The sequence below is a fragment of the Corvus hawaiiensis genome, chromosome 8, assembly GCF_020740725.1.
Source record: "Corvus hawaiiensis isolate bCorHaw1 chromosome 8, bCorHaw1.pri.cur, whole genome shotgun sequence".
Classification (NCBI taxonomy): Eukaryota; Metazoa; Chordata; class Aves; order Passeriformes; family Corvidae; genus Corvus; species Corvus hawaiiensis.
In genome coordinates this window covers 17046417-17174582 of record NC_063220.1, presented here as the reverse complement: position 1 = coordinate 17174582, position 128166 = coordinate 17046417, and the positions used below count along the sequence as shown (strand labels likewise).

The 128166-nt window shown below is 39.5% G+C and overlaps 1 protein-coding gene and 1 long non-coding RNA gene across 5 annotated transcripts; one reads left to right on the top strand and one right to left on the bottom strand.

Moving 5' to 3' along the window:
- Positions 1-50505: 50505 nt before the first annotated feature.
- On the top strand, positions 50506-116424 carry PCGF5 (polycomb group ring finger 5). Of its 4 annotated transcripts, XM_048310630.1 has the most exons (12): positions 50531-50610; positions 57584-57748; positions 60507-60618; positions 82146-82455; positions 92257-92353; positions 96867-96922; positions 97042-97101; positions 100261-100409; positions 101530-101628; positions 102677-102766; positions 104657-104716; positions 106897-116424. In XM_048310630.1, the coding sequence occupies exons 4-12, from the start codon at positions 82344-82346 to the stop codon at positions 106942-106944; spliced, it is 771 nt and encodes a 256-aa protein (XP_048166587.1). In that variant the 5' UTR covers positions 50531-50610; positions 57584-57748; positions 60507-60618; positions 82146-82343; the 3' UTR covers positions 106945-116424. The 4 variants fall into 4 exon arrangements, with proteins under 4 accessions (XP_048166586.1, XP_048166589.1, XP_048166587.1 ...); XM_048310629.1 differs by lacking the exon at positions 57584-57748 and having other exon boundaries at positions 50506-50610; XM_048310632.1 differs by lacking the exons at positions 57584-57748; positions 104657-104716 and having other exon boundaries at positions 50507-50610.
- On the bottom strand, positions 73756-81433 carry LOC125329155. Its single transcript, XR_007205061.1, has 2 exons — positions 81111-81433; positions 73756-75635 (listed from the first exon to the last, which is right to left on the bottom strand). It is a non-coding gene; the product is annotated as an uncharacterized LOC125329155 (long non-coding RNA).
- Positions 116425-128166: the final 11742 nt, after the last annotated feature.

Sequence of the window (128166 nt, the reverse complement as noted above, 5' to 3'; positions counted from 1 at the left end):
AAAAAAAACTGAAAACTTAATACTGTTTTCTCAGGCAATATTTTCCTTCTGGATATGAGGGAATAGGGGCCCAGAAGTGATTTGTTTATTTTTTAGGATAAGAGGAGATACACACAAATATATGCAGATAATGTGTGTGTTTTGGGGAAAAAGAGCTATTGAATCCTTTGGGAAAGCTTTTCTTATGCCATGAACCAGAGTCGTCTGGAATCAGGAGAATGATCACCAGCAGAAGGCAGTTTTATAAGAGGAAGATGCACTAATCTTTGCATTCAAAGAGTGTGGACAAATGCCAAGAAACACCAGTTCTGTGATTGTGCAATGCCTGGGGCTCCTGTCCGGTGAGGTATGCAGGTCACCTGGCTGAAAGGAATACAGCAGCCCAGGTGCTTCAAGTACGACATGTACATAAGTGCTTCACCAAATCGAGACCTATCTCGGGGGTTGTTTATATCATTAGCATCATTAGCATGCTGCATTCCTGACATTGACCTTTCAAGGTGTCTCTCCTCCGAACTATCCCCCCGTAATCCGAGTACATCCAAACTTGTCCTCTGGTGCCCATCATACCTATGCCCTCCCTTTCCCTGAAATGAAGCTGGATATCAGGTGGTTCCTTTACTACTCAGAATATATATGACATTAGGGGATGAGTCCCAGAACTAAAATAGAGTATGTGCTAGCAACACAACCTTTCAGAGCGTTTTTTTCCAGACTTAAGTACAGCAACGCTATCATCCCCTAGTGGTATGCTCTGAATCACATTGCCAGGCTTTTTTTCACTGCAGTTATGTACTCCTGCTGAATGTCTCTATGACAAGAGGCAGCTCGGGGTTTTTCTTGTGTTGCCACAGCTTACCTCAATCTGTGCAGTTCTGTGACTTTTATTGTGTCTTAAAATCCACAACCCTAACAGGATGGCTGCATAGAGTGCTTCTAGTTTAGTGGAAATGGATCACAGCAGAGACCTGATGCAGAAAGAGAAATGTAGAGGTTTGCTTTTAGAACAAAAACTCTTTAAGGAACTGTGAGCTTCCTCCGGACTTGTTTTTCCTGAAAGTTACTTTTTCCTTTTTTTACTTTCCCTTTTCTTTTTTTTTTTTTTTTTTTTTTTGTTTTTGTTTTTGTTTTTGTGGTTTTTTAGCAGCCTGATATATAAAACTGACTCAACAAAACCTAAAGTGGAAGCTTTAAGTAGATAGATCTTCCTCTACAAATGGTACATAAATCCAGAGCCAGAGTAGCTTTACAGGAAACCTCAGTGCTCTGAGAGGAAACAGAAACCAAGTTCTCACAAGTGCTACCACAACACCAAAGCTTATTTATCTTTAAAACATCCCATCCCTGATGACTAAAAGAATAATAAAGAATAGAAAATTCCTTGATTATCCCGTTTCTATTTTAAAGTAGTGGCACCCAGAAACCCACTTTAACCAAAGGCTGGGATCTAAATTAACCTAACAGTAAATGCTTTTAAGCTAAATGTCATGTACACAAAGGCAACACTATTGAAATAGCAGAAATGCACTGATTTGTATCAGCTAAGACTCTGGGCTTATCACTGTTGCTTAATATTGGAGGGGGAAGTAGTATAATGGGCTTGTAACCTTGTACTGGACAGTAACCACTCAATCACCTTTCATCAAGTGATTTCTCGTTAAGGTGGTAGTAGCAGATGGTCAGTGGGTGATGTGTAACAGGAATCTGAAAAACTCTTGCCACTCCACTGAAGGATAAGGGCAGAGCAATCATCTGCAAGGTGTGAGGCAACTGGATATTGTCACCAAAATCCTCCACAGAGAAAATACGAAAGGACAGTAGGCTCAGCATGACAGGGAGAAAACTGTAGCACACCCTGTTCCCTGCTAGCAAAAAGGAACTGTCTGACTCAAGTAAAGAATGTTTGTAATTAATTTTTTTAAGTGATTAATGGTAGAGTGAACTTATCATGTGTGATACAAATGATATTGCCTCTTCCTGTCAAGTGTGTAACCATCGTGTTTTCACGGTGTCACTTCTCTACTCATCTATCTTACATTTTCCAGCACTCTGCCCTTGGCTCTGTCCATGCACCCACAGATGCTGCCCTGGGATGCCACTGTGCCTGGTTGCTTGTTGTCCTTTTCCTGCTGCTAAGTAAAGGTATGAAAAAATCAGTTGCTAGGGAGTGGTTATGCACCTAAGAGGTTATTGAGCCAGCAAACTGTTCCACATGTGTGCAGTCAAGATAAATTCATAACCAAGGTACACAGAAGAAGTAGCAACCCACAGATTACTCCTCCTGGATTAGTGATCTGTTGGTGTGTAATGGCTTGTTTATTTTGCAGTATGTGTGAGCATCCAGCACGCCTTATATATCCACATGCAACAGAGCAGTATATAATTGCATATTGCAAGAACTGCATTTATTTCCTCCTCTTTCTTTTTAGCTCTTGATCTTCCATAAAAGGCAGGAAACACTTTTATTTGTCTAACGTATACTCTCTGATACTTTTGTCAAAAAGGTAACTGATTTGGGAATAAGTTAACTATGATGTAATAATTATACCATTCATGTTCTAACTTTTTCAACATAGGCATATATAAAAAGTGGTCAGGGATTGCTACATTATCTGATTAGAGACTACTTATCAATGTGTATTTTTGTGTCCAAAAGTGCTAAAGGGAAGTACATTGTCTTCTCAGAGGAAAAAAATCCCAGAAAACTTTTTCACCCAGGTATATTAAGCTAGTCAAGTACAAAATTAGAATATAAGAAATTATTGAATTAAAAGACGAGGTTACAATTCCATTTCATCATATTGTTATTGAAGAAACAAAGAATTCGTAGTCTAGCAGATTGCTGGTCTGGCCAACACAGTTCTCTGGTGTCAAAACTCAAAGCAGCAATGAGTCAATAGTTGCATCACTTAGGAAGAGCTTAAAAAAGCCTCTTCAAATTACACAAGGGTTGGGGATTTCACATAACAGAAGAAAATACAACTGTGATTTCTATTCAAAAACAAGGTATTTGAATATATCTGAGGCTGTGAGCTTTATCATAATGGCATTTCTACAACACATGACTCTAGATAATTCACCTTAATGGATCTCAGCTAATAAGCAAGTGCAGCAAAACACATCAGAAGGGTTGTTATCTGTGGTCAAATGGGTTTATCTCTTGGCTGCTTGCCTTTCTAGTTAGTGATATAGGTCAGGGTCCTTCTGCTCCAGCACACCTGTGCTGATGCTGTTAATGTAGCCTCTAACATTTGTATGTGGTAGACGATGTACATTATGCCCTCAGCTGCTGTAAAAAGGCTTATCTGTGAAAGCGTGGAGTTGTCTTAAAGCTTTCTGCCATGCAGAAATACTCCAGAACAACTCCAAGTCAGGCAGGAAAGGAAAAGTGCTTGAAGTAGAGAACAGTGAGTGCCTGCAAATCCTGGCCACCTCAGTCATGATCCAGCACTGGCCACTTGCTCTCCAGCAAAGCATAGCCAGTACTTTTGAATGACAACAAGGGAGAATTCATCTTCTCTCTGGAGAAGCTGTGGCATTTTTAAACTTTATTTTTATTTAGAATTTCACACTGTCTAACTTAAAGCCTCCAGTTATTGAATCTTTGCCTGAAAGCTCCTAAGTACTTTCTCTCATCCCAGTAGTGCAATGCATTTCTTCTCTGTAAGGGGCTGCTATAGTTTTGGGTGATAGAAACATACCTCTGAGATGCTGCATATCTTGCACAGGACAAAATTCGGGTCCTAGCTGTCCTTCTCTCTGCTTACATAGCAAAAGCAGCAGCTCAGGAGACACTGGAGAGATCCATTGGGCAGCAGTACAAGACCTCACAGGCTGTACCTGAGGAAGTGATGGTCACTTGCAACTGGCTGCTTCTATTTTAGGAATTCCACTCTGCAAAGGTGTCAGGTTTTGTGTGGGACTCTAGACAGCAGTGACCAAATAACACCCAGCCATTACTTTTCCCTGTAGCCTTACATTAGAGCATATGTTGAAGTATCCAACAGGATTCCCAAATCACTCTCCAGGCAGAATCAACCAAATTGCATTCCTCCCAAGGGGAGACTTTGGGAAGCCATCTAGTCCTAGTTTCTGTTCAAAACAAGGTCAAAATTGAATTCAGGTAAGATTGTTCTGGGCTTCATCCAATCAGATCCTAAAAAACCTCCTAGGAAAGAGATCTCATAACCTCCCTGACCATCCTGATTCGATGTCTGAGTATCTTCATAGTGATTTCTTTTTCCTTATATATAGTCAAAACTTCTCCACTTTAAATTTATGATCATGGTGTCTCATTCTCTTCCCACAGACTTCTGTAAAGAGCCTGGCTCTGCTTTCTTCATAACCTCCTCACAGGCTGCTTTTACTTTCCCTGAAACTTTCTCCAGGCTGAACAAATCCAACTTCCCAGCCATTTCTTTGATGGTGAGTGCTCCAGCCCCCAAACATCTTGGGACTGATTTTACATCATTGTTTGGACACGTGATGAAAATACTAAACGATGTTGTACCAGGAACTGATCCTTGTGGGAATCAGCTGGAAATAGTTCCACTTGTTACTCTCACCACTTTGCAATCTGTCAGTGAGCCAACTTTTAGTTCTTCCAAAGTGCATCCTTTTAATTCCATACAATGCATGCTTTTTAATCATACCAACATATGCCATGAAATGAAATGCCTTTGGCAAGACCTAAGTAAACTGCATTAACATGAAAGCTACTCTCAACCAGACCTTTCATTCTTCAAAAAGACAGTTTTTAAAAAAGATTTGCTTTGCATCCAGCCACACAGATTGGCATCTGTTTCATGTAACATGTCTGATTCTTTCTTGATAAAGCTTTGGTTAACTCTTCCCCCTGTTTTCCCGGAACTGAGTCAGGTAAGCCAGCCTGTTGTTAACTCTTTCATCATTTTCAGCCAGTCAAAACATCTTAGGAGCTAAGAAAAAATTAAAAGGAGCTTCTCTGCTTTACTGGCACTGAAGCTGGCCTGTGAGATCTTTGGATGTAGCCCAGGTGAATGCTCTACCTGAGGGAGATTCCTGCTTCTTGTGAATAAAAGGGAGCTCAGGGAATCAAGGTGATAAAGAATTGGGTGGGTTTTGCTTTAAAATACGAGAATGTTTTCATAAAGCATTGATTTGTAATCTCGTAGCAGAACAGTAGTGTGTCACAATTCTGCTATAAGAAGACATGCACTCAGGCAGCCTCTTTCTTTCTCATTTATTGGAATCATATCCACTATAATATTAGAAACAGCTTGAGGAGAATTTTAAAATCACTATTACCTGGAAAAAATAACCCTTTTATGTTTTTATTTCAGGGAGAAAGGGTTTATTTTGGGGGGTTTGTTTTTTCTTTTAACATTTTGCAATTAAAATGTAAATGTGTAAATCTGCTTCACATTAAATTTGCTGAAAAGTTATTTCTCCCCTTCCATGAGGTTTCATTAGCAGTAAGATATCATTGGATTTTTATCCAAGCTATTTTTAACAAATGTCTCCTTTGATTCTGATAATACCAGTAAGGGTGGAAAAGCATTGATGCAAATTTGGAATTACATTACATCGTGTGTTGGTCATCCTTTTGGGGATAGAGGATAAGTACTTCTGGGACCACAAAAAGGATAAGAAAATAATTTTTCTCTTTTTTTTCAGTTTGTTATATGTATATAGCATATAATAAAAAGAAGTTTGAGTTTCATTTTAGAGAAGAGAGTAAGTAAAAAACAACAAAAAAATAAAGGCAAGCAAAAAACCCCAAATGTACCTTTTCCTCCAAAGTTTCATAATCAGAGACAAATTTATGTCATATGATGAATTTGGAGAAAAACCTCGTGCCCTTCTGTAACACAGAAGTTTTACAGGAGTCTATTATGAAACTGGCATGTGGTTTCTGCATTCTGTTTCATTTCAGGTTCAGAAAGTGTAGGGAGTGCATGCAAAAGGAGGAAAGAGGAGTGAATGATCTAAGTTGGTTTCTCCAGGTCTGAAGACAATATATTTAGTTAAGTTGTTATTTCACAAGGGAAAATACTAAAAATCCCCCCCCCAGCTATTTTGTCTCAGCAAAGGCATCTTCACACCACAGCCAGCTGGATAAGGAGACCATGGGATAGGCCTTTTCCCAAAAAATCTCTTGTTATCCAGAGGAGCTAGAGAGGTGACTAGGCTGTGACCAGGACCAGCCAGTTCTTCCTGAAGCTCTGCCCATATCTAACTCACATACCCTGTGAGAAATTTTCTGTGAGCTCTGTTTTTTTTTCATATTTTATTAGACCATCTGTGTGGCAAAGACAGTGTAGGCATAGGCTGTTCTCACCCTAAAGTCATAGAGCGGGAAGATCCTTCTTTTTCCTCCCCCTACGCCATCGAGGGAGAGGATGCAGGACAGCATTAATCCGAATGAAACACTAAATTTCATGGTGAAGAAGCGTAAAAACAAATACATCCTTTCCTTTCCCTCACAGATACAAGAAAAAAATTAAGAAACTGAGATAATGAAGGGCATTGTCATTTTCAGTGCCTAGTTTTTCTGATGGCCAAGGGTTGTGGCTGGGTGACCACAGGAGTGAGTACATTCCCAGAGGTTCCTGCTTGAATGGCAATGAAGAGGCCACTGCCTTCTCTGACACTTGGATTCAGACCACTGGATTGTCTTTATTTCAAGTGAGTGGCCAGTAAGTTCTGTTGAGTAACCTTATGTTTTCATATGGTGGTGCATGATGAGGAAGGGAAAAGACATTGATTTCCCACTAAGCAGCATGAGTCAGAGAACTAGTTTGGATGAAATGAGAAATCACCAGGGGTTTTGCCAAGAAACTGCAGCTTGTGAAACACAGCGTATTTTGGCTAGTTATTTTGTTTTCTTCATACAGTCTCTCTGAAATTCTTAGTTTTGGCAGAAAGTGGAAAAGAAATATTGAAATGTTTTATGTCTAAATTCCACTGGGCTCCTAGCTTTCCTGAAGCAAGGAAGTGTTGGGCATCCCTGACTGACTACAACTTTGTCTGAATTCCAGCTCAAATACGTACAGAAAAACTTTTTCCTTTTCTTTTTCAATATTTTTAAGCCCTATTTGTCAGAGGCCAAACCCATGGTCACAGTCTGAACTCAGGTTTGCATGTGCTGGCTCAGAATGCCAGACTGTTGAGGTTAGAGCCAGGTACAGGTGAATTTGTGGTTATCCTCAGGAATTCCTGTTGGGCTTTATTCTTTTAGTATTTGATCACAGAAAGCAGTAGAATTTTTTTCCCTGTCTTTTGGGGGGAAAAAAAATTCACTTGAAACGTATATGACATTTGTCACCTCCTGTCAGAAATCCCTACCAGGTGACCTAGAGACCTGCACAGACGGAAGATAGAAGAGATGCTGCTTTGCTCAAAAGCCTGTCAATCAACAAATCAGGAGCAAGAGAAAACCTGTATTCCAAAAAGAGACAAAATAAAGCACTGTCATGTGTTTTGAACATCTACCCAGCACTAAGATCACTACTGGTGTATTCTATGTCCTATAATGGTAATTTGATTTTTGAGGGCTACTACCATGTGCAGCCTCTATCCCAGAAGCACAAACACAGGGACTTCATACACAGACTCTGTAATGCCACTTCTAGGAAAATTAGAAGAAATTAATCCCAAGAGTATGCATCCATGCTTCCCTCAGCTTCATGCCTGAGATTTTGTGGAAACTTGTATAGCTTAGTGCTGATGAGACTGGGAATTGTGCTGTTTTCACTAAGGATTTTTAAGGCAGGAAGTGCACCACATTCTATATCAACTCTAAATTATTGATGAGAGGAGAAAAGCATCTTCTCATCACCAGTAAGTGCTCAGTGGAGTGAGCTCTCAAGGCATTACAGCATCACTCATGGTAACACAGTTCTGTGAAGCAGACCTCCAGCCTGGTGAACTAAAAGAATCCCAAGTAAAACATTAAACCCCTCAGCACCAGTTGATTGAGAAAGTCAAGTCTACTACTAAAAGTACTCTGCAAGCGCAGAGGACTTTCTACTTATGATTTGTACAACCAGAAACTAGTGGGGGAAAATGGTAAATTTCAACCTTCAGATGAAAAATATGTAGATGAAGCAGTTCCCAGATGAAAAATATAAGGCCATGGTGACAGATTTGACTTTTACTGTCTGAAAATTTTTTAGAAATGAGGAATAGTCATATGAAGGTGGTTTTTCCAAGGACAGAATTTCTAGACCACTGCAGCATTAAAATGCTCAGATTTGGACTGCCTTGAATCAAGCAGCTGTAGATAGTTCTGTGGTCCCAGTCACTGAAGAATGCCTGTTGGGGTGCCTGCTCACTGCTGCTGAAGGGAAACAGTCATAATGTATCTTCCCATGATAGCTGTAAGTTAACAAAAAGAGAAAAAAGGAGGGCAACTTTCACACTTAGTATAACATGATGAAAGCATATTCACAGTTGTAGTAACTTACGACTTTACTGCTTAATTTTCTATTGACTCTTCAAAGAACTACTGTTTTTTTACTAAGCTGCATAAGCAATAGTGCACATGCTCATTATGTTCTTGGGCAAGAAATTATTCTAGACAATAGATGAAAGCAAATCCAATTTTGCTTTTCTCTTTATTACAAGTTGGTAAATACTTAACTATGAACCCAAGAAAAGCAGCAGCCTTGCTGTCTGGGTTATCTCTATGTTTTTGCTGCAGTGTGTCACCTAGTTTTTCTAAAATTTTTACCACCTGCACCCAAAGCCCATAGCCCCCATCAGAACTTTTGATAAATGCATGAAAACAGTGATTGGATGTTTATTTGGTGGCTGGTAGTAACAGAATTACAGCATTGAAAAAGCTGTCTTTTTCCCTGGGTGCCAGAAGTTGTTTATAAATAAAACTAGGGGGGAAAAAAGTAATACCTTGAGTATGGGGTTAAAATGTAATTTTATTTGCTTGTAATTACAGCTGTACTTTTGAGAAGGGCACCTTTTAATCTCTTATCAAAGCATTCTATTTTTCTTTGATCTAGATAGAATTCATTGAGTGCATTTGCCACCGGCATCTGTAATCCTTCTTAAAATCCCTCTATGCATTCCACTTTCTTCCAGGCTGGCCTTTTTCTGTCCATCATGGTGAACATATTCTCCCTTTTGTTTATATGTGCATCTTCCATTTGTCTCCATTGGGGTTAAAGGCACTCACATACAAATGAATAGTCCTTTGAAGTGTATGTTTTCTTTGTATTTTTTTTCCACATGAACATTAATTAATAGGATTATTTGCCACTCAGGGAGATCTCAGTTATCTATGTTAATGGAGCCTTTAGAATGGGGGGAAAAAAAAACCCAAACATTTTCTTATTTGTTACTGTCTAAGAATAATGGCAGGGACATGTAGCTGATTTCACCAAGTGATAGAGTTTCATTGGCATCCTTATGACATTTTTATGTAAAGAAAAACTAAAATGGAAAGTTTTGAACCTGTAAGATGTTGCCTCTGTCACCTGTAGATGCCAAGGTAAGTGGCCTTAGTAGGTTGAAGCAATCCCATGGTTGTTTTGTACTTGCAGTGAAGTGCTGGTCTTCCTTACACACACGAAGCATTTTGCATTGATGGACTGTCCCAAAACCACTGACTTGGCACGGAAGTCCTCCAGTGAAGTGCACACTTCTGAAAATGGTGTCTAATGGTGCACTCTGAGACTACAGTACCCATTTCTTAGTGAAAATAAAATCAAGTCCAGTGAGCTGTAGCAATCACTTAGCTGTCAGAAATCAGGAGGGGATTAGATACCAACTCAGAAACAGAATCAGGAAACTTGCAGGCTCTTGGTCTGAGTGTATCTCCATGTTCATTATGAAGTTACAGATGGGTGGAGTCAGTCCATCTGGCACCTATAGATTTTTTTTAGTGTATAAGCCTAAAAATACAAAACTGAACAGATGAATATTTTAAATTTTCATACTTCCAACCTTTCATTCAAGCCAATAATTCAAAGGTTTTGGGATGAAATGGTAAATTTTCCCTGTGCATTTCAGAATACTATATCTATTTCTCTTTCCACGTAGTATAGGTTTCATTCATAACTTATATGAGTTGAAGTCTATTGCCTAAAATTTGTAGTCTCCTGAGATGTCATAGATGAGTTTGAAGCTTCTCCAGTAATCAGCTCTTACCTTCAAGTGGCTAAAACCCAGCTGGCTGAAGCTAATAAGTCCAAAACAGAGACGAAGATTAAAGGAGAAGCTCTTGAGCTATTCCCTTGCAATATAAGAGCACCATCAGTTAAAAACAGAAATCACAAAATCATAGGTTAGTCTGCCTTTTGAAAACCCAGTAACCATGAAATAGGTGCTACCTTCAGCATCATGTCAGAAGGTTGTGCTATAGTTGTACTGGACTTGACCCTGGTTGCCTTAGTTGTCTCAAGGTGAAAATCAATGATTTCACCCTCTTTGACCAGCACACAGCAAATTTATCTCACTTTTGTCCTGCTGGCTGTGTGCTGTCAGCCAGTGAGATGGTTCATGAAGAACTGTCACATGAAGCAGAGCATCCATACGGAAATCATCCCTAGATGCAATAAAATTACCACAAACCACCACGTTGAAATGCACAGCTTGTCTCTGTGCCAAGGCTTTTAACTTCTCTTTCAGGACAGTATTTTCCTAAGTCAATTAAACACAAAATCTCAACTGCAAGACTTCCCATTTGACAAGAACAAGTTACTAATACCAGTCCTGCTCACTTCTCTGAAGTTTCACCAAGTGCTGCTTGTTCTAAACATGGATTAGTTTCCGCAGTCATATCTTCCCATCTTGCAAGGACAGTTGTCTGTGAGATTTCTGCTGGGCTGAACTAGTGCCGAGTTCTCTTCTATCTTAGCATACTTCCTCTCTCATTAAGATGGCTTGAGCACAAGGGTTGAAAGGGAATAGCTCCTAGTAGCACCTTTTAAGAAACAACAGGATGTATTTATTAGTCATAACAGTCACAAGTGAGAAAGAGGAGCCAAGTAACTGTCAGAAGCATCAGTGAGAAGTGGACAAACTCAGCTGCTCTGAGGAGCTGAACATGGAGCTACAAACACACTTCTTGATCAGAGTAAGTGCAACACCACCTCCACAGCCTCTGGAGCTGCAGGTTCATGGAGCCCCTAAGTCCAGGGAAAACATGTAGGGTCAGAAGTTTGCCGGGATTTGGCTGAGGACTAAACCTCAGCAGCTGCTGACTCCCCCTTCTAATGTCTCTGCACAGGGAATGCAAGACCTTCACACTAGAAATTATTCCCAGTTGCAGCTGCTAGATATTCATAACAAATGTCTAACGGCTAAAATTGTGTGCTGTGCACAGTGTCACCTTTCGTGTCATATGGGGACAATTGTGTATTCTCCACTGTGGCTGGGATGTGTCATCCTAACATCATCTGGAGCTGTACTCCTAGACCAGGAACTGCTGTCACTGAGCAGTAAGTTCAGACCCCTGCTGATGATTTCTTTGGATCAAGTTACTGTTTTCTAACACTGTAGATATACCAGTACTGAGTAGCTGCCACTGTGTCTCACTGCAAGAGAGAAAGTGTAAGTGTAGCAGCCCTGTCTGTGAATTGCATTTAAATCAGCTTTGGTTACAGCAGGACAAGGGGCACGCGCATCCCATTCCAGAGTGCTTGCAAGTTTGTGCTTCCAAAGGCAATGTGCCTTTTGTGCTGATATTTGGTATCATCAGGAGGAAACACAAGGAGGATTTATTCTGTTGATGAATGGAGGTGGGCGACCTGCTGCCAACCAATGTGAAGTTTCTGCTGGATTGCTCTGAAATGGCTTTCTTCAGAATCCCAGAATATTCTGAGTTGGAAGAGACCCACAAGGACCACTGAGTCCAACTCTTACGTGAATGGCCCATACAGTGATTGAACCATGACTTTGGCATTATTAGCATCATGCTCCAACCAACTGAGCTTCAAGTAATCCTGAGCCAGTTTTCTGGGAAGAACATGCTTTCTACTGATTTACACTGTAGAGCTAACCTGAAATAATGTTTCTGTGAATCAATCAATTTTCCAACCCCTAGAACTTTGCAATCTTACGAAAATCTTCTTTTTTGTTAAGATAGAGTGAGACACCACAAACAGCCTGAGGAGCTGTAAAGCACAGAGAAACTACTGCAATGTGTAGGGGTGCAGTGCCAGCCAGTGACAAAAAGTGCAATGCACCCCAGACATCATAGCTGGTACGGACACTGGACCCGCTCTGTGTGGGCTCCAGTGCCTTCAGGGCACTTTGCTCCTCACACAGCTGATTTTATGTCCTGTTCAGACACATCCTGGATATGCTAGACTTAGGGAGAATACCTGGAACAATTCTGTTGTGTGCACAACAACAGCTTGTCTGTGCTCAACAGCCAAATAACCAGAGGTTTCCTCTTGAAGTAGTAGGTTGCATATTGCCATCCTGAATCAGTAGAATTGGTGCATCAGATAATCAGATGTGATTGTCTGTCTTTTTCCAGCTCTAAATCTAGATTTGATGGACAGACATTTGAACTCAAGCTCAGACAGAAGAGAATGAAACATCACCTGCTTTCTTTGCTTTGTAAGAGAAAAAAATATTAGAGGCCAGTGCCTTTCCTGTGGAAGGACAGGACACACTGCATTAGATGCTATCATCCTTTAACAGGTTCTGGGATTATTTTTGCAATGACAAAAACAACCACATGAGTTCTTTCTTGTTTACAGGACAACTGTTCTCACAAAATAAATCCAGCAACAAAGGGGAGTGGCAGGGAAAGATGGGTAGTATTTGGTTTCACTAACAGTCTAGTCAGATGAAAATATCCCCCCTATATCTGACCCTCAGGGTGTGTTGCTGGTCAAGTGAAGCCAAGTTGCATAATGTTCAGCCAAGAGAGCACCAATTTTGGATTGATGTGTTGAGGATGAGATTTATTACAACATATTTATGTGTATAGAATCAGTTTAAAGAAGCACTGCAATATTTGCTATCACGTAGAGAAATGGCCTCACCCTGAAATGCACTCGGATCTCTTGCCTGGTGCTGAGTCACTACTCTCCTGTGGGAGTTAATCAGAGCTGGGAGCTTTGGATATCTTAGGGTTTGCCTCATACAGAGTGTGATGTACAGGATCCCACTGACAAACCCTCCTTCTCCCCTGCAGTTTAATTCTAGGATTTGGCACTGACATGTATTTTGTGTCTCCTTTTGTCATCACACACATAAGGTGGAATTCTTACAGAGAGATAAGGGGTAAAAGTCCTTTTTTGAGTAGTTTTGCCATAGCTAAAAGAACTTTTTCTCAAGCAAAGCAGAAAAATAGTGTCTGTTCCATGGAAAAAGTAAAAGTTAGCAGATCTTTGAGCCAGCAACACCTCTTCCCCTTTCTCTGATGTGCATCCTCCCTCTTGACATGTACTAACTTAATCTTTCCCTTTATAATAAAGCAATCCCTGAAAACATTATGTTTCTTAATATTTGCAAAAACCTTGCCTCTGAGTTTGGCTTGGGTTTTGTTGAAGAAAATGATCTTAGAAAACTACTGAATTCAATCTATCACTTCATTGATCTGGATTTCTAAATTCACTTACATCTGTTAAGGAAGAGCATCAAATATTTTAAAGAGCATTTTAGCTCAAATTCACCCTCTGAACTGCCAAGAAATAAACAGTTTTCATGAAATGATGCAGCTGAGAAGGGAGAAATAACCCTAATGATTAGCAAATTCAGGAACTTGTTCAGAATGTAAATATATAGGGTTTGGCTTTCATGTGCATGAGAAGAATCCTTCCCAGTCCCTCTGACAGTGGCATTGTGCCTGCACCTACGAATGTTATAAACAGATCATTCCAAATCCATGCAAAATCACATTTCTTAAATTTACGGTCACAATATGATTCACTATGAATGCCATTATACTAAAAATAAGAGGAATGGTGATGAATTGTATTAAATGCAAGAGTATACTTTGCTCTTTCCTGTATCTCTACTATTCCTTCAGTGTTTCTTTTATATCCTTTCTAACAAGACAGTGAAAATGAAAATCTAATTCATAACCTCTAATCTTGATACTACATTCTATCATACTAAGGTGTTCCTGAAATAAACCCCTCTAGTTTTTTATGCCATTTGTGTTCTCCAAATCCCACCCACGTAATTGGAAGCTTTTGAAGCATAGTATGTGTGTTCATATCACAACACAAAAGACGACTATCCACAGGCTGCAGAATTGTGGGGCATTAATTTACATAAGGTAGGCAGTTATAAATCACAAGATACTTCTCTATGATAATATGATTTAGCATAATTTATTTACATTCATACCATATCTTCTTAAAGCAATTGGAAACACTTTTATTTGCTTATCATTGTATTTTCAATAGATGGTGTAAGAGTTTAGTAGCATACTAGGAAGTATTGATCAAGTAAGCTGTTTTTAACCAGAAAAATGCCCGTTACAGCTCACAGATAGTTAAAATTACAATAATCTTTATAAATAATCATTAACTGTGTTCTTTTGTTTTAAGTCCCAGCCACCCCTGTGCTCTGCTAGCAAGCTGTGCTGAACCAGGTGTTTTTACTAAGGGCCAGGGACCAGCTGCCCTTCTGGCAGGTAACTCGTAAGAGAGGAGAGGAGACCAGACCATCTCCACTGAGAAAGCAAGCAGGAGTGGAGCAGCTTTGGGTGACAGCAGACTCGCTTTTAGCTCTGAATTGAGGTAAGGGTGAGGGAGATCTGCTTGCTTTGTTTACACTGATATGCTGCAGTCTGTTTACTGTGCTTAGTTGTCATTTATAATGTACCTCACAGGAGTTGTGCTTTGAGATTATTGTCTTTCTGATCTAAGATGTTGTGTAGAAGTTTAGACTTCTGTTTGGGTGTTTGGAATCTGTTCTTTAACTAGCTGCCTTTCCCCAGGGTGACTGACCAAAAAAAAAAAAAAAAGGGTGGTGTAAAAACTTCACAAATTTCTGTAACTGAAGCTGTTTGCTTGGCTTCTAAGAGCTCCCTAATGTCTAGGATAGAAGGTAATTCAGAGGAGAGGTTGGATATAGCACCTGTTATCTGTAGAGCGGTGATAAAGGAGGTAAGATGTGAATAGAAACCTGAAGTTCGTGTGGTGGACCGCTTGTTGCTCTTCTGCAGGAGCAATTTGTTCAGGGGGGTGAAGGAAGAAATCCCATGTTTGCTTTTTTTGATGGATCTGCCTTTGTCTGCTGCAGCCTTCTAGTTCTTCATTTGAAAGAAAAAAAAAACCTTGAATATTCAGATGGCCAATCTAGCATTTGCCAAAAATAATCCCCCCTCTCCCCCCTTAAAAACCTGCTATAAATCTGAGTTCATTACACCCTTTGTTCCCTCTTTGATCCCAGTTCCTCCCATCAGGCTGCAGAAGAGATGAACTAAGAAACCACTGAGGCATGGGGGCTGTCTTGAGACCTCCTACTTGTTGCAATATATCTATGAAAATTACTGCCAAGTATTTCAGGGGAGGGGGAAAGGGGTGTGGGATGCTTGTGTTGGAACGTTCCCAGCCTCCCATATGCAGAGAAGTGCTGGTGTTTGGCTGGAGTGGGGCACAGAGGAGCTCTGCACCTGCCCCCATGTGCCCTCTGCCCCATGGGCTGCATCCTCACTCATGGTCAGGAGCTGAGTCCTGGAGGCAGCAGGTTCCTCTGTTTCTATTACTTTGGAAAGGGCAGCAGTTGTTTCTGAAAAGTGCCTGCTGGCATCAAGCTGTGTTTTGACTGGGAGTACTCCAATATCCGCCTTAATGCTTATTCATAGGTAGTCAGGAGCACAAAAACCATGTTTAGTCAAGTTGCCAGACACAGCATATGTGAAGAAGCTTGGTTTTTGTAGATGTTTTTCCCTTTTGGTCTTGCTGCTTCGCCGGAGTCAGAGGGATCTCCAGCATTCTTCAGTCTCTGCCTCTCTGTAGCCACCAGCAGGACTTTGCCAAAAGTCTAATTTTCTCATTGACTTTTCTGAGGGATCACAGGCCTACAGACAGGACAGGGGACTTGTGCCTCCTAGCCATGATGGCACATTGTGACTTAACTTCCCCCTGAAGTGTTTAAAAACATCATGAATTGTTTTGTACCTCCAGTACCTGTATCCTGTTACTTCCATGGCACCCAGGGCAGATGAGCTGAATGACTAAATTGTGCTTGGCTGCAGGTGACAGCCAGAACCTTCCTGTGACTATCCAGCACTGCTAGCTCTCCACAGCTCCTTGTTAGAGGCACCCTCTGGGCAGACACTAGTTGTTCCTTTCCTATCCCCTGGCAGCAGCAAGGCTGCAGAGGAATAATGCACAGCAAATAGTTTGACTCATGCACACCTTTAGCTTCTCTGCTCAGCAATGGGACCTGCATTTGCACATCAGCTTATGGAGAAATGATTTCCATAGCAACAACCAGGATATGTGGGATACTATGAATGCTGCCTTGGAGAGCATATAAAGCACCTTCTTAAGAAATAACTGACTACACGCCCTCTGAAAAGAAAAAACACTCACAGTTGGCTATGTGAAGGGAGTGTGTTGTGTAATATTTTTTTTATTGTAAAGAAAATTATATTAATGGAGTTTTTTGATATCACTTTCTTAAAAAGACATTCCTGGGTAAAGAGAATGGGGGATTTCTGCTTTATGTAAACTGTTAGTGGACACCGAGAGCGTGGAAAGATCTGTGGTGATTCTTCAGCAACAGAGTGAATTAATACCCTTAGTGAAGATCTAATGGGGCAAGCACCTGAGGCAAGCACCAAGGGGAAGGGAAGAATGACTGCTCAGTTGATTGAGGGGCAGGGAAGAAGGATCAGCTGGTAGTTCCTTTAAAAAACAGGTTTTATGGTTATTACTGTGGGGCAGACTTTCTGTTGTCAGAAGACAGGGAGGCAATGCTCTAGTACTTGGACATGCAGAGAAACAAAACAGGAAATATGCATGAAGGAATGAAAACCATTTAAACTCTTGGTTGCATGTGTATGTGTGTCTTCCCCTTGCTGCTGTTCTCCTGCTTCTTTTTCTCTTTGTTTTTTTTGTGGGGTTTTGTTGTTGCACAGCTCTAGGTGTCCAAAAAGCAGTCCAGTACCTGGACACTCCCCCCCCAGGCTTCTCTGGGGAACGTGGCAGAAAATTGTATTGGCTTCTATAGAGTCAGGTGTGTCACTGCTTTAGGAGGGTTTGCCCCTTCCTTCTTGGCCCTTTCACGAGCTTGGGGAAGATTTGTTCCTGGGCACACATCTGCAGTGACCTCTGTGGTGCCAGCACTGGTTACCTGGATACAAACAGCTCTGTCTTTCCGAATGGCATGAGACTGGAAGGAATTGTTTCAGATTATTATAGGTGGAATGAACAAAAGCAACAAGGCTTGATTTCATCACTTCATTAGTAAGGTGATATGCAATCAACAATGTCTGCTGCACTGCAGCATGGGTATCTTAAAAATAAATAGTTTTGGAAGGAGAAAGCATCTTCATGTTTCAGTAGTTTAACAAATTAAATCAAATGTTGGAGACAACTAAAACCACTGGAAATCTTGAATCCTGCACTTTAGCTGGATGCTGCAGAAAAGCTCCACATGCTATTGCTTTCCTGCCCCTTCCATGCATTGAAGATCTGGATGAATTTGCACAGCCCATCTACCTAGATCTTTTTTTCCACCTTTTGCTAAATAATTACTATTCCTAAAAGATTTGTTTGTTGACTTATACAACTAGCTAAAATTTTGTCTGTCTGGTACTTTTTCAGTGAGAAAGGCAGTGTGGGGACAGTGACAACTGGCTGTGGTTCCATATGGGCCCTGTGTGCCTGTGAAGCAGCACTCAAAGAAACTAGCTGGACCCTCACATTTGCACTTTACCTTTGGAAATACATGTGCTCTAGCTCTGGCATTTGTCCTGAGTAGGGATTCTAAACCTGGCTCTTTCACATGGGAGCAAAGAGCAGGGCTGTGGGATTTCTCCTGGCAGTGGAGCTGGGAATGGCAAGCCCTGCCTGCAGAGATCAATAATGGTGGGTTATCCCACAGTATCTGCTTCTGTGGGGTTCAGATCTCAGGAACAAAGCAAGTTATTTTCTTTTAATGAGTATTGTGTACTTCCATCTTATGCTTTAATAGGATTAAACAGTCTCGGCATGGCCTTGGCAAGGTTGCACATACCCTAGGGCAGGAGAGTCTAGACTCACCCCTTTGATGCTGGCATGTGAGGAGCGTGGCTCTGTGGGCACCCTGGCAGGTGTGGTGTGGCTGAATCCAGCCCTAACACACACTGCCTTTGTCTGGGATCAGCTAAATGCCCTGTATGCATGTATTTACCTGCTAACATGGATTCTAAAAAGGCAAAAGATAAGCAGGAATACTGCAGGTACTGATGTAAACATTGTACTGAGGAATGCACTTCTCTCTAAAGAGAATTGGGCTGGAGCCATTAGTAGATCAATGCCATCTCCCTCTGCAGGAATCTTTCCCTCCTCCTCTTTTTCAGTCTTTTGTTTTCTCTTCTGTATATGACTTGGCCATGTAGAGACATTTAATGTCTCACCCAGTGTGACCATCTGAGAGTGTCCTTGTTTATAGGGCTATTTATTCCAGGCTGATGTGTTGCAAAGGGGTTTGAGAGTCTGAACCAGGGAGGGATGACAGCCACAGGTTGTTTACACTTGGTGTAAGCAGCAAGTTTCACTCTGGGATCAGGGGGTCTCATGAAGCAAGACCTGAGTGCCTTCTCCTCACTCCTTCTCTGCAAATAAAATACAGCCTATTTTCATATACCTTGTTCTCCCACCAGCTGCAATTGCTCTGCCCACATGCCAGCTCTCCTGGCAAGTCTCAGATATGGGAGTTCTGGACCCACATTTCTGTGCCTGCCCAGCAAATATTGTGGAGGAGGAGCATGTGCACTTCCAGGGTGGAGATCTCTTGCTGCTGTCTCTGAAGGCAACTCTGTGGAAGTGAGTTCCAATTAAAATCAATGACTGTGGAAGACCAGTGCTGGAAGCTGTTTTTGTTTAATCCCTTGCATTTGTTTTCTTCATGGCAATGCAGTGAAATGTGTCTGTGTCAAGGCTATAAAATAAGATACCTCTTTTCCAGAAATTAATAAATTAATTGTGAATACGTCAGATGGCATTGCCATGTATGCTGAATGGAGAACAAAAAGGAAAGAGCAGCTTGTAATAAAATTCCTTTTATTGAAGGAGTAAAGGTCCCCATGGTCTTCTGCCTACCCTTTAAGAAAGTGCCTCAGTTTGCCAGCACTGGTAACAAGGAGTAGATGGCTTTAGAGTTGTTTTGTTAGAGGAAAAACATATTAATTACAGCCTTGGATTTATCAGGTATTGGCTCCTGAAATAAGTGTGAGGAAGAGGGTCTGCCTTTAATGCTCTAAGGCTCATGCTAAGCATGTGCCATGAAATCCTTTTCTGCTGCTAAGTCTGCCCCTCTGTCATCTTTCTGGGGAGGCACATGTAGGGTGGAGCTGAAGAGGCAAACAAGGAAATTCAGAGTCTTGCCAGAAGATGGAAGGTGAGGCTATGGCAGAAATGGGAGGATGGGGCTCCCTGTTACCTTAACTGAGTTCTCAGCTCTCACAGTTGTTTGTAAGACAAAATCAATGCTTTGAGATCTTGCAGTGGAAAGCTCTATAGATGAGTGGGATACTGGACTATTTCTTACATAAACGGCACCAGGAAATCGAGATCCCCTCAACCCATTTTCATTTAGCTACTTCTCTATCATCTTCTCCAAACACAGCACATCTGTAGAAGCTTCCATAAGAATGACCTGGTGATCTATTTACCTAAAATATGCATGCAAAAAGCCCCTCACAAGGCACTGGAGTAGCTGGAGCAATATAAGCACGGTGTTGAACTGGAAGCACTTATGAGATAGGCAGGCAAGTCCACTGCTTCCATGGCAGTGAGAGTGTACCTCTCGTGGGAGAGTGCAAGTGGAAGAATGGTGGGGAAGAAATGAATGTGATAAGCTGCAGACATCACAGTGTTACTGGTTGGGGATCCCTGTGAGTAATGAAAGGTAAGAAATCTGTGCAGGAGTGTGCTTCCCCTGTAGAGAATGATAACATTTGCTGCTGGGGGGATCATTTCTTGTGTGGGCTGGCAGAAGTGGATGCACTCTCATCTGAGGAAGCTGATTTGGCAGACTAGAGAGGCCCTTTGAAATGAGCCATCTTTCTGCCTGACTGCAGCCCTTTGGGGTCTGGCTACCTGAAGGCAAACCACTGGCCTACACACAGACTTGCATCCTGTGTGGCATCTTTGGTAGCTCCCTTGCCAGGAGCTCAGCTGCAGATCTGGGATCCTCAGGACTTCATCGAAGCATAACCCACATTCTGGACTTACAGGTGAAGAAACTTCAAAGAAACTCTTGTGCTCCATGAGAAATGTTATAGCCAGGAGCAGAGGAAGAGATAGAAGGAGATCTGTTTTGCTTTTACTTCCTATGTAAACTTGCCCAAAGGCTCTAGGGAAGAGAGTATCTATCAGTGCAACTGCTTGTACCTCTTGGAGGCTTGTAGAATACTGGTGACTCCCTTCTGGAAAGGGTTTTGGTGAGGGGTTATGGGACTGATTCTTACTGGGCTATGTCTCATGTAAGTACTCACATACTGACTGTGCCTGTGGGGTGTTCTCATTTCATGGCAACAGAGTGCCATTCCTCCTCTTGTTTCCCTACCAGAAAGTGAATTTTTACTTTTTAAATAGTCTCTGAATCTATCCTCAGCTTTGACCACTGAGGCCATAAATCTCTGCTTTCATCCTTGACAGGGCCTACCGAGCTCTGGCTTTAAGCCAGGAAATTCTGCAGGTCTGTACTCAAACCCATACAGTATTGCTTGTACTTTAATTATCTGCTGCTGCAGGTTGTGCCTGCAGACATCTAGAGTTCAGATTCAATCATCTGTGGGAAGATGCCCTAAAGGGTATCTTAGAAGAGCAGAGTTGAGCTGGTGCCCTGTGGGGCTTCTGTGTAAAGAAAAAAACATCATGGATGGGTTTGGGAAGGAGGAACCAGATCAGTTTAACTTGAAAACACTTTACAAGTGAAAATTTTACCAGCTTGATGCAAGAAAAATATGCTGAAGATATGTTGTTGAGGAGAAAAATAGATTTTAGCTATTGTGCTGAAAATCCTTGTGTTTCAGCATAGTGAGTGGTGCAAAGGAGGGGTGGGGGGGGGGGGGGGGGGGTGGGCAGAGTATGCTTGTGTTAGCTTCCCAAGGCAGAAAAACTGAAGTCCTACCCCTGCTGGGCTCTGCAGAACTTTATGGGAGAGAAAAGCATGAGCAGGAGGGTCCTGCATCCCAGCCAGCAGTGAAATACCTAAACAGAGAAACTTCTGTTTAATAGTGTGCTAGAGAAAATGCCTCAGGTTTTCCCAGAGCAGCACTAAACTGTTACAAAGCTTGGTTAGCAGCCTCTGGGGATGAGAAGTTATTCAACCTTGTCATCTGGCACAACAATGGCTGAAAATGCCTCAATGCACTGCAGAGAAAGGAAGACCTCTCCAACCCCAGCTCTTGGAGGGTAGGAGTGGTCCTCGGGCCACACCCACGTTTTACATGCTGATGTTTCTGTAAGGTTCTGCAGACCCTCATTTTTAACACGCAAAATCCTAGTAGCTCCTACTCTGAGTGTTTGGGAAATTGAATGGGGAACAGATACCCTTATTTTGCTCTCAAAGGGTATATTTGGTTCATGCAACAGTGCACAGCAAGCTCCTCCATGCACACTTGGGAATTGCTGACTGCTCTCCGCACTTGGTGCGGGGCAGTTTGGCACAGCATGACCATTTCCCTGGGCTCCAGCAGCAGTGGAGCTGTGAGGAGGGCTGCGAGCAGCACACTGGCTGCCCTGAGAACTGCCCTGTGTGGGTGTTGCTTCTGTTGTGAAGCCCAGCTGACCGTGCACCTGCACTGTCTCACAGCACTGGGGCACCATCACAGCTGGCAGAGAGGGGCCTCCTGAGACTTTGCCAAGAGCAGCCGTGCCTGTAGCACCTTTAGCAATAGCAGCACTGGACAGGGATCTAGACTCTGTCTAAAAAGTCTTACGCTCTCAATTAATCTATTCCCCACTGCTCTATGTTGGTGTCCTGGTGAGTTGTCAGCCAAACCTGCAGGTCAGTAAGCCCACTTTTACATGCAAGCCTGGAAAGAAGATGAATCTTTCCTGGGGCAGCCTTAAAGACAGTGAAACATTCTCCTGCAAGCAAGAGGTTGCTGTAGCTTTCAACAAAACTTATCCCAAGAACAAGTCACACATCCTCCAACCTATAGCACAAAGATACGTATGTTCTCAGGGGTTAAAAAAGCTACCTAAGCGAGGGACTCTGCTGCACAAGCCTGGGGAAAAGTGGAAGCGGGGGGTCAGAGTGAGGAGCAGAGATCGGAACAAACAGCATGTGACAGACCTTGGCTGTGTTTTCTAATGCTGGCTGGAAGGTGCTCAGCTGATAAGTTGGATGTAGGAACCTCATCAGAGCAATGATGAAGAGATTTCCATGGATCACTGTGCTTTGGTTACTAGGCCATTAAGCAGTCTGCTTCAGTCCTTTTAGAAAATTAATTTTAAAAAGGATATAACAGTTGATCCAACTCTGAAAACTAAATGAGATTTCTCAAGGTTGCCTTGATCTTTTTGGATGGACATGGAGAGGATCTGGGTCAAGGGCATCAGCTGTACAAGGCACACCTCCAAGGATTACCTCAGGATGAACAATGTGGTTTGTTACGTGGCATTGACTCCTGAAAGAATGCACTCACCCATGCTCTCTTTAAATAAGGCTTGAGCGTGCTAAAAGATGAAAAAGTAGAGAGAAGAAAACTTGCCTGTGAAAACTATGGTGAGCGGATGTCTAAAATGGAGGGGGAGGGAAGAAGAGAGGGGGCAGAGTAGCTATCAGAAAAGGAGGTGGCTACTCATGATGCAAAAATGTTTTTTAAGTTCCCCTCAACATGTTTGTAAGATCTACTGATCCATCTTCATAAGGATGGGTCATTTGATGCAGTGAAAACTGGCTATGGAAGGATTTACTTCAGAGTCTTCCTCACAGATTTGGCCTATCCATATTCCTTTAGTGACAACAATTCATCCTTCTATTTTTATCTCATGCTATTAAAGGGGTTTTGATAACTTGGCATATACCATATGCAATAGGAGAAATGGGAATGTCATAGGTACTCTCTGTGGGTGGTAGAGATACAGTAAAGCGTTGAACTTGTGCAAGCTGGCCCATGAAGAATTACTGGGGAAATGGCATTTAAAATTTCTTATAAGAAAACTTTAAGCAACTCTTTGGGATAAAGCTTTCCATGCTGATATGTCTCTTGGGACAAATCTTCCTGGGAATTTTTCTCATTTTCAAGGATTTGCAATGTGGGAAACATTGTGGCAATTTACTCTAGGAGAGAATGTTTTGACATTGTTTGTCTTGCATCAGCATCATTCCATGATAAATCAAATCTGTGCTTTTATACTTGCTATGCAATGAACATATCAAAGAGATGTATTTTCCATCATAAATCTGAACAAGTGTGATGCACACCTGCTTAGTGCTCTGAGCACTCACACTTTCACAGTGCAATCCTTCCTGTGGCATTGCCTCAGTCACTCTGGATGCCTTCCAGGTTATGTTTTCTCAGCTTAATAGTAAATATCCATGTGGACAAATATAATGTGGACAAATATAATCTTTAGCTCCAGCTTGTGCTTTTGCAGAAGGCTGCACTGACATGGCAGCCTGGCTCCTTCAATTTTGTGGAGGTTACTTGCAGCAGCCAACACCAGACTTCAGGTGGGCACTACTGTGTGAGTTATGGCATCTCTGCTTTGACTCCAACAGTAATTGGTGATTTTTTACCAAAACTCTCTTGGTACTATCGTGTGAATATTAAAGCTGTGGTATTAAAATTGTGGCACTCATCAGAGCGATAGTAAAAACTTTAATATTCTTGTCCCAAGTTGTTGTTCTCTGAGTAAGATGAAATAAAATTTCTCCCTGTCAATCTCTGAGTCACTGCAAGACCAATCCCAATATTTCCTATTGTAGTAAAAGCCAGTCTTGTTTGTTTTCAGGTCAAGTTAAAAAAGTAATTTTTTTGCTGATGACGTGAAGTGATCAAAACCCAATTCAATGCAGTCAGGAGCTCAGGAACAACCTTTAGTCTAACACAGAGTGAGAGGTCATGGGACAGTTTAGGATATTCACAGAATATGATCTGAAGGGTGCTCTTATCAGGTTTTGATGATCTTTTTTCTTTAAGATAACTTTATCATGAATGTAGACATGTAAGTGTTACTCCTTGGCTTTTCCTTCTCCATGCTTTTCTTGTTCAGTTCTTAAATACAAGAGACATGGTGCTGCAATTTCTCTCCTATTTCAAATAATTTCTCATTTTCTTCTGCTCTCATTTTAAAATCCTGAGGATAAGATTCTAGTTTTCCAATTTTCAATAATTCAAAGTTCACCCAACTTAAGCGTATTTTCTTCCTTGTACCTCTATAGCTCATACTTCAGGTTCTGCTGCTGCACATGTGGCAGTTTCACTTTGATTGCTTTCCATTTCCTCCTCTGCCTAGAGCAAATTTCATATAGCAGCCACCCAGCTATTCATCCATTTTTGATCCTTGCTCTGCTACAATACAGTCTAAATGTTACTTTCTCTCTACCCCTACCTCTCAAACCTAAATTCAAATCGCAGAATATCAAGTAACCTGAGTCTGTAAATAAAGAACGATGTACCTTTTCTCTCCTTCAGTCCCTCAGATCTAAAATATCCACTAGGATGTATTCTTATTAGTTGTCTTGATTTCATGCTGTTTTGCTTTTGAGATCCTCCTAAGAAGTTTCCCTTTGGTTTGCTCCTGCCGCCATTTCTAAGCTGGACCCCAAAAGGTCCTTGGCCAACCTCTGACAGGGGCTTTCTGCAAAGCAGGGACCTCCACCTGCAGGGGTTGCACTGGCAGCCTAAGGCTGACGCAGGGTCCCTTGGGAAGAAGAGCCTCCCTCTGCACACCCTGGTTCCAAAGTCCCTTAGTGTCTCTGGAAGCAGAACTTATAAAGGGTTTGGGGTTTCTTGGGGTTTTTGATATACCATCTTTCCAAACAAAAACATTGATTCACTCATCTCATCTTTTAATGGAGATTTGCTCTTCCTTAAATTCCTGTCACTATGAGAATACAAAAGCAGACCAGCAAATAGATAATGATTAGGAGGTTTCCCATGGACAAACAGGTTCAAAACTCTTGTCAGAATAGGACACGGTAAGGTTGTGAACCCAGGTATGTGGTGTCTCAGGTAAGTTCCTGAGTCACCAAATTATTCCAGAATAGAATTTTTATGCCTGTTTACCAAGCAGTTTCCTCTGTTCTTCACTCTTCAGGGATTTATGTAACAAAAAAGTGGAATAATATTTCTATAAAACTCTAACCTTATGCTGAGTTTCTATTTTTGAATTGTATATTTGATTTGTCATGTGTGGAGGTTTGCTTAGGGAGCTCTTGGTTGGCACTCATTAAATCTGTTTGCAGATTACTAAATCCTATTGCATAAGAACCCATTCATATAGCCAGGGGCCACACAAATACCTAGATAAATGCTCACGGGGCTAAATTGCTTCTAATAGCTTTTTTTATGTGCAAATAACAGTTGTTTTCCTGCCAAGGAAAAGTATTTCAATAAACATAAAATAAAAAACATCAACAATTGGAAGTACTTCTATCAATTAAAAATACTTCTGAAGAAATAAGATGTGTAGAGCATTTAATGATATTTACATGTGATGTTGGCATTCACTCTGTAAGTGTTGATACAAGATTCCAGCAAGAAGAGAGAACTGTGAGGAAGGTAGTTTATTCTACTGATGCATGTTTGGCTGTCTGCTGAGGTGGTGTATTCCAAAGTGGTTCACTCTTAGGAAAGTGAGACATCCCCAGCTGGGTGTATTCCTTCCATAAACTAAAACTAAATTTTTTTTCTGTTTTTACCCCATTCATCACACTGAGTGAACCCAGAATAAATGAGCAGAAAAATAATGAGTGATAAGCAGATGTTCCACTTAGCATACTGTACAAACTTGTGGAGATGAGCAAGCAAGAATGAAAATGATCACAGTGGAAAACAAAAAGAAAATGGACAACTACAAATTAAGTTTGACATAGTCCTGAAAATGAAATATTTTTCTATATCTTCTCCTGCTGTGACTGCACCATACAACTACCTCATTCCATATTGTATGTGTTATGAAGATGACTGCAAACTAAAACAATCTAAAATGCAAGCTTTGCCAAAGTAATTAAACCTCATTTCACTGCTCTGATGACTCCCTGGACTCTGCCTTTTGTTCCCTGTAAGCACCTTTTTCCTGTGTGATCTCACAGTCATCTACTGCACCGGTCCATTTGTGCATCTGCACCGACACACAGTCCCAGGCTGGTGAATTCACTCTCACCTGAACCTGCTGCACATGATAACCAGGCCTCCTTCACTGAGGACTAGCACTTAGCTGGCAGCTGGGTAGTCCCTCACATAAGGCCTTGGGCACTGCAACATGAATTCTTGGCTGAAGCTTTCAGGTACAAAAGTAGTGCAAATAAGTAACTAGACGTTATCATAGTGATCTGTGCATTGTTTTAGAAATCAGCCTTTTCAGTTAGTGAACAAGTGAAGCGTAAAATTATAGATGTAAACTTGTTCTAATGTATTTGTGCTGATGACATCTGTTGCTTACTGTTCTTATATAGTTGTTTGGCCATGTGCAAAAAGATGAGAGGAAAGGGCTTGTCCTTCAGTAAGGGGAGTAATTGACTTCCAGTGCACAAAGGACAGACATTACTACAGTCTCAAAGTAGTGATAAGGCAGCTACCTGCAGGCAACACTGGCCTTCAAGCAAGCAACAGGACTGTGTTATCATTACACCCTCTGAATTGTAGTTACTCAGAGTTTACTCTGCCTTCTACCTGTGACAGATTGTGAAGGATGCCAGAAGCAAACGGCTGATCTGTGCCAGGCACTCCATCACGGCGTGGTTAAGTGTAGCAGTTCTAGTTTGTCATGGAGGGTCAACAGCTTTGCCTGGCTTCATCTGCACTGGCTGCTCTGGCAGTGTGAGTACTCACGTGTTTGCAGGGCCATGGCCCATGCTGACAGTACAGATGCAGAGTTTCTCTTCGAGTTCCATGTAAGATCAAACTTCACACATGGCGTCTGTAGTTAGGTAAAGGAGACAGTCCTTATTCCAGAAGAAACACAGTTGCTGCTTTTCCCATGCTGTCTTTACAAAAAAAAATTAGTGTCCTTCAATGACACTTTCATGTTACTTTCTGCATTTTCATTCCAGAACCCTTCTGACTGCATCTGTTGTAACAGGAATGCAAACTTGAATAGTTCACAATAGTTAGGTAGACCTCAAATTCATAAACAAGTTGCAGGGTATAATAGCAGTTGGGGGTACAAGTGGGACAGCAAGGCAGAGAATTGGAACTGAATCTCACAGCAGCCCCTTCCCTTAAATAAAGCAACCAGGACTGGCTGGAGCGGGGAACTCATTTAATACCCAGCTGCAATGCCCTAAAAATATCATGGCTGTAAAATCAATCTCCAGTTCATCACAGCATTGCAGGCTTGTGCTGACACCCTGTGAAAATGAAGCAAGAGGGAAGATGCATGATGGACTTCTGTGACAGCTCATTTCCCTTCCAACACTTCCTATTGCCTAAACTCAGGCCTATGTCGTTCCTGTTTTCATGTGGCTGTCCTTGCATCTAAGCTTAATGCCAGGAATGGTCACCAACAGAGTTACTATTAAATGAATATTTCAGAATCTGGTTAGAAGAGAAATATTAAAGTTGTAATCATGAGATCTTTGCGAAAGATGAAAAATCTACAGACTTCTTTCAATGTTGGATTGTAGATGAGGAATATTTGATTTAATACATTTAATTCAAATACTTCATTTTTAGCCTTGCCCATTCATGACGAAGGTTAAAATCACAAAGTGGGATGGCACAAAATTTTAGTCAAGAATTACATGAGTTATATTATTACATTAGAATATTTTAGCACTTATTTAAAAAAATGCTAAGGCAGAAAGAGGAAGGCTTTGAACAGATTTTCTGTTCTACAAAAACCAAAAGGAAAAACTTTGCATGCAGGTTTTCTGCTTGTTTGGATTTACCCTTTAAAGTTCTAAATGCACTCAGTATTATATGAGAAGCCCCTCAGCAGTGGCTTACCATTGATGTTAAAGGGAGGGTGACTGTTAAGCTGTCGTATGGAACTGCTGCAAGGCAGCATGGATAGAGCCAAGTAACTTCAGTGCCTTGGGTAACCTAAACTGACTACATCATCAGCTGTGTCCTTAGGTCACCTGCTACCTGCTCACAGCCGTGCCAGGTGCATGCTAAGCTGTGATCTGGAGTGTCTAGGAGTCTGTCCTGCTTCCACAGTCTTCTGGTTCACCAAACCCAAAACAGAGCTTCTTCCTTCAGTTTTGCCCCCCTCTCCTTGGCTTATTTAGATGGAAAGCACCTGAAATGCAAGTTTATCTTGCACTTTGGACCCTGCCAAACTGCATAAGGTCTTTAAAAATTGAGGACTATAAGCAAGAAGCTCTTGAAACCCATGGCTTAGGTTTCTAAACCCCTGGTAAAAATTTTATCCCTTGCTAGACCAGCCCATAACTTCACTGCTCCCTAATTTTATGGAATAATAGTCCCTGGGCTCCTCCTATTCACGAATTGTGATATAAAGGATTGCCAACCAATCTATTTTACTTTCTAATTAGCAATAGGAAGCAGAATTGAAGTTGCTTTGCCCCTTGAGTGACACAAGGGAGTTCCAAGGCTGAGGATGACACAAGATGCATTCTCTGCTGTAGGCAGGAGAAAAAATGTGTCTTTTTGGATTATTAAGAAATTTTATGACCTCAAAGAAAAATAGCAGGTGCCCTGAAATTTTTAACTGTAAGGGCAAGGGGAGGGTGGTTTTTTTCTTCAACTGTGTATTTAAGAGAAGAAAACCTGAGCACCCACTACTATAATGAGCTACTTCCTTCGGCAAAAGATGTAAGAACTATAGTCCAAGTTCAGTGAGATGTTATCCACTTCTCTTTGTGACCACAGGGGTGTCTGGTGGTATATGTTTCTTCCCAGGCAGGAAAAACAGATGACTAGTATCATCAAGATCAGCCTACTAACATCACCTCAATTTTCCCTCTAGGGAGCTACAGAAGAAAGTTATGTTGGAGACATGTTTGTAACAACATCCCGTAAGGTCCCCTGGACACTTTCTGTCCTGATCAATAGGCACTTTGTTTCATTGCTCTGACTGTGAAAGAGGAGGCAGAAATTGTGAAAAAATATGCAAAACATGTTCCTCAAATTTAATCATTAATGTGCTTATGTTAAATGGAAATACCATGTTATGATTGCCAACCAACTGCATCAGGTTTTACTTAATTTGTGGCCTGACCTGGTAACACAAAAATAATGAAGACACACTATCCTCATTAGAAGAAAGGAAAGGCTTTTTGTACAAAAGACTAATTAGATAACCCATACCCTCAATGTTAAGAGCTTTTGAAATCAAACCAATAGCTACATATAATTCCTGAGACTAATTTGTCTTTCATGTAACCCAGAAAATCACCACTAAATGAATTGTGATTTACCTTTGAGGAGCCTGCAGCTTCTCCACTATGGATTAAAGGAAAAAATTAGGCCTTAACAGTTAAAAAAACCCCAAAACCAACTGAGATAGAAAGGATCACAGGGAATCTAGGCCATTTGTTCTCCACAAAGTGGGAGAGATTATATTTTTAAGCCCTACTCATGATATGTTTGCAACTGCTCACACTCTCCCTCTCTCTTCCTCTCCTCTTGGAAACCCCTGGTGATGGATGTCCTATGTGGTGTCTACAAAACCTTTCTGCAGAGATTAACTGAAAGGATGATTCTGCCCCCTTGGGCTGTAAGCTGCCTGTTTCTCTGGAATGTTTTGACATGCATAAATCCTTTTCCATCTACTATGCTCCCAGCATAGCAATCAGACATAGCCTTGATGATGTTACCAGCACTCTGTAAGCAGCCCACAAAGTATGAGTCTACTTAGCTGGAAAAAATATAGTCAACCCCAAACAGCAGAACCATGTAGTGGAGGTACATATTAAGAAAAACACCCAAGCCATTACCTCAGACTATTTTCTGTTGAGACTGCTGAAGGTTTCACTCATGATTTTAATTGCATTATTATAAAATTTGACTCAGCTTTTGAATTGTAAAGCAGCTCAATCTGACAAAGCTAACAAAAAGAGCACATACATTGAGTTTTCAGCGATCACAAAGCAGTTAACCACAGGGAGGATATTTTCAGTCATGTAACTGTATCAGGTTTTGCCTCCTGGCAGTGAAATGAAGGAGTCCTAGTGATGCCAAAAGTAACTAATAATACATTCTCGGAAGACCTGAAGAAGCTCTGTGCCAGATCTAATGCAGCTACAGTACTTAAGCGCAATTGATTTATGTCAGTCTATGTCAGTAGAGTCTATGTCACAGAGTAATCCTCTGCGTTCAGATGACATCACTTTGGAAAAGCACTTGTAAGAAAATGTTTCTTTTTTCCTTCCCACCCACCTGTAAATGGTCATAAGAATGAAATGGCAGTGTTAGCTGGTTTACCCCACAGCACACCCGTGGCTCAGAATTCAAGGTTCCCAAGGCTGCCCATAAACTAACCCTGTGACACATAGCTCTGGTACTTGCCCACTCCATAGCCTGGCTGGAGAATACGTTCCTATTGAAATGCTCCTGTCTTTCTGGACAGTGTTGTAACAAATGATAATGAGAGTTGGGCTGATAGTGTTGCAGCATGCAGCTGAGAGTTTGGGGACTCTGTAACATTTCATGGTCCTATTTTTGTCCACAAGGTAATCTTTGCAGATAAGTGCAGTATGCTGTACAGCTTCCCGGCTCTGACTGTCTCTCTGAACATCCAGGCAGAGCCCTGCTGGCACTGGGTCTATTGCACAGGGAGACCCACACTTTACAGCCTGGAGGGAACTACCAGGGTGTCCCCAGGGCCAGAGAAAGAAAACTCTGGGGCACTGAGATACATCAATATGTTTGCCATTGCAGTGGAGAAAAGATATGTCTGAGAGTTGTTAAAGATGCAATTGGCTCTATTGTTCCCCCAAACTCTTAAAGAGGAAAAAAATCTCCCTCTTCTTGATTTCCTCAGTGTATGTCCTAGTTATGTAGGCTGTGTGCTAGGGGGTCGGGATTTGAGCCAGTGTTTGGCGACTCCAGAAATCAAAGACTTAGCACTTCAACTCATTTGCAAGTACCGTATAATGAGCTTTGAGAATTCCTCTTTAGTCTGAGTTCGCTCTCAGAAGAAGTTCTGTAGCCTATGTATATTAGGGCAGCATAAATGACAGATGAGTCAAAGCCTTTTTCACTCTCTTCTCTTTTGAACCCATAGAAGAATTATCAGACTTGACTGTCTGTGCTCTCCTGAAATTAATTAGAGCTCTACTTCCACTACTTTTAATCTCAGTGAAAGTTTTGTTTCCTACTTATCATGACGACAGTGAAAAGCTTCTTAATATCTATCAGCAAGTTCAGCACTTTCAGGTTCCCAAAAAAGTTAACACGTGAGAGTTTAGATTTCTTCCCCATGTTTTCAGATTCTAGGAAAATAACTAAAATTTTGATGCTAGCAGAAAATTCTGTACAGGACTTGGACTCAGCCTCACTGCATGAAAAGGGGACATCATATCCTTTAAGCTAAAGACCCCAAAACCAAGCCAGAGCACAACTGAAGTATGCTTCAAGGCTCCCTGTGAGCCTCCCAGTTACCTCAGCTTCTATGGTTTTTTATCTCACATGTTTTAGTTTGAAAACTTTATTTTTAACTTTGAGGTGCATTTCAGACGTAAGTTCTGAAAAACATCTGTATTGGCCTAACTCCTACTGAAGTCAGCAGAAGCTTCAAGTCACGAAGTGATCATAAACTAAGTTCACCAGAGTGACTGATTGTGATGAAAAATAAAGGAGAATAGTCCTCCTAGGGAATAAGGTGACTCCCTGGGACTTAGAAAAGAAGCTTTGGTAGCAGACTGATCTCAACCCGTCACTTTTCCAGTGTTACAGTTACCCTTGCTCCACAGATGGGATATTTCCTTACCCAGGAAATTATCTGAGATACCTGGCAAAGAAATGATTTTATGAATGGCAACTCTTACAACTGACTAAAGGCCATGCTTCTCTCTAGTGCAACTGTGACTGCAGGTCTCTAGAGTGCTAAAATTTTCTGGCATTACCTTGAAATCAGGGCCACAACTGCCAGACTCAAATTTTAGTAAGAAGCACCAATGTGACTGTGTCTGCTTACAGAGAGGTTCTGGTGCTGTAGTTGAGTCATATTTTGATACTCCTGCAGAGGGCAGTGGAATATATTCTGGATATGGGACATGTCCAAAAGTTATGCTATTCTCTGTCTGAAAAACGGCGAAGTTACAGGTCTTGCTGGTGGCCAGAAATATTTTCTTGCATTTCTGGTCTAGAACTTGCACGAATCATATGCCTGCCTGCCCAACATCAGCCAAAACAGTCCCTTCCCTATGTCTCCTTCAGAAGCAAAAGTAGGAACTCTGATATGGGCAGGGCCGTCTGAAAGGTGAGGTGGAGCAAGAACCAAATCTGAGCAAGATGGTTGGGGCAGTACAATACATTCTGCTTCTTGCTCTGTTGTTATTCAGGTTATCTAGCCCTTAACAGCGGGGGAAGTCACACAAATAAGAGCCTCTTCATGTCTAATTTCCTAAATAATTGACAAAGAAAAGACAAATGCAGGCTGTCCAAAGTTGTGCTGTTCAAAATGCTAAATGCCAGCTGCTCTCTTGTAGTATTTTTGATAAGGACAGCTAAATAAGAGCAGAGGGGAGTCTAAGGCTGTTTTAACTATCTTTTTATATGTATATGTTTATATATGTATTTATTTTAATTTTTGTGTATATAATTGTGTATGCCCTACTTTTGGGGCTACATTCAGCCTTTCAATCAGACATGGCTTTTTTAGATTTGTATTTGTTCCCTGGGTGGATCTTTCCAAAGTGAGACAACCCCACTGTAGTTAAAGAGCCCATCAGTCCTGCCTGACAATCTCAGCTTTTGGTGAAAGAAGCAAGAAGTAATATTGTCATCTCACCTGCTCTGTCTGTGGTTCAAAATACAGTAAATAACACACTGAAACATTGATTTATTACAACTATAATTTAGGCTCTGCTCTCCAAAAATACAGTTGCATACTGGACCAGTTTTGGTGATATACCCCTGCTAGAAACCACATTAGAATGAAGCACAGGATCCAAAGCTAAAATGCTTATTATTAGATCTATTCCTGCAGAAATCTTCCTTTGCAAGGTTATTATCTCTCTTGCCAAACATCCTTTTAGCTCTATTACAGGAAGCAGTATAAACCATAGCTTCTTCCACATTTCTTAAAATGTCTCTCATTGAGGACAGAATCAAGAAGAGCACCCGACGCAGGTTACACTGTGAGCTCTGCTGCTGTATAGTGATGAAAAAGAAATCAGTAAAGGAAGGATTTGAATCCTGCCTTCTTATGGCTAAATGGAAACAGAAAACTGGGGAAAAAACTTTCCAGAGTGGGATCTTGAGCTAGAAATAAGTCCTTTGTATAGGAAGTATTCAAATGATAAATTGTAAATGAAGAAGCCTTTTTTATTCTTTTTGAAAGGTGTGTGGATTTGCATCCTGCTATCTTGAAGGAGACCCAAGTGCCAAATCTGAATGTTTCATGGTTGAATAATGGTAGACAGCTATTTGTAATGTGAACTCAAGATAAAGCCACAAGGGAGGAGGCAGGGAGGTGGGAAATGCAGCATGTCTCTCTCAAGTGTATTGTCTTCTAGCAAGAAAACAAGATGAGTTCTGAGCAGATGTATTTAATATCTCAAGAAAAAAAAGGGGGGTTATTTCTAATTAGCGCTTATCTGATTCCCCAAAGCTACACATGACAAAGAAGTTTGCTTCATTTAGGTCTCAACAAAATCTCACCAGCAAAAATGTGATTCTGATCATAAGCCTCTATTAAATTGAGTTTGTGCTGCCATATTTGTAATTTTACAAACTGGTGTTTGGTGCAACAATAGAAATATTAACATGTGCTAATGCTTGTACTGGATCTAACATACAAAAAGGAGTAGTTCAGGAGGTAGAGGCCACTGGCAAACTGCCATTTAGAGATGAGAAAACAATTCAAAAGTGGTAAGAAATTTACAAATATTATGATTATGAGAGCATTAAAATTCTCATCTGCATTAATTCCTTGTTATTTCTGGGTCACTCCAAGTCCATTGTATTTGCATTTTGAAAAACGTACATGTTCAGTTGAATGAAAAAACTTGAGTTTTAAACCACATTGTAATTGCCAGAAGTGGCTTGAGCTCCTTGGTGGTGGGGAGGGACTGAAATTATTTCATCTGCTCAGGTTTCAGAATTGTTTAGTTACTTCTGGGCTGCCGTGTAACTGATGCAAAACACAGATTATGGGCTGGGGCAAGGAAAGCAAAGGCTATTAGTAGATCAGTCCTGAATGCGCATTTATTTCTGCTCTCAGCAATTGTAGCAGTCACTGCTGCTTGCTGGGGATCTTGTTGCCCTGGGAGAGGAGGCCATCAGAAAAACAACCACGTGGCAACTGGTACAGCTTGTCTGCTAAAAAGACAAAGCATGATTGTCATGAGAAATGCTACCTCCATAACGAGCACTTAGGCTACTCCTGGAACTTGGCACTTTGCTAACTTGTCTCTATACACAAACTTCCCAATCAGCTAGTTATGTGTACCTGAATAATTAGTAAGAAAACTTGTGCTGTTACCCTACACCAGGAAAAAACAAGACTCCAAGTATATTTGTTAGAGGATGTCTTTATTTCTTGTGCAAGAGTGCTCCACTAAACACAAGAAACACCAAAGTCTTGAATTTAAACAGCATATATTGCAAGAAGCAAATTTTGAGAATTAAAAATTCATACTAAGACTGCAGCTAATTCAGAAGCAAGGAAACAATGTAATTTGCTCCTTTGAGTGATGATAGATGGCATAAAATCTTTGGGTTTATAGTCTCTTCTCATGGTATCAAATCTAATCTACCTACCAATCTAAGTATTCACAAATGCTCTACCTCTTCTTTGTTAAGAGTTAGAGATTAGCACTGCCTGCCTGGACTGAGCCCTGAAGCAGCGCTGCACCCGTGAATGATGCTCATGCAGTGCAGGCAGTGATGTCAGCAGCTGCAGCGAAAAAGTTGTAAAAGTTGTCATGGATGGATCCCCAGCTGAAGATTCGTTAACCTTGAGCATCACCCACCTAAGCTCAGTTCAATGGAAACTACAGCGAGCTCTTTCCAGTCTGCAGACCCTGGCACGGCCGCGGAGGCCGTGTCCGTCCCGCTTTGCGCAGGCAGGAGCGGTGCGGTGCCGGCCCCGCGCTGCGGCTCGGGCACGGCTGGCGGAGCTCCCGCACCAGCTCCCGCGGCAGCGCACGCTCCCCGCCGGCCTCCGCACCGGCACTGCCCTCCCTCCGTGGGGCACATGAGAAGGAGGCGAAGAAAAGCGGGGAGAGGGAACCGAGCAAGGGTCACAGCTGGGAGGACAGACAAAAGAGAGGATGGGAGGTGTGTGTAAAGCTGGGAGGGGGCTACGAGTGCTGCCGTCATTCCATCATTAGTAACGCAGGTCTCAATATAGGGCAAAGCTGTCTTCTTTGTGCCATACAACCCTGTTCCCTATCACCTGTGCAAATATTTCTAGGACAACATAAAATTGTCTTGTGGAAGAGAGGCCCATTTGGACTATTTGTCAGAAATAATTTCATTTAAAATATGAACAAATTGTCAGTTCAAAGGAAGCACCCCGGGCACACTGATGCAACTACAATTTCTGTGTCATTCATACAATAAAGCTATTAGGAGAGAACCTCATCCATGACTTGCTTCTGCTCCATTGCAAAGCTAACACCCTCCAGGTTTGGTAACTTGTTATGACTAACAACTTAGTGGAAACACTGAAAATAGCTCATGGGGAGGGAAAAGGAAGGGAAACAAAGGAGACAATTTTCCAGAGCAGAGCTTCTGCAGAACCAAGGAGGTGTTTTCTGAAAGTTTGCTTTGATCCTGTTTCTAGTGAAAAGTATTGTGTAAAACAAAACTGTATGGCTTACAGGACACACACCAAAATAAAAAATCTTTAAAGGGATTAAATCCTCATTCTCCTATTTATCTGAACAGAGACTCATACCTGACTTCTCGTCTATGAAAAAAACCTTAGAAATTAATTATATTGATGTCTTTTTGCTTCTACAGTAAGAAATGTCATTCACTAGGTAACATTTCTTTGATGCGCTATATTGATTTATTGATACTAGGGTGATGAAGCATGTGTCCTTTGGTAATAGCTCAGTGAAGCTCAGTTGTGTTTACTGTAGAGAAAAGTAAAACTAGCGTGATAAATGAGTAAAACTAATGTTCCATTAAGATGTTTTTAATCTGTGAACATTATTTGCCTCAGTAATTTTCTTTTATATGTGTAGATTTGCTGTGGATAGGAATAAGAAGTGCTTTTTAGGTATTGTCAATAAATTGTTTTAATTGCTCTTTTCCTTCTTTGTGATTTCCTTTCTGTGGATCTGGGAATTTCTCCTCTGGTTTTCTAAAGAAACAGGCTTATGCAATCATGTGATTTGGATGTGGTCTTGAATCTGTTTGTCATGCTGTGGCAGCTTTTTAACCCACTAGTAAATTTTAACCAAATTGGGGAGCAGCAGCAGTCTCCAAAAAATTTATATTCTTATATATTTATGAAAATCAGGACCTCATTACCAAGGGGAGAGAGAGGCTTTAAGAGTGCCCTAACAAGGGAGAGTGCCTCTACTAAGGACTCAGCTCCTACAAGACACAAGAGATTCCACATGAAGAACCATGCCATGAGCATCCTAAATTCAGATAAAACTTCACTTAAAATGCACACACAGTTTGCTCCCAGTGAACTGAGCTCCCAGAAAAAATCCATAGCAAACCAGGCACCATGAACTCTCCTCACAGAACCGTTTGTTTTGTGTATGTGACCTTGGTCGAGGGTAAGCTAGATCCAAATGCTGCCTGTACATTACTCCTTGTTTATTTAGACAGATCTGGATTAGGCATGAAGAAATAATCATTAAAATGTTGCATTTTATGATTCATTAAGCTTTTAGTTTGCACTTCATGACATAATAAATAGAAGTGCACAAAAAGCATTTCTAGGGCTCTTTATTAATTGCTCTATTTCTGGGAAATCTGCTTGGAAAGTGGCCTGTTAGTGCTGCCTCCTCCCCTCTCCTGCAATAGCATGCAGTTCTTTCACCTCTAATGAAGTTTAATCAACACAGAAAAAAAAGAAGTGGTAGGCGTTCCAGGTCACAGGCATTGTGGTAACTCAAACATTGAGTGCTTTTGACAGACAAGAATGCACTTTGCAAACCTTCCATTGTTCTTCTTGTAAGAACAAAGGTAAAAATACAGACTCCTTGCTGCATTCTCTGCAGCAGTTTTGTCTTGATGGAGGTGATTTGTTGCTCCATCTTTGCATGTATGAAAGAGTGAATGAAATCATCTTTTTGGCACATTACTGCTGTTTAAATTCTCATTCTCTTTTTCAGTACTTCAATAGCTCTCAGGAAAATTAACCCCAGTGATCCACGAGTTATTTTGTGTTCAGCTACTGGATTTAATTATTCTGAGATGTTAAATGTATTTTCATTACATAAATCAAGACGATATTTCTTATAAATTTTTTTTAATATTTTAGAGTGTTACAGAACTGATAATTGGGAAGTTTACCTATTATTTTCTATACTCAAAAATTAGTGTTTCTACTATTACTTCCTTGTTAAGGAAAAGGGAAAACTGAGAGCAGGCTCATTTTTATAGTTACAATATTTCATACCTGAAACAAAACTGCTGTTCTCACCTACTACTGTAAGAAAGCTCATACAGAGAAAATGCTTCCTTTTCATGTTGTTCACCTCCCAGTTCCAGTACTGATGGAAGGTAAGAACATTCAGCTAGGAGTCACTTGAGTTTTTCTGGTTTTCTTTAGAAGGTGGTGACTCTTTGAAGATCTGTCACCTTTCTCTTGCCTCACTAAAATCTCGGCAGGGATGAAAGCTGAGCTGAGACTGCTTTTTGTTCTGTGTAGTTACTTCATGTTCACAAAGGACTAGTTGTGGTGCAAGTTGCATCCCTCTAACAATATTGCTGGTGTGCCAGAGATAAATGGAGGCAAACCACTGAAGTGGGACACTTGTCAAAGGTGCACTATTAGCTTTGTTACCAGCTGCAGACAATCAGGAGTCATGGCAAGTGACAATCTGGAGGCGTCTTGACTATGTTGAGATAGTATTACTCCCTCAGTGTTGTATTATTTCCAACCCCCTCCATGAGCACAGCTTTCTGTTTTTTGCTGTTAGGGAAACCATACTGCCTGGAAAGATGTCTATATTAAGAAGACATATAATATGGTGTTGGGAAATAGATTTGCATCTGATGGCTTATTCCTAGAAGATTAGTCTTAGAGACTAACCACATACAAAAGTATTTCTTCAAATGTCATTTCTTATGTTTAATGTACAACTTGAAAAGGAAGGATCTGCTAAGAGCTGTCTTCAAAGACGCTTAAAAACTTACAGAGATTCAATGCAGGCAGGGAATGATGCCTGACCACCAAAAGCTTTTATAAAACTTAGTATCATGTGTAAACGGATGCTCTTGGCTTCCGTAGCTACTTCCCTTCTGTTCTTTTCCAATAATGTCTCCTGGCTGGGCTCAGAAGAGCTGGCTGCCAATGGGAATATTAGTGCAACAGGAAGGAGAACAACTGGAAAGACCCTGTAAGTTCTCCTGCAATCCCAGAGATGCTCTTTAAGCAGTGAAAGAGGCCTCCATTATTTTGCCTTCAGCAACGTTTGGTGGGAAAGCAGCTACCCTGCGGTAGACAAAATAAATGCAGCCTTCTAAGAGGAAAGGATACGAATAGGTTTGCACTGCCATTTTCAGCCCCAGTAGAAAATGGAGTCTTTCATGTAGTAGGCAGGACACGTGACTAAATAGGGATTCCCACAGCCTGCTTACAGCAGCCAGGGCAGAAACCCAGGCACAGGGATGCCAGAGATCCTCACAGGAAAGGTGCCCCCGCTCCTCTTCATACCATACTGAACCACTTGCCAGTCACACAGGAAGAGATGGAGAGATTTTCTCCAGGCAGCCACATGTAGCAGGTGCTACAAAGGGAAAGTGTATAACCCCTCCAGGATATGGCAGGGAGATAGAAATATAAGGAGAAAGGAATTGACAATGAAGTATGGCCTGTGCTGGGGAGAGAGAAATCTGAAAAAATGGGGCTGCTTAGAGTTCTAAAATGGAAAATGAACTAAGAGCAGAGGGAGAGAGGCTGGGAAGAAAAAAAAGAAATTTGGGACAACATATCTCCAAGTCTGAATTTCAAGTTTGAAAAATTGGTTGCAGTTTCCCTCTCTAATACAAATATCTCTCCCCTTAATACAGCAAAACAGCTTCACTAGTGGTCAGAAGATATAAGGTCTGGTAATGAAGTGCTTAAACAGCACTTAAGACTTTTCCATTAGGTAGAAATACATATTCAACAAAGAAATACATCATTATTGATTGAATTTGCTGTGATGTTTTTTGTATCTTCAAAAATTTCTTACTGACTCCTTGGAGAACATGGAACATGAAGCACTCTGCTGAGGTTAGCGGGATATTTGCATTATTGACTCCTCCTCTCACAATATCTGGAACAAATGTCATAGTAGTTTACAAAGGATTCTACTGGAAATTCAAAAGTGTCTTAAAAATACATTAATACTACTTTACATAAAGCCACACATCTCTGGAAATCTAGCAGCAGAATGAACCATCACATTACTACAAAGCTGAATAGCTTTAAATACAAAATGCTGAATTTCCAAAAGCTGCTCACAGTAGCCTCTCTATTTTATGCACTATTAAACTGGTGTGCAACAGGCTGTCACTGAACATTTGTTTCACATTTTGCTGAATGAAGAATGAATGCAAGGCAGCTGAGGTACCTTCCCTGCAGAGAGCAAAGATGAACAAATCAGAAGCTGCTGCAGGGGTGGAAAAGGAGAGGTGTGGGCTACCAGCAGTGATGCTTATTCAGAGATTGTGAGAGAAGGAAGGCAGGAAGATGCTGGGGCTTACTGAAATTGCTGGAGCTATTATATCAGCCATTAAAAAAAAAACAAAACAAAAAACACAACCAAACAAAAAAAAAAAAAAAAACCCAGAACCATAAAAAAGCCAAATGTAAGCTGTTAGCTATATGGCATTTTACATCTAAAAGGAACAAAAAAAGTCTGTATTTGGTGCCTCACAGCTGGAGAATGTTTGGTAGTGGATGGATGTTTTCAGAAGACAAATCATCTGCAATGACTACCAGGAGTTACTATTGGCCTTGAGGCTGGCTAAGCATTAAGAACACATGAACTGCATTACCTAATCCCACTAGTTGTGAAGCTAAATAAATTAACTTTAATAATTTAACCTTTAGTCTGGGACTTGCATCAAATCTGTTGGGTAAAGGAATGTGACCTCTTGCTAACAATTCCTCACCCTTCACACCCCTAGGAACCCTGTGGTAAAAGCTGTTGAAAAAAGATGGATGCAGTTTTCTGAAAAGAAAGATGGCATTAAAGTAGGCATGCTGTCAGGAGGATTAAACTTGGGCTGATGAAATGTGCCTAAAATCTGTTCTGAAGACAGAAGTCTTCTATCTACCAGGCAGGCTTAGCAGAGCTAATGCCAGTGTAAGTGGATCCTGTCACACCAGCGTGCTTCAGCTCAGCGAGCGAGGCACCTGTGATAGTGCCCAAGGACACTCCTCATTCCAGTTGTCCCACTTCAGTGGCTTTGCTGTCCAGCCAACATCCTGAGTCAAAGTCATAATAAACAGACACTTATAAGGGAGGAGGTGTATTTTGCACTCAAAGTCTCCCAGGTTCTCCCAGTCCCTTGGTGTGGTGCGGCTGGGGCCACACTGGAGGTGTCTGTACGTCACTGAGGGGATTATCCATACCGACAGAAGCAGAGGGGCTCCATCTAATGGTTTAAGAACTCTTGTTCCAAATAAAATAAGTAACAGGGGCCTCAGGCTAGCCTTACTCAGGTTTCTGAGGCTTAAGAAACATTGAAACATCAATTGATAAGCAGTCAGATTTCACTAAAGACTACTACTGCCCAGGGTGTGCTCTCATTTAGACAGATAGCCTTTCATTACTTATTTCACCAAATACTGTGACTCATTTTTGAGCCTGGTACTTGACAACTGAAAGAATTAATCTCAAACAGAAACTGAAATTTACTTGCATCATACAGGAAATGAAATGAATTTCGTATGATACGAAATCATACAGGATTTTCATTTTGAATGCCCAGCTAGTTATGTCTGGTCTTTTGAGACCCAAAGTTCAAAGTCCTGCAGTCACAACAAAATTAAATATACTCAGCTCTATCTGTCAAAGCAAATCTTAAAATCTTATCATATTTGGAAAACTATTTGAAACTGAAAATAGAAATGCTCAAATACCTGTGGTTTGACATTTGTTTAAAAAAAAAGTGATTTTGTTGTTTGTATTTTTGCATATACACAGATGGAGTTGATAGAGCTTTATCTGTGTGTCAGTTACTAAACCAGGTCTGACCAGCTCATTTTGTGTGGTGGAACAGGATTATAAAAAATATTTAGTTCCAAGTAGGAAAAAAATTCTATCAGGAACCAGACGTTTCTTATCTTAGACCTAGTGTGTGAGGGCTTTTTTAAGTAAGTTTCTAGGGTATTTACTAACTTCTCTTTTATTTTAGGAAAATACATACACGTAACATAGTGTTTTAAAGAAAGAATGTCTTCTGTGAATTATGGTTTATACTTAACCGGTGCACTGGTGCTCTTTCTTCTTGCCTTTCCTAAATGTGTCCTTGAAGCACAGCATCGCAATAGAGATATGAGACTCTAAATGTGAGGACATCATCCCAGATAGACAGAATCTATCCATATCTGTGTGATTCACCAGCTGGGCTGTGCATCCATGTTTTTATTTGGTCTTCAACTATAATATCTATATCTAAGCAATTATATTGTCTTCTCTTTCCCTGTGGTTGGCCTACACAAGTCTCTAATTCATTTACTTAGTATATTTAAAACCAGTGACTTCTATCAGTAACTAAGGATATGTGGGGCTGGGAAGATTGTAGTAGAGAAACTATAAGCTGAACACTGAGAGAGGAAGAACAAAATTGCAGTGATTACAGTCATCCAGCCTGGCAAGCCTTGAACGTCATTGGCATATTTCACTCACGTGATGTTGTGGGCAAGATGGAAAAAAAGTGGCATTGACTCTCGACTTCCCCCTGCAGAGTTTGTGAATGAAAACCCATATGAGGGTGCAAAAGCCTGACACTGCCATAGTACCTGAAGTTAACTCTCTGATGGGCAGAGCAGCTGTCAGTGCAGCTGACAAATTGTAAAGGCACCTGAGTTAAACCTCTTCCCATGGCTTTTGTTTTTCCTCATGTTGTGCTGTTCCTTCTAATTTCTTCTCTTCGACTATAAATCAGTCTTTATCAAATATGCTATATACCAATGAAGAAGTAACACCTTAAATTCGAAATTCAAATTAACTCTATAGCAGTGCATATGGATCCTGAATTTGGCAGGAATTTAGATGAGATATTGAAAGTTTCATTACATAAAATTTGGGGGCGTGATTTTTTTTTAGTTTCACCAGTTCATCCTGTAGATTCTTCCTATTTACAGCTTCAGCTGAGAGAAAACAGATTCAATGTTAAGCTTAGATGTCCACCTGCTTCCATTGATTTGTCACTAAGGATGTCTGTAAATTTGGTTGCTTAAAGCTCTTTCTTTCAATTATATCCACCACGATGTTTTTCATCAGGTTACAGAAATCATAGTTTGGACTTTTAACCAGTGTAATAGGAAATTTTTTGGTTAGTATTAAATTTCTGAAGACTAGATCTAACTGGAGTTCAGCTGTGTGTTTGAAGGAAGTAAGATCCATAGTCCCACAGTTTGTCCATATGTTGGCTTCCCTTCCCTAATGATGTTTCAACTTACTGACAAGTTCCAGCTATATTTTGACAGAGAGAGACTTGGAGGACATGAAGCTCCTGGAAAAGTACTGCCTAATTTACAGTGAGGGGATTAATCCTGCCTGCTCTATCTGTGGTATACTGGGGTATTTTTAATTAGGATCATGGGTGGTAGATGTTTCAAGCTAAATCCTCCCATGTGTAAATTTGGGTAAAACACACCTTCCACATGGGGTGTTTTTAGGGGCCATATACACATCTCTGTCCACACACACAGTACAAGGCCATATGTCACATGTTTCTAGTTGTGCCCTAGAAGGTGGGTTGTTTGTGTTTTGGTTGTTGTTTGCTACCAGCCCTGATGGGACATATGCAAATGGATTTACCCTTTCTGTTTCATCCTTCTTTGTGTTCAGCACAGGGGTTTGTGCCACTGAAGTTCTACTGCCATGAGGAATAAGAACATCGTGCAGGATCATTGTATTATGATCTGTTATTCTCCCTGGCCTTAGTCATGGCTGCACATACCCAAAGTAAGATCCAGTGTCAATGTGTTTTCTTCTGGGATTAGGACACCATAAAAATTGAGAAGAGAGGGGATCTTCAGTGATTTGTTCATTCAAAACCAGCCAATCAGAAGAGAGGGCTGAGCAGAGGGAGGATCCAGAAAGGAATAATCAGACCCTGTGACCAGAACAGGAGAGAGCACTGTTGGCACATGGCCAGACACAGGAAGGGGTCACAGGCAGCACTTACATTTCTCTGCACAAAATTAGCACTATGACAAATCAAATTATGAAAGCACTATATTTCTTCTGCATGGATTTGCAGCTTATAGACTCTTTAATAAAAAATTTTCTCATAGTGGGAGAATTTTCATGCATTTGATAAACAAAAATATCCTGGTAACTGTTCTGATTAGAAGTATGAAGAATAGTCAAATTTTCCTTCCTTATCTCTTTGTTTAAAATCTTTTCTGTGTTTGCCAAGAAAAAATACTACACTAACACCTGATAAGTAAATCATTCACTGACTCACTTTCAAAACATATATATAGCCTGATGATAATTTAAGCTCTCAATAGCTGTTCAGACTGCTCACATGTGCTTTTACAGTAGTTTTACAAATCATTCAGGATTAAAAACTGCTGGATCACTGCTCTCTGCAAGGAAGTTTATAAGGAAGATTACCATGTTCTCAGTGATGGTGCCATCAGGTACATGCAGAGGGGATAAGAAATGTATAAAATATGTTAATGCTATGGGACAGAAAAAAACCCCCAGATTTATACTCTGCATTTTAGCACATGCTAAAAATGGAAATTTTTTTAATATAGTGCATGCTGTGTCATACTAAGTATTTGGCAGTGGACAGGTTGATCCTTGAAGATTAGAAAAGCTCCCTCTTACATAAGAACACTTCTATCTATTGGTGCTCTATCCTGTCTTGTCCGCTTCTTTTTAAATAAATTCAAGGAAGATCTCTGATCTCTGGGATGGATTTGTCACACAAACCTTTATTTTTCCTCTTCTCTGTGTAATGTTGCATCCCATTGTAAAGAAAAAACTCCAGTATCCACAGCTCTAGTTATCTACATCAAGACCTCAACCACTTCGCCCTAAATATATAAACCTCTTAAAAATGGTTTGTTTTCAACAAGGTCCACAGACTAGACTGAAAATAAATACTGTGTAAGCAGAACTTTTTTTCCTCTCTACCTTTTAAAAATCTTTACTCATACATTCTAGTTGACATGCAAATAAAAACTTAGAAATATGTTTGCCCTTTAGGTACTAAGGTGTTCAGATGCCCCAGCAAGGAATGTGACCAAGTATACCAGATGGAACACCTGTCACCTTAAGGATTCTGAATTCTAATTTAGAAATTGGTGTAATACAAGAACTTGACTGGTTATAATTTATTCTAACTGTTCAAGTTGCCAGAAAGAACCACTGCAGGTATTTTAGTAGAAACACTAGAAATTTTTAAAAACCCTGATTTCTAGGGATCTTAAAAAAAAAGAAAGAAGTGTCATCCTAGTTTCTTTCACTTCAACAGTGGCTCAAATCAACATTAGGAAAAGGAAATAGATTCAATGCAGGAAGTATTTCCCTTTAGGATGATCTAAAACTGCTAATATGGTAGGGTATACACAAGATCTAAATTTTAGATATCTAGGTTCACCTCTTCCTCATGAGCAGCTACTTCTCTCAATTGCCTTGTGAGCTGTTTTGCAAACCACAGGCTACAAAAGGGAAGTGCAGAAGACCAGTCATGTTCCCATCCCTAAACAAAGAGGAAAAGTGTTCCTGGAGACTTTGCTATTTCATCCTGCTCTCCTGCACTGATTCCATTTAGCAGTGAAAAAGTGATTGTCAGGTGAGGTCTCTGGGCTGTGAAAAGACTTCATTCAGTAATTATGCTCTGAATCTCTTGGTAAGGGATTGTCTCCTCACTGTCAGGAGGGAGACTTTCTCAGAAACAGCTGCTGTGATTACTGAGCACAGGTACCAGTCTTGTCCTGCCATCCCACCCAAATAAAGTGTTAGTAGTTAGTCCGTTAAAATCTACTCCTGTAATTCTCTATGAGCAGAACTCCCCAACGTGAAATAATAGAGCTCATTACTATGAGACCACCTCTCTGTGCCCTTCTCCATTTTTGAGGAAGAATGCCCGTAGTCATTGACAGGTATTTTATCCTGCCTATGAAAGGACATCTTGTAATAGTCTGTTATATAATGTAATTATACCTTAGTTCATATTCCATAAAATCATGAAAATCAAACTGGGAAACACCTTTCTCTGATATTATAACCAAATGCTTCACAATAACACTACAATATAGAGCATCATTGAGTTAAAAAGTAGAGAAATGGAAGGAAGTAGAGAAAGTTTCTGGAATAGTGAAACTTGAGATGAGATATGACTTGCCTTAAAGCACAGGAGCAGGTCTGTGGAGACTCCTGATGCCTTTGCAGGAGTGCAGAATTCCCTGCTGAGGGTCTAACCATGATGTTGCTGTAGCTGTGCTCTGACACAGAAGATATTTGTCTTTTATGTATGTATTTATAATGCACCAATAAATGATTAAATGTGCTGTTTACCCGAGGATCTCAACAGTTTCTGTCGTGAGGAGAAAGTAAACTCTTAGGTTTTCTTGTGGTAGGCTCTATACCAACTTTGCAAACAGGCAGCTATTCCAGCTGACAGAAGATAGATATCTGGCAATTTTTACTCCTGCTGGAGCTGAAGCCAGGCTGATCAGGTGTTTTACAGTTCTTCCCCTCTGCAACTGAAAGAAAACTCTCAGTCTAGTCCAAAGGCAAGAGAGCACTTCTTTTCTGCTGTGTAATTCATATGAAAGGGTCTTTCAGTATTTATAGACTAGAAATAAAACAATGCTCAAGTTGAAAATATCCACCAAAAAGCAGAATTCACAATTTAGGCTCACTGTTGGTATGACATACTCTGCAATTATAGTAACACTAAGCTGTGCTCAGTAAAACCCAAGAGTGCCTTTTCCTGACCAGTAAACAATTGATAACCTTGCTTGGGGAGCAAGTTAATTAGTAACACAAATTAAACAGAATGAAAAATCATAGTGTAAAATAGTATTTAAAATAGTGTCATGGTTCTAATTAGGGAGTTAGGAGTGATAATACTCTCTTTTCAAATGGAAGTAGTTTTAGAGTGCTCTAGTACCCTGCTAAAGTAGTCAAATTCTGGATGAAAGGGAGAGAGGGATTTATCACTCACTGGCAAGAAGTCCTAGCTCATGAGAAAGCTGCATAATTAATGCTAGATATTTTAAAGCCATGATTTTCAATTTCTATGTAATCTTTGGAAAAGGAAAAATGTACCCTGGCAATATTTCTGAGGAGGTAGGGAGGGCACCCACTGAGACTTATGTATAGTAGGTCAGAAATTGAAAGCCAAGGACCCTAAAGATCCCTGATATACCAAAAGGTTATGGCTTGCCCTTCACTGGAAATTTTGTGAGCTTATTTGACAGGCAAAATCTACTAATGAATTGAAAGTTAACTCACAACCCTACATGTAGCAACTGCTGAGAACCAATTAAACAATTTAATTTTGCTTATTTTTAAGTTTTGAAAAATATTTCCCAATCACATATTTTACAGTTGAGAACAACTTTCATGCCAGTTCTCCAAGGATGCTTTAGCAGAAGAGGAGTTCCAGATGTGGCTGTTGCTCTAATCACAATTAACTCACAGCTTATAAAAGCCATCATCTCAAGGAAACCACCTACATTTTACAAAGCTTGGGATCAAGAAGAAAGGCTCAGGGAGTAGTTTAAGGCTTCTCACTCTACTAGAAATAAAATCAGCAGAGGAAGTGAAAGAAAGATAATTAGAGAACTGAGTCTTGAACCAGACAAACCTTTTTCTCCTGTATGCAGAACCTACCGTGAAACTTCAAAAGCTGTTTACACGAAAAATTCAGTATCACGTAAGATATAAAATAAAACTGGAATCTGTAGTTCAGGTTTTCACAGCCACTTAGTGGATTTAGATCTTTAGACCTTTAAATTGCAACACACAAAATGAGTAGTGCCAACTCTTGTGCTTCGATTATTAGTTTCTTGTTATTTGGTGTCTCCTAGGAGCCAAGAAAACATGTGAGAAGATCATCTTTCATCTAAACTTACAGTTACATATGTATGTACTTATATTTAAATACGTGCCCCTCCTGGCTGTGAAGAAAGCCTTGAAAAGGGAAATCTGTATCCATCATTTAGGTAGACTCAGAACACTTGGTGAGAGAACTGTCGGTACTGAAGCATGTTTCACACTGGGGGTTTAACGTGCCTTCCTTGCTCTCTTAGTAAAGAAAGTTAATCTGCTCTGAGGTCTGTCCTGCCATGTCTAGACCATCACTGGTAGCTATATTTCCACCTTGTAACAATACCTTGAATAATGTTATCTTCTGGTATGGGGTTTTTTTGTGACTTTAGAGTCAGCATCAGTTGTTCCAGTAAAATCAATGCATTCTCAAGTACTTTGATGTACAGGAAGGAATTTGTTTTCTTTCTGACCTTTCTTTTCAGATAAAGACCTCACAACCACTGTTCCTCTCTGGAACTGCTCTTTCATGACTCAGATTTTTTTTTTTTCAAATGAAGACTTATAGTCACAAGTTTTACTTACCAAACCCCCCAATACAAAACCCTTGAAAAGCTCCCAAACTTTTTAATGATAGGATCCAGCTCTCAGTTTTCAGTGAGCCTGATACAATAGTTTGAAGTACAGACAGTCTAGTTTCTTTTCATTGAAGTTTCTTTTAATGTCTAAAAATATTCTGTGCATTGTGTGACACCCATTGACTATAAACTCTGTGGAGTTAAATGCATTGCTCTGATAAAACCAATCTGGCTCATTATCAAAAACACAGTTATAACCAACAGCTGACCTGACAGTCAAGATTGACACTAGTCTGACCAGCAAGCCTCAGAATATCTACTTACTGACAGGGTCCACTGCATTCTAAATAAATGTGGTGCTCTGACCTGATTCAGATGATATTAAAGCATCTTTAATTCAGATATCCTGGTAATTCCTCCCAGGAAGTGACTAAAACAGAAATGTTCTAATTAAGCAGGCACAAGAGAACTCTTCTCTAGATTTTTTTTTTTTTTTAAATGCAATGCTGCTTGGAAAGCATCATGGATATATTAAAATTAATCTTTCAAAACTGCACTCCTACTTTCCATCTAAGAATAAAAGTTGAAGTCATGAAAGCTACTAACTTGCAGGTGAATGCTCACCTCTAAGTTAGCATCAGCAGTCCTAACTGCTGGCCAACCACTCTACTGGCTTGCAAGGAAATGGTTCTAGCCAGGGGCCTTAACCCAAACTTTGTGCAAGAGGCAAAATAGAACAGGTTACAGGGACTATTCACTCTGTTATCAGCATGAGGAAGTTCAGTGCTCTACCATCGAATGCCAGGAAAACTTGATTGAGAGGCTTACTCATCTGAAAATGAGTCAGGGAAGTTCCCATGGTGTGTACTGAGAGTGCATCGTGGGGATTCCTATTACAAAGAGCTCTTATGGCATATATTTCGATACTACATTTATTGTCATTGCTGACTGTGGGATGGGAGTAACAGGAACATTAAGGAGCTGCTTAATTAGAATTAATGAGTACATGAGTAATGTCATACTAGTGCGTTATGTTCTCATTATATCCTTGGTTAAAACTGTTTATTTCAATGGAAATTACCAAGGATAAGATATGAGTCACACCCAACGCAGCAGAAATAAACTAAGGAGAAAATACCCATTGCTGCGATGGCCTTTTGCCTACACAGAGAACAGTGCGGTATTTCTGTGCAGCCGCTGCTCACACGCAGCAACCCTCGCTGCCTGGTGCTGTTCGCTCCACGCCGACGCGCGGTGACCGCGTACTGCCGAAACTTCCAAGTTTTCGGGATGCGTGAAGTTTTCGGGATGCGATGCGCGAAGAGCGTGTCAAGAAGAAGGGTCTGACTGGTTATGTTGTGCTCTTTCCCGCCACTGGCCCCGGGACGGGGCCGCACCTGTCCGGGGAGGGGCGGAAAAGGGCAGCGGCCGCGGTCGTTCCTCGGCGGGGGCCCATCCCTGGGTCGGAGGGAGCACATCCACCTCCCTGCTAGGGAAACGCAGCCACAGGAGCACCGAGGGGCAGCCCCTCCTCCGCGGGCGCTACCGCTGACAGGGGCGGTGGCGCGGGGCCGCCAGAGACATCCCCCGGTTACATAACCAGCGCCTCCGGGGGCGGCTCCGCCGGTTCCGCCCCCGCCCCGCCGGAGACCGGCGGACAACGCTGAGCGCCCCGGCCGCCTCCCGCTGGCATCGACCGGGCAGCGTTTCCACGCCGGCCCCGCCGCCTCAGCGGGCACGCGCAGAGCGCATGCGCGTCCTGGGCCCGCCGGCGCGCCGGGCATGCGCGGGGGCGGCGGCCGGGCAGCGTCTGGGGGTGGGCGGGCGGCGGGCGCTGGCGGAGCCCGCGGGGCACCGGCGGCCCTGAGCCCTGGAGCCCGGCGGGGGCTCCACCGGCGGCCGAGCGGCGCCGGGGGCCCCCGGGGCGGCAGCGTCCGAGCTGGGCTGTGCCCCAGTTTGTGTCCAATCAGAGAGTACAGCGCCTGCACCGGGCGGGCGGCAATGCGTAAACAAGCCCCGGGAACTCCTCCGCCCCCCGCGCTCCCCTCCGCGCCTCTCCCCGCGCCGCCCCGCAGCCGCCCCCGCCCGCCGACAAGTCCGGCGAGGCGCGTTCCCGCCGCTCCGCCGCCCTCCCCTCCCCCGCCCGCCCGCCCAGCCGGCGCCGCCCGCGCTGCCACACGCACCCACTCCCGCACACGCCCGCGGGTGCCCGTGGCCTCTGCAGGGGAAGGTAAGGGGGCCGCCGGGCAGGCGGCGGCGAGGTGCGGATGTGTGAGGGGGGGATCATGTGTCATAACAAGTTGTTGAACGTGACATTGCTCTTGAACTGCCGCGGCGGCGGACGCCGGGCCGCCGCCGAGTAACTTTCTCCTCCAATTCGGCGCTGAGGAGGGAGCCGGCGGCGGCCGGGCAGGGCGGCGGGGCTGGATCCGGCGGGGCTGGGAGCGCGGAACGCGCTCGGGAGAGGCTGATGCCGTTCGCGATGCTTGCGGCTTCCTGGGGGGACGGCGCGCAGCGCGGCGGGGGACGAGCGAGGGCTCCGCGTCTGGCGGCTGCTACGGGAGCCGCTGCCGCCCCGGCGAGGATTTTTCTAGCAAGGCGCCAGGGCGGGCAGTGAGCGAGGAGCGGGTGCCGGTCCGGAGCATCTCCTCCCGCGGGTAGTTATCCCCGCTGATGCTCCGTGGCGGTTTGGCTCGCTTCCGGCGTGATTAGCTCGCCTCATTATGTAAGATGTCACCGGAGAAGGAGAGGCACAAGCTCTCGGTGTGGCGGAGGGGGGAACGCACCGGTCCGCCGCGCCTTGCCCGCTCCAGGTACCGGAGCAGAGGGACCAGCCCCGGCCCGGAGCGGCCGGGAGGGGACGGGAGCTCCCCTCCCCTCGCAGTCCGCCGCTGGAATACGGCTGCTGGCTTTACACGTGGGTTGGGTGTGTTCCCCAAACCTTGCCTTTGAGCAGAAACGTAACCTGTCCTGGTTCCTCTCCTATGTTTGATTGCTTCTATTCTCTCTCAAAGAGAAAAAAAAAAATAAACGTTTGAGCATAAAAAAGTTTAAGAACTCGATTTTTGCTTCTTTTATGTGCATATTTAGTACGTTAATATGATCTGGAGACGATTGAATGAATCATCAGTTCCCTGGAATAAAAGCAAGTGAATCATCTCACATACACACGCATACAACTGTGAGGGAGCATAGTGGTATCGTAGATAGTGAAAGGTTGGTGTCATTTTCTGACACACAATGGGATGTCAGAAGTATAGACAATGCTCAGAAACCCAGCAGGTTTCCTGCTGCTGGTTTGTGAACTGTGAAAGTTTTGCAACATTCAATTGCAGTTTTTCTGGCTCAGTGGTTAAATGGTAACCTCGTTCAGTTATCAACTTGTTACCCATTATTTTAGCCAAATAATCTAAAGGGGAGTGTAAATGGTAAGAATTAAGTAACTATGTTATTCAAAGTGAATTAATTTAAAATAAAATTTAAACAAAAATACCCCCCAAAATAGTATCACACTATGTCCACACCCTGAAGCCAGAGACAGATCCCAGATGCTTTTAATCTGGGTTTTGTTTTGCTTGGTTTTGTTAAGCAAAAATAGTCTCTGTTGAAGTAAAAAATATATAAATATGTATTTTTGAAAGGTAAGCCAGTTGATTTAATAAACACATTGGAGTTGTACCTAGATAGACTTCTGTTCCTGGTTCTCTTGCCTGTTGCTGTTTTAAATGGGATTGAGTCTGGATCCTATATATAGTTTTCTTTCAACTCCAACTTGCTTCCAAAGCAGATTTTTCATCCTCCACATTTATGGGACATGTTCTCCTCTTCCTGTACAGAGGCAGAACTATGAATTTTACAAGATTAATTTTTCTCTTTTTTTCTTGGTATACTTGCCACCATCAAGAAACAAAGTCACTGTTTCTAGTGGGGAGGTAGTGCTTTACACATACAACCACCTGGTTTTACAGTATAAAGTATGTGAAGGTCTTTGTATGTCTTGAGAGTAAACTATTCTGTTTCCTGTGGCATGAGGCAACCCTTATCTCACTACCTGTGTTTTGTACCTCTAGTCATTCTCCAAATGGGAATGGAAAGGATTGCTTTGAGTGTTTGTCACTGTTGGGGCAAAAGGATATGTTACCGTTTTTGATTGACTAGAACTATGCACTGGCACCTCATAGTATTAATTAGAGGATTGGAGCAGCTAAGTGTGGGAAAACTTCAGGGTATTACTTCAGGGTTCATTGCATGGCTTTTAACATCTCCCTGTCAGAAGATTCTGAAGTTAGCCAAGTTAAGACTGCACATGACAGTGAAAACACTGTAATAGAGAATCTGTTAGGTATGCTGGGTGGTCAAGTTAACAAACAGAAAAAAAAAACTGGTTTATTTGCACATTTCCTTCAACAATCAAATAGCATTCATCCTTTTTATTGAATTTCCTTACAGAGAAGATAAAAACACTGTGCGTGTGGCATTCTATGTGCTCAGACCTCAGCTGAAAGCAGTAAAGGAAATAATACTGAAAGTGGACTCACAACTCTGCTCTAGCTGGTTTTCCCTGCTCTATGAACACTCTAGGATTCAGAGTGGAAATGAAAAATTCTAGGTTTCACTTCGACGCCTGCAGAATATGCAAAATAAAGTGAGATAAAACGTATTGGTTTAAAGTTGCTCCTGTGCAGCTTCACTTTTAGGACTGATAAGCAAATTACTGCAGGATGCACAGAAGAACTTTGAGAAAAGTGGAGGACAGTGCAGCTAAAAGTGAAGTGTCTGAACTTTGTATCTTGATTTTTGCTATGTTGGGGATACATAGGATTTGTTCTTAGCATGACCAATTGATATATGTATATATCAAATTTTACAGTGCCTTTTATAAAAAAAAAAGGGTACTAAGTTATTATCTTTCTGTGCTTTGAAAGACTGGTGCCAACAGCATCTTCATGTGTTCTTCCAGCTATCAATTAGAACATCCCAGTGTGGAAAAAAACCCTGACCCAAATGATTAGTTCCTTTTTGCAATTTTGGCTTTAAAGACCCTTTTTAGGCAAGTGCAATAGTCCTGAGCAAAGTTTTGAACTTTTCCTATAGAAAGACATACTGCTGGTGTTGAAAAGGGGAATCATTTCTTTGACTATTGAAAACTTTGCACCAGGTACACCTTAGCTTGGGCTTGTTTGTTCCCCAAATCCTCAGTTAAAAAACATTTTTTTGTAGTTGTCTGGGAAGAAGTTTTATTTCTAGTACTAGCCTCAATATTTAAAGTATCGAGAAACAAAGTTGATTCTATATCACTTACTGTTGTAGCTATCTGATTTGAATGATGGCAGGGAGTGCCTTAGACGTTTCTTACAGTGAAGCTTATTTTCCTGATTACTGTGGTTTTATCTTTAAGTTTTTCCAGTAGATGTAGTGCCATGAAAAGTAACAGCTTGACAGGCTTTGAGATGGAAGCCCATAATGAGCAGAGCAGGTGTAGCACTGGCAGCCAGTTCCATCAGGCTGTGACAAGACCGTGTCTATCTCACGGAATGTGTGTCCATGGGAAATAGCAGTGTTGTTGTCTCTATCTTGATTATTGCTTATAAAATAAAAGTTGCTCACTGTCAAGTGTGGGCCACTTTTGGAATGAAAGATATGTAGAGTTAAGGGAGCACTATGGTCTCTACAGCTGTCACTATTAGTTCTTATATGTGAAACAAATAACTTTGACTAAAACTATTTATCCAATTATTAGTAATGGAATTCATGCATATCTCAGTAGCTTTCCTAACAGCCAACCAAACTGTTCATTTACTGCTGTGCATTGGTCATTTCTTTCCTGTAATGGAATAATTTTGTTTGCCATGGGTTTATGTATGTTCTGAGATTTGATTGGAATTAAGAAGGTAGCCTGCTAATTTGCCATAATAATCTTATTTTCATAAAAGATCTGGCCAGGAAAAGACAAGAAAAATTTTCAGAAGAGTTTAAAGATGAGTATAACAGTTATTGGGAGGATCTTCACTTCCTTGAGACACTGACTGGTGCATCATAGAGAGCTTCAAGTTGCCACAGTCTGTAATGGTTCAAGAACTGCCTTCCCACATCGAGTCTTCACTGGCAGTTGAGTTTTTACTCATTGTTTTAAAGGGGGCACACATGGAGATGGAGCAATGAGTGCTGAAGAACAGGTATCCACACTGCAAACAGGGCATGCCTTTGGTGGCCCCTTTGCTCAGCTTCAGTATAGGTTCTTCCCCAAGGAGGAAAACCGCTTTGTACTCCACGGTATTTCTTATCATAAAGAACCCTTCCCACACAAAACATCACAAGTGGAGATGTAGCAAGAAATAGTGATGAGACCTAAATGGTAAACAGTGGTATTTTCCTGATTCATGGCTATGATTCTCATTACATGCACAATATTGATAGCAGTGTTACAGAATTATTTTCTGACAGCTCAGTCTGTAAGTACAATCTGATACCAGCAGGGAGAGTCCTAGTTCATAATTGCTGTAAAATTGCTCACATCCAGTTTGTTATTCCCATCTTTCAAACTCCACCCTACACACTTGGTTTGCTCACCTGTTTTTGCAGCTTAGTTTTTGTAATACAAGCTCTTGGGGAACCCCTTGTCATTCGTTCTGGCTTTTGGCATTGTGTTACATCTGTTAAAATCTCTGTGTATAAACAAAGCACATTAAAGTAAGGGAATCCAAAATTTAAATATTCTGAAGATAGATTTCAGGGCTGGTTACTATTAATTAGATCAGACAGAGAGAGAAACTCTCTCTACCACAAAAAAAGTAGTTGATCTTGAGATGAAAGTCTTCAGTGATTCTTAGAGAAGTGTCACCACTGATTAAGGCAAATGTAATAATATTTATTTCCTTCCTCAAGAAGAAGAATGGAATATGTAAGAAACCAAACTCTTGATTAATTTTGTAATGAAAACACAGTTCCTTTTTCAGATGAAAGATCATCTCTTAAATAGCCAATATGTGTATTGAATGGAGTTAAAGATGTTTCTTTCTTTCATGGTTTTATAAAATTGTTGTTTACTTTTTTGAAGAATCATCAGTACTAGCTGCAGAGACAAAAGATCCTTTATATGATATAAATGATATTTTGAGTAAGTATTCTTGGTTGATTCTGGCTGTAGAATTTCCCTGCATACAAAGTGATTTTGAAGAGCTGCTTAATCAAACCAATATTTTTCAGCTTTCCATCGTAACTCTTTTGATATATCATAGATAAAGTAAATTTTTGTGCTTTCATCCCAAATACATATTTACCAAAAGTACAAGTGGTGGTTTTTTTGTGTGGATAGCAACCACAGAATGCAAATAGATTTACTTGAAATAATGTACTCAGTGACAGTTGGTGCCTCACACAGGCTAGTGTTTAAAATCTACTATTGATGTGTAACTCTTGTGTATTCATTGCTGAATATTTAAAATGTAAATTTATATGGTGTTAGCCTCCAATTCAAAATTACCATTAATTGCAGAGAAGCTCTTTCAGTTTATTTATTGTGAAGCTGGATGAAACCAGTGACAGACTTGTAACAGAAGAGCTTTACTTTACCATGTCTTCCCAAGGTGTAATAGCTCTTACTACATCAACTAGTACAAAAAGGAAAACCACACGAACTATTGGGCCTACGAGCCCTTCTTCAGGTTTTGAACAATAGCAGCAAACAATGAACTAGGGATGCAGTTTCAGAAGACATCTACAGCCACTGCTTAGAACAAGGGAAGTGCTGCTGCTATGGCTTATGCTCTCTGAGCCCTGGCGTTAAACCCCCAAATAAATTAGGTTTAACTAAACCACCAGGAAACTAGTAAAACGTTTTCTGCTGCTCCAGAGCATTAAATGGACTTAGAGATGGATCAACAAGCTCCAGAGTGGTGCTTCCCTTCTTTTTGGTACAACTAGTCTGTCAGATCAGCTCCACTGTTCATCTAACCATAGGTTTAGGCCAAATTTGGAAGTGTTGCTGTAAACTTATTTCGATTATGGCGATTAAATAGCTAATTTGATGAAAATTGTGGTTATCACCTGTAAAACAAAGGGGATATTAGTATGAGAAGAGATTGTGAGGTAGTGCTCTGTCATGGGCAGAAGGAAAACAGATCATTCCCACCTGAACCTCCAGAAGGTTTTAGCTGGAGTGTCACCTTGCGGTAGAGACAGTATCTCCAGTTAAGTCTATTATTTTTGGTATCCAGAAGATCTGTGAACCATCATTTCCACATTTGACTTGGTGATCAGGGCTAAGAAGTGGGGGATTCATTGTGGCACTGGAAGTCTTGCTAATATGTGTGTAACATTGACAGAATAGCATAAATAGAACAGCATACATGAAGAAAACAGTTCTTAAATATTTATTGAAGGTGATCTTTTTTCTTCCTTTCTTGGATGCTTGCTAGGCTGCTGCACTAGCAGTGTGTTTGGGTCACATGGGCTAGAGTTGCTGGAGCAAGTTTGGTGTTCTGTGGTTCTGGACTACGGAGTACAAACTCTGCATCTGACTTCTTTCTTGGCAGTAGAGAACCCTCCCCACTCCTCCCATCTAGCTGTCTTACACCTAGATTTCTCAAGCATCTCTGGTATTTAAAGAACATTTGCAAACATCTGTCAAACATTGGACTTGGGGATTTTCAGTTTCCATCTTTTGGAGTGTGGTGGGTAATATGTGATAACACTGACAGGTAATGTGGTGACTGAGATTTCCTACAAGTGATGATACTACTTACCATGTAATTTTTACTGTATGTTTTCAAGGGAAGTGTCTTGAGTCTCATGAATCAAAGGAGGAATCCATAAAAATAGAAATAATTTAGAACATTAACTTCAGCTGATGAAAACTGCTGTAACTTAAGCTTCAGTTTATCTGCTTGACTTTATACCAGTATTGAATATGCCTGTAGACAGAGTGACTGCAAATACTCCTTGTACTGACTTTAGTTAAGTTACCGTAGATCTTGCCTTGAATTGCTTATAAAATTGTCAGTGATTAAATAATTCTGAGAACAAGATTAGGGAGAAGTTGTCATGTTTTTGGTAACCTTTTCATTAAGGTAGGACCTCAAATTTGATTTAATTATTGCCCTTGTATTATGAATGTATTTTTTCCTGTTCTTATGAAAATATAAGTGTTTGATCTAAGTATAAGCCTTTGGAAAAAAATAATCTAAGTTTATATATGTTCTTAGGTTGGTGAGAGTTTGCCAGTGACATTTTCCAAAGACAGTATCTGCAGCCAAGTCTTTGAGTAGAACTTTCCCTTTCATTGTTCCTTCTTGAACAGAAGACAAAACAAGCAAAGAACCTCTCTTCAGTGCTTTCTGGCTTGGTACTGATTCTGTTTATTCATACAGGTAAAATCTATTTGACAGGTGCAGAAGTCAAACTGTTGACAACTTAGACTGCATGGAGCCATAGTAACTCAGCAGTAGAAATCCTGTATTTTGGGAATGGTTAGGTTTAAAAATTAAACTGTTCTTATATAGCCAAAGGGCCAAAATATTAGGGCATTTCTTGTTTTAGGTTGTTGGTGTGACCATAATTTATCCATTGTAGTGCTCCTCACTTCTGTTTTTAAAAGACTTTCTCCCCAGCACCCCCTTATCACCTGCAGGAGAGTGTAGAATGGGCGCAGAGGAATGCTTCAGGGAGACAAAAGTCTCAGCTCAGGGAAGTTGAATGCTGCCTTGGAGGACTAGTATCTGCCTTTCTTGGATACTAAATTACTATTTTTTGCTGGGTAGGTAATGTAGGTCAGGGGTTCACAGATTACCTTTCATTTTCTAACAGTTGTGGGACACATGTAGCCAAGTTTGCCCTTGTTCTGACATCACCAGTACAACTGAAATCGTGTGATACGGAGGTGTTTACTGAGTCCTGAGTGTCCTGAAAAACTGAACCTTAGAGCATCAGGTGTATGGAACTAAAAAATACTTGAAACAGTTTGGAACTAGACTTCTGTGTCTCCCTTTCTCTATCTGAAAATTACAGCTACCCATGTTTTCTTGTTGAATATGTTGTGGAGAAGATTCTTTTATTACTATTTGGGGAGCACTGAAATGCTGCAGGAATGAGTGGGTATGAGTGTGTGTGATATCAAACACCTGGGAGTAAAATACTAAAACAAATCATAACTGTCTTTTATACTAATTTGTTTGGTAGTAAATATACATTCATAGTATTAAAACCAGTACTGCAGTTCACATATGCAAAGGCACAGAATTTTTTCTGCAATTCTTTTGAAGTCTGTAATTTTTACTGAAGTTATAATAACCTTGCCAGGCCCCATTTAGGTATGGGATTCTGTTGAGTTTGGCTTCATGGAGATGTATAAGAGATTGGTTCTGTCTAAAGGTTGAATATTTAAACAAAGGAATATAATGGACAAATTGAGTTCAGGGAGAGGCATTAGTCATACAGGTATATTTTTCCATAACGTGCTTGGGTGTGCTGCTTGGAAGTACAAAGGTGCTATTTTATTTCTTAAAGGCATTATGTGTTGAGGTGCATCTATGTCATTTTTAAGCAGATGTAAGCTCCTGCTGCCTGAGCTTGAAGAAACTAATAAGATAACTGCTAATGTTTAGTGTAATATAAAGACAGAGTTTATTAGCTGTGGCTCAGTGCCATGGTAACACCATTAGGGTGTTACCCTGAACAGAACCCTGGCAAGAATATGGTTTCTAGTCAGATTCCAACATAGACACATCTTGCTCCAATAGTAGTAGACACGTTTTGCAACTTTTCTTGTCATTAAAACAAACAAGATTCATTAAAAATAGTTTATTAAAACAAAGAAAGCGTTCTTTAGGAAGCTGTGATAGTGATCCTATGGGTGAGTTCTGATTATGGAATTTGCATGAAGAAAGGCAGAGTTTAGGGAACTAGTGTGAATGTAGAACAATAGAAAGAAGCCCACAATACTTTAATCTGGACAATGCAGAGCCTTCTCTTACACATCAGTGAGTGGGATGTTGTTGATCCTGCTTCTTGGAGTAGGTGAAATTTATATTGTTCACAGCAGTAAACCTTCACATTTCTTGAAAGTGGTGACTGACATTTAAATGTTGATTCCTGTACTTTCTTACTGGTAAGAAAAGCAGAACCATTGCTGAGCATCCTGTATTGAGTGAAGCCTCAGAAGTTTGTTTTGCAGGAGCTCTTTGTAGGTTAGGGTAGATCAGACAGCTCAGTGTGGTGTTGCTGTAAGAGTGGTAGAATGTTGGCATTAATGATCGTGACCATTCCTTCAGATACTGGACAGCAGTGTTACATGAAGTGTTACATTGCATCTCACAGGCTAATTGAACAGCTAAACTATAGTCACTTCTTTCTGACCACTTTTTTCTAAGTATTTTGTGGGCTGCAGAGATTTTAAATAGTGACAAAAAAACCCGATGCTCCATTATTGCTCATTTTATCTTGTTACCATGAGCATCATTCCCTTGGAAGTCACCAGCTCTGTAGGCCTCAGTCTCTGGACCTATACCAAATACAAGGAAAGCAGTGATTCCATTTAAGTTAAACAGGGCATGGAAATCCAACTGCTGACTGTGCAGTTCCTGCTCTTGTCTCACTATGTACCAAAATTAATCAGTGTAATATGACCAGGAGCTCCAGAACTTCTTTGAGTGTTCCTAATGTAGGAAAAACTTCTCAAAAAACTCTTTTGCAGCTTGTGCTTTTATTTGTTTGGAACGTGCACAGATGCAGGAGGAGATATTTAGGCTGTATTCCTTCTCTAGAGGAAAGGCAGTAGATCAGATCTTCATAGGATACCAGTTTGAAGTACCTTCATAGTTAGGGTGTCCCTGCAGGAGTGAACTGCATTGCAATTACCTGCACCAGACATTACTGGACTTAAATGACTAAGAGTCTTCTTCAAAGTTGTATTCCTGTAAGCAAGTAGGTGCTAAATATTTTCATTTGGGTGGGGGCTGGAGTTGCTGTCTATGTCAGCACATGCTCAGAGTCATTTGTGTTTTAGGTCTCATGCTTGTGCTTTTCTCTGCAACACTTCTGAGTTAGCAAGGCTTCATATTCAGGGGTCTATTTTTTTCATTGTCTCTTTTTCTTTTCTTTGCATGTTCCTGCTTATCTCACAAACACAAGGAACTGATCAAAACTCCAAGTAGAAGATAAATTTTGGAATAAGAAGAAACCTGTGTATGCTGAAAAGAGATCGCAGAAGGATTGTTAAGAAGAATCTAGACTACAAGTTCTGGTATGAAATTCTAAATATTTTCCTTGGAATTCAGGTCACTGTCTGCTCTGGAAGACAGATCTCGCTTAGCATAGATTATAGCATGTAAAATAGTTCCATTGAGTCTGTGCAGGCCAGGCAAAGATTACTTTTTACTAGAAAAACTATGTTTAAATGCATTCAGACTGGCATAGCTCCTACTCTGTTGTATATGGTATCCACTAAGATACATTTTATCCTTTTATAAGTGTCTTATATGTAAGAAATTTTTTTTTTTTGTATGGAAACTAGCCACAAAGTCAGGTCAACTTTCTACTGCTAGATTTTTTGCCACTGTTAAAAATGTTTTGAGTATCATTTTTTTTCTTCCTTAAGATGAAGGAAGGAAAACCATTTGTAAATACTACTTAAGATGCATTCTTCAATCTCCACAATATAAAATAAAAAGACAATTCATTTTTTTAACACTGAAAAGGTTGAAATATTGCACACATTTAAATAATGCTGTATCATTATTCACCTAGAAGATACCTTGGTCTATTTCTGACTCTATTTCCACTGAAGGCTCCAGCAAGCATTCCTGCTAATTGTGGGCCCACAATTTGAATCCTTTATACTTACTGCAGAAGTTCTAAATTTAAATGTGTGAATTTGCACAAAGGAAGAAAAAGGGTCTTTCATTTAAAATCAGATGGTTAAAACACAGTACATTTTATTTAAATTTTTAAAACCTTAATTGCTCTTTTTTCACTTCTGTAGCACTAAAATTACGCATTTTTTTTACTCTTAATTATTTCCAGAATTTTGCTATGTAAAAACTCATCAGGCCAAAACCAGGTACAACTATGCATTACAAGTTGACTGACTGGAATCAGTCACCTAATCCTAGAGAAATGGCTTGATTATTTTTAATCTTATGTAGATGAACTTTCTGGTACATTTTCAAAACCCTTCTCTTTTTAATTGCAAGACAGAAGACTGGAAGGGCTCTAAGTATGTTTTCCAGGCCCATATCCTTGGTGCTCTTACATAAAAATACCTGTTCAGTGTCCACTGAACTGAAATTCAAGCCATGATCTCACTGTTTCTAAGTGCCAACATCAGCTGGTGTAAAGGGCTGCTACCAGAAGTTTGTTAGTTTTGTGTTCAGGGTAGCCAGAAGAAAGAACAGGGAGCAGGGAGAGGAGAAACTCATGACAAAAGTAGTTTAGCAAGATGACAAACCCTTGAATAAGGACCAGTGCTTCAGTAAAAATGAAATGGAGACATAATCTGGCCCTTTTCTTACAGTAATATAATCATGATTTCCCTACAACAAACATTTGATTCAAATGTTAGGCTAGAGTCAGCTTAATTATGAATCAAAAGAACATCATAAAGGAAATGGAAGGAAAAACAATGTATATGGGGGAGGCTAAGCATTCATGTCCTACCAACACCTTCCACACTTAAAACTGCGGAAATAAGTCTGCAGAGTTCAGTTGTTCATGAGGGAAACAGCAGAAAATAACACATGGGAGTAATTCTAAAATTGATATATTCCATATAAATGTAATTAAGCTCCCTGACATTAGATGAGTTCAAATAGAAGTCTTACACACTTCCACGTGCATATTCCAGATCTAAGATCTAAGATAATGAAATAGAAGAATAGGATAGATAGCAAAAGAGAAATCACCACGTAGAAACTATCTGTAGGTTCTATTTACAGAGTGCCTCATTCTTCCCTCACAAAGCACAGACTTCTAAAGGAGTTTTGAAGGGTCATGGTATAATCAGCTGCCAGTGTCAAGGGGAGACAAAAGAATGAAGGTAGTCTTAGATGAATGGGCAAGGGGAATATCAAGCAGTTATTGAATTACAGTGATTCAGTGATTGTTAATGCTGTGATCACCACTCGTTCTGAACTTGATTCTGGCAATTGCACATCAAGAGGGATGCAGAAAACTTGAAAGGGGTATATAGAAGACCTAAAAGAATGATAGAGTTCTTGGGACACATGCTTTACCATGAATGGTTGGGGGCACAGCTTAGTGAAAGTAAAGCTAAGGTGGCACTTCCAGACAGTAACCAAGCCATCTCTTGATATTATCTTCACGAACTAAATCAAAACATTTGAGATAAAGTAAGTCGTATTCAAAACCGTATTATTCAGTCTTGCTGACCAGAAGAAAATCAAATTACTATATCTTAGCAAATGAGGTAATAAAAAACAGACTAATTCAGGATGCTATTAAGGGTTTTTAATATTTTTTTAATATCTGGAACTACTAATGATTTTTGTACATCACTCTTTACAATAGAAAATTAAGAAGGATGGTTTAGCAAAATAATGTGTTGAACTTTGGGAGAAAATTAGTATAAGTAAGTCCTAAGGTTGGTGAGGTTTGTTTTTTTTTAACACAACTCAGGTGATTAGTAGCCTTTTTTTACTTGGTATGTATTACAGTAAAGGTTGTGCAGTCAATCTTTGCTGTAACTTTTGGAAGTTTAATTGCACACAGTCTCCTAGCAGAGAGTTCTTTGTGCAATTACCTGAAATTCTCTGGAATTCAGATTGCTAATTCAGAAAAAGCAGAATAGAGGGACATCTATATCAAAAAGACAGCAGGATGGTCTTAGTGAGATGAGATGTTTTCAATTACAGCACATCTAGTGTGGTTTGTCAGCACTTCATAAAGGCATGATAGAGTCCCTTGTAAAATACCTGACTATTTAAATTTTAAATGCTCTTTTATCTTCCTTTTCGATGGGTAGTATTCAAAAAGTATGTGGAAAGTAAAGCAAGAGCTAGTCTTGCAAAAGATAGCCCTGGGATACAAGGGAGAGCTGTGTACTGTATTTGCATAACATGTTGGTCTCAAAGTAGGTTAGACATCTGCTTACCCATTAAGTTTTCTGTAAAAATACTGTTCCCTGTTTGTTCTGTATTAAACCCTTCTCCATTTATATTTTTATGATCTTTAAAAATAAACCTAGAAAAGATGTGTTGTTTTAACAATTAATAAAAACAAACTAGCTAAGGTGCAGAATGGTCCAAGATCAGCCTTCCAGAATTCTTTCAGAAAGAAGAAAGTCAGACTTGATTGAATGGCTCATATTTATTTTTAAAATAATAAGGTTAGAAAAAACAAACATTGTGTGGAAGTGTATGCCCAGCTTCCCTAAAGTTCCACAGAGGTGTATGTTGTGTAAATAGAACTAACATATGCTTAGGAACCGTAAGAAGTCAGGATTCCTATCTGTTAGGCTTTTTCTCTTCATTGTGGCAACTTTTTTTCGTACCACTAACAGAAAATAAATACTTTGTTATGATCAGTAAATATCCCTGTTAATAACCACATTCTTTAAGCCATCTTTGTACTGTATTTCAGTGGTATGCAAGATAGAGCTTTGCTTCAGATGTACAGTAATTTTTAAGCCCCTTTAGGAGATTCTCAGTTTGCTCTAAGAAGTAGATTAAACAAGTTCTGCAGTTCTTCACTATTCATAATATTTTTCATATGTGACAGTGATGCAGTGTTTATTTTAAGAGTCAAAAGCCACAGGTTCAAATCCCCTTAAAGTCAATAGGGAAAATTGCTTGCAATGACTTCTAACTTAGAGCCTGTACATTTTGATTTCTATTTTAGTCATAAAATTTATGTATGAAAATCTAATGCTAAGTGGTTTTTTTACTTTTGATGTAATACAGCATTTTAGTGCTCAGTGAGAGGACATTAAGAATATTCAGTAATACAAATGGCACCTTTCTATGAAAGCAGTAAAAAGTAACAAATATCAGTGGGATGACACACAAAAATACTATCATTTGTATCTAGTATATTCCCAGTCTTTAAAAATATTTAATAACTTGATATAAATATCTGTCTGAGATTATGCCATAAATCTGTATGGCTTCTTATAATGTATTTATTACCATATAAATGAAACATCTTCCAGCAGCATAGTAAACAATATCCCTAACACCTGTCACAATCTTTTCACACATCCTCTCCCCGGGGTGAGAAGCATGTGCAGTACCTGGCCATGTTTTGGTAAAATTTTTGTGTTTAGTTTGGGGCAAGTGTGATGAAGGCATTTATGTTGACAACTCACAATCAATGTATAGTGTTACACAAAATTATTCTGATTATGCTAATTGACCTATAGGCAAACTAGAAACTGAGCTGGATGCTGCTGGCAAGTACTTCATCTGGCACCCAGCCCACTCCTGCATTCTTTCCATCCCTCAGACATGTTGGTCATGTCATACTGTGCACATCTGTATCTGGCCATGGAGAAAGGGACAGCATGTATCTGCTTGTGACACAAATACAGGCTTAGTCACAAGTGTGCATAAACCCCCAACACCTACTCGTACATCACCGGGCAGCACAACAGAAAGGTGGGAAATCACTAATTTTGTTTATTATGTTAGTTTTGTGGGTTAAGCCCAGTGGGCTGGCACCCAAAATTGCACCACATATTGCTCACTCACTCACCCCAAGCCCCTATGAGATGAGGGAAGAGTAAAACTAGGAAAATTTGGGGGTTGAGGTAAAAAAAAAGTTTAAAAATTTATAAATTGAAGGATAGATAAAAGACGAGAGAAAGGAAGGAAAAGAAGTGGGGCAAAGGTGATCACTGCCCACATCCCACAGACAGACTGATGAACAGCCAGTTCCACGGAAATGGCAGCTAACATCCCTAAGGCCCCTGTTTTTCCTTATTATGACTGAGCGTGGTGTTACGTGGCATGGAATATCTCCTTGGTTAGTTCAGATCATCTGCCCCGTTGTGTCTTCTCCCAGCATATTGCACCCCAGCAGTCTTCACTGTGGTGGGAGTGAGAAAGAGAGAAGGCCTTGGTGCTGGCGAGCCACGGTTCAGCAATAGGTAGAACCTTGGTGTGCTGTCAGCATTGCTTTGGTCAGGTAACTAAAAGATCACGTGAGCTGCTGGGAAAAAAGTTAATTCTGTCCTAGCCAGGCCCAGTACAGTTATTTACCAGTATCATTTAGGAAGCATTTGAGACTTAAGCTATAAAAAGCTATAGAGAGCATCTGAATAACAAAACATTTTTCAGGAAGGAAGAACACAGTATTTTGTAGATAACCTTGGTGCTTTTGAACAGGTTTCATAGGTCACATGGTGCAGGAGATGAGTATTTCTAACTCAGACTGAGAAGGAAATCCACACAAAAAATATATTCAAGGTACATATTTGTGTGTCCCACTGAAGTTGCTCAAGAATTGAAAGAATTGAAAAATAAGAATTTATGTTTGTCTTGGACAAAAGTTTGTATTTAGGTCAGTAAGTACTTTGTTTCATTCCTTTTACTGCAGCAAACAGATGACTTATACAGTTGTACGCATTACATAACTCTCAACTTTCTCTAACTAGAGTATCAATTTTCTTGTGCAGGAGCCTTTTTTGGATGTTTTGACTAAATGTCTTATGTTTCTGCCTACTCCTGTCTAACATAATGCATTCCTTTTTTAGAGAAATGAGATCTGAAACATCATATTTGGCATTAGTCTCTGGTGGAACTGAATTTTTTGCTGGAATCTACCGAGTTTTGCAGGTTTACTCTCAGTGCTGTTTTGGGAATAGAGAGAAAAAAGGTTGCTGTTATTTTTGTTGACACAGAGTCTGTAGGGATGTAAGCAGTCTAGTAGTTGTCTTTACATAACAATGTTTGAATATTGTGTGAAAATTTTATTCTTTATTCTTTATTCTTTCCTCATCTCTGCTCACATGCTAGTGAAGTGAGTCACTGACTCCACTGTGAAGCAGAGAGTTCTCTTGAGTGCTTATGAAGTACTGGAAGTAGTTTAGACAGAATAGAAGGTACTTAGAGTGTCTAACCATCCTGGGTTTGGGAGGTGTGAGGAAGAAAAAAAGAACAGAAATTTGGCAGTCTCAAATGAGCAGTTTCTGCCTGTGCAGTGATCACAACCTAAGCAAACATAACAAAACACCCTTGGGACTATAATGCAATCTTTGTGTCTTTAGGACTGAGAGGTGCAACAGAGCAGTAGAGCAGAGGACCACTTCAGTTCTGAATAGTCCTCAGGCTTCCAGCACACTTGCATTAGATAATGACTGCAATTTTCTCACGTAAGAATTACAGGAGTTAGAAGCATTGACACTTTGTTCTCCCAGTTATCAGTGCACTGTGGACACTGGTGGCATCTTTTATTTGATGTCTTCACCCCTTGTTATTGGGAGATTGTGGTGCTTGTGTGTTTGCGGAATGAGAGTAGTTTACAAGCACATTTCTAACCATGCTGCAAACAGTGCAATGATGGAGATGTTATATTTAAACCTCACTGCAGAGTGAATCTGTAACAACATTCTTCTATTTCCAACCAAAAATACTTTCAGTTAATTACAAACATAAAATGAGACAGTATTTCTGTTTCAGTGATTATTAATATTAACTGCTGCTTTGTAAATGAGCGTAACTGTGCATTTTTATTTCCTTTTTAATAAGTAATGTATAGCTGTAAAATACTATATCAGCACTAGATGTGTATTAACAAACAATCTCTTCATGACAGCAAAGGTAAAAGTACATTTAAATACATCATAGAGACGTAAAAATAACTTGTTTTATGATGTTATTGTGTGGGATTAGGCTGTGTAAACGGCAATATTCATGTTCATGAGATGTTTGATAATATGAAAAAGAAAGTTGAGTTGATGGGTCTGAATCTTTGTCATCTTAAGTGATCATTTGCTCTTGCTTCAAACCAAATTCAAAAATGCAGTTAAAACACAAAGTTCTGTTTCAGTTGCAAGCATATAAAATTTTGTATCTATAAATACACAGACACATACTATATAAGGCATGAAGTTCTGAAGAATCCATCTTTTAATCTTCAAATATTTTATCTTGCAAAATGTTTTACTTGCCTCCATATGCTGAAAATTTGAGACTTAATTTTTTACCAATCCTGTTCTAAAACTATCTGCCAATATCTTGGTTATTTTCAGGAGCTGGTATCAATAGCAGTATGAGGCAAAATGTAGGTTAAGTGTTCAGTATGGCTATTTTTTTTAAATAAAATCTCTCACCTCAGAGATTAGGTGTCTGGTTTAAATGCATGTCAAATTAACATTCAGATGAAGACTAATGTTGTGATTAATGCATTGTATTGGAATTTGAGAGTTGGAGGTTTAATTCCTAGGCAGTCATTTCTTCCTGCATGGCTGATATCAAAAATTTATTAGGAAACAGCTAGAAATATTTTAGTCTTTGTGTAAAACAGGCTCAGTAACACATCCTTTTCTTAACACAGTTTATGTTGGAGACTTTTTAGAGCAGATGGGCTCTCAAAAGGGTATGTTTCCACTGCAGCTGAAGGTATTAGCTGAATGGATATATTTGGATATATTTGCTCTAAATGTAATCTAGCCAGTTTTATTAAATACCAATAAAAACAGTGTTAGGTGTTTCAGTAAATGGGACCCAGCTTGCCCTGGACCTTGTGTGACTAGATTATGCTGATACAGCTGTTCACTTCCATTATTAATGGGGCTAGCTAGTTCAAAGAATAGATCTGCTTTTCCCTTCCAAAAAACAAATTGTTTTCGTTTTATCAACTTTTGTCTTACTCCTTTTGCTAAATACTGCAGTCAACCTTTAGATTTTCTTCTGATTTATTTTCTTGTAGAGACAAGCACTTTCCATCCTCTGTCTTTCCTTGGCCCTCCCTGTCCCAAGATACAGACTTTTCCTTTATGCACAGAAGACCAAAAGGCACACCTCTGTGGCTATTTTGCTCAATAGAGCTCTTTTACTGGGCAATACTAGTTGACAGTTGCCCCAGAATTCCCAAGGTGTATGATTTCCTTCATGCTTTCAGAAAAGCAAAAAATAGACATAATTAAAGCTTGAGTCCATAGATTTTTCCCAGATTTCCCTAGAGCTGGATCGTGGTAATGCATAGCCTGGACCCTAAAGTTGGCTGCCCTCATTCTCATCCTGAACCACACCTGACAGTGAGCCTGTTTCCAGCCTGAATTACCCACTTCTGAAATGGCATTCTCCTCTAGGACAATCGGGTTGTAGGTGTTCTAAAGTCAAGTATTGAACTGAATATAAAACTTTGTTGATCGAGTAGAGTTCTGTATTGTGAAAGGACATCTGCAATTTGAGATTGTTGAGTTTTCCTCTTCAGAAGGATTTAGACTCCTGTTACATAAATAACATGGAGTAACATCTCTACCCCAAAGCCATACTGTTTTAAAAACACAATTATTTTTCTGGAAGCGGAATTTGTTCATCAGATTTTGAGTTAAAATTCGGTGCCTCTGCAAAATGTAGCTACCCAAAGAAGGAGGAGAATGCAGAAGGGAGATGAGAAATAGAAAAACTTGAATGAAGGGAAAAATGAGGGAAGTTGGGACATGCAAAGCACCCATAACCCAGTTTAACAGGACTGTGTATTTTGCTATTATGCACTATTCCAGGAAGCTTACTATAAGGGTAGCTTTGTCCTTAAATTGCTAAATAGTAGTTTTTTCATAATTTAAATTTTTAGATGTGTCATGGAGCAAATGGGAATGGACACAAAGCTGCTGTGCAATATGATACTGATCTGTACTGATTTTTAGGAAAAGCCAGTGGCTTTTGTTTAGTTGACATTATGATGCTCAGCATAGTGGATCCCACAGGGTAATGTAGACTAGGAGGTGACAGAGCAGCCAGTGCAGGCTTGGGTGTATCCCTAGTAACCATGCTGCACACTCAGGAGAGACCAATGTCATGGTGTGAGACCAGACCCCAGCACTCACCGTGGTATTCACCTCTGATACAGGTCAGACTCAGCTGGGGTAACTAACATTTTATACACTTTCTGTTTGCAGGTAGCCTAAAACTGCATGAAGTGAGCATTAATTGAGTAATTCTAGTTAGTATTTCACAGAATCCCAGAATCACTGAGGTTGGAAAGGATCTCTGGAGCTCATCTCTTCCACCTCCCCTACTTAAAGCAGGATAAACAGAGGAGATTACTCGTGACCTTATCCAGTTTGGTTTTGAAAGTCTTCAATGATGGAGGCTCCACTGGGCAAACAATCCAGTGTTCCAACAACCTCACGGTAAAAATTGCCTATTTCTGATGTTTAAGTGGAATTTCCCATGTTTCAATACATGTCCATTGCCTCTTGTCCTTTCACTGGGCACCACTTAGAAGATTCTTTCTCAGTCTTTTTTACTCCTTCTTCCATCAAGAATTTACAGACAGTAAGGTCTCCCCTGGCCCTTCTTTCCTGCAGGCTAAACACTCCCAGCTCTCTCTCTCCATCTGTCCTTGTGTAGATAGATTCTGCATTTGTTCACCTTCAAAATAGATTTTTTTTTTCCTGATGTTTAAATGGAATTTCCTATGTTTCAGTTTGTGTCCATTGCCTCTTGTCCTGTCACTGGACAATACTGAGAAGTCTCTTGCTCTGTCTTACTTATTTCCCCCATCAGGTGTTTATACACATTGCCTAGAACCTGCTCTGAGCAAGGCTAAACAACCTCAGCTCTCTCAGCCTCTTCTCATATGACAGAAGCTCCAATCCCTTAATCACCTTAGTGGCTGTTCAAGCACTTTGTATGATAAAAACATGAACAGAGGGGAGAAAATTACGTGCCAAGAGTAGCATGTACCTTTCACTTTTTATAGTAAATATTTGCATCTTCTCTGCCTAATGTTTCTGTGTTCTGCGGTTTTGAAAAAATACACTTATTGAAGAAGTAGGAATCTCCATTACCTTTTGTCTGTGCTAAATAAATGACAGTATTCTTGTAAGTGGCTACAAGTTTATTGTTCTTTGGCCATTAAGTGCCATTAAAATTGGCTCCTGTTTACATCAGTGGCAGTGATCTGGACAATGACACCATTGAAAGGTCATGTTCATAGCAAGGATGTTTGCTCTAACAAATGAGTGAAATTGACTTTTATACTGAGTAAAAATTGTATGCAAAGATTTGGACAGGTGTTCCTAGAATCCAGACAAACTATGGAGCTACTATTTCCTTCTTCAAAAAAGTGACTGGATTTAATCTATCTACAATGAAACAGTATACTTTCCATTTCTCTTCTTCATGGTTATCTTTGATATGTGGTTTTGTTAGCACCACATTATTTGTACCAAAAGCACTAGTTTTCAGGAGTATTATTGAGTCTCTCTACTGAAATTCATTAGCTTGTCCTTATTGACTGAGGGACACTAATAAAAAACAGGATTATAAGAAAGCAGTTTCAGTACCTCATCTTGACAGTTTTCAACTGTTCTTGAGTTTTTTGTACTATTCACTGGTATATAAAGAAAAAGGTAAGGGAAAGGTATTGCTTCACTGGTACAAATGTGAAGAAAAACAGATGAAAGGAAGAAAATTGTACAATAGATTTTAAATATATCAGCTGAAACTGTAAATTGCCAGTCTGTGTTTGAAAGTATCTCTTTTAGATATATTTTGTAACAATGGTTTCTGTCATGATTTAGGTAAGTTGATGCATAATGGAAGACATAGCCCCCAAATACATATTTTAGTTCCTGACTGATAGAGGGTTATGTTGGTACCAGTGTTTCTGACAAGTTTAAAAGACACGGGATAAAACACTAGACAGAATTCCAGATTTCTCAGCAGGAAAAATGTAAATCGCCTTAATTTTATTCCTACTGAGCTGTGGCAACTGAGGTCTTGTATTTAAATGTGAATTATTAAATAGACAGCATGATTATGATAGGAGCAGACTATGTGTTACTTGTATCAACAAGTTCTCATAAGCCAAATACCTTGTCAAAGTTTCATATTCCCATCTATGCATTTGCAATAAAGGGAAATAATTTTAAGAGTATTATGGCTTTTATTCTTAAAAGCTTCCCAAGGAGATTAGATTAAGGAATGGAGTGAGATTTGCCATATAAATTGATAGGTGAAACCTTCTAGCTTTACGCCTCTAGAACCTAAAGTTACTACAGCACTGAAGAAAATAGTCACATCTAAAAAAACTCAGTAAAATGCATGCAGATTGTAGTAATGTAGAAAGGTCAGAAATTGGATATCTTTAGCATAGTTTATAATTTGCTTTAGAAAACCATTCTTGAAATGTATTTAACATTTACGGGAGCTCAGTTCGTTACAAAATGTGAAAAATTCTGCAAGTAAAAATGTTTAGGGTAAGTTTGTGCTTTTTCAAGTGTGTTGGTACAGTGAAAAGAAAAGGCAGCTGGCAACCTGAAGCTGAGCTATTATATCTGTGATAAATCTCATAGAATCTCTTAGTGTTTGACAGTCACTATAGAATTTGGAACTCTTGCAATACAGATTAGAAATAGCAGCGAGGTATGAAACAATAATAAAGAATGATGGATGCTCTCTGCTAATTTTATACACCTTTGTAAGATGTAAGGAGGTGACTGTTACATAATATCTGTACATTGCTGCATGGACTTCCACACTAAGCTTGATGAAAGCTGTTAATCACGCATTTTAATGAGGACTGTAGGCTTGCATGGACTCTGGGCATGCATAGTGAAGCAAGATAGTGAAGATGTTTATACAATCCAGGCCTAAAGATGTAATATTAATATAGTTAACCTGCCACTTAAGTATAGATATCCTTGCAGGGGAATGTAGTGAGTTTAGCAAGATGGTGATTCTTTTTGAGGAGGAAATAAAGATCTGTTTTTCTGTATACAAAGCAAGATTCTTAATACAATGATCCAATTTGTACGTTTTTCAAATGTTCTCATTAAGTGCCATTATATATTTAAGGACCAAAGCAGATATTTTTTTGTTTTATTCAAACATCTTGATCTCTAGAAGGGCTTTGCCTGTACTGGTATGCCTAAGAATTCATTTTAGACTCAAAAGCATGTAATCTCCTGAAGTATTAGCTACATTTCTCACCAACATTTTCTTCCTACAGAATTTTCTAGCAAAGTAGTCTACAATCATGCCTAGTTTATGAGACTGGACAAGTTAGAAATGTGAAAATGAGCTTCAGCAGACAGTACAATTTTCTAAAAGCAGGATTGTGTATGTTCTTTGTATTCTGAGAGGGACTCAGCCCTGCTCTGTTGAGAGCCCTAAAAACAGGGAGTCCAAACTGCCACATCATACTCAGCTAAAAGCCACATGATCTCATTAGCCCTGCACTGAACCCAGACTTCCAAGTACTACAGGAGGAAGTTCAAGATGCAGGGATCGTAAACATGGTCTCACAGTTTTTGGTTGATTTTGTGCTCAATCTAATTAAATGCACATAAACCAAGAATATGCTGTTTACATGCAGGCAGAGTCTGAAGGCCAGGATTTTGTAACTGAAAAAAAAAAAAATCAAACTTATTTTGCATAAACAAACTTGAGAATTGTTTTATACATCTTTTCTTTAGAAAATTCAGTGATGATAATGTCAGATGCTGACACCATTTATGCAAACTTTTTTGGTTTTGTGCAGTCATGGAACTGAGGTTGGGCAAACCAGCAGTCAACTTCCTAAGCTAATGACACTGCAGAACTGGCAGATGATGCCAAGTTATGGGCTGATTGCTCACTTGAGAATAGGTTCTGGCTAGAATCCTGAGTTTGTCTCTCCTCAAAACTAGCACATTATTCACATGAAGAATCACCTAAATATATCAGTTTTGCTTAGTTTTTTCCATTAGTATAGTGGATAAAAATTATTAGATTTCAAGATAATGCTTTCAGTGAAATGTTATATGGAGTGACTCTCATTTGTTAATGTAAACTGTTACAAACATCTAAAATACGTGAAGAACTTTTATTTTTGCTTTTTCTTATGGAAATTTTTAAATCTAACTCAGTAGGCCAAATTCCACAGTGACTATAGTCATATGATTGGATGGACAGGATCACATGGAAAATGTTGCTGCACAGACCTTGACTCTATGTATATATATATATGCTAAATTGCTGTCAAAAAAGATCATAGAAGGATGTGAAGCTTGGTATCTCAGTCTGCGCCCTATTTTCTCTTAGTTTATCCAGAACAAACATTCCCTATTTTACAAGTTAGAATCAAATTCACAAGTATCTGTGTTAGGTTTTCTCCAATGAAGCTGACTGTTTTAATGGGCTGACAAAGTGACATTTCCCATGAATGAGTCCCACCCATGCAGTTCAAATGAAATGGAGTCCATCCAACAGTGTGTTATTAAGTTAAAGGTTTTATTCTTGAGAGAGATGGAAACAGAACTCCTGTTGAAAATTGATTGAAGTAGAGTAGTTAACTCCCTAAGACATTGTGAATGTCAGTAATTTCTCTTGTAAAAGATGAAGCAATTTGGTCTCTACTTTTCTACTTCCTTTCAAGCCTCTTTGTTTTCTGGTTCTGCCATCATAACAGACATGAGTAGATTTGTTGAGGAATGCTTTTGCTGAGCTTATTGACATTTTGAATTTGTTTTGACTTAAGATCTAGTAGCAAGTCTTGTTTTTAATTTGCAGTGCAAGTTGATTGCATAATTGTGAAGCTGTTTGACATATGTGATACAATTTGATTTGCATTCCTGCCAGTTTTCAACTGTAAGAAACAAAATCTGTTAGTAACAATTGTGGTCGGAATCATTGGAGGCTTCTTACAGTTTGTTTTCATTGTGTTCATTTGTCTTTTAATTTCATGGAAATTGAGAGATGACACTCTGTAAAACTATTTGAAGACTTCAGGTAATTGTTTAGCTGAGGTGTATATGTTGATGTAAGTGGCTTTGATAATTTAAGGGGAAAAAAAGAGTGGGAAAAATATCTATTATATATAATAGGTATTTTTATATATTATAGGTATAAAATGCAGTATAGAATGGAAGAGGACATACATTACTGACAGAAACAAGGATTTTTTTAAAAGTAATAGAATTATAGCAAGTAGCCATTGGGTTGTTTTGTGAAAATGCATAGACTACATTGTGACTTGATTAGCAAACTGGAAACCTATGTTCATACTGTTATGGAAATACTTTTCCCCTGGAAGGATAGATACATCGAATTGGCAAAGTGTTTTCTCTATGACTTACAGATCCTGGAAGTCTGTGGAGGAGACACAGTCTTGCCCATGCAGACAACAGCTGTTTAAGGCTGGCCTGTGCATGAGTACAGCACTGGAATTTTTCTGATAATCACTGATCATCTGAGTGTCACCAATTGTTTTATTTTTTTCCATTGTGGAGTAGCAGGGAGACTTGAAGTAGCATTAATTCCAGAGCAGATCTTCTCTGGAGAAGCCTCAGAATAAGCAGGTGATACTAATGTAGAGAGCAGAGTAAAAGGAAACTGAACTGGCAGAAGCATATAATCAGATGGCAATAGGTAAAATAGTTAAGAAGTATTGGAGATTATACAATAATAGAAATGGCAACACAGGTGTGATTTCTATTAATTCAGAGACAGTCTAAAAAACTCTCCAGTAGAAGTGAAGTAAATGGCCGGAGACCAAAAATGTAATTCTGATGATGTGAGATGTTTGTGGTTCAGGGAGAAAAACTCATTAAGAACCAAGGCAATTGTTTCAAATTATGCATCTTTAAGATGTTACCAAAGCACACCACCATTACTTGCTCTACTTACACAGACTTGCTAGCTTCTGTACTTATACAGAATTGTTAGAAATTTATATAAAGCATAGGACTGTAAAAGACTGCTTTGGTCATGCCCTGTGGTTCTCCACAATCACAGGCAACTCTGAAATAATGCCTGCTCCATTGCAGCCTACAGAACATACCAAGAACCACAAAACTTTTTTTTAAATACCCTATAAAAAGGTGAAGGAGATGCAGCACAGCAGACCAAAGTGCATGGAAGTTAGCATGCTATGAGATAAAACCAGGAGAGGTTGAGGATACCACCAGTGTTTTAGTTGCCCAGAGATCCTAACTCCACCACGGATCATTGTTTTTTAACCAAGCACACAGGCAAATGGAGGCACAGAAGCATCTTGGTTTTATATCTTGTAAACCTCCTGCCGTTGCATCGCTCCCTGTGAGCAGTCTCTGATGCTTCAAAGGCAAACCGCACTTCACCAAAAATTGATTACCTATGAAAAAAACAAACAACTGTTGTGGAACAATACAAGGTTTTATACAATAACAAAGAATCTTTGCCTTTAAAGCCAAAACAATGTCAGTTAGGTCATTCTCACATGAAGAAGCATCTTGGCTACATGGCCGTCTATACCTGTACCATGCTTTAAAAACCCCAAACAAACCAGAAAGCAACAGCTGATCACAGTTCACACATTGGACACTGGGTTAACTGAATAGACAATTTGGTCACTAAAATTTTGTAAGTTTGTCTCACTTCCTCCTGGAAGTTTCTGGATATGTTTGTGTCTGATACATGTAATCATGCCTGTTAAAACTATTCTTCAAAACAAAAATCCAAAACAGTGACAAAATAATCAAGGAAACAGAAGGAAAATACCTTTTAAAAATATGCCCATCGCACTTAATTCTTAAATCTACTGCTGCTTTTACCTGAAAAGTTTGGATTCTGCTGAGATAGATTGGTGGTTTTAAATTTGCAATACCTCTGAAGATTATAACCACAGTTCTTAAATTTGTTGTTTCCAGGGAGGTATGTCAAACTGGTCCCAAGATCTTCACTCAGTATGTTTAATGGTCAGTTAATAATATGTTCCAAACCAGATATTTTTTCCCTTCAACCTCTGCATACAAGTGACTAAAGTTAAATTGTCTCCTTCATGCTTGTGACAATTTCTACTCAATTTTGTTTCAGAGTTATGATTTCTTTTCCTTGCACTGGCAGTCTCCCTCTCCCACTGCTATGACCTTGTTTCTTGTTTTCTCTTTCCCTAGCTGGGAAGAGACAGTGTGTGCTATGGCTGACCAGTATTCTACTGTGCTAAGGAAATGTTTAACAATACAGATCTGCTCATCTTTCCCTTGCCAGAGTCAGTTATTTGATTCTCTCTTCTTTACTAGCAGCCAATTATTGTAAAGTCTGTAGGAACTTACTTTACAATTTCTCTTACTTTTTAGAAGTTCCTGGAATTTAGTTGAACACAATTGGAACACTGTGTGACACAATTTTACCTTTCCCTTGAAGTGTTTCTTGAATGCATTTTTCTTGTTTACGTATTTGTCAATGGCCTAATAATACAGATGTTGGCCTTTTGCAACCTGCTTTGCTACTTTACTTTAGGCTATAAAAGAAGAGTAAGCATTAAGAAATCCTCTATATATCCCAGAAGTGCTATTATGTGCTAATATGTGGCTTCTTATACAGAGACCAGTAGGGATGAAGAAAAATCCTCATGGTAGAAATGCAAAAACCTCATTGCTGATCATTTTCACTAGTGAGTGATGGGGATAAGAATAGCCTAATTCCTATTGTTTCCCATCAAATCAAAGGCAGTCTTCACACTGAGCATAATACTATTTTTTATATGATAAACAGTGTTACTACTCTTTGCCTAAAAAGCAAAGATGTCACATGATCCCAAGATTATGGCAAAGACTTTGGTAATGGCAGTAAGAGCTAAGTTTACCTGCTGCTAGTAAATTATTCATATATATGAGAAAGTATACACGATGGAGCAAGGAAAATTCCAACTGGACCCAAATAAATTAATGCACAATGAGGATAGTCAGGGGTTGAGACAGGTTGCCTGGAGAGGTTGTATAATTGCCATCCTTAGATATACTCAGACTTTCTTTGGATGAAGCCCTGAGCAATCTGAATTAACTACCATTAGACCTGCTTTGAGCAAAGATGATGTCCAAGGTCCTGCCAACCCAATTAGTGTTCTATTCTAGGTAATTTTCTACTTGATTGGGAATTTAACACTGGAAATAAGATATCCCAGAGTGGTTATATGTGATCTCTTCTTCCTACCTGAGTAAATTTGAAGTAATTTGCCTGCAGTTTGAGGGAGGTTGATCTTCCTCTCTGTGCAGCACTGATGAGGTGACATGTAGAGTGCTCTCTCCAGTTCCCAGAACAAGACGGACATGAAGCAAGTCTCAGGGCCCCAAAGATGTTTAAGGGATTGGAGCATTGTTTATGTAAGGAGAGGTTGGGAGTTTGGGGACTGCTCAGCTGGGAAAAAAAAGTCTCAAGGGGATCTTTTCAGCATATATAATTCCTTGATGGGAAGGAATGAAGATATAGAAGTCAAACTGTTCTCTGTAGTGCCCACTGACAGGAAAAAAAGTAATGGGTACAAATTGAAACACATGAAATTCTATCTGATAACAAGAAAACTATTTTTTTTACTATGAAGGTGATCAAAAACTGGAACAGATTGCCCAGAGAGTGTGTACAGCCCCATCTGTGGAGATAATCAAAACCCAGCTGGATACAGTCCTGGACAACCTGCTTTAGCTGACCCTGCTTGAGCAGACAGGTTGGATTAGATGATCTCAAGAGGTGTCTTCCAACCTAAGGAATTCTGTGAAGTTTTCAAGTTTTTAAAAGCTGTAGAATGGCACGTCTATCAGATGTCTGGAGAATCAGTATTCAGTGAAGGTGAATACTGTGGTTCTCTCTAAATGTCATCCAGATTGCTACAGAATTTCTATTAAGAAAAGTAGAGATTTTTTGTTTTGGTAGTTTCCTAGTTCAGATGTGCATCAGTAATTCTTCCATTTACAAAATACAAGTAACTCTTAGGATGACTGGAGGGTAGTTGGAGATTTGCCTAGAAACAGACTCCAGAGTATCTCAATAGGGAGGTAACATTGTACCAATGTGGATCTTCTTGCAAAGTTAGAATTATTCACTCATTTAAAATGTTGCTGAGAATTTGGCTTTATTGACCTATGTTTATTTCATCTCTGAAATTTACTTGGGAGCTGACATCAAACATTGGTATATTTCAAAAAATATTAGAACTGCTTGAATGAAATGCTTGGAGTTCACAAGTTCTTGTGTGTCCTGGCTGTTCCTTTAAAAAGATATATTTTATTCATATTAAAGTAAGTAATTACTCTGTTTCACATCCAGTAGTTCTTTAGGGATTTCAAGAAACTACTCCTCAAGGTTGATCATGCTTAGAAAGTAGCCTTTATTTTCTATGTGTTAGGAAAGCTTATATATGTGAAAAAAGGACTTGGCTTTTAAAAAAAGTAAGCACTGTGTTAGAGGACACTGAGGACTGCTGAGTAAAAGTCAAAAGTTTAAGAAACACAGAAAAATGAGAGCATCTGTATTTTCATCACTCATTTGAGGGCTATAATCACCCTCTCTGTCATACCATGTTTCCTGTCACTAACACACGACATATATTTACTCTGATGAGCTCCGTTCATTTCTTAATTCTGTTTCTTTCATAGTATGAAATGACTGCCTTGTTTGATTCAAGCACTATTCTTGTTATCTTTGAACTACTATAAGTAGATCAAAATGCTCACATCACTTATATGGACCTGTATTTTTAAATAAACCTGTTGTATGCAATGCTGGGAGTTAGCTATCTTTGAAATTATAATTAATTCATAAGCACTTATTAACATAATTTGTTTCCTGATGATATAAAGCATAAGTATTTAAGAATCTACTTTCCTCTGATAATGAAATGTGAGCTTCTTCTGTGCTGCTTCTCATTTGCTCTTTATGTTGTGGTCTGGAAAGGTGCTGAAAGCCTCAGCTTTCATCACCTTCAGTCAGCATCTCATAAATACAAGTTGGTACCAGCAGGGCTGAGTTTCTGCACTGTGGAGAGATGAGGCAAGAATTTGTCATGTACACTATCACTTACCTGGCATGGGACTGGTTGTCCTTAAAAGAGGGACTTCAGTATGACTTATGGGAATCAATACCAGCTGTTCATGTTTGCAAGTATCCCAACTGCTGTGTGAGCATTACTGCATGGGCTACACAGTATAATAAAGGACATAACTGAGTTTTTAAATGTGATTGAATAGAATATCGTGTGTCCATTACTGTGTAAATATGAGCCTAGCTGATTAATTCATTTAGAAAATGTTGGGTTCTTTTATTTCAAATGGGACACTTGATAAACTATGCTTTGAAATCTCACTTAGAATACAGTTTAGTATTAAAACAAGCCTTACCAGATGCAGTGATTTGGAAAGAGCCAGGAGAGCATCAGCAGTTGCTTGTTTTAAATGCATGTATATAAGTTTAGTAATGCTGTATCAAACTACATTGGAGCAGCGCCACTCTTACGCACATTATGAAATACGTCGATTTCTACTAAACTGAGTGAATGGGACTAAAGAAAATATTCCCATGAGATATGTATAGTTTTTGTTGTCTCTTTCTCTGTTTAGCGTTCTTTAGCCTGTGACTTGTCTGAGTGTGCTTTATGGTATAAAAATGCAAACAACGGTTAACAGTAGAAAGCCAAAATCATCAAAACACAACTCTGTTAAACTATACTGAATCCTGGGGTGCATCAGGCACAGCATCACCTGCCCATCAGCAGAGGTGGCTGTCCTGCTCTGCTCTGCACTGGTGCAGCCTCACCTCGAGTGCTTGGGAAAGTTCTGGCCACCTCAACATGAGAAAGATCTAAAGCTGTTAGCGAGTGTCCAAAGGAGGGCTATGAAGATGGTGTGGGGCCTAGAGGGGAAGCCTTACAAGCAGCAGGCAGCTCAGGTCACTTGGCTTGTTCTGCCTGCAGGAGACTGAGGGGAGACTTCATAGTAGTCTGCAGCTTCCTCGTGAGGGGAAGCAGGGGGCCAGACACTGATCTCTTCTCTCTGGGGACCAGTGACAGGACACGAGGGAATGGCCTGAAGCTGAGTCAGGGGAAATTTAGGCTGGATATTAGGAAAAGGTTCTTCACCAAGAGAGTGGTTGGGCACTGCAACAGGGTCCCCAGGGAAGTAGTCTCAGCACCAAGCCTGACAGAGTTGAAGAAGCAGTTAGACAATGCTTTCAGGAACGTGGTATGATTCTTGGGATGTTCCTGTACAGGGCCAGGAGTTGGACTTTGATGATCCATGCGGGTTCCTTCCAACTTGGGATACTCTATGATTCTATGCTGCTTCAAAAGATTTTTAGCTATATAAAGTTCTGTTCATGTTGTGGAGAAATAACCTCATAGAAGATTAACATTTTATCAGGAAAAATCATTCACATTCTGTTGAATTGCTCTGTGTCTGGTTTATCATGCATTCATCATTTCACTGTAACTTTAATTGTAGCTGTTTTTGATGCACCTGACTCAGAATAGCAATTGAATTGCTGTAAATGGAGATCTATTGCCTGGTAAATATTACAGCAGTAGGAGTGGATGGCAGAAACAGGCCAAAGTTATTAAAGCCTTCTGCTGTTGCAGCACTTACACAAGGATGAAAGGGAAAGTGCACTGGAGGGCCAGTGCAAAATGAGCATTTATTTCGAAATGCGGAACAGAATAGCAAAGACCTAAAACAGTCGCAGGTAATGTGGTGGCATTGCAGCTGATACAGGAAACGTCTCCTTATGTTTCTGTCATTACTGTTCAAAGCGGTATAAAAGAAATTTTCTGTAAATAATACAATTGGGAAATAAAGGGAGCATTAGTTTTATGGATAATTACCTGGTAATATGATGGATTTCTGTGACTAGGGGGGCAAAAGGCAGATGCACTGAGCCACGGAGACAGCTTTCACTCGTGCTAAGCCGCTGGCTAGTTGGTCCCGGTTCGAGGAAAGCTCACGTATTTTCATGGGATTTGGGCTAACTTACTGCAGTGTTTAGTGTTTGCGGGCTGGAGAAATGGGTTTAACTTTCACCCTTCCACGGGCAGAAGCTGAAGTTATTTTTCAGAAACGGCGCCGGTGCTCCAGCGGATGTATGCCGGGCCGAGGGCGCGGGCCGGGCGCCGCTCCTGCTCTTACCTGGGGCCGGCAGCGCCGCCGCCCCGCTCCCGTCCGGCCGCCGTGCGCGGGCAGCCCGCGGTGCGGGGCAGCGCAGGGCTCCGGCCGCCGCCGCCCCGAGCGGCGCTGCGGGCTGTGGCGCAGCGGGGCTCGGCCGGGAGCAGCGCCTGCGCGCCCGTCCCGCCCGCCCCGGGACCGGCCGCGGCAGCCCGGCGGGGAGGAGGGAGCGCTCCGAGCGGGGGAGGCGCACGGCGTTTCCCTTTCTCTTTCGCCGGGCGCCCGCCCGAGGCCGCGGGGCTGCGCCAGGTACGGCCGGGGCCGCGGCGGGGGCGGGAGGCGCCGCAGGTGCGGGAGGGGAGGGACGGGAGCCGGGCGAGCGGGGGCAGGGGCGGGCGGCCGCCGCCCTCTCCGGCCGCGGGTCCCGCGGGGCCGGGCGGCGGGGGGGCTGCTCCCCGCGGGGCCCGGCGCGGCCTGCGGGCCCGGCGCGGCGGGGCGGGCTGTACCGGGCGGGCTGTGCCGGCGGGGCGGCCGCGGCCCCTGCACCTGTCACCGCGGCCCCGAGTCCGTCCCGCCGGCGGCCGGAGCCCGGCGGGGCGGGGGCGCGGCCTCGGACCTCGGCTGCCGGCGCACGGCGGCTGCTGTTATGTAAATTACAGCTCCGTGCTGCTGCCAAGTTCATGGCGACACTGGTCCTCCCGGGCATCGCCGCTGTCCGGCCAGGTTCACACAGCTTTCTTTTTCCACGTGTGTTACAGGTAGGAAAATGACTCGCCCGGCACAGGAGCAGGAGTTATGAGCCATGTCTCAGTGAGACCTGCGGAATTAAGATCAAATGCCTGGAGAAGTCCAGTTGCACAGAGTAGCGCCACAGCTCTTGTGAACTGTGGACATCGACCCCTCTCAGACTTGCTTCTCTGTCCCCAAGCACTCTGCCAGCATTTCCTGCCCCACGAATGGCTACTCAGAGGAAGCATTTGGTGAAAGATTTCAATCCTCATATCACCTGCTATATCTGTAAAGGCTATCTCATCAAGCCAACTACAGTAACAGAGTGCCTCCATACCTGTAAGTAGTACTTTTCAAAATAGTTCCTCCTTCATAAGTTATATTTTCTTGAATTGTTAATGTGTTTAATATGACCACTGTGCTTGTTTTTGTTTACTGAATTTTTAAATTATATACTCTGAATTAATCCAGTCTCTTCTGGAGTTTCCTAAACACTGGTCTGCAGTCTGGGTCATCTTGAACTGTGTGCAGTTCTGTGCTCCACAGTACAAGAGAGCTACAGAGCTCCTGGAGCAGGTCCAGCAGAGAGTACTAAGTTGATTAAGGATCTGGAGGACCTCTCTTACAAGGAAAGGCTGAGGGAGCTGGGCCTGTTCAGGCTCAGGAAGAGGTAGCTGAGAGGGGACCTCATTAACGTGTGTAAATATCTAAAGGGTAGGTGTCAAGAGAATGGAGCCAGGCTCTGCTCAGTGGTGCCAGCCAATAGAACAAGAGGTAATGGGCAGAAACTGATGCACAGGAAGTTCCACCTGAACATGAGGAGGAACTTCTTTTCTGTATGGGTGACCATGCACTGGAACAGATTGCCCAGAGAGGGTGTGGAGTCTGCCTCACTGGAGATATTCAAGAACAGTCCGGATGTAATTCTGTGCCATGTGTTCTGGGATGGCCCTGCTTGAGCAGAGAGGTTGGACCAGAAGACCAACTGTGGTCTCTTCCAACCTGACCCATTCTGTGAGGGTATGTCAGCTCTGCTGAACACCTTGCAGAGTACAGAGACCCTTTTGTTTCCCCTAAGCCTAGTGGTGATTGTGCTGGCTCTAACACCAACCTTGTATCACCGTGGCCTGTCTGATCACAGGTGAGATCATTGCGTCAGGTGTGCTTATTTGATAATACAGCCATGCTTCTGAAACTTAAGCTAACGTATCTATTGGCAGTGTGTATGATGGGTACACTAGTTTGGTGAGTACTGGCACACATCTCTCTAATGAGTTCCATGGCGCAACGCAGAGAAATACATGAAAGGTGGCAAAATATTTACTTAGGGAGTAGATCTCTTTCAATGAAACCATCTCATGAAAAGTTGTTTAAGTTGTCTTCTGGTCCTACTTCATCTGAAACATTGGCATGTATGAATTATATTAAATGTATGAATGGTCCTGTCAAACTCTGTCATCTTACTTTCAGAGGCTTATTTACATGCTTGACTTTTTTTACATTTATTCCTGAATAGGCAGTAGTTTCACTGGACCTTCTTGAGAATTTGGCATCTTTTCAAATAGTATTTGAAGTCCTCTAAAAGAAGAGTAAGGGGAACTGTATGTCTTCTGGTAGATTTCCCATTTTAAACCTTCAATAAATATCAATTAGAAGTCTTGTCTTGGCATTTCCAGTCATTTCTGTGCAGTGCTGTTCTTGCAGTTGTTATCTTCACTGTTAATTTTTACAATTTGATGTTCCATCCCTACTGTATGAAGTACAGAGAGAATTAAAATAGTGGAAGCCACTGTGCAGCAGGAAAACTATGACACAGTGGCCATCACAGAAACATGGTGGGATAACTCACACAACTGGAGGGCTGCAGTGGATGGCTGTAAAACTCTTCAGAAGGGATAGGCAAGGAAGGAGAACTGGTGGGGTAGCACCAGGTGTGTGTCTAGAATTTAGTGAAGGTGATGATAGAGTTGAGTGTTTATGGGTAAGAATTGGGGGGAATGGCCAACAAGGCAGGTACCATGGTGGGAGTCCATTACAGATCACATAACCAGAATGAAGAGGCAGATGAAGCATTCGATAAGCAGCTGAGGGAAGTCTCACAATCACTAGCACTTGTTTTGGAGGGAGACTTCAATTTACCAGATCCCTGCTGGAAATAGCAGAGAGAAGACAGTCTAGGAGGTTCCTGGAGTGGGTGGAAGATAACTTCGTGACGTAGTTGCTGAGTGAGGCCGTGCTGGACCTGCTGTTTGTGAACAGAGAAGGACTGGTGGGTGATGTGACAGTTGGAGGATGTCTTTGGGCACAGCAGTAACAAAAATATAGTTTTCAATTCTTGGATAAGTAAGGAGGGCATTTAGCAGAACCACTTCCCTGGAATTCTGGAGGGCGGATTTTGGAGCTAGGTTGATGGAGTCTCTTGGGAGGCAGTCCTGAAGGGCAGAAGAGTCCAGGAAGGCTGTATGTGCTTTAAGAAGGAAATCCTAAAGGCACAGGAGCAGATTGTCCCCATGGACAGAAAGATGAGCTGGCAGGGAAGGTGACCAGCCTGTCTGTCCAGACAGCCTTGTCTGGAACTTAGTAAGAAAAGTAGAGTTTATGAATTTGAAAGAAGGGGCAGTCAACCCAGAAGGACTGCAAGGATATTGTGAAGTTATGAAGAGAGAAAACTAGAAGGGCCAAAGCCCAACCAGAACTTAATCTGGCTACTGCCATAATAGACATTTTAAAATGTTTCTATAATTACATTATCAAGAAAAGGAGTGCTAAGGAGGATCTTCATCCTTTATTGGATACAGAGGGAAAATAGTGACAAAGGATCAGGAAAGACTGAGGTACTTAACAGAGGTAAATTTATTAGAGAGAGGTAAATATATTATTAAATTCTCTTTCCCTTTTAAGAAACTGGAAAAATTCCAGTATAAGCTAATTTTTAATGGTTGAAGTTTAATGAACATTAGTAACTTTTAAAAGATTGGGGTGAGGGGAAAATAGTTACATCAGAAATCAGTTCAGATTTAAGAAAAAAATGCTTTTATTATGGTATCTTTTTGTTTGTGTAATTTATTTATTTACTTTCGCTCCTGTTACAAAAGAATAATGGCAGAAGGAGCATTCTCTTCTCAGCAGCATCTGCTTCTTTTGTTCTTTTGTAGTTTGTGAGCTCTTCACTGAGCCAGCTCTGTTACTGCCTAGTTCCCAGGTTAGAGCAGGTGAATTTTACTGAGCTGCCATGTACTTACACAGGTCTCCTCGCAGAAGAACTACCACATGTTTGAGTTGTTATGTAGAAATGCAGGAAAGAAGGTGGTGTTTCTTTAAAGCAAAGTCTAGTTATAGTTGCCAAAATACAAAGCTTACAATAATGGAAAGGAAAATAAAAACTTGAAAAAAGTTTTGAAAATGCAAATCTTATGTCTCAGAAGAAAAGGTGATGGCAGAATTCAGGAAGGTACTCTGATAAATTATCTTATACTTGTAGAAAATATTTGATCTTTTTAAGTTGTAATTTTTTTTTCAAGTGCAGGTATGGTACCATACAGGCATGATTCTTCAGTATTGTCCAAATACCACAGAATACAATGATTTTAACTGTCCTTTGGTATTTGTCTTGTACTTGCTAATTGCCTTAATTGAGAACAGTGTTGTACAAATGATCTAAATCTGCAGATATTAGTGGTTGAAGAAGCAGCATAAATTCATTAGATACTGGGAGTACAATGTATTACTCTGGACAAGATGAAAAGCGTGTATTGACATAGATGTTCTCCAGTGATCATAGGGGAACTAATGTGATCAGTGGTAACCAAAGCAGGGAATTAGCAGCTAATTCACCTATTCTGTACTGCTGAAAATATTAAGTAAAGTCTTGCTCTGAGAAATTAGTGCCTTTTCAATAAGAGATGTTTCTGATGGGGCTTTTGAAAATGTTGGACAGATAACTCCACTATTCATGGGGAAACCTAAGTGCAACTCGGGTAGCAGAAGTGCAAATTTTCCTATCTCTGTTGGGAAGGAAATGGTTATGTTACTGCAAAATTACTTAGTCTGCAAATTCAGTACTTCATTTCTTTTTTGCTACTTCCAACAGAATGGTTTTGTCTTATGGACTGAGACCTTTTATTCCAGTCTGTTACACAGTTGTCAAGGAAGTTTAAGAACTACTGATGGAAGCAGGCTGGATGTGAGCTAAAGGGCATGTCCCATCGTCTGTCTCCTGAGTCACTCCGTTGTTTAGTAGAGTGTGCACTTACAAAACTTGAAAAATAAACTTTCCTCAAGAACATTCTTTAGTATCTTAGAAAATAACAGGCTGTTTACACAATCGTAGAAATGTTGGTTGAAAGGGACATCTGGAGGTTGTCTAGGCCAACTTCATGCAGGAGGCAGGTTAATTGCCAATGCTCTACCAGGTCAAGCTATGTTTCTGTGTAGTTGACACTTGAATTTCCAAGCGTGGAGTCTCCACAGCCTCTCTCAATAACCATTTCCAGTGCTACAGTCTTTATCTAGTTTTTCTGAATGTCCTGCCAAATGTCAACATGTGACCACTGCTCCTCATGGTACAATCTGCCACTCCCAAGAAGACGGGCTCCGTCACTCCGGTAGCTGCTGTTCAAATGGTACAAGCTCTTATTACATCACCTGCCAGCCTAAAGCATGATCTACTTTTGGCCAAGTGCTATTGCCACTTCCTGATTACAGTTTTGTCCCTCACATAGTTGGAAATTGACTCCAAGGGACATGAGGTAATCTGCCCTCTTCCCCATGAGCTAGAGGAGGCTGTTCAGCTGTACTTCCCTGGGTCATCCTTCCCCTCTTTATTAAAGGTGGGCGTAACACACTACCCTTTTCCAGTCATCAGGTACCTCTCATAATCACCATGATTATGGTGATAAGCTTTCATCTTAGTGAATCCTACCTGGCCTGTAGATTTAAATACATCCAGTCTTTCTCAGTAAGCTCTAACCTGCTACTCCTTGGCCGTTGATCATCCCTCTCCTTCCCAAATCATGCTGGTATGCAGGGACATCTGGGATTAAGCTCTACCTGTGAAGACCAAGGCAAAAAGACACTGAGGATTTCAAACCTTTCTATATAAGCTATTCCTGAGTTGTTTCCCTCATTCATTAACAGCCACATTTTGTCTAAGCTTCCTTCAGCTACTAGCATACTTACACAATTCCCTCAAGTCTCTCATTAGTTTTAGCTATGGCTGGGCCTTGACTTTCCTTCTTTTGTCTCTAAGTGCCAGAGTAGTGATTTTATATCCTTTTGTTTCCCATCCTTGTTTCCACTTCTAATATGATCTACTTTTGTGGATTAATTAGGAGCCATGTGCACTAAGGAATTCTTGTTCACTAAGCAGTTCTTCTGACAAAATTCCCTGTACAGTGGACTGTATAGCTCAGCCAGCTCTCCTAAGTTTCTTTCTAATGATAGTCTCCTTGGGAAATCTGATGAGCAGTTGCTTAAACAAGCTAAAGTCCCATCTCCTGAAGTTCAGAATCCTAACTGTGCTGTTTAAGAGTGTATCCTTCCTCAAGATGCTCAACTCACCACGAGACGAATCTTGCCCTCTGTGGCTGTTTTTGTCATCAGCTTTTCCATGTTTATGAACAGGAGATCAAAAGGTGCATTACTCCTAGTTTGTCTCTCTAATACTTGTATTAAGAAATTGCCAACCAAGGCAGTCTAGGAGCTTTCAGAAATGTCCTTCCCTGCAGGAAATTTACCAGAGATATAATTTTCAATATCAAATAATCTTTCAACCAGAGTGGTTTTCAAATTTTGCTAAAAACCTATGCTGTCAACAGAAGACAGCAAAAAAACTTTAGTGCAGCAAAATTTCTCACCCTCAGACAAGCGAGCTGAGCTGCTTTCAGACTCCTTCTCCTGCAGAAGCATTAGTCAATGGCATGTAGCAGGGCCTAAATGTTATTTTGAAATAGTTTTCAACACAAAAAGTCTTTCTTGGTCATCACATACTGAAATTCTCTCTCCTTTTTAACAGAAGAGAATCCAGTTTGACTGTGTCTGGTAATTGTAATTAAGAGTGGAGTAGTCCCACTTGTATAGTTCTGAAAAGGATGGTTAAGTGAATTGAAGTTTTCTGTCCTGTTTTTAAGCAAACACTTCCCCTAAAAGTAAGTGCTTTTAAAGTAGGCTTAAGGTAGATAATTAAATACTTCAGTAAACATACAAAATTACTCGTTACACCTCTGTGCCATCACTGAGATGGGTTTGATGTTCCACTAGCTGTGCATATCCTGTGCCCTTCCTTTGCTCACTGCATCAGAGTGATTAACTTGGAGAGAGGAGATCCTTGGAAGAATTCAAAGGATGAGTTCTGACAAAGAATTTGTACCACAATTAACTAATTAAACTTTATCTTGTAGAATACTTTATTTTAAAAATGCAATATGAAGTTTTATTTAGGTACCTCATTAATCAACATTTAAACAGTAACCTGGAGGGATACATAGGTATGTAGATATGCATAAGGCAGGTATTTTTTTTGTTTGTTTGTTTGTGACATACAGCACAGTCTTGACACTTCTATCTGTATTTTTCATCTGATTATAAAGATCTGAAAGAATGTGTGAACCAGATATCTCTGTATTGGAAAACAGCATTGTTATGGTTGCCAGCCAATTAGCATATGTCACAAAAGTACTTTTATCAGCTGTGGTAAGTCATCTTCTGTGAGTTTAACTTTTATTGTGTCTCATCTGAAATGTCATCATGCAACTACGAAATTCAGGTTCTCATTTCAGTGGCATGTGTAGCATATAGCTCAAAATTCTGCAAACTGTACATTTTGGTTAAGCAGTTTTCTTTTGCCTGTTTGCTGCCTTACCATGACCTACAGTAAAGCAAATGAAACTGTGTTATTTTGTTAATCTGTACTGAAAGCATTAAAGGGTTTTGGGTTGGAGTTTGGTTTTTTCCCTAATGAATTAACTATATTTGTAATTTAATTGTGTTTAAAGATTCCCTTTTTGGCTTTTTCACCCAATACTTAGATTTTATCCCATTTTCTGAAACTGCAAAGAGATAGGCTGTGAGAAATGTTCAGTGTTTTACATTGAGAGTAACAGAGGATGATTATACCTATCATACAGGAAAATACTGGTTGATGATCCCACTAGGAGTATCATGTATCGGTTCGTTATTCTTGCATGCTAGAATTTATGTGTATTTTTTACCTTTACATTGCTGGTGGTGAATCACATTTAGTTTTGGTGGGCAAATCCTCATAGCACCATAGGTCTACATGAGAAAAAGCAAAAGTTATTTTATATTACTACAGTATTGATTTACAATTTCAAGGGATTTTTATGGCATGGAGCTGGCTGTACAAACACATGATCCAGATCTGTGTGTTTGTTGGCATAGGGAAACATCCATATAGGACTGGACTGCTTGGTTCCTTTATGATGCTTCCTCTGTATATGTTCTACTCAGAGACCTTTCTTACACTGGAAATGAAACTCTTCATTAATCATTAGGTCCTTTCTTGGACCGTGCATACCTTCCAAGGGTGTCATCTCCTCTCAAAAAAAAAGGGTATAAAGAGAGCACAAAAATATATTCAGAGTGAGGAATTCAGTTCCTATCCATAGATTGGTTTATATTATAAATATTTTTTCAAGTTACATTATTGTGGACATTAGCATGCTTTATGTTTAGCAGTGTTTGGGAGGTTCTATGGAGTCAATTATCTGACTTAAATAAGTGTGTTAGTTATTGATCCCGTGGCATGGGATTCACTTCTGAATAGTAAATTTCAGATTTCTTCTAGATGTAAATGAAAGCTATAGCTCAGATAGGCCATATTTGTCTTTAGTTTGGAAAACAAAACAGTAAAACTAGGAAGCCCAAATTTAAAATATCTTTACAAGACAAATCAATGAGTCCTTTTCAAAGCAGTAAGACCAATGTCATCTCTTCAAGACTTCAAGAACTTCTCTGACATGAGTGGAGCAGAGATCCTGAGAGCAAGTGAAGGGAATTAAATTCTCTTAAGAATTTCAGAAAGTTTTCCTAAAATGCAAGGAAATTCTTTCAGAAGGAGGCTAATTCTAATTGCTTATGGAAAAAAAAAACTAAGTCGCTCTGGAATTGATACGAAGCTCCTTCTCCTTTTGAATAATTTTTGTGCTAATTCTCCAAGTCCGATTGCAAAAAAAAATCATGGAATGGTTTGGGCTGGAACAGACCCTTAGTTCTGACCCCCCTACCATGGGCAGGGACACCCTCCACTAGTTCAGGTTGCTCAGAGCCTCATCCAGCCTGGCCATTTTCCAAATAAGAGAAGGTTAGGGGTTGAGCTTATCAATTCCAAAATACTGACCAATTCCAGTTACATTTTTATGACTTTTTCCATTTTGTTTATTCTTTATCATTTTAAGTTGGTGTCAGGATAGAAAGACTCCATAGAGATGCTGCTGTTTATGCCAGACAGAAGGCTTACCAAAAAAATTTTAAAAATAAAGACTAGCTCCTTCCTTTATTATGGGAGTTAGCAGATGAAACTCCATTGAAAAAGAGTTATCTTTAAGCTCAGTTTTTATGAAGTCAAGTTAGAAGAGGTCTAGAGTAAACCAAACCCTTTTGTTACTTACCTCAGTGACTTTCAGCTGAATTTCCAAATGACCATAATTTGCATCTGTGTTAGACTTCACAATTTCATTATCATACTTGCTCCTCAGCCCTTTTCCCCCCATACTCTTTAAATTGAACTTTCCAACTAATGACATTTCTGAGATAGCAGATGACTCTTACCCTGGTGGTTCTCATCAGTATCGTCATCACCCACCACTAACCCATACACTTTCCCCTGACAGAAGCAGTGTATTCAGCACAATATAGATACCAGGATTATGAGCTATCAGGTGCTGCTGCTGAAAATTCAGCTCAACTGACAGAAGTGTTATTTCACAATTCCTTGAGAAACTTGGGCTGTGAAGTTAATGTCTTTAAGTTAGTGTTTTAAAGCAGTTGGAAGAAACACCAACGTGGAGGTTTAATGTGTGTGTTATCAGCATCAGCTGATTTGATGTAACTCTTCTGAGCATTCTAAGGCAAATACAAATACAGACTTTGTTGAATTTCAAGATTCCTAAAGTTGTCTTATAATTAGGATTTACCAACTTGTTTAGAGATGTTCATACTTCTTTAGGTAATTGGTGAAAGAAATTACAGTGTTTCAGCAGAAAGCATATTGCAATCACAGCAGTCCATTTATTTTTTCAGTCCATTTACTGATGAATTTGCAGTTCTTATTTCAGTGTAGGTGAATTAATAATAAGCAGAGGGTAGAGTGTATCTCTGTCCAGAGCATTGTGGTGCAGTAATAATAGCAGGCATATTTGTTCTCATCATCTTGGCTTCCATTTTCTTATTAATGACATTAAAATCTAGAGTCTGTAATTAATCATTTGGAAGCAACAGTAGTGTAGCACCTTGTTTAGTTTACTTTCAGTTCATTGGTTTTTAAATTCACATTGGTTTTGGTTTGGGTTTGTTGATACTTGCCATGGTCATGATCCTGGTTTTTCATTGAAAGATTCAAATATTAAGTGTTGATTCAAATATTAAATTTTGTCATTGCTTTGGAAAGCACTGTGTCAAAAGGGAAACACTTTGAACCTGCGTACAATTTCTGTGAACTTTTCTCTTACAATGAGTACTTGAACCAGTATTTTCAGCTGCAAGCAACACCACTGGAACAGAAGTGATGTATGTACGTCCTTTTCAGATCAGCTGAGGTGATGGTGGGCTCTGCTGGGCTGAAGCTCCCCAGCACACGCTCTCTGAGAGAACCTGTTCTTTAAGGTTGTACAGGCTATGGGCTTCACATGTTACAATTCTGGGAGAGTTCTAAGTAGCAAAAATATCTCATCATTTAAAGCAGTGCTTGTCCAACCTGTGCTGCTGACCTTGGTGTCTCAGCGTAGCAGAACTAACTAAGGTTTTGAGGAACAAGATAAGATTCATTGTAATTATTTACTTTAAGATAATACTCATTCACCTCTGATGCATGAAGTAGCTACCACGTATCATTAGGTCATACTTGAGCAATATTATTTAGATCTTTTCAAGTTGTTTTTTCCTTTTTTTTCCCCCTTCTCTTAGTTTGTAAGACTTGTATCGTTCAGCACTTTGAAGACAGCAATGACTGTCCCAGGTGTGGCAACCAAGTGCATGAGACCAATCCACTAGAAATGTTAAGGTAAGATGCTATTTCACAATATTTGCTGAAATGAAAGAACAACAGAAAAAGAAAAAAATCTTAACATCTTTATCCTATAAGGGAATTAATTGTTTTGTTTATTTTTATAATGCATGTATTAACTGTTCTAAGCCATGTAGGTTGTCATCTTCTCAGCTCCCACTGAAGTCTAAACTGAGTTTTTTCAGATGTAATAAAAGGAGGAAACATAAGGGAAAGACAAAGAGTGATTATATTGTACAAGTCTAAAAAAAAAGCATTTTAATGTTTCTATTAAGCAAATAAATGAACCAGATACCTTTTATTCTTTACATGAAATTAAATGCTAGTGTTTCTTTTTTCAAATTATTTAGGGCATTCCAAACCACATGGCAAATTTTTTCTTCTTAGAATATAGAAAAAGAATCATGCAAAAACCAATGTTTTTCAGGGCATAGGTCTGCCAGTCTGATTGAAATCTGCTGTGAGATTAATGTAAAGACATTAATGAAAATTTTTTTTACATTATAAATACCCTTTCTTGAGATTTTTCTTTATATCACAGTAACACATCTTTTCAAAAACAATTATTTTTCCTGAAATTCTGGATTCACTTTTAGTGATGTTATGTTGAAAGGAAAGATGATAGACATCCCGTAAGATAGAGAAATCAAGAAATGTCATCATAAGTGGAAGAACTTCATGTTTTCCTAGAGTGATGAAGGCACTCCCTGCCCTCACTCCCAACTCTACCTCCACCCCATCCCCCAGTATTATTATTTTGTAATACTGTTGTGAACTTACGAGGACTTAAATTAATGTAAAAATATAAATTTACATCTGGAATTTACTAGGCTTGGTATTATTTCCTGGTGCCATTGTTTTTGTTACAATTTTTCATACATTGCTTTGATTTTTGACTGATCCGTGTGTGCACAACCATTCCCATACTTCAGTTATATACAAAGAGGGAAACTGAGAGAGATTGAATTCAGCAACTGGAAAGGGTGTGATTGGCCTAAGTCTTTATCATCTGAATGTTTTTTGGAAGGAGAGGGCTGAGCAGGTTTATGTAGGTGTTTACCGTAAGTATTTTTCTGGTTTCCTGTCAGTTTTTGAGGTGCTGTGTGAGTCATAACAGAACATGCTATAGGCTACTAATAAGCTGAAAACAAAAGCATTTAGAAATATTTCTTTTATTCTGGTGGGACCACTTCACATGAGATGAAAGATGCATTTTCTGAAACATGTAGTAGATGTTTAGTAAACAAATAATGTCCTTTGAGCAGGAAATTATAGATGGGTGAGGAAAGTTGAGAGCACAAGCCTCAAATGTGGGAAGAGGTATTTTCTATGCAATTTTTTCCTGAAATTCCTTTTTGAGTCATTTGGTCTCTTTGCCAAGAAACTGTATATAGTTAGTAGTTTCCTGGTTGTATTTTATGGACCAACTTTAAACATTTGCTAAACTAATAATCAGAAGAGCACATGAGCAGTGCAATGGAATTATCTTTCCTGGCTGTTGCCTGCATAACTTTATACAAGTCTTACACTCTGACCATAGAGATCGGCCTTTAATACAAGTCTTGCACTCTGACCATAGAGATCATTGCTAAAGAATGCAGTCATTTTCTGAGAAATCGTGCTGAACACCACATAGTAGTAACTAAGATCTCTCAGATAAGCTTTATAAAGTACTTCTAAACCCAGTTCTGAGTAACTTCATAACTATGTGAGCTTTTTACATGTATCTCGTAGTTGGCTGCACTTAGGGTCTGTTGTAACTACCAGACTAAGTCTGAAATTCAGTAAGCCTCAAATTCAACATTGAGCTCTAAAATGAAAATGTAGGAAGAGTGTTAAGTTTTAAGAATTCCCTTTACTGATTTAGCAGAATTCTGCAGCATCAGTACTCAATAGGATCTGTGTTGACAATGTCACGAAGGCAGACTTCTTTTTCTCTTGCTAGCGTACTCCTGTGCTGCAAGTTTTCCTGAGCAATAGTCTTAGTTTGGTTCCCATTTGCTGATGATTATCAGAGAGTATTGATCTTATAACTCATTCAGTATTATAGAAGAGGTGAAAAAAGAAACTATACTAAGCTGACAGAAATGTTTGGTTCTTCTTTCTCTACATTCTGGTTTGGAGATTTGGAAGATGGTTGGAAGATGTCGGAGTGGAAAGAGGTGTCTCTAAAATATCAATCTTGTTTCAGCATTAACAGGAAGTATCATATTAAATGACTGAGACCACCTTTTTCAAGTAGTTTCGTTTTGGAATGGGTTTGATGTGAGTCAAATACAAATCTTTATGTCAGACTGCTCACATATGTGGATTATGGGAACACTGTAAGATGCATCTGAAATTGAGAATCTTGTAAAATTTCATTTTTCCCTAACATTTTATTTTCCCTGGACTTAAAGATCAGATAGGGCTTTTTTTTTCTGCCCTTTGTCAGAGTATTGATCAGTATTTATCCTCTGTAAAGAAAAAAAAGGGGTTTTTGTTTAGTTTTTGAAAGAAAAAGTCATTGACTAGAGTGGGAAGCCAGTTCTTGCTTCTAGCATTGTAACTTTGCAAAGTATACTGGATTTTTTTGCTATTTTAGCATTACCAGTGACTTCTGTTCTGGGCCACTGAAGGTAAATTAGAAAGGGCTAAGTGGGAATTTTCAAAAATAATTGAAGGAAAACCAGCATGTATTATACCATCCTGAGGAAAAGAGGGATTTTTAATTAAGGCAGTGATGTTCTTTTTTGAAGTCCTTATTTAGTTTCTTTTAATGAGTAAATTATGAAGGTTGGAGCTTTCTGACAGTATGAAATGAATTCCATTTCTAAGACATGTTCCCAAGTTCCCAGTGCTCTGTGTGGGAACCTCACAGAAAGCAGTACCCTGTAGTTACCTTAGATACTGACAGAGGAGACTACGAGATGCACCATCTGGTACGTTGATGACCTAACAGATGACCTATGTTGTCATCTATTAGAAATCAAGCACTCAGACATCTTACAATTTTAATTTCCTTCTTACCTCTGAGAAAGTGCTCGTTATGTTGCTTTGTTTTATGGGAGGTGTGTTTCACTTGCTGGATTTTGTTGTTGTCATCCCCTTAAGAAGAAGCAATTAAGAATGGATTGTGGTTGTAGCTTAAACATGAATATTCTTAGGGTATGATTGTATCTACTGATGGATTCCACAGGGAACTAGTCTCAGAACTTGATGGTTAGGTGATGGGTCTAATTTTGTACTTTTTGTACAAATTCTGTAAAGAGACCCTTGAATACTCCTGTATTTATTCTAAGATAATTTTTATCAATTTATATGGATTTTAGGCATTCCTCAACAATAAAAACATTCAGTCTTACTCCTACTTTGCCCCTGTTGGTAAACAAATGACAGAACAGCTATGTTTTTTTAAACAGGCTTATTGTGTATTATTAATACCATGTACACGGGTGTATTTGCAAATATATATGTAAAAAAATAGATTGTTATTGAGGTGAAAAAATCAGGCAATTAAAAATATGCCAGATTCTGACTGAATGTCAAGGTACTTAATTTCTCTGTATTATTTATTATTTTATTTTGTCATGAGTTTTTGTTTAGGCTGTGGGCAGTGGGAGTTTCTGCTGACAAGACATGACACAAAGGGCAAAGGAGAGGAAGGAAAAGGAAACAGAATGAAAGACAGAGGAAACTGAAGGACAAGAGACCAGGAGAGGAAGTAGAACTAGAAAGCAGATGATAAACTAAATGGATAGAAGAGTTGGTTAAATTCAGAGAAAAGGAAAGAAAAATATTTTAGCTTCAGCAACAAAAGGGTCACTTCACTGTGCCCACTGGAAGGGACTGTAGTAACTAGTTTTGGCACTAATAGCAGGGTATCAGAAGACATACCTGCGCTGTGTACTGTCTTCTGGTGTACCAACTCATGGCAGATTCAAATAGTTCAAATTAATTACACTGGATACTGAGAACTGTCAAGTCAGAGCAGCATGGATGCTCTGTGGTCTTCTTTATCCTGCCAAGACTGGTTTGTCTGTGGTGTGGTAAGTAGGGAATGGTCTGTTCAGTTTGTCGTAACAGGCTTATTACCAAAGCACTTCAACACTTAATATGATAATGGAGTTTATAATTTTCATGGTTACTAGTCATGAACTGGACCTTAAAATTGGATACTACTCTTCCAGTCTGTTCCTTTTAGTAACACTATTGTTTGCATGCAATACAAATTCAAAAAATAAAAATTTTAGAGTATAATGTTTTTTCTCTTTTGTTGCATTCTTCCCTTTATATATTAAAAAATAAATGCCTTAGTTATTTCTATGATAAATCCATTTAGGAGGTGGTTGAGATAAGCTTTAATGTATGTTGTCTCTCAAGCTAAAATCAGTTGACTTTGACAGGATTTATTATTTACCAGAAAAATGAAACTCATTTCATTATTCAAATGTGTTTTTCATTTAAACACTAAAAATACTGTAAATGCTGGTTTCCATTTAATGTGAAATGTATTTTTTCCTTCTGAAAGGCTGGATAACACCTTAGAGGAAATTATATTTAAGTTGGTGCCTGGACTTCGAGAACGTAAGTTTCTCATTTGGTTTTGGGAGCTGTTTGGGTTGGCGGAGGGAATATGGCTGTTTCTGATTATATACCTGATATTGATTTAAAAATTCACATTACTGTTCTTTGATGTTAACTAGAGGAACTGCAGAGAGAGATCGAGTTTTGGAAGAAAAACAAACCTCAAGAAAATGGACAAGGTGATGATTTTTTCCCTCTTCTGTCTGTTAAGTAACACTGCTTATTAAGACTGGTTTCTTCACTCACACAAGTACATTTTGTTTTTACTGGATTCAAAGCTACTACAGAAAACTTGTAGTGACTGTGCAAATGTGGTATGAGCTTCCGTATACTGCTGCTTATCTATTAACCAGTTGGCTAACAAACACTAGCTGTTTTACCATCATTTTTATTTGCATTACCCTAGGCTCTCACTTGCAATGCTCCCACAATTGTCCAGCTGAATTTTTAATTTTCTTAATACAGCAAGATACAGATTTTTTTTTCACACAGTTTTTACAGATTACTTTCTGTTACCAAATTTGACCATCTGTTAAGTAGGAGGTTGTCAAGAATTAGTTATGACAAGTAGTAAAACAGTTTTCCACACATGCTAAATAATTGTTTTATATAGATTCCACAATGCTTTTTTGTTTGTTTGTTTCTTTTTGGTTGGTTGGTTGTTGGTTTGTTTTGTTTCATTTTTTGTAGTTGACCCATGAACTTTGAAACGCAGTATTGAGGTGCTAAGTGAGGACTACATCCAGCTGGTTTTATGCCCCTTTAGTTTGACATCAGGTTTTTAATACTGTAGCCTGTTTGATTTGATTTTAAAGAACTTTTGAAAGACTCTGCTAAGTTAAAAAAATAGCTATTTTCAGTAAAGGGTAACTGTCAAGTAAACATCTTGTAATATTCTTCTGCACTCATTTCTTTATAATGTCTTCTTTTCAACTTTGTAACATTTCATTTTCTTTCTCACAAGTTTTCTTGATTTGCATTTGGCATCCATTGTAAGGGACAATGTTATTTTCTCCATTATATAAATAAATTAAAAACTGCAGAACAGTTTAGATTAAATTATATTATTTGACTACAGTATACTATGTAGTGCATACCTGTTCAGTTTTAAAAATACTTAGAATATTTTTTTGTGAGATATAGACATTTCTTGACTGTTTAGAAAATGGTATTCTGCTATATACATAGAAAGAATTAACAGGTAATTTGTGAATTTGTAGAATGTACTTTTCACCAACTTACTTTTCTGGTTCTTACCTTCCTCTCCTGATTTAATGGTAAACCTTATGGAGATGAGTTAATAAGGATAGTGAGATCTTGGATTGTTTTTGAATGAGAGGAAAGCTCTAACTCACCAAATACACTTCTTAGTAGCTACAGATGTATCCAACTCCATTAGTGACTGTATCCTGGGGCTATGGAACTTTGTCTCTATAAACCATTAAAAAGTCATGACAACTCATTGAGTCAAAATATGAGCACTTAAGCTATTTTCTGCCATAAACAAGCATTTAGAATCTTGCCTGGGAAGAAATTATTTGCTGAGAGTAATTTCAGTTAGAAGAAACTGTTTCAGTGGTCAGTACCATGCCCTGCAATCACATTGCCCCTGTAGTTCAAGAGTCTGTCAGTTATGTCCTGTGCCACAGGTCACAGCACAGTTCCCAACCCAAGCATCTAAGATCTGTAAAAAAATCCCAGGACTTAAAATTTTCACATACCAGAAGGAAAAAATCCCCAAACAATAAAGCATATCTCAGGCATTGGTGACTCCAGGAGGAGAGTGGTTGCCAGAAAGAGTTGACAGATGAAACATACCATGGTGCAGAGAAAAAATACTCATTGGTACTCTCCAGCCTGAACTGAACAAATGCTTGTGACAGGTAGACTGCACCTGCTGAATTAACAGAGTTTGCTTCCTGGACTTTCAGAAAAAAAAAAAAGGCAAAAAAATCTAGTTTGATACTGTAAATTCTGTTCATAGGAAGATGATAGGAACAAAATGTATGTATGATACAAATTCAACTAAATGCATCAGTAGGGACTTGGGGACAAGTCTTTTATAACTACTGAAAACTTAAAAACTGTAAGAGAGAAAAGTAATGAATATACCTTAAAACTCATCTAGAATATGTAAACTGACAAAGGGAACTAATTACTGTGTCAAGAAACTTAGTCATGGCTTGGTATTTATTAAAGTTTACATTCTATTTTCTCATCTGAACTCTTCTAAATTCCTTTAGAAGTCTTGTAAGTGTAGGAAAGCAGCAGAACTTGATCTGAAAGTTTTTTTAAAAATGTGAAAGCAGCTTATTCCAGTTAATTGTGATAGTGTTTTATTCCAACAGAGAGCAGCCTTTGTTTTAAATCAAAATGAGTAAGTGGGGGATACAGAAAAAAACCACATGTATACAATAAGATTATTGTATACTGTATTCTAAATCTGTGAAACTTATTCCGTTTTATGGTTGTTATTTACATACATTGCAGCCTTATCTAGATGTACTTGCTAGTCTTAGCATTTGAGTGCTCAACTTTGCTAAGCCTTGCTAAACTGTACGAGATGCTTCCTTTTCCAAAGGGTTTTAAACAAGGAACCAATAGAACATGTTAACAGCATGAGTGAAAGGGGATAACACATTATATGCGATTATGTAATTTATATAAGCTCTGCTAAAAAATTCACAGAGCTTTCCTCTTTTCTTTGTATTTTTTGGTTTTAAGGGGGAATAAGTAAATATATGGCTATATACCTGTAAAATCCTTCTGGGGAGAAACACCTGGAGTTCTTACAGTGGCATTACTTAGATCAGGTCAAAAGTGGATGAAATCTAAGCTTTAATTTACCTCATGATTACATTACAGGAACTTGTCTTCCCTGGATTATTGTGACGGACAGTTAATAGGAATTGATTCACTGTGTTACTTTGATATACAAATGTTGGGATTGGTTATTCCATTGTTTATTTTAAAACATTATGTTTGTCAGTGAACTGCCACATCTTACACTAGGTTTATGTGTCTGAGAGATCCTGATGCATGCACAGTTGCAGGGTTTTAATTATTGGACATATCAGATGTAGACAGCCATACCCGATATAGTCCACTGACTAATTTTCTGTTCCATAGAAATCTGTTGCTTGCATATTGCATTAAAATTTCAGTAGTAAAAATTTGTTTTCAAAGATTTTTAAATTGGTCAGTTTAAGAATGCACTGAGTTAGAATTGTGTAAATTTAATGTGAAGAAAAAGTATGGCTCAAAAAAATGCCTTTTTTCTCAAATATGGGATTTTTAATTACTTTATACTTAAATAATATGATCTTTGTATTTTACAGATGGAAGTCCAAAAGCTGATAAACCCAAAGTAGATGAGGAGTGTGATGAAAATGAAGAAGATAAAGACTATCACAGGAGTGACCCACAGATTGCAATCTGCCTCGACTGTTTACGCAACAATGGGCAGTCAGGAGATAATGTCGTCAAAGTGAGTAGCAAACAAACAGTGCTGTAGTTATTGATGACAGAATAGCATCTTACAGGAACCAAATGATTTTATAACCATTAAAAATAAACTTTAATGTGGTGACCTGTTCCCACTCCACACTTATTTTGTCCTTCTGTTAGAGGCATTTCAGTGTATCTTTGATATTTTGTAAAAAATACAGTTCTGTACAGAAATCCATCTGTGACAGTGGAATTTTTTTTGTGTCTGGGTTACAGTTTTGTGGTCTACAGCCTTGATGGTATATAAGTGCATTACACAACAGATTACAGCATACCGTAGAGGTACTTATGAAGGTAGCTGTAGGTGAGCTGCCTCACAGCTTCAGGATCACTGTCTTAACGTGCCAGAATGAACCTGCTTATCAAATGTGTTGTGCACTGAATGACTGGGATCCAGATTTTCTGAGCTGTAGACCTGACTCTGGTATGTTGTCTATGGCCTTGGAGAGGTCACTTCAGTCTGCAAAACGTGTAGAGTAATACCTGCCAATTGCTGTTTTAAGAATTAGGGATATTTGGGTTCTGTTCCTGAAGGGGATTACCTAACATACTGAGTCTAGAAAAAAGTCTTTAGAAAATCTTTAGAAATCACCTTAGATTTTAATAACATTTTATTAAATTGCAAATAGCAGAATAATAAGAAAAATATATTTAAGAACTTTTCTAATGAAACTACTTATATTTTCTGTCTATTATGTTACATGTGTAACTTTGGAGGTTCTTAACTCTTCTAAGGAATGCAACATTTGTTTGACCCCCAGCATAACTAACACAAACACATTGATTATTTAAGTTCTTCTGGGGGTTTTGGTGGTTTTGATGGTAGCTGGGTTTTGGTTTTTTTCTTTCCTCCCTTTTGTATCTTTTAGAAATGTCTTCAGAACCAGAGACGGGTCAAATGAACTTGCTTATCATCTTTTAAATTTTGAAAAGAAGTGAACAAAAAGGAACCTATGGTGTCATTATGAATTAGAAGAGAGTGCAGTAAAACTGGTTACTGATTGAAAAAAGTATCAGTTACAGCTGTTCTTGCCCTAAAGATTGCTCACATCTTCCAGAATTTCTAACATGTCTTTTCTGATTTGTTGCTGTTGCTGTAGGGTTTAATGAAGAAATTTATCCGCTGTTCTACTCGAGTGACCGTGGGAACTATCAAAAAGTTTCTCAGCTTAAAATTAAAACTTCCAAGTTCCTATGAGGTACATTTGAAAGAAAGATGCTTGTATTTTATTTCCCTGCAACATAATACATTTCTGTGAAATTCAACCATGTTTAAACCCACTTCCCCTTTTTCCAGGGATACAGGAATTTAGACTGAAGCCAGACTATTTCTTCAGCCTGTTCTCTTACAGGAGCCAAAGGCTCCATGAAGGGCAGGTTGCCTTTAGCACAAGCAGCAGGGTAGGCCAGATTCAGTCAGGGGTAGGGCTGAGTTAGGTTTGGTGCACAGGTTTATAGCTATACACAGGAGTTTGTCACAGTGTCATGACATGCTGACCAGCCTTTTTGGTGTTATTTGGTTTTTAATCTGTCTGGTACCTTAATGCCTTGTGTTACAAAGAATCTGCTTACTTCAAAATTTTGACTTTTTTTTTCTGTCTAAAAACCAGAAAACATAGCTCTAGTAATGAAAATATTGACAAACATTTGCAGTGGCAGGCACTAGTAAGATGCTATAATACAGTTTAAACTGGAAATTTTTCACAGTAAGATCATTTTTTTTCCTGTCTTTTGCTTTCAGTTAATGAATGTCTGTGTACTTTGAAGTGCATTTTTCTTATAATTTATAATTATTTTTAAACTAATTTTTAAAAATTTCTTTATAATCTATTTTTTTAAATGAAAATTACAGTACTTCTGGTTTGTATCTTTGGGTTTGAAAGAGCACTGGCATAGCAAGATGGCCTTCAAAATACAGCACAAGGCTTTCTCTTCAAACAGATACTGTGTAGTGTAGCTAAATATAGGGAATGTTTGTCTGCTGATTTCATACCTTGGTAGCAGACTTTCTTCTCTCCACACTTCAAATAAAAACACAAAAGTGAAAAAATACCAGTTGAATACCAGTGCAAAAAATAGCATATTGTCAGCATATTGTATTCATCCAGGTTTGATATACATGTCTGATGGAATTGTTGTATAGTGATAGGAGTGGAGAGATTAACTCTGGAGAGTCACTTAGCAGTTCATTTAGACATTAAAATTCTGCATCCCTTTGTCTTACTGTTTGTTCTGTTATATTTTAAGCTGGATGTACTATGCAACGGAGAAATCATGGGGAAGGATCATACTATGGAATTCATCTATATGACAAGATGGAGACTAAGAGGCGAAAACGTAAATGCTGTTACATTATTGATAAATGATGTTTTGGTATATTCATTATAGAGACTATACATGCTTTCACATCTTAGGCCAGAATACATTCCATGACCCTTCCAAAAAAACCCTATTTAAAAATGCATTTTGCATGTTTTCTGAATTTCTTATGTAAAACCCTATGGGTGAAACCCTGCAGCACATATATTGTGTAGATTCTGAAACTTCAAAATAACAGATATAAAATGTGTACGTGCAAGTTCTCCTCAGAGTTTTAAGTCAAGTAATTGAAAACCCAAGCCCTTGTTCTTTTTCAGCAAATTTGCTTCTGGTGGCCTTTTGAGTTACAATAGTTGGGGAATCTGCATCCAGCAGTTCTTCAGTAAGAACCTGTTTTATTCAGTCAATAAACTGAAAGTGACACTGAAAAATTACTGGTGAAATCTAATTGTTTTATTACTGTTTCTCTTAATACCATCTATTCTTTTTAGATACACTGTGTAACAATAACATTCAGATAACAGCCAGATGGGTTTTCCTTGCTGCATACGTATATTTTAGAATTGCAGTATTTAACGTTTTAAAAGCCTTTTTTTTTCAGGACTGATACTCAGTTTGATTTAGTATTGCCTTGTATATTTAATTTTTTTTTGTTAGAAGTCATATCCTCTCTTCTTCTCTTTCTTTTATACATTTGTTTGTGTGTGCCTGTTGATTGTTCTTCACTTTTTATTGCTTTGTAGCATATGCAAGTTTGTCTATCGTTACTATTGGAGCCTAAATTGGAGTGCAGCTAAGGTTAAGCATTTAACATACCTTAATGTGCTGATCTGAAGAAAATTCCAAATTTCCTCTATTCTTTTTTGTTATAAGCTTCCTGGTGCTCAGAATAAAAAGCACTGGGACACAGACAGAGAAGACAGAGGATTAAACACACTAGAGTTAACAATTCACAAGTTTCCTAAAGTTTTACCTTAATCTGAAGCTGGAGGGAGAAGGATAGATTTTGATAGGAACTAGGGAGGTCAGTGTATATAGGCAAGTATTCATTAAATTTGAAAGTAATATTGCTCTGAAATTTGGTGTGATTGCTGAAACCCCAATACTGTGCAAGTAAGGGAGCTTTAACTAGAATTTTTTCCAATACTGCCTTGAAACCACTGGATGTTTGTTTGGTTTGCCATCTTGTATTTTTGTTAGCATTGGCTGCACTAGTAGGAAGTGTTGAGGCAACAATTTCAGTGATAATGGATTTTTTTCATGGCATTTCATCCTGCAGCCTTTGCCTACAAATAGACTTTTGGCAGCTGCATGAAATTGAAAGCAACAGTAACTATGATCTTGACAAAAAGATAGTACTGGTGAAAATTTTTCAAAAATCTCAGAACTATAGTTTTTAACATTTAGTGAATGCAAGAGCTGACAGCTCCTGGTTAAGTTTGTAAGTTGGGTTTATATACATACAGCATAGCCAGGTATGTGTTCATCTTCTCTTTTACGTAGTTCTAAATCACTCCCCTGAAGTCAGAGATGAGTAAAACCTCTAAAAATTTCGTTGTGCTGGTAATAAATCCAGTAATATCTAGGCTTGTATGATTTTGTTCACCTCAATGAAATTGCAATACTAATTAATTAACAGTCTCTTCTTCCAAATGAAGATCAAGTGAATCCATTAGCTTCATCTTTGGTACTATTGGCCATGAGCTTTTACTGGCATAGCTGTGGACCTTATATGAGGTAGACAAGTAAAGGGAAAAATGTTATTCATTAAACAAATCTTTCCTGTTTTCAAACAAGTTGATTGTAACCTTTACATTTAAAAATTTTTTTAAAAAATCAATAAATGGTAAATGTGTATGTCCAGCTGTGGATGCCTCTTATCTGATCAGAAAATCATCTCCTTCGCAGTTTCGGTGTCAGAACTGCTCATCTTCGCAAGTCTGCTCACAGGATGGCACTTTTTATCAGGTAAGAGGCACTCACGACTGTACATATTACAGTCATTAAGGTCCTGTCAGCACCTCCATTGTAATTCAACTTGTGGAATTTTTATAATTCCTCACTACAAAGTGCTAAAACTCTGTGAGCAAGGCCTGAGCATTTTCATTCCTGCAGCACAAACTTTATTTAAAGGGCTTAGGGTTTCTCTTATTTTACATTAGGCTGGTTTTTGTTTGTGGTTTTTTTGAGTGATATCATTCTATAGGTTGATATCCATATCAGCCTCAAAGGATTATCTTCCTCTTCCTATCTCATTCCTCTAACTAAGCAGCATTGGCAAGGGATCAAAACTGAAGAGCGTGAATTAAAAGAGGCTACACTGGTTTCATCTCTTTATGGGAATTCATATGTTCTTTTTAATGGAGTAAACAAATGTTAGATTTTTCTAAACTGTTCCTTTCACATTTTTAAAATTAGAAATGGAATAATCTCTAGAAGCAAAACCTCCAGAACCTGCAAACTAAAGCTGATTTCTAAGTTTCACTGACCCATCTGGTTCCCAATACTATTTGAAACAGTATTTCAGTTTCCTCATTGGGAATTTTGATTTGAACTGATTTCTGAAAGTTACTTTGCAAGTTTGAAATACTGTTTTTGTCTAGAGTAAAAAATTAGAGCTAGTGATAGAGGGTCTCTCCCCACTAGTGATGGAAGTGAGCTACTGCACTCATGCCTCCTTCAATAATTAGAATTGCCTCAGCATAGTACATTTTATTCGTACAGTTTTGTGATTTTTTTTGCTAAAACACTGAGACTCACTGGTTTACTTGGCAGTTTCAGTGTGGTGATTGCTCTGTCTCTGCCTGTGTGCACTTCCAATTAGATCTGCACTCTTCTAGAGACAATTTACATACTCAAAGTGAAAACCATGTGAAATAGCATTTAAATAATATGGTAGTCGTATCCTGTGCAAAGAAAAAATTAATCAGAGACCAAGTAATTTATGATACTGCAGATGCATGTTTGTTAATTGCACATGCAGGCTACACACAGTGCTCTCTGTCTTCTCTCCTAAGCACTCCTGATACTGTGAACACCTCTGGGTTTACCTTGTGATTTCTCTGCACTCCAGTTTGTAAATCCCCTGCAAGTGTGATCACATTTCGTTCCGGTGATATTTCACCACCATGTCATGGAAAGTTTATTAACCCCCTAGGTCTCTGGAGCTATATCTTTGTTTCTTCATCTCTGTTGCATTTGAAGGATGCAGCAAAATATTTCTGGTTTTAATGATAGCTGCTGTAATAATTCTTTTTATTTCCAAATTTGCAATTAAAAAAAAACCTTAAATTGCCTTTGTTTCTCTGTCTGGGGGCAGAGAGATATTAAAGGCCATACAGCTGCTGAGTCAATGAGATTTGCCAGGGTTTTATGCTGTAGAAAATATCCTATAGGCTAATGAAGTTAAGAGGAAAACTTGAGACTAAATGAAATGCTGACAGACTGAAAAATAAGAGATTGTGTAAAACAACAGTTTGAGCAAGAAGCACCCAGATATTCTGCAGCCCTTTTGGGAAACCCATCCACTTTTGCCTTCCATTCCACAACAGTTTTGTCCAATTTAAGGATCCAAGAAGCTGATTTGCCCTTTTTTTTTTTTCTCTCAGTAGGAATTAATTTAAATTTATCGCTAAATCTGAGGCTAAGGAGTTTGGATTTGAGGGAGAAGGTAGCCCTCATCTCTCAGAAAACCAGCTGACAGCAATATGACCTTTTTTTATAGTTTAGCTGTGGAACCTCTGTATATAAATTTCAAAGTACATCACCTGTAAATATACTTTGATTTAGAAAGTATAAAATGTCAAGATTGCTTTTTATAAAACACAGCAACACAGAAATAAGACTTGTTTGAGCACTCCCAAGTATAAATGTAAAAAACCATAAATATTGAAACATATAAAAGCAGATACAGAAATCGTGTATCAGTGACAAATACCTAATAGATTTTTGAAGTACAGGGATGGATTTAACTGTTACAATGTATGGGATTATTTCATATAAATTGTCGTATACATCTGTCTTAGAGATAAGGTCTGGCTATTCTTAAAGTAGTCTTTAATTGCATTTTCTTTGTATTGTTTATGAATCATGTCTTCATGTTTTCTTGTCTGTTTTTGTTGTTGTTTTTCCCTTGCTTTTGTTTTCAGTCTTATCCTATGGTACTTCAGTATCGACCTAGAATTGACTTCGGTTAGACCAAAGGGCCAGATCCCACTGAGATGAATCCTGCACTATTTGTTTACCCATCGACAGATTGCACAATGAATGGATGTGCCTGGATTGGGGGGACACAGCCAGAATTTCAGCATGCAAATAAGGACATTGTCTTTCTTAAAATTGTCAGTTGCATCTCTGTTGTTTCTATTAGAGCAAGCCAAGTGCCATTCTGCTACTGAAATGTGCATAAGATATTTGTGTATCTTAAGAGTGTGCTGCAAATCATAGCCAAAATCATGAAGTGTACAGTCAAGACTCAAAAACTATGGAATATTTTTGCTTGCGTGTTAGAAAATTTTTCTGGTCCTAATATTGATTACACTAGCAAAATGGCAGAGTGCTCATTCATGTGGTGTTGCAGTTTCACACACTTAACTATTTTACTGAATATTGTTGTTTAAATCATAGAGTACTGTACAAATAACTAAGGATTATACCTTGACAATATTTTGTATAGAAAATATATTTAGAAAAGTGGTGATTGGGCCACTACCTTTTCCTTGATAAGGTTCTCATGGGTCCAGGTATAGCTCACTCATGAGTGTGCAACAGTCCTTTTGCAGTGAATGAAGATTAATTACACTGAACAAGAGATGTAGAACATGATAATTCAAAATAGTAATTTTAAATCTTCTAAATTGCTAATATTGCTTAAAAGCATTGCAGCCTTTCTGATTGCACTTTCTGATGGTTTCCCTAAAGTTTGAAATATGGGATACTAGCTATTTTTGGAAAACTGGCTTCTGGTCAGATTACATTTCTTCTAATAAAACCTCCATAAAAATGAATCTAAAATAATATAAATGTATATGGAACAAATAAATTCCACTACAAAATTATGACCAAGGCAAAATTTTACATAATTATTACTTTTCATAGTAAACATTTCCTTTTAAGATTGAATAGAGGTGTATAATACGCTAAGACAAAAATAATATATAGCTTTAATTACATACTGTATCTCTTGTGACTATCTGGAGTTTAGAATTCATTACAGAAATTTTCATTAGTTAAAGTAATGTCATAAAGCTATTTCCATAAAATTAGAGGTAATGCAATACTGAAGATAAGCAGTCTGACCAAAATAATTGTTCAGGTCATCTTTTTTTTCGTAAGACCTGGTAGTGCTGGATAAAAAGTGATTGTTGCCTTAAGTATTGCAAGCATAATGGTTCTATTATGGGATGCTGAGGTTTTTGGTAATGTTGCAGGGAGCATAGCAATGCGTATGTTTTCTGTCTTCCGTTGTCTTTGCTTAAAAGTCAGTTGAGTTTTTCTGATCAGATTCTCTGGAGATACTTATAGTTCAGTCTCATTACGTAATTTCTATTTAGTACATGCCTGCTAGTGTTGTAGATATCTATTTACTTTCTTTATGCCTTTTGCATACAGCAAAAAGGAATCAAATCAATTTTTCACAAGCTGCTGTAGAGTGAACTGATCATTCTTAGATAGACAAAGTGAAAATTCTTTCTTGGGATCAAATATAAAAGATAGATGCAAGGCTGTAATTCATTTGTAAGTTTATGTTCATGTACAATAGTATGTTCTTAGGAGGAATAAGCATGTTGTGGATTAAATCTGGCCCCTTTCGTGTTGTTAGGAGTTCTAACATTGATGACTCGAGGAATCCCATGTAGTTGGGTTGAATTCTACCACTGCACTCCAAAGCCCGTATGACATGCAGAAATCAAGATGCTGTCGGTAGCAGTCTGTTTAGGAACCCTGCCATTGCAGGTCAAGGTTGCACATATTGTGCAGATGCCAGTGGAACTGGGGAAGAAAAATGTTTAGGAAGAAGCTGCTGCCCCTTTCTGCAGGCACAGCATGCTGGCCGATACAGGCACTGGTTTGCCCAGAAACGAGCAGGGGTGCACGTGCTGGCTGCAGGGAGCAGACATCCTTCTGCCCACCCAGTCTGTGATGCGCTACTTGACAGAAGGAAGATACTCCCGGTAGGGAGGGCCCTTCTCTGCAGAGTCTCTAGGGAAAAAATAGATTCTTTGTATATATAGAGGTCCTCCTCACGGAGCAGCTTGGAAGAGCAGAGCATGCTTTCTGATTGAAAAATCATTCTTCTCTTTAGTATATACAGTTGTTTTGTACAGTAGAAATAGGACATTATTTGTAAATATTTACATGCACACACAAATTACACCTTACAGTTTTTATATATTTCACGTGTTTTTATACCAGAATTTTCACTGTAGATTTGCTTGACATAAAATACCTGTTTCAGTTTATCACAAAACTAATGCTAGGATGCTTAAGGATAATTTCTGCCTGGTTCAGGGCACAATTTTTTTCTCAACAATTGTGTTTGCTGTTTTGACAAATTTGAACAGACTTGTTTTAAAAAGACAGGAACATGTAAGTTTTAATCCATCCACCCAACAGGACCCTTGGAACAGCACTATTTTGCATTGGCTTTGGAATTGCAACTAATAGAAGCTTTCTTTGACTGTTTGATAACTTCCTGTATTCATAATTTAGAGAACCGTGAATTTTCACAATCAGAGTTGGACATTGCTTTCGACTCCTGGTATTTTCTTGATTACAGAAGGCAGATCTTCATTTTAAGCATGGAAAATACTGATAGATCTGAACCAACGTTCCCAGCTGCGAATGGTGGCATTAAATGCATATGAACTAACCACCTACACTTTATGCATTTCTGATTTGATGGCACGGTGCCTGAGTGCTGCTATAGTTTAATAGTTTTTGTAAAAGTGAAGTGCCAGTGAAATACATATCTTAACTGGGCAGCTTGTGTAACACAGGCATTGCCTTCTTTACAGGAAATTTCTCTCTCATATAGTACATATGTGCCATGTCTCTACAGATATGCATATTTAATTCATTTGTGCCAATTAAGAGTATCTGAGCACCATAGGAATATGATAATGCGTCTGCAGATTCCTGTGTGCCAAAGATGGGGTAAAGTGAAATGAGTACCTAAGCATTCCCTTCAGACTGCACCATATGCCATGCTAGAGCAGATGCCTGGATAGTCACACTTTCTGAGCATTTCCATGACAAAGTGTCACCACTGCATGCTTGTAAAGCATAGGAATATAAAATAAGTGTTGCTGCCACTGTGTTTCTATGACTTTCCCATATTAGCAGTATCTAACTGCAGAGGGACCTAAAAAATTCTGCACTACTACCTAACCTTGCTGTCTCTTATTTAGCACATTTGGTGCTGCTTGGGTTTTTTTCCCTAGAAGTGAAAAACTCATTAATGAAAATCATAAACAACCTTTTGTTGGGCATAGCTGGTTGCTGCATTTATCTGGTAACAAGCCGTAAGCTAGAATTTAGAAACAAGATCCTGCAATATCTCAAACAATATGGAATTAGATGATTAATCAAAAAATGTATCTTCCATGATGCATTACTACACTCCTGGTAGCTAAGGGCCTAGTCCTATGAAGGATTTTTTTTAATGAAATACCAAGTAAGATTGCTACAATGACTGAAGTGACTCATCACTATAGTAGGTATTGTTCACATGAAAGCTTTGGGGATTTGGGTCCTAGGAGTATGCAGTGCTAGAAGTATATTGTGCATAGTCAGCTAGCTTGCAGTTACACAGAAAAAAATTATAGAAGTATAATCTTTACTGAAAACGTTACACAATGTGAAGTGCCTGATTACTAATACAGAATACCTTTTAAGCCCATTATTTGCATTTGACAGGGTAATATTTGCATCTGTATTTTATCTGTGGTCTTAATATTTTCAGCAAGAATATATCATAAACATACTGTATTGAGAAGCTTTCATGAGTAAAAAGGATAAAAAGAAATGTGTTCTTTTAGATAATTTAAATTAAAACCACCCTATCTCAGTAGAAATTACATTAAAATAAGTACTTTTATGTTGAAAATGTTCCATTTTCTGCATGAGGAACCCTTTAATTCTGGATCTTGGTCTTTTTTTCTCCATAGGTTTCAGCAATTTGACTTGACTTTTCTGCTGTTATCACAAACAGTTCTAGTGTATCTGCAGGAGAAAAGAGATTGATCCTATTCCATTTAGATATAAGCTAGGCTCTTACTGCAGACAAAGTAGCGGTCCCGAGTTTCATCTCATCTCTCCCATGTATAGCTGTTATACATGACTTTGTGAGAGAAGCAAAAATTTTTCCTTCTCTGATGCTTTCTCAAATAACAAAACAGGCCATAGCATAGTCCTTTTAATTGAACTAATCACTGAGTTGTATTGTTTGTGGGTTTTTTTACATTTTCATATAACTGAAGACAAGGGGCATTTATTCACTCCCCCCAAAACAATCATTCTTGAGAGGACTTGCAGCAAAAGGCATAGCATCCAGCTCAGCCAGATACTATGCCTGGTAGAAATACTAGAGAAAACAGGTAAGCTGTTCAAAACCAGTCTTAAGTCTCAAAATAAATAGACTGGGAATTGATTATAGAGGGGCTGCATAAAATACTGGTTAATAACATTCACTGATCAAAGTCAATTTTGTCCTGGAAAACTGCAAAGACAATTAAGATTTAACATCCTTATCCAAGAGTTTGGTCCAGTTTCTTCTCTTAATCTGGCGGATTTAAGGCATCTCTTTGCTTCCTACAAAAATGCATGTATCATGCTGCATATTCCACTCTCATTTTACTTCATGCTTTGTTATCTTATTATTTTTCTCAGTTAAAATATCTCAACAGGCACCCTCGCTCCTGTAATTAATTCTAAGTTCTTGCACATCTTTTGGCCATTCCTGTACCCCACCCCATTTCCTACCCGAAAGTCAAAACATTAGGACTTAAAAAGGTAAAATTGCACATGAGGTATCAGCTGACAGGTTTCATGAATCAGGAAGCTCTCATGGATTTCAGCAAAGTTTTCACAGTTCTGCATTTTCAATCCTTTGTAGCCAGTTTGAGCAAGGTCATGCTTCCACAAGGGTTTCAGCTGAAGGCACTTCTTTGAGGGGGGATTGTAGTCTACTGGAGTGTGTTCCAGGATGAATTCCAAGACACCCAAGGGATTGATTGACCTGAAGGAAATGTGAAAGCTTCCAACTGAACATTTACCTCTAATTTTGGCACATAGGGGTTGTCTGACCTTCAGACCTCAGCTGAAACATCCATTGCAGGAATGTCCTTCAAATGATGATCTTGTAATGTTAATATATTTTTCTTCATAGGAAGATCTACCTGTTGATTTTCTTTTCTACCTACTGTCTACACTGTCTGTAGGTCAGATTAAAACCTTAGATTCCAGAATAGGAAATTGATTAATTAATGAATTCCTGACAGATTCTTCCATCTAAGGCATGTGCCATAAATCTTTTGCATTCAGGTTGCTTTCCACTAAAGCTGAGTAAGGATGTTGTTTCATTCTCTAGTAAGCAATTTAGGTCTCTATAATTCTGGAGGAGCTTTATACATGAATAGAAATGTCCAGGTTATCTTTTGTATTTGCAGAAGGAGACCAAGTTCTGTAAGCTCTGGATGGAGGAGAAATTCTGGAATGAAAGATGTCTATAAGTGATAGTTTTTTGCTGTTACATTAATTTTAACCAAAAGTAGGCATTGGTTTGACTTTTCATGTTTTTCTGAACCATTAGGTACTTTTCTTTGAAGTAACTTTTACGTGTATTTTTAGGAACTGTTTCTAACATGGTTGACAGTTGACAGGATGAGGTGAACAGAAGTAGCTACTGTGCATTTTCCTTTTTCCTCATGACAGTGAGTGTAAAGCGAAGTAAGAGTTGAGAGAAGGTTACTATACAATATACAAAGTGGCTGCACAGTAAAATGTTTTTGCTGCTACTTAGCATACTGAGGGTTTTATTACAAATGAAGTTGTAATGAAGATGTTTATTGTCAAAGTGCAAGTCACATATTTTATGATGTATTCTACTCTTAAAATTCAGTTTTGTATTATATTGAGTATAGTAGATATTGTTCCTGTTGTCTCCTGAATTTTGATGTGGTAAAATGAAACATGCTCCATTTTTACTGAAAAATATCACATACTAGTTGATTTAAAATTAGTCTTTGTTGTCAGATATTTAGTTTGTTCATAAAAACTTAGTTTTTTTAAAAAATAAACTATTTTTATGGATAATCTGATTGCCTAATAGTTTTAAGGGACCTATTTAATACCAAAGGTAACGCCACCCAGAAATGGACTTGGAATATGACATTGACACTTTTCTGCAGTGCCTGAGGGGTCAAGAGGTACACCTGGAGTCAATCAAGCAGAACTGAACCAGTGGTAGTTGTCTGTGTCACCAAGCTAAAGGGTTAGGCACACCTTGCAGTTTCCAAAACAAATCAGAAAAGGAAAAAAACAACAGGAATATAGCATAAAGTTTGAGTTAACGGACATAGAGTAGCTCTGAGTCCTAGCTCACGTTCCTGAAGAAAAGCACAAAGGCTTGCATTTACTGATGTGTCTGCTATACCTGGCCTGTGAACTAACAAAAAACTCAGTATGCTGTCAATCCTGTAAACCTTCCAAAGCACAAAATAGTCACCAAGCTACTTTCGGGGTTTCTAGTTGTAGTTCAGTGATATTTTGGAGGGTGGAAAGGACAGATTTGGAGGATAATGAGAAGATATTAAGTATGTTTTACAGATTTTTATAGCTATTTTTTTAGCAAATGGCATTGCTGTCCTTGACATAAGACCATTGATTAACAAGAAGTAATTATTTTACTTGTTCAGTATAAAACAGAGAGAATAAAAAAATCCAAATTATCTTGATTTCCTTTTCCAGGATAGTGATTAACTAAACTGGAAAGTAATAGGTCAATTTAATTATTTTGCTGGCTGAAAGATTTCATTCTAAATACTTACTGAACATATTTTTTTTTTCTCAATTAGAAGCTTCTTAGCATCAACATGAAGCAATGCATCATTTTTTCCCTTATTGCAGACTTAACTATTGAAAGGAAAGTATTTTGCATTTTTTTAATTAATGCGAAGCCTGAATTGTTGGATGTTCCAGGCTACTGAATAGATGATATAGTTACTCTCAATGGATTTTTTTGGGTGTTGGGGCCTAAGTGTCCTTATATAAGCTGTGATCCAAGTTAAAAGAAAGGAGCCTATGGTGAGCAGTAATAATGTTCTAATGCTTCCTTGCATTTGATCAATAGTTACCAGTTTTTAATAAAGCAGCCCTCACAGTACTTAGGAGCTCATAGAACACATTGTGATCTTAAGTTGCTAATTTGTTTTAAAATATAAAATGTTTTAAGCTTTTTGTCAAAAGTGATAACATCCTATTACAAATAAACCTTTTTGTGGTTGTAAAATTTAGCTTATAAATCATTCAAATTGAAGTGAAAAAAACACAGGTCATTGTTAATGACAGTCTATCCTACTATTAAGAATATATGTATTTTTGTAAAGGAAAAGCACTTGTAGATATTTAATCAGTCCAATATCTATCTATGTTAATGTTTTGGGAAAAAAAAAGAAAACAAAATGCTGCTTAGAGAGTCACTTACATATTTTTATTTTTTGTGCTCAAATGCATTTTCTGATGATTTATGGAATGTTTATTCTGTGTGAAGCTGTATAGTTAGTACAGCTGGGCTAAATGCATTTCTCACCTTAATCAGTTGTATCTGATTATGATAATATATTCTGTGTCCAATCAGAAAGCAATGGCAGAACACAGGCTGGTGGTGCTGTTTTTCATCTTCGATATTAGCTTCATCCTGCCTTATAACTTTTCTACTTCGTAATAAGTATAAAAAATGCTAACCATTTTTTGTGGTGCATGTGTTTCAAAGGACATTTCAGGGTATATCTGGTTGTTTAGTTGAATCTTACTATGCTTACTAACATTTTTATAAGATGACAGAATTTTACGTAAAGTATTTAACTAATAGTCCCCTGGATGAAAAAGTATGCAAGATTAGTCAAGTTTAATACTTACCGTCCTTCAAAGGAAACTGCTGCTAGGTATATGTGTGGAACATGATTGCATCACTAAAGTTTCTGAGAATTTGTACAAATACTATTTTTTAAATTCAGAATCATTCACTTCTTGTAATATTTTGCAGCTATTTGAAACCTTACTTTCAACTGTATTTTGATTCATCATAATGCATTAACACAGTTTCAGGGAAGAAAAAAAAAGAGTAAATAATTTTATTAAAGAATGGCAACCATATTTGTTTGTAGTTATTAGTGTCTAATCCAAAATCTCTTTGCTCATTTCAGTGGGATTCTACAGGGATCTACTCCATGGGTCTGATGCTCAGTTAAGTTCTTCAGCTTGACCTCAGTGGAGTGACTTTCCATAATTATCCTTGTAGCTGAGACTTGAAATGAGCCAGACTTCCCACTTCCTCACTTAATTTCCTTTCATGGGTGACTAATATTGTTTAAATTTACTCTTATCATATTAACCTTCTCATAAGTAAGTTCTGCAATAATGAGTGTGTACACTAGCAGTAGAATTCATTGGTAGGAACTCAACTGAGTAAATACTTGTGTCCTTGACTAATTTGGGGAGAATTTGACTCAGATTATGAACACTTGAAATGGCATTCTCTCATTTACGTTCATGCTTCACAAAGATCTGCAGTTGATCAGGATTTGATGTGTTTTATTACATGAACATTGTCCATTTTTATAATTTTTGTTAAGAGCTAATTTCTGTAGGAATTCATTAGGGTCAACATCTCAGGGTCCACAAAGTAGCAGTTTAAAATCCATTTGATCTGAGTGCAATATCAGTACTGCAGGCTTGTATCTTTTGAAGAACCAAATATGTTGTGTTTTTAAGTACCTTAAAAAGCACTGTAAATTTCACCCAGTTCTACGAAAGGAATGTGGGGAGTTTTTTAATCTAGAATCTGAGTGTGGCCCTAAAAAAAATGAGACACTTATAACTGAATCAGCACTAGTGATCAATTTTACATTTAGGAAGGGGAAGTGCTGGTACTTGGGGTTTTTTGGCAAAACCCCATGGTCGTGCCTGTTGATGTAGAGTGAAGCCTGTTCAAATCTGCATCAACATTTGTAAGTAAGATTTATTTTGAAACCACAGCTGATGCAAACCCTGTAAATGGGCCTCTAGAATCTTGTGGATAAATGTATCAGGTATGTGATGATATTTCTAACAGTGAACTACCTGTATGGCTCAGTACTGGTGATGTTAAATTACGTGTTTCATGCTAATGTCAAGAAGGTTTACAGCACCTTTATAGTGGTTGATAACAAATGACAATTTGGCTTGACCTGTATGCTGCAAGATGCCTCTAGCCCAGTTGGATTAATTTTATGAAAAATCTAGATGAGCAAGAAGTATAACTAATCTGCTTACTAGCACTGAATTGCTCCTTTCTCAAAGCAATAAATATATTCATGTTGTAACATCTGTTGTGCAGCCTACAATACGAGTTGTTTTGTTGCATTGTTTCTATATAATTTATTTTGTGCAATAAAAAAATCTCTGGTTTTATCTGACTTCTCTCTAGTTTGTAATAATATTTGATATATCTTAATCGTGCAAGCATATTGTCAACTCACAGAAATGCAAGTAGAAAACACTATGCAGTAATATTATGCATTATAGAAAAAACAGAAGGTACTCACAAGGCCTGATTTTGTTCTAGTTAATGTCATGGAGTGCTACCATTATTTTTCAAGGGTGCAGAGTTCTGCTTAACGTTGAAGTTGTTGGACTTGGCACCCCATTTGTGAAATATAACCGGGTGGGTTACAGTGTGACTGTGTGCTTGAGGCTTTTTTAAAAAAAAAAAATCCCGTAGAGCTTCTGCAAGTTTATGTTTTAACCTAATTTCACTGCTTTTTGTTCTCTCCCTTTTTGATGTTTTTCTGAGTTAATATGGTTTCAGTAGTATTTATTATTCTATGCACTTACCTTTATTAAATTGTTGAGTTGTTTTAACTCTAAGGTAGTGTAAAATAAATGTGCATGCAAATTGGAAGCTAGGGGATGCCATTACAACTGAGCCGTTGGTGTGAAGTAATGTTATTCATACTATATACTGAGTTACTGCAAAGAAAAACAGCGGAGAGAGCCCTGTTATTCAAGAGAACTTGCACCTTTTGTCTGAGATGCTCCTACAAAACTGCAATACCACCACACGAGCTCTGAGATGTGGCTCAGATTTGGAAATAACAGAAAGGATTGCTGATTGAACTCAAATGATCTGAGACAAAGAACATTTTGTATCCTCTTGTAAAATCCTTCTACATGTTAGCAGAAAAAAACCCAATCGCTTGTGAGCACAAAATGTGAAGGTATGTGTAGCACATTGCAATTAATGCATACGATTAAATAGGATTTGTTAGTTACATTGCAATTGGCTGTTAACAGGCTAAGAGCAGCTGTGGCACTACTGGCTGCTCTGTAACCTGTGCAGATGAAGCACTGCAGCATCAATGGCTTTCTCTGAACCTTTTTCACATGGGATATTTGACCTCCAGATTTGTCAAAGGTCATAAACTAATACTTTCCCTTCTTCTAAAAGTGTTCTCGAGATTTAAGGTCACTCAGTGAAAAAACCCTCCAACTTTACATGATGTCATTACATTCTTTATTTAATAGAAATTGAATTGTATGTAAGTGCAAAATTCTGCTCCTAAATAGGGAACAAATTTCCTCAAGCAAGATTTCCATTTAAAATGCGGTGATTAAATTATTGTAAATAATTACTTTGTTTCAGGTAGCTAAAAAGAGAATCATTGTGGGGGGGGAACCCTATGCATAAGAATAGTAACGAATGCCTGATAAGTCATAAAGCTGGATTATGTTTTATTGAAGGAGGAAGGTAGGTGGTATACAAACAGCTGTTTACATCAGGGTGTAGCACATGAATTTCCCTGATAGAACTGTGATTCACATTGCTTTCTACCCTAATTATTCTTTCCTCTTTTATTCTAGAGGAGAAAATGCAATGCAACGTCATTATAGGCAAGAGTAATGTTTTTCAGAAGAAAAATGCTTTAGTAATTTAGGTTTCATTAAAGCAACAGAAATTTGCTGGCAGTATGTAATATGAGCACCTCATTCCAGTGGCACACTTCCAGCATCTTCATTTGGAAAGAAGACTGCTGCATTCATAATTCATAAAAGCATTGGCATCTATCCCATTAAACTCACACAGGAAAAGAAAACATTCTTATATGCAAAACCACCCTCTCTGTTCTAAAGTATTTATAGGTAATGTTCTGTCCTTTCCTGTAGTACACAAATAATGACAGTAAATGCACTTCTAGATATGGAAAATAATTACAAAAAGGAACTTAAGAAAAGCTGTACTTAGTACCAATTTTGGAGACACTTTAAATTCCTTGGATTTAATGTCATCCTTTTGCATATGTATGCGTCCCATGCCCCTGAAGACTTCCAGTCCTGCTGCATACAAGCAGCCTCTACAGATTTTAGTGTCCTAGTACACCTCCAGAACCAGCAGAATTTGTTACTAGCCAGTATTCCTCCTTTAATTTCTCTGTCCGTGTCCTTCTCAAAGCAGTGCGATTTTGTCTTGACTAGTTTCTAAAATGTGTTTATTCCCATGCTCCTCCCTATAACCTGCTGGAAGTGATGCAGACACAGAGAGTGCTCTGTGTGCTCCTCATGTCCTTATGCTACACCCAACATCAGGAGTTCTAAACATCTTAAGTAGTGAGCTCAGGGAAGTCCACTGCTGCTCCTGTGCTTTGCTAGAATATGATGTTGGATTTGTAAAGCACCTTAGTACTCACAAAGAACTCGTGGATTGTATTTGAAACCAAAAACAGGGAAAGAGAAAGGGATATACTCCCAATAAGCACCCCTTGGAAGCAAGCAGCATCCAGAATAGCACCTGTACTTCTGTGAGTACTGCCCTCATCTCCAGTGTGGATTGCTTTATAATGTTAAACAGCAATTACACCAACTTCTTCCAGACCCTCTCTCCAAGTGTTCAGCTCAGATTGTTATTCTCTGGTAATCAAAATCCCTGGAACAAGAGAAAAAAAAAGGCATGGATCTGTACTGCTGAATAGTTCTGTAACCTGCAGCACTCTGCCTACCCTTCTTTCCCTGTTCTGCTGATTGCCAGAATCTTTCTTCTTAGACTGAAAAGGTGCTTCCGGAGTACCTTATAAATAACTAAAAAAACTTACCACAGTGCTCGAGGTAAGCAATATGCAACTTGGTTGTTAAGCTTTATTTGGAAAAATTGCTATTAAAGGGCTCTCTGGCTAATATTTTGCATGGATGGATGTACATGTTCAGAGCATTACCCATGTAATTTGACTTCTTAAAAAGTATTCAGAGACATATAAAATCAAAAATTTTTGCTAATCAAAATTCTTGTTAATACAATAATAAATATATAAATAATGCGATAGCTTATTTAGAGAAGTGATACTATGAAGGAAAAAATCTGCACTGTTGTTTTCACCCCAGGGCTGCTATAGTTTAGTTTTCTATACTTGCTATAAAAACAAGTTGTTATGTCACATAATAATAACAGCATGAAACCAAACACGTGTTATGTAGATGCCTGATCCTATAAAGGCATGTGCTGAAAGAATACTCACATGTATAACATGCAAGACGTGTACATAGGTTTTTAGTGATCCTGTTGTAGAAATACAAATTGGCCTGCCTGTAGCATGTTCTCCATTTGTTGTACAGGTTGTATTTAAAACAAGAAAATCACTTGGAGAATAGATGTTTACCATTTCAAAGGAATCCAAAGTGCTTTGTAGGTTATGTAATTAAAACATACACATGCAGGAGTGACTTTGCCATGGCAATGGGGCCATAGGTAAAAGCAGAATAGAGCAACTCAGCCCAAAAAAGTAATTCAAGTGCAAGAGAAGTGTTCAAGGTAACAGTAATGTGAAATCAGAATTCACACCTAAATCTATTCAGGTCTGTTCCCTGACTTTGGAGAAAAGTGCTGGTAAACCCTTTCAGTGACTGCACAGTGAGCTGCCTGCCATCTGCATTCAGCCTCAAAACACTGATTTCTGCCTGCAGCTCCTGGCCAAGACTATTCTATGGCAAACAAATTCTTAGGGGTAAAAAAAATCAGAGTAAAATGCTTTATCCCTATGAGCCTTAATATATTCTCAATTCCCAGCATGGGGAAACTGCAATAATCACTGCTTAAAGAAGCTGACAAGAAGCTAAATTATTCTGAATTCCTTGTTCCTTCTTCTAGATTTTGAGAAGGGGGTGGATGTGATAGGAGACCCTGCTTGTCTTTTTAAGGAAGAGGGCTGTACAGCAATTTTCTTTCTAATGTCATCTACTGCTAGTTACAAGAGGAGACTGGCTAAAACCAAATTTGAATAGCCCATAAGAAATTCAGTCTTCAGCTCTTGTAGTTCTTATCTCTCTCAATTGCACAACAGCAGGTGAGGACAAGAATTTCCAGAGATGTAACATCACAGAGAGCATCATGTGGAGGAAATTGCTCAGCACACCAACACAAGCGTGTGCCGAGCAGCCACGGAGCAGTAGTGAGCCAACCAGCTGAGCACAAGCTCCACAGCTGCATTGGTGAGCACCCTTTGCACTATTTGCAGCTCTGTGCAAGGAAACTGGCAGCAGAGAGGCAGTGGCTGTGGGCTTTGAACCCTTGTGCAGCTCAGGTCACTGCCAGCCAGACTGCCTGTACATCGCACTTCACTGTAGGCAAGGTGTCTGCCCATGGGTTGTATAGAAAACACTCTATGTGACCTTTCACCAGTAAACATTTTCAATACCAACCGTATTCTTAACTGCTGCCAAGTTAAAGTACATAGCCAGCAGATCAACTGTATTTCCTAAATGTCCTCACATTCCACTACTAGGAAACGTAGACTTAGTTCCAGCTGTTGTTTGCAGCCTGACATTAAGAGTTAGCAAAGAGCTTGACCTTGGGAAACAATAGAAAAGCATCCTAGAGCCTTTCTATAGAGCTGCAGGCAGAAGTTCTGGCAGAAAACAGGAGACTTGTTGGTATGGCCATCAGCTTGAGGCTGTGGTTGTGAATTCACAGGTTTCTTGTTGCTAAACTCTTTGGGAGCATAGGTCATGGGGAAGGAAAACCACCTCTTGTCCAGCAGCTTTATCATCTGCTCTGCTTTTATTTGCCCACAAGCAACCACTGGAATAAGAATAGTGGTAAGGAAGGTACTGTGGTAAGGAATGCGCAGTTGTGAATACCAATCAAAGATTTCTGTGGGAAAGTAAGCATTAGACAGTGCTTCACACTATTAATAGCTTCTAAGAAAAGATAGTATGTCCCAACAGCAAAAGCATCATGGGTTGTCGCCTGCTGCTCAGAGAACTCATCCAAATGTAGTCCTCACAGAGGATTATTTCCATTGGCTCTAAGTCAAATGTGTTTTCTTCCACTTCAGCACAGGATCAATTATAAACATCTCTAAAAGCCTACAGGTACAAGCATCTCTACTGCAGCAGACCACAAGGCACATACACATTTTTAATTGAGGAGCCGAAGCTGAACTGAATCCCTGTCTCTTCATGCATCAGTAATATTTAGAATGATGATCAATGAATGCTGCATTAAGAATGCTTAAAATGTCACTGATCCCTTCCAAGCAACACTTTACGAGGCTCCACTTGTGCTTCTGCAAAACTCACAAAGGGAGGTGGTACGTTTTTCTCTGATTTCCATAAAAACCTGAGCTTGACAGCAACACCCAGATGCTGAAGCAATTCTGAGTAAGAATAGGGAGCAACACCCAAGCACACAGCTGATTGCTCTCGGCAGAGCAATGTGGATGTATGCAAGATCCGGGTTCCAGGGTGGGACACAAAGCCAGCACAGGTGTCCACCCCAAGGAATGGGAGGAAATGTTCCTCAGTTGTTCTTCAGAATCAGATGCATCAAGGCTTATTTAGCTTTCACCACACCCAGATCTTTTGTCAAGTGTGGAATCCATGTGGATTTTGTGCTTTGCATTCAAAGAAAAATTACTTTCTGACAATTTTCCAAAAGCCCCTGGCATTTTATTTTTCTAAATTTAATGATAAAGTTCAATACCCAAAGACCAAAGGCGAGGATATCCCCTTACACTGGGAGAACTTCAGTGGCATGGAGAGATGACAAACATGATAAATATGACTACAGCAAACGAAAGAGGGTTCTGTGAATAGAAAATGTCTTATTAGATAAAAAAAGACTACAAAAGACTTTTAAAAAATAACTTAAGTATACCAAAGTAAAAGCCAAGGAAATAAGGAAAAAAAGAGCTTGCTAATGATTTTATAGATGTTCTCCATGTTCGTTAATATATAGGCTTTTTCCTGTAAAAGACAATAGTTAAGCCCTAAGCAGTTAACATATAATTTACTGCTGTAAATGATCAGTGCAGAGCAGCCTTTCCCTGGGCTCAGATGTGTCCAAGTCAGGATTTTGAACTATAAATGTAACTACCTTTACAGTGGTTAGGTAGAAACTGAGCTTAAATGCGTGAGACAGCTGCTGCAGATCAGATGTGATTGCTGGGAAGGAGGTGTAGAGAGTTATCTTAAGGTCTGGAAACTCCGTCTGTGTGCAGTCTGTCATCAGCCCTGATCTTTAGGAGCTTGGTGTTAGTAAAACAGTGACTCCATGCCCAGGCAGGATGACACACCAAACACCACTCTGCAGCTGTAGGCTCCTGTGTGATAAACATTTCTAGCAATATCCTTAATCTTTGTTCTTTTCAATATGAGACACAGCTGGAGCTGGACTCTTCTGATAGCATTTATACCAGGTAGTTATGTAGAAAAACCAAGGTAAGTTGACCTGGTGCTCTGCTGCCCAGCAATAAGCAGAAGAGTTACTCATATTCTGGAGCTGTAGGTATGAATGTGCTGGACCTCCACGTTTTAAGTTCATTATATATGATACATGTCACAGATATCTGTTTAAATCACAGAAAGATTTTGCCCACCAACTTTTATTATCAATTCTGTTGAAGCAGCCCACAGGCTTGTGAAGGCATAAGCTTTGCCATGATTTTAGCAGCAGCAGTGACTGTTCTGCTTGCTCTCCACTCCAGAAGTCCCATCTAAGAAGCCAGCTGCATTGTGTTAACCTGCTTCCATCCTTTCAGGTTGGATCTCCTATCAAATCAGGTACTGACTTATCAGATCTTCTTAGAGAAGATTTTCCTCTGTTCATCATTAACCTGCCTTTGTCCTTTTAGCAGCAACAGCTCTGCTTGAAATTACAGGGGTTAATTTCTTTGCAACCAGCTCTCCCAGTGCCTGTTGTGTCAGCAGGATGGAAATTGCAGGTAAACCAGTAGCCACAAGTATGTGCGGTTGCTAAGGTCTGAATGCAAAGCTCTCTTAGTACTCAAACACTTCCTTATTAGCACAACATTCAGAGCATGGGACATCCTGCCCCAGTAGCCCATACTCTGGAAAATTCCCATCCCACCTGCATGAGGTGGCACGAACTCACAGGCAGGTTCCCAGGACATCTGCAGCATCCCCCACCCAGCCCTACCCTGGATCATGGGGCAAGCTGATTTGCCTCCCCCTATGCCTTCCAGCTCAGAAGATTCCCAGGAGATAAACTCTGGGAGATGGGCTAATTTTGTCTCTTAACTGGTGACACCTGTAACATAAATAGTGCCATGCTGTGCCCGTGGTAGTGAGACTCTTGATGCTGCAGAGACAGGAGGGTTGTTCTAGGTATGTGAGTAGATCTGTTCTATAAGTGCATTGACTGGCAGTACTCTGTTAAGAATGCATTATATTAATCTAATATCCTGCTAAATACTCGGTAGATAAATTAGTTTCTTCTTTCATTCTCTCTCCAATAACTATTCAAAGTGTTTCTCTCTTGGTTTTAGTTCATATCATAGACTGATACTTGATGGTCTCAGTTCCTTCATACCTTTCATACATTATGATTTACATACTGCAAAGAGAAATGCTTTACATTGATATTGCATTTCTGAGTAATTTCTGATGCATGTTTCACCCATGAAATCCTCTTGTCCTTAACTGGGTGCTCTTTTTTTTTTTTCCTCCCCAAGCCTCCTGCCTCTGTGGAGACCTGCTTCAGCTGTTAACAAGTTGTCTTGCTATTATTCCTGAGAGCACCTGTATTTTTTGTTTTTTCTTAAACACTAAATTGAAACCTTTATTTTTCTGTTTTCTTCCAAACTTTATCTAAGACCAGCTAATGTACTCACTAAATCTGTGCCCCTTCTACCTAAGTGTGATTTGCACAGAAATTTAAACTGGGGCCAACTTCTGTGCTGCCTTTGCCAACGTGTTCAGAGAGATTGCATGTGGCAAGAATTTGGTCAAGGTAAGACAAGGAGAACCTAATTCTGAACTTTCTCAGTTTAAGTCTGGACTTTCTCCATGACCATCAGGTTCACGTAAAGCAGAGTAGATTAGATCCCAAGGTCCCCTTTTTAGTATATACAATACTGAATTTCATGCTTCTTATTCAAACCAGAAGAGAAGTAAAGCGGGTGCTGTTGTGTATTTTCTTCCTGTGGTCAATGTTATTGTTTATTACTTCCCACAGGTTTGCAAAAACAGACCCTACTCATGTGGTTTTGGGAGTCTCCCCAGCAGTATCCATAAGCTGCAGGGTTTCCTTGGGCTCTCCAGATGAGTCTCTTCTTGCTTTCCAGTGCAGACCTCCTCCTGGGATGAAAGTGGGCAGTGGAACTGGTTCCTTCTGTCCCACTTTTGTGCTGTGCACATCACTGGGCTTTATCATTAGTAGGACTTAATGTCAACTTCAAATTTGTTTCAACATGAAAGCAGCATTTCTTGTAGAAGTGGGTTGACTCTAAACATAGCGAGAATGGACCAGAGCTCATCACTCTTTTATTAATCTTTCAGTCAGCTAATTAAAGAAGCAGAACACGGTCTTGCTCTTTGCATTGCTTCCTAGTATAGATAAAGTATTAATTTCAACCTTAGCTGCAGGAGGACATTGGTAAGAGATGTTTGGATCTGAGTAGGTTTCCTGCTTTGTTTTAGTCTGTTTCTGAACATCTGCTGAGGTGGGTGGCTGCTTCAGGGGGGAGGGAAAATTAACTTTATTGATTGAGTAATTTCCTTTATGAAGTCTCTGAAGGGGATGGCTGCCTGCAGAAATAATATTTGTTAAATGGCCATATTTGGAAAATGAGTCAGTGAGAAACAGCATGCAAATCCCCCAGCTTATCTCCAGCAGGGAAAGAACAGAGATGTGCTAAGCAACAAAGATGGATGCTGACTTGGATATGACAAGTTAAAATGACCCTAATAGGAATTTTTTTTAATTTTTAACTAAGAATATGTTAGGAAAATATTGTAACCAAACATTCCAAATGCTAAAATTTCTTCTAGTGAAAAAATTTGTACAGAAATAATTGCCTACCTGCAAAATATGTTTAAGTTCACATTAATGCTGAGTGTGCAAGGTTTTGCAGCTCTATCCTTCACCTACCTTCACCTGCTTTTTCTTAAAAAAAAAAAAAAATAGAAGAGAGCACAATGATGTATTTAAGGCGTTAACAATAAAAGAAAGGGAAAAGAAGCAATCTTTTTGTTGCATGAACTACTTCAGCATACTACACAAGGGTGGGAAGGCCCTAAAAACTTAAAATACCTCACGGGCAAATCCTTAGGTTTCAGACAGCCAGGCAGCAGCCCATCTAATTAGCTACAGTTACTGTCTCTTTAGTAGCTTTCTCACTGCTGACCTCTCTCATTTACTGTGAGTCTTTGTAAGAGAACATTTTCCGCAGTCTTTTGTCCTGGCAGCTGACTCTTTAAACCCAGGAGCAGATTGAAACAGTTTCTACTTTCTACCAGTTTGTGGGTGTCTTGGGTCTCATTTCCTCTTGTGTTCCTGAAGAGATGCCGTGGCCTCACTTGGCTTTTATGTCGCTGTGGGCTTGGAGTGCCTGCTAGGGAAATGGTGATGCTTGTTATTTGGAAATCTTGGGGAAGGGTAGAGGAGACCAGCAGCAAATTGATGTGAAGTTAAATTATTGCTTTTGTCCTTAGCCTTGAGACTGGGGTGGGAAGTGGTAGATGAAACAATATGAAATCTGATATTTACTGAGTAAGCTTTTTAAAACTCTCGCTTTAGCCTGGGAGGCTGCCCGTGGAACAGAATAACTCTGCACTGATGCAACTGAAGTGCTCCCTGCCAGAGCTAAAACCAAACCAGCTCAGCGCCAGAGAGGCGTGTGCAGGGAAGCGCTGGGGGCGAGCAGCCGCTCCGGGAGCGCCGGGGGAGCCGCTCTGCTCAGACCGGAGCGTCCCGGCCGCCCCCGAGGGGACACCGGCAGCTGGGAAATGCCTTGAGGCCTTGGGTGGAAGGTATAAAAGGTTTACAACGGTGTTACTCGTTCTCACTGCAAATCCCTCCCCACCACTTCTCTAACACGGGTAATAAAGCGTGCAGCAAGCAAAGCAAGCCCTCTGAGTATCTGGGGCTTTGCAAAGCAGATACACTGCACCAGGAGAGACTGCGTGGTTTGGCAGTGCCCCGCTGGCAGCACCCGCCCTCCCCTTCCCTCTTGATGGGCACTGCCTCGTGCCTGTGCTCCTCTCCATGAAATTCCCAAGTCTCATCCGTGACAATGAGTGTTATGTAGCCCACCTGAAAATTCTTCTCTCTGGAGTGGTTTTTGCTGTATGATTTTTCAAAGATGTAAGTCTCTGTACTCGGCACTGATGAGGCTGAACCTCGAATCCTGTGTTCAGTTTTGGGCCCCTCACTGCAAGAAGGAGTTTGAGGTGCTGGAGTGTGTCCAAAGAAGTGCAACAAAGCTGGTGAAGGGTCTGGAGCAGCTGAGAGAGCTGGGTGTGTTTAGCCTGGAGGAGGCTCAGGGGAGACTTTCCTGCTTTCTACAACTGCTTGAAAGGAGATTGTGGCAAGATGGGGATCAGCCTCTTCTCCCAGGCAACTAGTGACAGGATTCAAGTTACACTGGGGGAAGTTTAGATTGGATATTAGCAAACATTTCTCCGTGGAAAGTGTTGTCACACATTAGAACAGACTGACCAGGGAAGCGTTTGAGTCTCTGTCCCTGGAGGTATTTAGGAGGTGTAGATGTGGCACTTGGGGGCATGGTTTAGTGGTGGACTTAGCAGTGTTAGGGTAGCTGCTGGATTTTATGATCTTAAAGTTCTTTTCTAACCTAAATAATTCCATGATTCTAATTCCAAATGTTTTTATAGGGGATCAGTTGATCAGAGCAGTACTGAAATATGGTGCTGTAAATACCCCCAACAAAGGGAGGACTGCAAGGTGTGAAATAAGCACAGAATGAGCAATAAGACTGCACTGAGGTGTGCAATGGCCCTTCCTAAGGTTATCACAAAGACAAAACATTTTAAAAAATACAACTTCCTACAAGTCTGAGGGCACTAACTCTGGCCAATGAACATTTTGGCAACTCTTTAAAAGATAATCCTTCTAAGAATAATATTTAAACCCTCTGTTTACAGTAAGGGTTGTTTTCTGGCCCTGGATTGTGAAGTGTTTTTATCCTTGTTCTGTTTGCTTTAATAAAGATGGATGTATCATGCTCATGTCCCAGAGAAATATGAATTAGGTTATTTCCTTCTAACTGAAGTTTTCTCTGTATCTTAATTGGATGTACTCTAATTTGCCCTGTGAGGTGGGAAAGAGGAACATTCTGTGCAGAAAATCCTGCCCAGTCTAGGTCATACAGGAAGTCTAATGAATGGGCTGCTGAGGTTGTTCCATCAGCTCCCTTGATCTGCCCCAGAGCCTCCATCAGCTTGCAGAGGAGAAAATAATTAAGCATTGCAATAAAAGTTTTCATAGCACTTACAGGTGGATGAAGATCTGCACTACTGAGTGTAATGTAACTCAATTGTTTAAATGGGGCAGCGTGTCCTAGTCTGCCACTGACTTTTTTACCAGAGGCAGCATATTCAGAATTGAAAGTGGTGTTGCTAGTGCCTTTTTCATGCCAGCCATGTTACCTTTAGCTGCACCCTTTCTGTTAGACTCTAGTTATATGTTAGGGAGTTCTTCCACTGGGAGTGTCTTGGGGGAGTCCTACAAGTGTCGGTTCTGATCTCCATACCAAAATAGCAAACACTGATCTGCTTTGTGTTGGATTTGGTGTAAAGGATCAGGTCAGTTATACCTGTATGAAGTGCAACATCAAACAGTGCTGGATTCACTGCATTTACTGTAGTAGATTTGCTCCAGCTCTGCCTGGTCGTCAACAGGGGCTCAAATG

Coding starts and splice junctions, on each gene's coding strand:
- PCGF5 (XM_048310629.1), top strand. CDS start 82,344: ATGGCTACTCAGAGGAAGCATTTGGTGAAAGATTTCAATCCTCATATC. Junction 82,456..92,256: donor AACAGAGTGCCTCCATACCT/GTAAGTAGTACT, acceptor CCCTTCTCTTAG/TTTGTAAGACTTGTATCGTT. Junction 104,717..106,896: donor AGGATGGCACTTTTTATCAG/GTAAGAGGCACT, acceptor TTTTGTTTTCAG/TCTTATCCTATGGTACTTCA.